Source organism: Anas acuta, chromosome 3 (genome assembly GCF_963932015.1).
Source record: "Anas acuta chromosome 3, bAnaAcu1.1, whole genome shotgun sequence".
Classification (NCBI taxonomy): Eukaryota; Metazoa; Chordata; class Aves; order Anseriformes; family Anatidae; genus Anas; species Anas acuta.
Genome location: NC_088981.1, coordinates 72,830,956 through 72,968,371, shown reverse-complemented (window position 1 = coordinate 72,968,371; position 137,416 = coordinate 72,830,956). Strand labels below are relative to the sequence as shown.

Below are 137,416 nucleotides of genomic sequence, written 5' to 3'. Positions count from 1 at the left end.
CTAAAAGCAGTTGGTGAAATTTGTCTTTCACAGCAAATGAAATCAAATCAATTATTACTCCTGTGAGAGAAGCAGTTTCCCTGAATTTTACAGGAAACTGACTGCCAGTAGCCTTCAGCATTCCCTGGGGAGAGCAGAGCTGGGCTATGTTCCTTTCCCAAAAGATAATAGCATCACAACAATTAAAGCTGTGGAGCTCACAGCATTTATTTTGCCAGGCTTTCTTCAGAGATTTTTTTTTTTCTTTTCAGGATTTGGAGGATTACAAATTGTTGTCAGAAAGGGAATGCAAAACTAAATAAAAATAAAAACCTTCTGCTCTTTTGGTCTGTTTTTCCTCTGTACATTCTTGACACAGACATACCAAATTATTAAATCTCTAAGCTAGTTGGCCTACAGCACAGAAGAAAGAGAGAAATTGATACTTCTGTTTCTAAATCCCCAGACAAATCTGTGGCACTATGACTTCGGTGTGACTTCAGTGAACCTTGCATCTCATTTTTATTATATCTTGAATGTCACTGGATTGTTAAGTCCTCACAAAGAGGCTTCTCTGGACAATGCTAAGCCCTAATGTCCAATCCTAAACTGGACCTTTCTGGCATCTACCGGATGCAAAAAATTAAAGTGTGGGTAAATGCATTTCAACTATATTATCTTTTCTCCTTTTACCAAAAAAATATTTAAAAAAAATAAATAAATAGAAGGAGAATCTTCTAAAGTTCAGCTTCACTTCACCTCTTTAATTATTGGCAAACCAGGAGACAGGACTACTTGAGAGAAATGTCAGATCTCTTCAGAGGGAAAATATTATAAAATCTTTAAAATAAAATCTTTAAAAATAAGTAAAACAGTAGGATATTTTTTTACTTTTTGACTGCCACTCATACTGAAGGAGCAGATAGTGTGATTTGTCACATTTCATCAAGGAATAAACCAGAGGAATATGGTATTTTTAAAGGATACTCTGGATATGGAGGCACGATTGGATATGCTTCTCCCCTGCAGCTCCATTGGCCTTGGTTCACTTCAAGCTCTGCCAGCAGAGATGTTCTTGCCTGCTGCATTGCCGTGTTGGGAGCCAGCACATCTTTCTGAATGTGGCTTGGAGCCACTTTCCCGAACAGCCACGTGCTCCCTGCAGGCTGTGCCACAGCCCGAGGTTGGAAACTGCCTGCATCTCCTACTAAAGACGAAGGGCTCACAGAATGATAGCTGAGGGCAGCTTAACTCAGAGACCTGCTCCTTCCTCATTCCTGCGGTTCTGCCAGGGAATATAAGACACTCATGGAAGCAAGTCCATAGAGGACTGAGGAAACCATCTCAGACCGCTCCAGACACAGAACCACGCCTCACCCCAGTGGTGGAGGTGGTGACAAACCCATATGGACCTCTGGGAATCCCACTGCTGCGTGTCTGTACGATACAAGAATTTGTGCCACCACCTTTTAGTACATCTGGCTGTGTAAAACACTGCTACAGTTAGACTTACAGCAACCTAATTGGGATCTAATAGCTGTGTAGCATGGGGTAGATAGGCTTTATACATATATAAATGAATCATTGCTTTTCCAGATGCTTTTCTATCACAAAAATCTATCTTTAGCTTTCTTGCCAATAGTATTGAGAATAAGAAAATGGAGCATTGAGTTGTTTCACTTTTGTCTGTTACCTTGACGGGAAATCAATCATTTCATTTGCATATCCATCTTAAAAACAATCAATGCAGCCTTACTTTTTTGTCCTTGGGATTTATAAGAAAATAGTAATAATATGGATTTTGTCTACATTTTTACATCCACTGCCAAATGAAGTGTGAATTTGGCTGTGTTCATGTTTGAGTTCCGAGCCTCGCTGTTTGTGTTATAGGTGAAAAAGTGATAATAATAAAGGTTGTAGTAATAGCAATAATAACAACATGTAGCATATTTTACAAAATAAGGTATATTATTTCTATATCTTATCTTATTTTTGAGGAACATTGTCCTATGGAAAAATAAATAAATAAATAAATAAATAAATGGTTTTATATTTCACTTAATTGGCTTTCTTAAACCCCTTTTAATATTCTTTTTTAATGGATTAACTAAGTTCCCCAACAATACTGAAAGCCATGGTCTAGAAAATCACAAATTGTGTATATTTTGACTGTGTTTCTTTTCATTTTACTGTAAAGAGATTCACTGAGGAGGGAGATTTCCTCAGAGAAGGTTCTGAAAGCACTGCAGTTGCTTTGGTTCTGCCAAGTGGCAAGTGAGTAGCTGCGGGTCAGGACAGCAGAGAAAACCCCACTCATTTTTTTCAGTTTTTATTTTATCTATCTGCACTCTTGAGCTATTGAATTCTTTCTATTTTTTTTCTGCTGTGCTATACAAACTTTACTAACCCCTGGTTTCTCTTTCTGTGCAAAATACAGCAAAAACAGACCTTTCCTAATTTGTTTTAATTCTATTTAGAACTATTTCTGTAATAACATGAGGTTAAAATGTTATTATTTATTTTCAATACCTACATGATTTATGCTGACTCTCAACAATGTCTCTAAACTAAAAGACCATCGATTACAGTTTCCTCAACATCCATTTCTATTCTCTGTGGAGCAGTTATTTCTACTTGACTCCTACCTGCATTTCCTTAAGGCTGAGTTGCTGGAATTTCTCTGTAATAAAGTGTCCAGACTTAGAGATACGTTTTTAGCTCTCTCTCTTTGTCTAATACATCCATGCTCCTGGTCTGAAGCAACTCTGACAGTTCTGTTATATTTCTCCCTATTAATTTTTCAAAAGGAAGTTTTATTCTGCCTTGAAAAAAAAATAAAAATCAACAGTGCTCAAGGATCAGAGTGAACATACTTTGAACTATTTTTGTAATGCCATAGACCTTAACTTTGTGAGATCTTCACTGGGGATTGAAAAGATTACAACTATCGCTCATATTAAAAAACAGAATCATGTTTATTTTGGTAAAACACATCTTCTGCACAAAGCCTTTTTGAGCAGAAAATACCACAGGGTGAAGAAGACATAGGCACAACCCTTTGTTCTGCTAATCCTTGTGCTCCTCTCTCTATCAGCCTATGCGGAATCAGCGAAGAGCATATTTAAACAACTGCTTGGGCAATAAGTCTATAATTATTCTGTCCTTGTCTGTCAAACTTTGGTGATACTGTCCGTGTGACAGTCTTGCTGTCTGTCATGTCAAACGATCTGTTTTCCCTGCCACATCTTTCGTTAGTTGTGTTCTCATCTTTATTCTGTGCAGCTGCATCTGTCTACAGATGTGAGTTTTTCTTCCTCTAGATAATTATAGCCATTTCTTTATATTCTCTCATGTTTCTAGAACATGCATATTTGAAGCTCTGCAATAGTAATCATGACTTGAGGTCCTGCAATTAATGATCTCTATACTCAGCAGAGGTCACAATAAGGAAACCTGCAAGGTGAACACGGAAATGCTATATTGCATCCTGAACAACAACCTGAATATTTCAAATGAACAGGAAACTAATTGTATGGTGGTTTCGCTACAAATTTAGAGCTTACAATACACTGAGATTTTCATTATCTATCCCTATTTCAGGTCTTCGTCAACTTTAAAAAAATGCTTTCAGACTGACAGTATTTGCTGTCATTCTAGAATTAATTTTATTTTGAAGGACAGCAAAATCTATTCTATTCCGTTTTTCTCCTGAACAACTAATTTCCATCTTGGAAATATATTAAAACTGGACTGATTTTACTTGTCATTCAATTCTGTCATGCAGAAAAGTTCAAAGAAATGCAATCTTTTTTTTTTTCTTTTTTCTTTTTTTTTCTCAAGCAAATAAATGAATGAAATACTCATCAGAATACTCATCAGAAAACATTGGGTTGATCTTACTTAACACAGAAATAAATGAAGACAACTGATCTATTTTCTCTCTGATACTTGCTGCTTGTGCTATGCAGGTGGACTCCCCTTGGTACCCCAAGCCTCCTGAAAGGAATTGCTGCAGAAGCTGATGATGTCTGTGAATAAGCTAATAAAGTACTAATGGGAGGTCGTAAAGCTTTAGGTAAATGCCCAAATTTCTTTCCAGCTTTGTGTCAACATAGTGAGAGTTGCAAATGCCTGTCCAATAAAATTCTACCTTTAAATTCAGTAGAGTATGAACATTTAGCATTATATTACCAAGCCATCCCACAGTTTCAAAAAGTTCCAGCAATTATTCTACTGTCTGGACTGGAAACAATAGTATTTTGTGCTCTGAAATGGATTCTATTTTGTAGACATTGGCAGTGCATCTTTTACTCTGACACCACAATAAAATACACAACGAAACCTTAGGGAGGGAGTACCTCTGTGTCCTTGTCTTGATGAAATGTATAGAAAAGGCAGGGCTCACTACATACATTCTGCTGCTCCGGCTGGGCTCTGGTAGCTTTTAATTCCCAAAAGACAGAGAGCATCACTCAAGAGACTTCCAGGCTAAAACCTGCTCCCTTTTTACCCTATTCATTGGCCTTTAAATTTGTTTGGTGTACAAGGGTAGGATTTCTAAGAGTTTTAAAAATATTTGAGCTGTTAAATACCCACATGTTAAGAGAGACACGTGAAGGTGCTCTATGACCACAATGGTAGGAATGCTCTGGTATGTTGGCAAAACAAAAGTATGGAGCAATGAAGGGAAATGGAAGTAAGTTTTGATACTAGCACTGCTTCTTTTCTCAGCTCGCTGTTGGGGATACTGAGCAATTCTCAGAATCGCGTAGCTAATGCACAGTCAATGACAGAGCTATTTGAGTCAAGGGAGAAATTCTGTCTTTTGTAAGAAACTCTGAAGGCTGCATACCAAAAGCAACCACAAGATGTCAGCCTTAATGAATTACAGTAGGTTATCCTGATTGGCTCTGTCCTGATAAGTAACTAGATACGGAAAAACTGCGTTTATCGGGTTGGAGATTTTGTGGAGAAAATAATCTAAGAATAATATTCCTAGTCGTACAAGCATTCAGAAAAAGATTGATCAGCTCCAAATACAGTCCCTATGCACGTTTGTTTCTAACAGAAATATGCTGAGGGTTTAACCCTTCTGCTCACAGCGAGTACAGAGCAGGGGTTTGTCACTCCACTCTTGCCCTGTTTTCACACTCTCTCCCTAAGCATCTGTTGTCAGAGCTGTCAGAGGTATCAAACTAGATTGAATTCTGGCCTCATCCTCTGCAATTATGTTTATTCTCCTAATATTTTTGACCACATTCCCATCCTACAGTTCTGAATGCTTGTGAGACAATGAGAAAGTCACGCTGTCCCATTTCCAGTCCAGGTCTGGAGATGTTCAAGCGACAGATCCATCGATCGTTGTTCCTGGAAGGCTTTGCAATCTGCTCCCCCTTGCATCGCCTCTGTAAAGCTGCCTAAGGAGTTGTGCTCGCCCATGCTTTTTGTGATGGATGCTCTACTTGCCTTTAGCTACTCACACAAGCAGTGTTCTTGTATTTGCTACCAATTGTTCACATTAGCCGGGTTTAGCATTAGCCACTGCCATCAGTTACAACCTCCTGCTGTTGTTCCTGCCGGCTGTTCGTGCTGTGCTGCTTTGCTCAGCTCTGTTCAGCCAGCAAAGCTGCTGACTGCTTCAGTGTCTGCCCAGCCCTTTCTTTCTGCAACCTGTACAGTCTTTCAGTTGTGCTTAAGAAGCTCAGATGATACCCAGGATCTGCAACAGGCAAATTTCCTAGCAGTATCTCACCTATGCTTTGAAATAATAATAATAATATATAAATATAAAAAAAAAAAAAAAAAATACCAAAAGATGCTTTGCCCTGGATCTGCTTTTGGTTCCTTCATTGTGAGATGCAGCGACCAGCTACAGCACTGCTCCCTCAGCTGCCACAAATAGGTAAATAGGTTGTCCAGGACACAGTTACACGTCAATGTCAGAGCTTAGCTGAAATACCCCAAGGCACCACAAAACTCACCAGGAGTTTAAGCCCTGAGCTTTAGCTCCATCAATGGCTTTCAGCTGGCTGTGGGCAGGTGGGTTACAGGCTCCCATCTTGCAGGCTCCTCGTGTTCTCTGTTGTTCTCCCCTGTACCTCCCACCACCAATCCGATCAACCACAGTGCTGAGCCTGGCTGACTCTCCTTGTTCAGCTCTTTTACTAAAGTTACTTTGGCCTTAAAATTTAATTCCCCTTCTGGGTCTTCAGGTTTCATAACACATTGTTTGACAGTTGTCAGTCTCCCTTAGGGCATTTGCTTATGCTTCCTTAGGAGAACAAGCATCCTAAGATGCAGATAAAAGGTGCTGTGGCCTTGGTTCTGGGCTTTCTAAGGGTACAGAGCCAACAACGAGCAGAGACAGCACCCTGCAATGGCTTGATACTGCCCACACCAGGAACAGCCAAACACAGAACATGTTCTGGGGTATTCAGGTTTGTTGTAACAATATCCTTTACTCTTACTAATCCCTTGCAAATAGCAAAATTAAAAAGGTAAATCATAGAATCACAGAATCACAGACTATGCTGAGTTGGAAGGGACCCCTGAGAATCATTGAGTCCAAACCCCTGGCTCCACACATGACTACTCAAATTATCCTTGTAATTTGTCTGGAAGCCATCTCCTTTTTGTTAGAAAATCAGTTGCCTTCCATGTACTTCCTACTCTGAAAAGCAACTAGACATATTGACCACTGCTGCTGTCACCGGGGATATAGAATCATAGACTCAGGAGTTAGCATACATCGATTTAGTACTCATCAATTATTTTGTAATGGGCACCACTGGAGAAATACAAAATGTCAGCAAGACAACGAAATAGCAGAACTTATCTAAAAATATATCTGACACAGGTACTTTCTGCAGAAAATCCAATGCTTCCAACATAAAGATTCAAATTATCAGACCTGTCAGTTCATTGTATTTGGATTTTTCAACATTTCTAAAGGCAGTCTATTAGAATTTGCCCTTTAAAGAGCTTGTTTGCAGCACAGAATTGCTTGCTGTAGATAACCTGGTTCTCACGCCAGAAGCTCCTCGAGCGCTTGGTTTCATGGGTACCTTTACATTAGTCAGTACAATACAAGCTCAAGTTTCTTGGAAGACAGCTAATAGTTACTGGATTCCATTAAGAAGAGTTTTCTTTCCTTGTCTGCTGCTTAAGTGGCTTCAGCATGACTCACTTGTTCACCTGTTCTCAGTATGTGATTTTCTAGCCTTAACATTTTAAGACAAAATTATAGATCGATGTTTCCCTCAACATCAGTTTTAACCATTGACAGTGACGATGACAGATGGTGTATACCTTCCCCCCATTGTCAAGACACTAATTCACAGTCCATTTCCTGCCCTGCATTCCTAAGCGTACCCATCGCATTCCTTATCGTCCTGCTTGACTACTTTATTTTTATTTTAAAAACATGCCTTCTCGCATCCACTGCCCTCATTCTCCTCTGCATCATCTTCTAGTATCACTTCAGATCTTCAGAGTATGCACTTACAGGCAGAAAACAAACAAATCAAAGTCCAGTAAGACATGCACACTTACCAGTTTTCTGTTGCTGGCTCATTTTCTTCCACGCACTAGAGTGTTTCCCAGAGATCTGGATGTGGACTATTAGTGTGCTGTCAAGAGCTTGTCAAGGGACCTGGGAAGATGTATACTTAAGATATGGGTACTCTTTACCAAGGCCACAGAAGGACAGGAATCCTGGCGTGAACCTGGCTTCAGCCTTCAAACAATCGTGAAATGCTGTTTTTCCCAGAATTCTTTCTTTGTTCTCCTGTACTGCATTAAATCCAATTTAGGATTTTGAAACTTTCAGACCTCTTGCCATCTTCATCACCCACTGCTTTGTCCCTGAACCTGGACTTGTGACAAAGCTCCTGTGGCCCATTGCCTCCTCGAAGTAGTGGATCAGGGGACAAGGGACCTGCTGGGATGCAGATCTGCAGCAGGGGAGTCCACTTGTCCTGCTGGCTGCTCCTCAGCCTTGGGGCCTCCCTTGTCCTCCCAGCCAGACACAGCTGGTCAAGGGGCCTTGCAGCTGCACCTGGGGCATGGGATCCTGGAGCCAGAATAAGGGTGTGGGTTAGCTAGATTTGAGAGGAAAGATCATTCATTCTCTATTAGCACTAGAACACAAGCAATAATAATAATAAATGGCAACTTCATTATTCATTATGTATTTTTTTTCTTAAAATATCTATTATTCAGAGGGGTATATTTTGGGGCATATGCCACAGAATTTAACTTTATCACGGAAAACAATTTCATAAACGAAGAGTTAATCATCCAAAAAAAGTATGGTTGGGAAAAATAGCTGTATGGAATATGCAGTCTTGTCACCCATGCTTATATCACAATCTCATGAACTTCCTCAGAGCAAGAAGGGGCTGTGGGTCGTGGGAAGGGAGGAAGGGGTGTGCAGGACGAGAAGCAGAATGTTTTGCATCACTCTGAACTATTATTTTAGGCCGTTAGTCTTTTCCCTGGGCTCTTTGGGGCCACCTAGGAAAAATCCCATTGAGATGAATGGTCTACACTTGGAAAAAAAGCCTCCCTATTTATAGGTCAGCTCTGCTGAAGACAATGGGTCTATAAAAAGATTAAACCATGGAAAATGAAGCTATGATAAAAGCAGCTCTGGTAAAATGCTAGGAGACCATAGCCATGGGCAAAAGGTAGCAAACAGCCACTGCCAATTTGGCAATGTTTTCTCATATTTTCATTATATGTAACTTGAGTTACAGAGGCGAGGAAAAGCGATGCTCCCCAGCAAGGAGCAGCACAGCCAGCCCCGGCCGTGGGCAAGGGCACAGGAATAAGGTGGGCAGCAGCAGCAGTGGCTGTGGGGAGATGCATGCTACACAGGAGCAGAATGTATTTAATCTGTTGTCTGGAGGTCAGGAGCCCGCTGAACTGTCACGGGAAAACTTGCTGAGACAGCCTAGCACCTACAGGCTGTGCCTGGCTTCTGCCTCCCACCCGCAGTCCCCATGCAACTTTTACAGCTGGCACAGCTGAAATAAGGCTGGTCCAGAATACAGCGTGCCAGATCTCACATTCACCATAGTACTGACACAGAAAAACATGGAATATGACAGACCTATGACAGAGTGCTGGGATGTTTTCAGTTCTTGTAATGACCTTATTTCTGAGTGTACATAAAAGCAGTCAGTAGCTATTTTAATCTGAAACTTTGATTTTTGTAGCATAACTAAATAATAAAGCGTCAAAACTACCATCTAAACATATTCATCTACAAAGGTACATGGAGCCATAGACACAAGATAAAGATGTTATCCTTTTGCCTCTGTCCTTAAAACAAAAAATTCCCTCAATAAAACTGGAACAGAAGTTGAATAATACTTTTTGTCAGTTTTCTATTTATAGCAAAGGCATCATAAATGAGCAGAGTATTACTCATTGTGAGTAAGGGAATCAGAATCCAACTATAAATGAATAACTATTTACATATAAATTATGTAAATGTACACACTTATGTAAATATGTGAATAGAGACTTGGGGAGATATCTGTCCCTATACCATGTAATATTTCTAAATGGATATGTATGTTAAATATTTTTAATATATTATTAAGCAAAATCTGATTTTTGGATATGCTAACTCTGAAGGACTTGTATACTGCAATGGTTTAATGTCAGTATCTAATCCTGATTATTACCTAGTCTTAAATCAAAGAAAATCCTCCCCTCCTCTCCGCTATCACCTGATCTTGATTCCTGGATTACCTTATAAATACCTAGTTGCTCATGAACATGAATCATCCTCTTTAAATATATACTTCATATAAATAGGACTTATCTTTCATTTTCTCAGTCCTAAGCATTGTTCCCATGCTATTATGTCTCTAGGTAAACCATAGAAGAAAACACTTGGAATCATCCAATTTCTGAACCTTTTTCCCCTGTTCCAAACACAGCACACAACCTCGAGGAAGCAACAGCACAGAATCACAGAATATCCCCGGTTGGAAGGGACCCACAAAGGTCATTGAGTCCAACTCTTGGCTCCACACAAGACCACCCAAAAATGAGACCCTCTGTCTGAGAGCATTGTCCAAATGTTTCTTCAACTCCAGCAGGCTCAGTGCTGTGCCCACTGCCCTGGGGAGCCTGTCCCAGTGCCCGACCACCCTCTGGGTGTAGACCCTTTCCCTAGCCCCCAGCCTGACCCTCCCCTGTCCCAGCTCCATGCCGTCCCCTCGGGTCCTGTCGCTGTCCCCAGAGACCAGAGCTCAGCGCCTGCCCCTCCGCTACCCTCATGAGGGAGCTGCAGGCCGCCATGAGGAGGTGAGAAGGTATATAGAACAGAGATTTGTAAAGTCAGGAATAGCAGTGGAAAGGTGTACACAAAGTGATGATGGACATCAAGTGCATCCAGGCAGCAAACTGAACGAAAGGAAGGATTATTTCATACAGCACATAGAAAACTGAAACTAATTGCCACAGGACGTTGTGGTATAGATGGTATAGTGGTATAGAGCATAGATGGGTTCAAAAAGGAGCTAGAGAAATTCCTTGAAAAAATTTACTCCAAGACAGTTAAATACAAAGTTGTGGATACAATTCTAGCCCTAAAATGCCCATGGATAAGACCAGGGAAAGTTCCTGGGAGCAGTATCACTATACCCTTTTACATGTTGCAATGAACCATCCTGGTCATTGCTTGAGACTAGGTTATTCAGTTGGATGGACTTTATGTTTAAATCAGTGAGATCATTTTTATTTTCTGTTCTCCAACAGAGTTAACACTGTTAATTACTGCCAGACCATAATTTGCATTGCCTATTATATAAGGACTTGCCACTGGCTGTTTCATAAACTTTCAGTCTGTTTTAATGTGTGTTAATTAATGCAAATGTATGTTAATTAATTACAAATTATAGTGTAAGTGCTATTTACATACTTGTCCCATGACTCAAAGATTTGCTCCTTAAACATGGTTAATCAAAAATGCATGTGTCCAGTCTATGATATAATCATCTTGGTTAATTAACGTTCATTAACTAGAGCTTAAACACAAATGAAATTCCATGTTGTCCTTCTCCAAAAGAAAACTGCTTTGGATCTTTGACTCATATAAACTACAAGATAATTTTGAGCAAAGATGGTAGCACCCCATCAGACACTAGCCTACCCGATATCCAAGATATGCAACGGGTATTCACCTGGTAGGTATTATAAATGCTGGGGACAGTCTTAAAATGAAGAGAGTAAAGCTTCCATGCCTGTTAAAGGGATGTGTCATCATTACCGTAGCTCAGAGCTGGATTAACTTTGGACATATAAAAATAGCTTCAGAGGCTGTGTAAGGTGAGTTTTGACTTTGGAGATTAGTGTTTCATGGGAAGAAAAGGTATTCTAAAAAAGTCCCTACTTACAACCATGTCTCAGGAATTAATAGTTCTTCAAGCAAGCTAAATAAACTGATGAATCATTTCAGTAACCACACTGAAAAGGCTTCATTTTACGTAGATCTATACCCTATTTCTGCTAGACAGTGAAATTAGATGATTAATAAGTGAGTTACAGAAGAATGAGCACCAATGCGGCAAGTTCTGGGCAGAGTTGCACAAACATTTTTTATTTAATAATGATCCATCTATACTTTCACGACAGACCTATAAGTTGGGCAATAAGAACAAGTCTGTCCTATTTCTTTCTATCTATTCATCATTCATATTTTTCTCCTTCCTTCAAAACTTAGCAGAGTTACAGAGTGTGACAGGAAAAGCAGTACCCTATCTAAAAATAAAGAAGTACAAATGAAGGTTTTTTATTTTGTTTTGCTTTTTTTGTTGTTGTTTTTGTTGTTTTTTTCTCTGTAACCACCTAAGAAATTGGCCAATGAGCTTGTGCAGATTTGCATTTTTAAGTATTTTCCCCTCAGTAGGATATAAGTTTTAAGTTTTTGAAGCTCTAGGTAATAAGACATTACAGTTACAGAAAGGTCTACACCAGCAGTCAGTCAGCTAGTTTTCATTTCATCAACTTGCTTTTGAACAAATCTGTCCTGTTACTGAGCTCTCAGCCCATAGTGGAATAGCCTGGTATGTGTGCACAGAGTTGTTATAAGGTGTATTAGTGCAAAATACCTTGGTGGAAAAAGTAATCTCCAGGTTAAAGAGAATCACACAGAATTGTAGGGGTTGGAATGGAATTGTAGGGGTTGGAAGGGAGCAAAAAAAAAGAGGAGGGAGAAAAAGAGATAAATGTACATAAACAAAAAAAAAAAAGTAAATGAAAATGAAAATGTACATAAGAAAATGAAAATGAGAAAATTAAATGAGAAAATGAAAACGTACATAAATGAAAAAGAGATAAATCTACATAAATGTAGATCTATGAGGTTTTTGTTTCCAGATATGACACAAACTTGTTTCTAGAAAGTTATACTGGAAATGAGTCCTTCAGTTTATTCTGGTTTTGAGTTCATTTTAATCTTAGTATCTTAAATAAGCATACTAGAAAAACATATATCTCCCAAATTAAGTGCCCACAGGCACTGAGGGCAATGCCATTTTCAGTGAGGTGTAAATACTGGCTAATTCAGAGATGGGTGAAAACAACTGAACTGGCAGAATTGCCCGAGAGTACAACTACCATAGAGTTACAGAGAGCAGCAGGAGGAGCACTGAGTCTTGAGAACATGTAGACCTCCAAGGACATCATCTTGACATCCTGAAGGCATTAAGCTTTCAATTCTCTTGCATCTTCCTTCAGCACATGTTGTTTTCTCATCCCTTTGTGATCCATGATGCATAAATCAGTAGCCAGCCCTAAATGCTTGTGTGTACATGAGTCTGCAGGTGGTGTGTGCAATGGCACAAATGAATCTCCTTAACTGTGTTGCCAGGGAAGAGCTCTCTGTGAACAATGTTTCATATCCTCTTCATATCTCAAAGACCGAAGTAAGAAGCCTTCCAGGTGGTATATTGTACATGTACAAGTTTCCGAGATGAGAAGGAAAATCACAGATGAGCTGAGGAAAAAAAATTATCCTAGATTTTGTACTTGTTATATATTTCTCAGTACTTTCCCACATAAGTTTAGATAACTAACAGGTCATAGTGCAGACACAATAATACACTGTTTTGTTGTTGTTTTGTTGTTGTTGTTGTTGTTTTTGTTTTTGCTTTTCTGTTTAATTCCTATGGGCTTACTTTCAGCCAGGTCCATTAATGTTTCACTGGCAACTGCACAAGCACAGACAGTAATATAATGCAGGTAAAGATGTAAGTAGAAATCTTAGTTTTGTTCATGTGAATTTGCAAGTGACCTTCCACATCTATCTACCTATCTATATTACCAGTAAATTTCACCAAATCTCTAACTTCCTCTTATAAATTAAAAAAATCATGAGGAGGAGTTTTTTGTTTGTTTTTGATGAAAAAGATCTGATGACCAACTTCTAGAGTATGCAAAAATCTGAGACTACAGAAGGGGCAAGAAAGTAATTTGACAGCTATGAAACGTATTACTGCTCACCACTTCCTTTCTTGTAGAAATTAACAAATTGGTGGCTGAAAAACCTAATTCCTGTAATATCTTACTGATAAATGAAAGAGTTACCAGACAACAGCTGAAAAAAAATTCTTCAGTGCTCTCTTTGGAGAAAATAAAAATTGAAATTAGCATTGATCGGTGTCAAAAACGATGGAAAGATTTCGTTAAAAGAGAACGGTTGGCAGCATTTCCCACTACAGACCATCCTCTTTTCTGGGTATCTGTTCTATCTCTATCTCTTTGACATAGAAAGTTTTGTCTCCTCTTAAGAGTAAGACCTCTCTTACTTCAACTGGAGCTGTGAATTGTCCAGCACTTTACTCCATGAAAGTTTTCTTCTAAGTACTTGGGTGTCTTTCATACAGAAAGCAAATGTTTGCCCCAACCTTATTTCCTTCCCTATTGTGGTGGGGTTTTTTGAGGGTCCAAGAGTAGGTCTGTCTGCTAGATTTGTTCTGGTTAGGTGGAATTTTGGGAAGAACAAGAACTGACTAGTACCCATTATGTATTTTGCATGTTCCTTGTATGATGGTCTGCCAGTTGGTTTTTTTTTTCAAAGAACGGATTTATTTGGCAATACAGGTGAAAAGTGGTAGAAGCAGTGTCAAATTTCATTTAACAAAAAACACAAGTAGAAAAGGGCTAGAAGATTGTTTGGTTTCTTCAAAGTAGAAGAAAGGCTCTTCACTTCCCTTGCCAAGTCTTGGGGTGGAGGTATTGGAGGGCTGAGACAACAGCAGCATTGTTTGGTGGAGTCCCTGGAGGGAAGGGACAATTAGCTTTACGCCAAATTTGGAGGATGTCAGGAGCACTGTGGGGTGGGGGAGGAAAGAGGAATGAGAAAGCAGCTTCATTTCAAAGAGCCTGATTTGCATCCAGTCTACTTTCTTCTGCATCAACAGGAGCACTCATGCAGGAGAGCGCAGGTGACAGGACTGCTGGCGCTGAGAGGGCAGTGCTCTCAGATCTCCAGTGCCAACCCACACGCTGCTCCCCACTAAACCCAATTTGTGGTGATGAATTCGTTTGTTGGGAGCATGTCAGCTCCTGTCTCAGATCAGGCTATACATTGACCATTTGTTAAAATTAATAATAATAAAAAAAAATTATTTGTAATTCTTCCATGCTGCTCCTCACACTCAGTAGGAGGAACTACTGCAAAGCCATTACATTACTCTTTTTCAGATAGGTCTCTTACGCTGCTTCCAAAATGTCTGCAAAAAATATGACAACAATTAGATTACCAGTGTGCTGTGATCACTCCCATCTCATCATCTCTTGATACCTTCCTAGCAATCTTCATTCTTTACACTACGATTGTAAACTCTTTCCTCAATATAATGTGTTTTGTTTGTTTGTTTGTTTTTTCTGTATTTGCATGAACCCTTACATAAATAGTTGTGATATTTAGATGTCTGGGTGAAAGCAAGCAAGCAAGCAAAAAAAATTCAGTAAGGTCTCACATAATCTAATACACCTATTGTCTGCCTGCTCCACTCACTCTTTAAGCTCTAGATCCCCTTGAGTAAACAAAAGTTGCAGAAGACTTGTGAGTCTGCAGTCCAGCTTCCATGAAAAGAGCCTGAAGGATTAATACGTGTAATAGGATGCAGGTTGGGTTGAAAATCTCTGCTGTTTTTTAACACTTTTTTTTGACCCTAGAGATAATGAAGGGATAAAGTCTTTATCTCTTCCTTTCCTTATTTTTGCTATTTTCCCCTTCATAATTACTGACTGATTAGTTAAATAAAGAAAAAAAAAAAAAAGTCCTTTTTTCTTCAGACTTCCAGCTGTGTTGGCGTTATCTGTTATTTAGATGTTCCCAGGTCTGGTGTAGCACAATAGGATGGCTCTGCAGAGCTGTAGGAGACATGTCTCCCCTTATTAAGTTTCAGTTTATGGTTGAATGGCAGAGGAATTTATAAGGAGAGTTAGATATACAGACCTAGGAAGGGCTATAATGAAGGGTAGAAGTGTTCCGTATCGGTATCTAATAAGGAGTTACAAAAAACACTCCTTGTTGTGGTTGTTTTCCATTTAATTTTACTCTGAGGATTTCACTATTAGCTGTTAAGTGGAATACACAGCGGGTCCTCGAATGCGAGTATGTGAATCCCAGCATTTGTCGTCTATATTAAGAAAACTGCATGCTGAGGGAGACAGCTCTCTAGGCTGCCTTGACTCTTCCTCAGATTGGCAGCTATTTTTTTAGAAAGGCAATGGGAATTGAAGCTAACAAACTGAAAAAAAAAAAAAAATCTTTTCTCTAAAGTCTTTCATTAATGGATGTTTTTATTCTTGTGCTGTAAAAATGGAACAGAGAGGGAATCAGATTCCCATGGGAGAGAGAAATTTTAATAGGCAGAATAGGTTCCCCAAATTCCATGCTCTACATTTAATATTGTCACTGATCCACTTAGTAATGGTGAACAATTTATTCTTTTATGTCTTAATTTCTTATCTCTAGGGTGAGGCTAATATTTTTGTAAGTACCAGAAGTAATGCACTGGAAGGATGCCGACTGACAAGTAGCACTGCTACATGGTGGAGCGAGCACAATTAGGAGAACACTGATCTTATCTGATTGTCATCTTACAGCAGTAATCAATAAATAAAAAAGAACTTCTGAAACCATCAAAAGATTATGCAGTCATTCAAGGACTCTTGAACTACTCTCATGAGGCACTTCAGATGAACATTTACTTAGGGTAGTGAATTTATTTACTTAAATTACTATTTCTATTATACATCACTAATCTACAACTTTTGAATTCTTTCCTGTTATAATTTGACATTTTCATTCAAAACTGCTTATCTTTCCTCCCCCCTTTTCTTTTTTTTTTTTTGATGTAGGATATATATGCCATGTAATTACACAGTGTTTACTCCTGTTCTCTTAAGAGATCTTGTGTTTGATAAGTTTGTTTAGCACATTGTAAGTTTTACAATCTTTTAAAATACTTACTGTAAAATACGTTGGGGGTTTTACCTCAAATCAGATCATATTCTGTCTTTATGATATCCCTGTAGAGAACCCAAAGAGCTAACATATGATGACTTAGTAAATGGGTGGTGTAGAAGTTATAACAAATTGTGTAAACGTATGTATGCACCTTTCTTTATCTAAAAGGTGATGAAAACTTGTGATGAAACAGCTTGTGATGAAGCAGCATCTTGTGCTTATTGTATCAGGTTAGATCTGCAATTCCCCTTGGCTTAAATCAAAACTGAATGTTTTCTTAAATGTAAAAATCTGCACATGAAGTGCACAGATGTTATATTAGAGCAGCATTTTCAGCTGATGTCTTATTCATATTTATTGACATCTCCATGATCTACATGATCTTGATCTGTTCAGTTGTTTCAGCTTTACTAAAACCCTAAATAATCTGTAAAATTGTATAATCAAATTTAATTTGCTTAACTTCCTAAGGTTTTGCTTTATAAGAAAACAATAGTCTAATGAATAGTCCAGTAGGCTAAACATGAGGTGATTGAGTGATTCACTTCCCAGCTCATCCATATAAGCATCAGTGACAACAAGAAAATGTTTTTTTTTTCATTTATGTTGCACACACAACTCCTGTCTGTAAAATTAGAAAAATAGTTTGTTTTCTTTCATGACTGCCATAAGAAATAAAACCCATCAATGGCTATGAGGCATTCAGATAGTGTGATGAGGAAATATGGTTACATGTGTAGTGGCAAACTAAATAGTGCCAGAAAATGGGTCTGACACAGGAATTTACTCCAACACTGAACCAATTAGCTCAGCAATTTTCAGGCACAGTTCAGGAGTTAGTGCATGGAGGGACCATCTTCAGTTGTGTCTTTGAAAGGCAGAGCGTTTAATAACACAGACCTGGCTACCCCAGGCCAATTGGCCAAGGCACAGAGGAAGGTTCTCATCCCTGAGAAGACAAGGAGCTTGTTAGTCCTGAGATACACAGTTTTCTCAGTGCCAATAGGACTTACAAGATGAACATGTTCCCTTGTGATACAATTAGATCTACATACTGCAATATATGATATGTTACTGTTTTAAGTGAGCAGATTTGAGGAAGGGAAGAATTTCCCTTTTTAAGACTTTTTTTTTTTTTTTGAAAGCTGTCTGCTCTGCAATGTGCAGAAAACAAAGGACTTCCCAATTTTTTTTACTTTTTTTTTTTTTTAATCAAAAGATGGAGAACAAGCTGGTTGTCTCCGCTCCCCAAAAACATGTCTGAGTCCTGTTTAAAACCATGGTCTGAATTCAGCAGACCCTTGCTTATTTATTTGACCAGCTCTAATTTGCACAATGCACTTTAATTGCACTAACTCTGTATCATATTCCACTATTACAAATTCCACCCAGACAACATGGAGTTAGTTCTTAACTTAAGTTAAGAACTGAAGTTCCTCTCACTTTTCTTAATTTTGAAACAGCCTTACCTGAGCACTGCGCTTGCAAACCGTCCCACCCAGATGGTCCCATGCAGCTGCATACAGCTCCAGCTAAGCTGCAGGTATCTGCTCCCAGTGAAGAGTCTGGTCCTGTGTTAAAATTAATTTATACTAGTTATACTGCCTCTGATTATATTTATGTTTAGCTTCATTTTCTAGTTTGCAATTCACTCTTTGCTTATATATTACCCCTAGCACCAAAACCAGTTTGTAATTAAGCTTCCTTTAGAAAAATGCTCCATTTCTGCATCAAGCCTCTTCTCTCCCAGCTGTGTGTTTATGCCTGTTTTTTGTTTCTGCGAAAGTGCCTGGAGACCTATGGAAGACAGGCACCATATGAGTTAAGTACTTGCATTACTATTTCATTATTATCAAGCTATTACCTTGTGCTGACAATTATATATTTCTGCTTTTGTAACATATATCCTTCTGCTGCCTGTCCTCTGCAGGACCCCTTTATTTACTATTTACTACTTGCTACACTCCATGTTTATTATAGAACAGCCTTGTTTCTACCACATTGCCTTGCTAGGTTTTTCCAACTTGCTACATCTTCTTCTTTCCCTCCATTTGTTAATGTTCTCCTTTCCTTTCTAGCTAATGTTAAATTAAACCATGGATCTTTTCAGAGTCAAACAAATATCTTTCAATGTCTTCCCTTTCATCTAGGATAACTACTGTGACACCTTGTACGTGGCTTGCTTTATTTCATAGATCACAGAATTACAGAATCACCGAGGTGGGAAGGGACCTGTGGAGATGATCTTATGTAACTCCTCTGTTCAAAACAAAGTCACTGAGAGCAGGGTGTCCAGACGAATTTTGATGGTCTCCAAGGATGGAGACTCCACAACCTCTCTGAGCAACCTGTTCCAGCCTTTGATCATCTTCAAAGTATGTTCAAATGGAATTTTCTGTATTTCATTTCATACCCATTGCCTCTTGTCCTTTCACTGGGCACCACTGAGAGGAGCTGGCCCTGTCTTCTCTACTTGATGAGATCCCCCTGAGCCTTCTTTCTCCAGGCTGAGCAGCCCCAGCTCTCTCAGCCTCTCCTCACATGGCAGATGCTCCAATCCTTTAATCATCTTTGTGGCACTTTGCTGGACTCAGTCCAGCACGTCTCTCTTGTACTGGGAAGCCCAAAACAGGATGCAGTACTCCAGACTTCCCTCACCAGTACTAAGTGGAGGGAAAGGATCACCTCCCTTGACCTGCTAGCAATGCCCCTTGCATCCTGCTGCCCGGGGTGCTGTTGGCTTTCTCTGCTGCAAGAGCCTGTTGCTGACTTATGTTTAAGCTGGTGTCCTCCAGGACTGCAGGTCCTTCTCTGCAAAGGTGCTTTCTAGGCAGCAAGCCCCCAGCACATGCTGACCCATTGCATTATTCCTCACCAGCTGTAGGACTTGGCACTTGTCTTAGTGGAACTTACAGGATCTGTCTCAGCCCATTTTCTTCCGGTCTTTTCTCTTAATAATTCTCCTTTCAAAAGTAAAACCAAATCTTTGATAAAATCCTACAGGCTCAAAGGAACTTAGTAGAGACCAGGAAGAAAAAATATTGGCATTGATTTAGGGGGGTTCCTAGAAGCAATGAGTGTTTAAAGAGAAGTTAGAAAAAGCAATTCCCTGGTTACTCCTATATACGGCAGATTATGAAGCAGTGAAAGTCATCAAAATGTTTGTAAGCGTAAGAAGGGCACTGCAAGCTGCTAAGCAATGTCAAATATTTGAAGTATGCACTTATACCAGGTTATTGACACCCGGTAAAGGCATATGTTTGATGTCCTGTATATCTCTATAAGAAGTTGAGCAGCTCCAGCAGAGGGTCACTAAGATGATTAGAGGATTGCAGCACCTGTCATGCAGGAGAGGCTGAGCTAGTCATTTAGCTTGGAAAAGGCACTTCTCATTGATATTCAGTGTCAGGACATGAGGAAATGGCCTCACATTGCACCGGAGGAGGTTTAGACTGGATATCAAGAACTTCTTCATGCAAAAGGCATCGAAACAGGCTGCCCAGGGAGTTGGTGGAGTCACCACCCATGGGGGTTCTTAAGCAACACGTGGCTGTAGTGCTTAGGGACATGGTTTAGTGGTGGACTTGGTATTGTTGATGTCCACAGCAACCTTTGATAGCTCTGTTCCCACCTGATGAATGCAGTTAAATCAGACATACCAAATGGGGGGGCTTCCCCCTCTTCCCACCCAAATCATTCTCATTCCCTTGCACAGTGAACCACAACCAGGGGACTTTCCTAGATGAAAAATCACCTGTATGTAAAAATCATCTAGCTGAAAAAAAAAAAAAAAAAAAAAAAAAAAAAGTACTTCTGCCAAGTCCATTCCCTAGGACAATTTCCCCTGAGGGAAGGCACACATTTGTGCCAGAATCAGCTTTAGGCAGAATGCTTTTTTCCAGTGGTCCTTCCAGCTTGAAGAATATCTCAAACTGTGACTTGAGCAACTGCTTGTTCTGATGAAAAGAGTTCAGACCTGGGAAAAGAACCAAGACCTACCTCTGAGGGTAGTATCATGTCATCCAGGCAACATCCTCTTCCAAACTTTACTCTTATTTATGAAAATAAGAGAAATAAATCCTCTAAGCCAGGACCAAAAGATGGTGTCTTGCAAGAATTCAGCAACTTCCCGTGCTCAAATACTGCAAACCTGTCTTTCAGAGGGCTGTTAATCTGTCGTCTTTCACTGATGTTACACTTGATTATGCAAAAACAAACAAAACCAAAACTACACCACCTTAAAGTGCTGTGTATAACAGCAAATATCTTTGGCTTTGTCCAAGAATTAGTTGTTTTACTCCTACTTGCATTGTATCTCTGCACTGTTTCAGGCTGTACTGAGTCCAGTTTTAAATCTCGTGAATGCTCCATCTCCTCACTTTTTTCTGGGCTCGTTTGTTTGCTGTTATGGGTTCTCCATATTTTCTCCTTTCTTTAAAAGAAAGAAAGTAAGCCTGATTTTTAATAATGATCACATTATCTCTTCTATAGAAACTATAATGCATGTATAGTTAACAATGGAAGGAAAAGGTTGAGCAAACCAAAGGTCATGGTAATTGAGGCAGATTCCATGAGGCAGCACTGGTATGTTATTGTTCCCCAGTGCAGAAATCTAGGTTTAAAGGAAGATAATGCATTCATGAAACTGGGCCACAGGAAATGATCATTCTTCTGTTAATATTGGGTCACCTGCAACTATTTATTTAATTAGGGTCACAAATGGGCACCAATAAATAACATGAAAATGATATATGAGTCAAGCCATGAATGTTTTTTACCAAAATAATTCACAGACAATTAGAGTCTTCCACGCTTATTTATTGGGTGGTATTTTCCAGCATGAATAATCAATCATACAAGGATGGAAAAGTCTCCTCTCCTCTAATTTGTATCACTACCATTTTTATCTCTTGATAATAAAAGGAAATGGAGACTCAGGTCTATGTGTTTTGATAAATTAAAATAGAGCTAGGATTAGGAGGGGATACTTTATCACATGAAAACTGAAGCATGGCACTTGAAGAAACACATAGAAGAGCAGCTTTCAGCTCCTTAGATGAATGATGTATTGCTGAAGTACAAAAACTGCTTGGGGAAAGGACCGGGCTTAAAGCTAGAAGTTGCACACTTGGCTACTTAAACATGCATCAATCTCTATAAATTGCAGTATTGGGGGTCCACAATAATTGATTTGATACTTCCATTGCCTGCAGTGGAGTTTTTCTAGCAATGGATTTAGCTTTGCACTTCAGTAGCCTACATTATTAAGCCTAATAAATTCAGAGTACCTGTCACGTGGTGCCACTGCTCTGTCTCTGAGAGAGAAAATACCAGACTGTTGGACATTTTTTAACATGTTCACAGTTCATCACCCAGCCTTCCAGCTGCTGACTTCCAGCCCTGTGTCCCTTCTTTCCCCATTTCCACCTGGCTCTGGCGTGGAGTCTTCTCTTCAGCATTTTCATCAACGCACGCTACTCGGTCCTTCAGTGATTGTCAGATTTTTGACGCTCCAATTTCCCTGCCCTCCTTTTCATCAGCAGTGTTTCCTCCCTGATTGCACAGAGAACCTTTGCCTCCTTCACTATTCTGTGGCTAACTGATTTGTTCGCTTTATTTGGAGACTCGGCCGTGCCTTTGTTATTTATACTCCAGGATCTGCTGGAAAAAGTCCCGAGATCTTCCTGTTCCCGCAGCAAGCTGATCCTCTGCTTCCTAGCTCAGCTTTGGACAAGGAGAACATCTTTGTCTCTTTTTGCTCCATGATTTTTATCTCTCGCTGTTATCTTTCAATTTCTTTGCATACCTAAAAGATTAAACAAGTAGGATTTGCTAAAATATCCATACTGTGCTTCCTTCCCCACGCACATTGTTATTTAGACTCTGCCTAGTTATTTTCAGTTTAGCTCTGACAGCAAGCACACTGGGACTTAGACTACACTGACTTTTGAAGAAAGACAGAAAAAAAAATCAAAATGTATTTAATCACTGTGCTTCTATCTTCTCCTTTTTTTTTTTTTTCTTTTAATTAAAAGGGTATGGGAAATGTGAAGGAAGACTCCTATATGAAAGCATTCTACTTTTTAATCAGTTAAGATTTCAAACAGTTCACCTTTTAGCAGCATGATGCACTTCTGCAATTAATTTGTGAGCAAATTCTGATTGATTCTCACTGAAGTGGCAGACGTAACACAAGAGTGAAACACTCTCATTGTTGAAACAATATTTTTGAGCACTTTAAGCCCTGCTTATCAATTAAGGTTTCACTCTTAAAATTCATGATTAACAATGAAAGTGACACTGACAATGAGCACTTGGAAATTACTGGTCTAGTTGTGTGTTATCCTAGTCCAGTGGAGTTGCACTCCTTCTCAATCTTGTTAATTTCTCTACCTGTTTGTTTCAGTATTCACTAGAAGAAAGCAATGCTGACCCGAATGACTGTAATTAGCTCTTGTGACTGGAATAAAGGTAGATGGAAAAAAAAACAACAAAACAAAGTAAATGTAGAAACCAACTGTGGCTTACCACCCACAGAATCATGAAGCCGGTACTTTCACACTCTACGCCCCCAACTCCAAGCAATCATTTCCTTTCTCCACCACTGTATACTTTGAAAAATGTTCTGTAATTTTTTCTTACCAGCTAACAATTCAATTTTTTGAGCCTGCGGTTCCCCAAGGAAAGAAGTTCAAACTCCTTAAATCAAGCTGCTGTAAGGATCCAGACAGTTTGAGCTGATGAAAACTGCATACAATGTAATGCAATAAAACTCACAGACCAGTCCTGGTCATAACAAAATAAAATTAATTCCTAACACTGAGCTAACATTTTCTTAGGACTGTTATTCTTAAAGGCTATACATATTGATTTTAAAAGCATTAAAATGTTAATGTTTTGCCAAGTATATGTCGGTGAATTCCTAAAAACAGTATTTAAATGTGACTGTGGCCCTTTTAAAGTAATTGTTTAAGTCTGAAAATCCTAGGCACCAACTCAGCTTTCCCGTAAATCCCTTATCCTACACCAGGAGGGGCTCTTTGCTATTGCTCTTGCTTTTAATGAGCATTAGATGAAAAGCCGAATACTGATCCTCCTGATCAACCCATCATCAGTTGATGCCTTGGCAAGTTTCTGACATCCACAACTCAGTTGCTGCACCAACTTCCATAATGAGCATAACCTCAGCTTCCATTCCAATTAGCAGAGCTGAGCCAGAGGGCCAGGAAAAGAAATGATCGCTCATTGAAAGAAGGCAAAATTGCTACTGGTTTCGAATTAAATGCGGTCTTGTAAGGGTAGTAAATATTAGAGGCTTAGAAAAAGGTCTGAAGTCAACCGTTGAGACTTGGCAGAGTGCTCTTAGTGTGCCAGTAATAAAGGTTTGACTGAAATGCAATTGACTTGGCTGCAACTAAGTAAATGTACAAGAAGGCATTTGTGATAAAACGTTTTTCTCTGATTACCATATTGAATGCTCATGGGCTTAGATATCTCTCTAGATTTGGGAACTGAATGTTCGTGGGGATCTTGTATTAAAATTTAAAGCTTCATAAAATGCTGCTTGATTTTCACAAAGCCACAAAATAAAGCAGAACAGCGTATTTTGGCACAGCTTTTCTAAACTAATAAAAACAAAACAAAACAAAACAACAACAACAACAAAAACACTTTCTTTAGCCCCGCTGGTAAAAGCAAATAAAACAGGAGGAAGACAGAAGAAAAATAGGAAATTTTCTGTTACTAACATTTTCATTGGGTCATTAAAAAATTAGAAGAATCCCAAAGGGCAAAGAAGGAGGCTAATGGCTAAAAGGAGAAAAAAGAGAGTTCTGTAACTGCATATAGTCATTGCTAGCCATGACACACAGCCCAGTTTGGACCTTCAGTGAGGCCTGAGCAAGTTCTGGGGGAAGAAAACAGGGAACAGAAAACAAGACCCTCATCAGAGTCCTTCTATAGCATATTTTATATCAGTTTTGCAGTAAAAATGCGGGGAACACTTAACTATAGTAATTTGACTTTGTTTGAGCTTTACATTACACTTGATGTGTTTATAAAAAAAATCAGTGAAAATGGGGTTATATGGAGGATATGGTAACCATGATTTCTCACCAAGCTTGAGACCTTTAGGGTGAATACCTGTTAAATGCCTTTCCAAGCTGAGGGAGCAACCCTGTAAGTTTGTGCTGCTGGGATGTGAAGCCACAAGAAAAGGTCCACGCAAGCCCATGGGATGAGGACTGAGGTCAAATGCGTCACCAACCAGGCTCCAGAGCAGCAGGGCCAGGCAATGTTCCTTGTTCTGGTGTTCCTGCTGGGAACAAAGGCTGCAGCCTCCACTTAAAAACAGCTCCTGGAGCAGCAGGCCCTCACTGGGGTTTCTCCTGGCTTGCTCTTTCAAGGTGACCAGCAACACTATTGCTAAGGTGGCCCTAACCTGGGCAGCCAAACCCCTGGGAGGGGATGCTCCCAGGATGCTGACACACCAGACACGCACTGGTTCCAGTCAAGTTTCTTCCACGTTTCTGTCCTGCCTCTGTTTGCTGCTCCTTAACTAATCTATTTCACTAAGTTTTTCAGTTCCCATTTTCCAGACAAGCACCTAAACCTTCTTTTCTGTCTCCACTGTGTTCCCAGCCCCTTTTTCTCTTCCTTCTCTCAGCGTATCCCAATCTCCCACAAACTTCCCATGCTTCCCTCGTGGTTTTGCAGTCAGTCTCACCCACACACACTCCCCCTGTCCCTGCCCTCACAACCTAGCAGAGGAGATGCTGCTGCTTCCCACAGATGCTGGTAACATCTCTTCCAGCCAACAATAACCCAGTCTTCTGTAACTCATGCTTTGCATATTGTAGATTACACAATGCTAGCAAATAAACATGCTAATATGAGGTGAAATGTTCTTGGCCAGTAAGTCTCTAATCTCTAGACTTGGCTTTTTACCTCTTGTGCTATCCCGATCTCAGGAGACCCCTTCTCTTAATATACTTTTTTCCTCATCGTGGCCTGCCATTTGTCTTTTTTTCCGTTTGACTCAAACAGCTTCTTCCTTCATGCTTCCAGGGTGCTAGCAGTAAGGGTCACTAAAAGGACAAAGCAGAGAGATCCCTGTTTTCAGTTCCAGCACAGGAACCTATTCAGGAGAAGTAGCAGCTAAAAGCATCCATGGAAAGCTTTTTCTGAGATCCTGTAGCCCTGGCTATGGTGCAGGGAAGGGGGAGCACGAGAACTGTACCCATTCACTTCAAAAGACCATTGAGTGTTGAAAGTGACTTGGGGATTCTGAGTCCCAGCCAGATCTCTGCAGATTGTAGCTGTTCAGAAAGCCTCTCCGCATGTGCAAACTGCAGTTAGGCAATGGGCAGCAGCTCAGCCAGATCTGGACAGAGCACCCACACAAACAACAGAAGGCATTTTCCTGCCTTAACACCCTTAGGGATGGGACCACTAGATTGTTTTGAAGAAAATAACATCTCAGCATGGACAAAAAAAATTTTTTTTTAAATCTTCCTCCTGTAAATTACTAGGAAAAATGTAAACAGCCTGCAACAGAAGGCATGGAAAAAATCATACTGAAGAGCTAGCTTGTCGAAGATGTAAGTAACTGGAAAACTGCCATACAATGGGAAATTTTTAGGCATTTTTAGTAATGGCTGACAAAAACACACCCATCTATAAGAAATAACAGTTCATAAAAATATTGTAGATAAAACTATAGGCAGTCTCCAGAAGTGCCTACTCAGACCCCGATTACACTGGCATAAAGCACGACTAACGAAGGGGCTGGCAGCTTGGAGATGATACTGTCAGGAAAGAAAATATGGTTTGAGCAAAATATGGTTTGAGCAAAAGACTCTGCAGGATAACATGAGTGCATGCGCTCTGCTCTGGGAGGCAATGGGAATGGAACAGGGGCAACCCTCCACAGTCTACAAGCACTGGCTTTGGACCAGTCTCCAGAAATCCAGGAAGGTCCCAAAAAAACCGTTACCTGGAACCTTGGAAATTTCCTCTCCACGATCAGCATCTCAGTTCCTCCTTCTCTAATGTTCAGTGGGAGGCACTGTTCACTGTTAAAAAATAGAAAATAGCACCATTTATTCAACGTTTTTCTTTTTCTTTTTTTTTTTCTTTCCCTAAAGTGGGCTTTAGTAATCCTCACTAGAAAAACATATATATATTTAATGATTTTATGACACATTTTCATGTATTATTCCAGTGAATATTTTTGAGAGCAGCACAGCACAAATAAGCTAAATATTTTGTTTTGCTTTGAGTGGGATATATAGCATGAAAATTAGAAGTGCTTTTTCAAGCACTTTTGTTTTGCAAAGTATCTTTAGTGCTTTTTCACCAGTGGTGGCAGGTCATTAACAGATCACCTTAAGAAAAGATCTCGTACTTCATGAAAATGCATAGATCTGTGTAATCTGCATCAGAAGAAACAGTTTTTCCACCAAGTTCTCAGGGGAAACCCTATGAACAAGCACAATGACTAAAAGCTGAGAAATGGAACGTGGCATAAAAGCATGTGTTTGTGCAGTCCTTCAAGCTATTTGCAGTTCAGTTATTTATTGAAAGAGTTGAATTCTGTTTATTTTTAATATGTAATTTGTTTTATACAAGCTTGCTATAAAAGCAGGCTGTGCCATATAACGAGGGCACAAAAGCAAGACAGGTAGATAGATTTCTTTAACCGAGAAAATGATGAAAAAAAGATGAAACACCAGGCAAGAACTTTTCCTCATCTATTGGAGACAAAGGGAAAAAATGAGAAATTAAGTTCTGGCTGTGGTGATTTCTTTGTTTGGTTGGTTTTGCGTTGTTTGTTTTGTTGTTGTTTTTGGTTTGGTTGGTTGGTTGGTTGGTTGGTTTTCCAACTAATTTTAGGTAGCGTAGCCAAGCACTAGGAGCACTAGCAAAACACGGCTACTTCAATTTCCCCTGGGAGACACTCACAGAGCAGCTTCCCAGCCCTACACCCCAATAAACCCAAGCGGAGCTGTGCTCCCCAGCCTCCCCTTGAGGCGCCCCCTCCTCTGGAGACACCCAAACCCCACCTGGCCGCCCTCCTGCGTCCCAGCTCCAGCTGCCCGGCGGCACCCCCCCCCTCAGGCACCCCCCGACCCCCAGCACCGCGGGGCCGGGCTCAGCCCCTCAGCCCCCACCGGGGGCCGCGGGAGGGCCCTGCCCGGCCCGGCCCCGCCCCGCCCCGCCCCGCCCGCGGGCTCCCGCTGCCCTCGAGCGCCCCCGCGCGCAGCCGCCGGGCGCCCGTGAGGGCGGCGGGCAGGCGGGCGGGCAGGTGCGCGGCGGCGGCTGCGGCGTGAGGCAGCGCTGGGGCCGCGGCTGCCCGCCGCCCCTCCCGGCCGGCTGGCTGGCTCGCTGCGGCTGGCTCCTTCTCCTCCACCCTCCTCATCCTCCTCCTTCTCCTCGTCCTCCTCCGCGTCCTCCCCCAGCGGCTCGGGAAGGCGCCCGTCGGTGGGTGCCCTCCCCCGGCCCCTCCGCCCGCCGCCCCGCCGAGCCCGGCCACCACCATGGCGCGCGGGAGGTAAGCGAGACCCCCCCCCCCCCCTCCCTCCGCCTTCCTCATCCTCCTCCTCCTCAGCGCCCCGGCACCTGCCGGGCTCGGGCTCGGCCCGGCGGGACGCTGCGGCAGCCCGACGCCAGGGGGCGGCCCGCTGCTGACACGGGATGGCGGGGGCCGCCCCGGGGAACCGGGGGAAGGGGGGGGGGACACGGGTGTGAAGGGGAGGGCGAAGCGTGGGGGCCGCCGGGCGGCGCCTTCAGCCCTCGGGGGGCAGCGGGGAGGGGAGGGGCGGAGGTGTGGAGGGTGAGGGTGAGGGGGGGGCAGCGGGAACCGGCGGCGGGGCCGCGGGGCCGGGGCGGGGCCGTGCGCGGGGTTTAAAGGCGAGCGGGGCCGCCATTTTGAATGGCTGGCTGCCTGCCTGCCGCTCCGCCACCGGCACCGGCACCGGGGGGCGGCCGGGGACGGGGAGCGGGGCCGCGGGGGGCCGGGCTGTGGGCTCGGGGGGGGGAGCCGGGCCGGTAACGGGATCCGCACGGTGCTGAGCGGGAGGTGGGGACGGCACCGCGGGGGGGGACGCGTGGTGCTGAGGGGGAGAGCGCCCCGGCAGCGCCCGCCCTGCCCCGTGCCCGCCGGCACCGCGGGAGCCGGGCGGAGCCGCCCCCGGGCTGCGGGCGTGGGCGAGGCCGGCGGCTGCCGCCTCCTCCTCCTCCTCCTCCTCCTCCTGCTGCTGGTGCCGGGGAAGCACAATGGTGTTTTCGCCTGCTGCTTGCCTAACGGGGTCTGGCCGCGCCTCGGTGGCGAGCACGGGCGGCCCCGGGGAGATGCAGCGAGCAGGGGGTAGGGGAAAGCCTCGCAGCGGCGGGAGGTGAGCTGAAGGGAGGGCTCCCTGCAGGGTGAGCTCCGCGCTGAGCTGCCCCTGCCCCAGCTGCTGCCCGGTGAGATGTGGCCGTCCCCGGAACGGATCTGACAGCTCCAGGTTCATTTCAAATCTCTTTCTGTCTTAACACGGGGGAATTATCCACTCTGAGCTGATAAACATATTACCTAAAGAGATTTGATTCGTTTGCTTGTTTTTCTCTTCCCCGTTGTTAATTTGCTCACACCTGCTAATAAGCTGTGTGTGGCATTCTCCCAGTGATGGGGAAAGAAGACACAGTGATACTCTACCAGTTCGGCTAAAGATTTTACAATTTTCCCTTACGTAAACATCCCGCTTTTCTTTTTAAATAGGCCATACGCAGGGTTGTTTTTTCCCCACCTCGCAGGCTGTTTTGGAATTTCACATCTTGCTTGCAATAGTTACAGGTATAGAGAAACATCCTGTCACAAGCAAGGCATCGGTTATTAATAAAACAATTACACTTAAATTTGGTTGTAATTAATTTTAATATCTGGATGCAATATTGCATTAAAGAGCAGTAGTGCTTATTAGATTGATACCTGCAGGCATTGCTTTACAAAACTACAGCAGTGATTTATGTTTTAAAACAGACAAAAAAACATGGGAAGGAAACTCTAGGGGGGACAATGCTGTCAGGCTTCTTTGGAGAACAGCTGATAAGAGAGGCAACGAAGCCACAGTTCTTTAAGGAATTACACTGTTTTTTCCCCTCGGTATAGAGTAGTAAGAATCAATACTGAATTAAATTATTACCTTAATTATTAATACACCGGGAAGCCAAGTTTCCTTTGCTGTAGTGAAACAAACCCTGTAGGCAGCGGCAGAAGTAGTGACCAGGGCTGATGTTACCCTGTGCGGTAGGAACAGGAGGGGTAAAAATTGTGCCTGTGTTGCTGTGCTGCAAACAAACGGCTGCCTTTTGTGTTGGAAGCTCCTTCCGTGAAAGGCACGTGCCTTCAGTTTCAGCAGCGCCTCATTTTTTTAATTTTGACGTGGGAATGCATCACCCGGGTGCGTTAGCGTTTCAGAAGAGGAAGAGTGCTAAACGCACCAAGGAGAAAAGACCCAGAGCGGTTCCCTCCTAGGCCCGAGCGGCTGCTGCCTGTAGCACCGCCAGGCTGCAGCGCTCAGCCGCGGAGCCCAAGGAGCAGCAGGACCCGTGCTCCCCCCCCCCCCAGCCTGCAGACCCCTCCCGGGGGGAGGCTGCACCCAGCGGGCCCGGGGGGGCTGCACCCAGCGGCCGGCCCCGTGCCCGCCCCGTCGGGCTGGGCTGGGCTGGGCTGGGCTCGGCCGGCGGCTGTCGCTGGCCGCAGTGCTGAACGGCGCCCTGCCGCCGGGGGCTGGGCTCGGCGAGGCTTTGCCCGGCTCGGCTCGGCTCGCAGGGGCTGGAAGCCGTGCGCTGCTTTGAGCCGCGGGCTGGGTCCGTGGAGAGGCGCCGGGAAAGGGAACAGGAGAGCAGCGGGTGATCGGCGAGCAGCGGGTAACCGCCGGGACAGCGGTGCGAGAGAACACAGGCAGCCTGAGCAGCGATGCGAGCACAGATGCAGGCTTTCTTTCTCGGAAAAGAGGCGTTGCGTTTCGAAAGGCGTGCAATCTGGAGGCATTTTATTTTCCCGAATTCGCTCTAAGGTGCCTCGGCATCTCCGCTCCACGAAAAAAAAAAAATATTAATATAATAATAAGGTTGGTTTGTTTTTGCACCGCACAGACAAGTGTTCATTTGCTGTCATTGCACGCTGCGTGTAATGCGGTTGCATAATAAAAACCGAATGCACCCCCCGGTTTGGCGTGTAGACGTCAGAAAAAGAAAAACAACCCGAGATGTTTCGTACGTGAGGATACAAAATTTAAAAACGCGTGGACTTTTTAACATGCTGCTTCTAAAAATAGAATGAATTGATATCCAGGGTCTTCAAATTAAAGGTCAAAGGTGACAAACCGGGACAAAGGTCACGCAGCTCATTTTCAAGCAATCAGTTTCTAGTTTTTTCACGGTTGAACAAAAGCTTAATTATACAGAAAAGCAAGGACTGTAATATTTAACTAGTCGGTTTTAACAGAGAAATAGAGGTAGTTTTACACAATTCCTTCCTTTCTCGAATGTGGCTTAAGCCTGACTATGTGCCACTGTTACTGACAAATGCAGGTTTGTCTAAATTTAAATATTTACATCAATTTCTTAATCTAACGTTTAATAATCTACTGTCTGTATTTAGTGAGAAGAAAAGAGTAGCCATTCTGTGTGTTTTCAGTGATCTTAGCAAAGGAGGTATATTCTAGGGATAGATACTATGATTTCAATGAAGTTACATTGCAGGTATTTGCATTTTGGCATTGCTGTGCATACCTATTGTTCATAGCAAAGCACTTCTCTTCCCAAAAATCCAGCTTTGAGTCTGCAGCATTCTCCCTGTCAGTGTCCAGTAATTGCACAGACTGTTCACTTAACTAGTATGTACATATGTGATTATTGTTTCATTATAAGCAGTGTTGTATTTTTTCGCTACTTAAGATTTGGGATTGTTAACTATTTGAAGGCGTTATTTCAGTATTTCCACTAATAGTATCACATATACCTTAAACCCAGTCTCCCTAATATTCTAAGCATATTTAATATATATTGTGTAGGTAACATTTGATACATACTTGCACCAGGTGCAATATTGCAACACCTATGATAATGTCCACAAATTATACTATTAAAATTTGTATCCTCTCTAGTATTTTTGTGTCGCATAGTAAGTTTTTACTTTTCTTTCAGATACTATCACCTGCACAAATTCACTGATGCGTGCACTAATTTTTAAGGATTTTAAACTTTGATTTTAGAGATCATGACTTTTTAGTTATATATCACTGATAATCCTGTGTTCTTTTTTCTAATTTGAATTAATAAACTATCTACACTAAAATGTATAAAAAATGACCATTGCATTACTTTATTTGCTTGGTTGTTTTAAACAGTGACTTATAATAGGACTACTCTAAGCTCTAGTTAAAATTAGAAAAATACCATATACTCTGCACAATCCATGATTAATCCAAAAATTAATGTTGGCGTTTCAAATATAGACACCAATCTTTTCTTTCACTTGTATATCCTTTGGTTTGATCATTTTGTTATTTGCTAAGTGTCAATATTCATATTAGCTCATTATGATAAAAATATGACAAAAGAATCCATATGTAAATCTACTGACATTCTCAAATAATAACTAAGTGATCAAAAATAAAATTCTATGTTTTGTAGGTTAATGGCATGTAAAAATAAAACAAAGATTATGTGCAAGGGAAAGAATATGTCAAAGATTAAGGGGAAATTCCATGAAAACAAATATTTGGTAAACGTACAAAATCTCTGAGAGGAGACCATACTAAAGTTATTATAAAAACAAATAAAAGCCTGTAGAATATTTTTTCAAATAAAACTTGTTGTAGTGCAATCACTTTCGATGGGATGATAAACTCTTAGTTGCCAAGTGTGTTTTTATAACCTAAACAAAAGTTATAAATTATACAGTTTTTTTGTAGAACACCTTTAATCCTGGTTAAATAAAGGTTTTGCATTGAGAAAAAGCACATAGAATTCTGGATGAAAAACGTGGTATTTCTACACTGAATGTGAGCAATAGACATTCAATATGGTGTAATTAGGAACAATGGGAAAGGTTTTTCCTTTAACTAAAAAAATAAAAATTTAACTCACCTTGTTACCATAGTGGGTGTACACGTCTTTCTTTATTTGGCCATTAAAGTATATATCTGCAGGGCTTTATATAGTATTGTTTTGTTTGCAAACAGATTTTATTACTTATTTATAAACTTAGAAATTATGTTGTTTTTCACATGCATAAATAACTACAAAATAAGTTAATGATCAAACTATGAAAAATATGTTGGTCTATCTATGACTTATGACTTGTGGCATCCAAAGGATTTTTTCGTAACAAGTAATTGATTTAAATATTAAAAAAAAAAAAAAAAAAAAAAAAAACACTCTAAAAACAAAATAATAAAATCAGAAGGTAGTTTCTCATAATTTCATTTGCTTAGGAACATAGAGAACACATGGTAAATCAATTAGAGACAATTTCAAAATACCCACAGCAACTGTAAATAGGGAACAAAATACTGCAGATACAAACAAAGCAGGAAAAAGAGCAGTAGTGGAGGTGTTAATTCTTTTAAATAGTCATGCTTTTTTTTTTTAAAAAAAAAAAAAAAAGTCATCTTTGACTCTTACAAAACATTGGTTTAAAGTTACTTATTCCACTTTTTAAAAAATCATTCAGTTGCTTAACCTACACACATCTAAATGCAGAGTGTATTAAATTAGATTATACTAAGTCAAATATGCTTAAGATGAGAACCATGTATCTAATTTCAATTCTGAAGTCAAAATAATCTTGTTCACCGTGTTGCTTTAATATGGTATTAAAGTTTTAATCTAAATGAATCCTAAATATTTTTAATGCCAAAATACTGCCCATATATAACAATAGTATTACATTTTAAAGAAAAACTTTGATCCTATTTATATAGTTGGCAGGGTTTCACTGGCTTTGAATCGGATACAGTGTGATTTATTGTTCCTTTTGTATTGGTCAAAAGAATCAGATTCATAACAGTGCTGGCAGCACATTTTACCTTTCTCTGTTCCTGTCCCCACTGTAGTCAAATGACAACCTTACAGGCAGCTAAAAGTTGCATAACTGTATGTTTCATCTTAAAAAGTGTGTGCTGCCTTTTTTAACAACTAGGCTATGCTTAGCCTCTTCTTATATTTGGGTAAAGTATACCTCAGCTATTACCAAGTGATTTTATTTACTTCAAGCCATAATTACCACTTCAGAGCAGTTACAGAACAGGGTCCAGTTAGAACAGAAAGACCAGATTTTCGTTTGCTATTGTTTAATGGATTTTCTTGAATCAGCACTTTTGAAATGTTTCAACATTGATGCTTGAAATTCTCACATGCACTTGCTTTTATATTCGCTTGTTAATACTGTAATGGACTAAGAAGTGTGGAAGAAAACAAATTTTGACTAGACTAAATGAAATTGTGTTTTTTTTTTCTTTCTGCGATTATGTAAGGACACTGACGCACAGAACCTTTTTTCATTCTATTCTAATTATTTTACTTAATGAAACAAAAACAGGAGAGTTAAAACAATGAAAACATCTCAGGTGCAAATCCATTATTTAGAACTGTACATTAAAAAAAAACACATGTAAATATTCTTAAAACAAGTTTAAAAGTTAAATCAAGTTTGAAGTTTTTTGTTTGGTTGGTTTTTGTTTGTTTGTTTTTGACTGTTTCAAAAGATAGACAACAAAGGTTATTAATTATAAAATGTTAATAGAATATAAAAATATAAAGATTATTTTATGCTCTTTCTATGCTAGGGTTCTATATAAAGAGGTTTTCAATTTTTGATATACTTTCCAGCATTCATCATTTTAAGTCTTCACTACTGATGAATTCTACTAAGGAGCTCCCTTAACATTGGCATGTTTCCTCCTGTTCCTTTCCTCTTTATAATGTTGCAACATGAAGCACTGATGTTCTTTTTTTCTCAAATTCTGCACACTGACCGTTCTTAGAGTATCCATTCTTAAAAAAAATACTGGTGGCTTTACTCCATGGAAGAAATTAGTCTCCCAGCTACCACTGCCTGCAGAAGGTTTAACATCTGAAAAATTATTTTGACTTACTTTTTGAGAAAATCATGTAACTTATTTAAATGTGAATAAGTGTTTGTTTTACTTTCATTCAAGCAATTTTGTTTCTAAATCTTTTAGGTAGCAAGCTTGCTTTATCTAGTAAGTTTATGATCTGAAAATCAAAACACTGCTTATTGAAGAGATTTTTTAAAGCAAAATAGGTATAAACTTGCTATTATTTTCCAGTGACCAATAAGATGTTGTCAAAAACTTCTTATTGTCAAAAACGATGTAAGTTGTTAGATAAGTAAGTCGAATTGTACAATGTGCTACCTGTAATGTGGTGGAGGTGCACTACTGTTTTTGTCTGTCAGTTTGTCTTCAACTCCTTTCATTGTGTTTCCTATCCTGAAATAATTCCATATGGTGTTCAGCTGCATTATTTGTTGTGCCTGTTGTCACAGAATCCTTCTGCACACTGTGAATGCAGTTTGGATTGCTTTCAAAGTTACCTTTTCTCTAAAAATGTCTTGCTGTCCAGTACATAATTCCTAAATAGTTGTTTGTTATTTGCAGTTGTAAAGTTAATGTAAATGCCAAGATAGTTTCGAAACTAACATACCAAAATACTTTTTTTTCCATTTTGTGTAGTACAGGGAGGCATAGGAGAGTTGACCAGCAGTCGTTTCATAATCCAAACTTGCTTCCATTTATGTGTGACAGACTTCTTATGACTTTCAGTAGGAAAGTACTGAAAATAAAATACATGCCAATCAGTTTCCCATTTAAACTATCTGGTTCCAACATGAGTTCAGGCTTTTCTATGCTAACATCCCTTGTGGCAAGTTTTGTGTGTCATATTGGGAAGCAAGTTATTACAACTACTTTATAGTAGTTGTAATTTGTAATGTACATGTAACATGTACATAATGTAATGTAAATTGTAATGTACATTAAAAAAATGCCCCCTTCTACTTAATAATAATAATAATAAAGAATTACACCCCCTTCTACTCACAGGTTTATGGGTGTTTTCAAATATGCAATGCTTAACATATATTTTGGAAGAGTGATACTGGAAACAAGAATAACTTATTTGTGCTGTTTTCTGCTACAGTTTTTAAGAACTGTGCTTTACCCCTTCGAGTCCCAGCACTACTCCCCTAAATATTTATTTTTAATCCCTTCATAAACTGAAGCAGACTACATGTCAAAGCCAAGAACGGATCCTTTACTCTATGCTTGCATATTTCATTATGTTGCATAAATAATGCAAGTAAATCCGAAAGACACAAAAGCCACATAGCCACAGGTTGGCAGAACAAAGAAGCAGGCACAGAGATTGGGCTTCAGTGCTTGAAGGTGTAAAAGCAGGGTTAGGTTCAATACAAAGCAAAAGTCCACACAATTCTTGTGGAAAACTTAGTTATTAGGAAAGAAGAGGAACAGAATTCACTTGCTACAGTTGTTGCACTGAAAGGGAAGATAGTGCCATCCCATTTTCCAACTCCTGGTGTTTGTAAAGGACTCAGGATAGCTGGCTGTAGGGGAAAAGGAAGTTAGAGAAACTTGATTCTCATTTGTCCTTACCATTCATCTTCAGGCTTTGCCAAGTCCTACTGGGATATCCTATTTTTTTAGGAAAAAGGAAAAAAAAGGCAGAATAACAGTCGGGGCATGCTCTTAAAATGCGAAAAAGACAAATCTCAGATTTCTTAAAGAGAGTCAGGCTTACATCAAACAGGAGGATAGTGTGTGCTTTGGATGGGTTTTAGTTAAAGTGGATTAATCAAAAGGTAGCAGAGGGTGACGAGGACAGGCTTGTAGCAGGTGAGTTTGTGCATGCTCCTATCTATTCATCTTTCATTTATTAAACAAACTGGATAGCGGAAGTAATAAGCTGACTTCAAAAATAAGGTCTTTTCCTCCATGCTTCTTACCATCTCTGGCACTCACTTTCTGCATGATATTTGTACAGTTTGATATTTGTACGTAATTAGACCGTTCTTAGCTAGATCAAAAGTACACTTTCCGTGGAGTTTCAGCAAAGCCAAACATCTGTATTTTATGACTAATTGCTTTTGTTCTCCTGGAGACTTAGCGTGTAGCATTATCACAAATTATGCTCTGCGATTCTATAGCTGATGTAATTGAAAGCATTTTTGTATTGATACTCAGAGATTCGCAATGAGTTACAGTTTTGACCATGGAAGAACGCCAAAGAATAATTCTTACCACTTTTTAAATCATATACAGCGTATGACTGAGTGCTTAATTTGTACAATTTAAGCGTAGTAAAGACAAGAGTCGCTAGTTCTTAAGTTACCTATTGCGATTAAATATTGATAAAGGAAAAGAACACCTTCCAATATCCTGCAAATCTGTGTCTCTTCCCTCTGCTGTCATCAGCTGCAGAGCTTTTATAGTAGGACAATGCTTTTAAGGATGCTTTAAAAGAAGAGGGGGAGAGGGAGTCGGCTGGGTTTTATGCCATGTCTCGGTTATCTCTTTGTGGTTCTGATGAGCTAGGTAAGTCTGGCACAGTTAATAAGTTTACAGGTCACTTCACAGAGTCAATGCGCTGGCATTTTATGGCCTTTTAATGAGCCGTTAAACTGGAGCAGGGGTAATTAAATATGGTACTCGGGTACAGCGTACACGGCACTGACTCCGGCTCTCTGATTTTAGGTTCCTCGGCAGACGATGAGGTCATTCAGGAAGGTCTCCTCAGGCTCAGGTCAGTCTCTCCTACAGCTCCTTGCGGCTGACTTTGCGAAACCTCACGGCGCACCCCGCGCGATGCCTTTTCCTGGCAGGAAAAGCGAGAAATGGTTCATTTCCCCCACGGGCTTCGCAGCTCGGGATGTTCCCTGCGCGGCGTGCGGGGCACACGCGCCCTGTGAGGGGTGCCCGGACCTGCCCCGCGCCCTGACCCACGCCTCAGCGGGGCCCCGGCGCATGCGCGGGGCGGGGGCGCGGAGCTGCCCGCGGCGAGGCGCTGCGTCGCCCCGGGAGGCGGCGGGGCCGGTCCCGCGGGGGCGGCTCGGGGCGGGCGCTGCGCCTCGGGCACCGCCGCGGCCGGGGGGCGGGCGCTGCCCAGGTGAGGGGCAGCACCGGGAGGCGCCCCCCGGGGCTGCCCGCGGCCGTCCCGGCTGCACCCGCAGCTCCGCTTGCAAGTGTAAAGCAGGCGGCTGGGCGCACCGACACGCGGGGGGTGCCCGGGGCTGGGGGAGGGAGGGCTTGGGTTGTGTTGTGAGGAACGGAAGGCGTCGGACTTTGGGCTTTAAAAGCGTTGTGAGGGTGACGGATTGGAAAAGCGGCACCGCTCGGTTACAGAGTTTCAAGTGAGCTCTTCCTGTGCGCTTGGAAGGACAATGATCCAGCCCCGTGCAATTGTCTTTGCCGAATTAGCGTCCGCTTAGCGAAACTTAAGAATAGAAATAGCTCTCGATAGGTGAACTGTTACCGTTCAGCCCGTTTTGGCTGGACCTGGCTTGTTCTGTAGGATTTTCCCCCTTTATCCTCTTGCTCCCCCCCAACCTCCCCGCAAAAATGTATGGCTGATTCTTAGTGATTGAATTTGGGGATTTTTGGTAAGATGTTTGTGCTCTTTGGTTTTCCTTCTTTCTTTCTTTCTTTTTTCCCCTTTTTTTTTCTTTCTCTCTTTTTTTTTTTTTTTTTTTTTTCGCGGAGAGTTCCCAGCTGGCAACAGCTCTCTACCTTCCACAAAACTTGAAAGGCTGATGTCCCTTGCAGGAAATGAATGAGTCGATAACATCTGACACCAGTGACCAGTCCAGTGACCCCAACCTTAATTCCACTAATACTGGAGGCCTGGAAATCTCAGTAAAGACCCTTCGCAAATCCCCCCCTCCATTTTACAAAATCTCCATTTATTTTACAGTGCGAGTACATGGCAACAAATATTTTTGCAATCAAATAATTTTGCGATCAGTTTTCTTAGTTTTTCATTTATTCATTGAAGAAAATATCGTGATAAATTTTAATTGAAATGAAACTTGCTGACAAAAGACTTCCTTTCTTTTAAACGTAATGAACTCAAACGGCTTGTTTGTGGCTGTTTAACTAAAATTGGAGCCTCCGAGGTATTTTTCTACCAAAGGTTGGTGGAAGAAATCCATCTGAAAAAAACTGAAGACCTTGAAAACGGGGTTGAGCAGGATGTGTTGCCTCTTTTTGGGGGGTGCCGGCGAGGGACCCCATGGCAGCATGCCGTCCCGCACGCCCCCAGCAAGCGGTGGGCGCAGTTTTATCGCCAGGTAGCCTCGGTTTTGCGTTCACGGCTGGGTTTTCACGCGTGTTAGCGTCTCGTGCGTTTATTATCTATTAGAAATGGGCACGGCCGTAAGACCCGAGCCTAGACAATTACTGCTGATTGAATATCGTAAAATAATCGCCGAGGCGAAGGGGGGGGAGGAGGGAGGGGGGGAGGCTCCGTGCCCGGAGGAATGGTGTATTGCCGGGCGGGTCAGCGTAGGAAGTCGACCTCCTCTGTTGAAATAACCCGTAGGAAATTTACGGTTGAGGACTGCAGAGGAATGCCAGGATTTAGCGCTGCCGCTCCCCTCGCCCGCCCGCTCCTGCGCCCACGCCGCTGCCCACCCGGGCGTGCCTTGCGCCCGGCGCTGCCGGCCGGGGACAAAGGGCGCAAACGGGACCCGGGGGAGCCGAGGAGGGGGATTTCGGGGGGTCCCGGTGCCCTCCCCGGCCGCGCCGCCCCCCGAACACAGCAAGTGCGCTGCGGGTGGGTGGGGAGCGCAGGGGCGGCTCAGCCGCAGCGCCTCGCGGCTCCCTTCACACCTTGACGGCAGCGAGCGGAAAATAAAGCGGAGCGCCCTGAATCGGTGCTGGAGGTGGTCGGTGGGTTTTGTTTTCCACGCTCCCACAAGACGGCGGGGGCTGGCGGGCTGCGGGTGCCGCGGGGGCGCGCCCCGGGCAGCACCAGGCGGCCGCGCCGGGCTGGGCCCCCCCGCTGGTGGCCCGGCCCCGAGGCAGCACCGCCCGGGCAGCCCTGCGCGTCTTCTCTTTGTCTGCTGCCTCCGGCTTGCCTTTTTTTTTTTTTTTTTTTTTTTTCCGCCTTCCTCCTCTCTAGCAAATCCTTTTCTCTGGTAGCGCCCCCTCCTTCCTCCTCCTCCTCCCCCTCTCCTCCGCGCTCCCGGGGAACAATCGCCGCCGCCTGAGGTTCGCCCCAGCCCTAGGCTCGAAGACCGGGCTCTTATTTAGGAAGTCATTAATCACATCCCCTCCCCCGGAAAGAGATGGCGGAGAAACCTGTGAAGTGCAATTCCTCGCCCCGCTCCCCCTCCCCCCTCCCGAAATGTCCCGAAGCGCGCCCCCGGCCCGCGCCCGGGCCCGGCGGAGGTGATAGCGCGCACCCGCGGCGCGCTCCCGCCCGCACGGGTGGGCACGGCACGGCCGGGGCGCGGGCACGTGGGGGCGGCTCGTCCGCGCGCACCTGGCCCCGCGCGTGCCCGCGCCGCGGGGTCCCGCGGCCCTCGCTAGGGGGGGGTTGGGGGGCTGGGAGGGGGCGGTGGGGGGAGCGTGAAGAAGCGAGCGGGTAAAAGGGGAAAGGCAAAAAAAAGAAAAAAAGGGAAAAGGAAGAATAAAAAAGGGGAAGGAACAAAAATGGGAAAGGAAAATAAAAAGGGAAAGGAAAAATAAAAAGGGAAAGGAAAAAAAAAAGGGGGGGGGAAGGAAGAGAAAGGGGAAAGAGGAAAAAAAAAAAGGGAAAGAAAAAGAGGAAAGAAAAAAAATAAAAAAAAAAAAAAGAAAAGAAAAAAGGGGAAAGAGGACAAAAAAAAAAAAAAAAAGGAAAAAAAAGGGGTAAGGGAAAAAAAAAAAAAAAAGGAAAGGAGGCGCTGGAAATTCGGCGTTCATTCATAAATTACCGCGGCGTGTCAGCCCGCTTGCAATGGCGATTGGCTGCGCCTGCCTCTCGCCAACCCCTCCAGGATCCGATGCGAAATTAGTAGCAAGAAAGCATGTAATTGACAAAGTCACGTGTGCGCAGGGGGCCAGAAACCGAGCGCGAGAGAAAGGGGAAAATCCAAAGAGGGAACGCACATTAGACCATGCGAGCGAAATTTGGGATCGTTCAAAATCAGGATGTTAGGTTAATGCAGAAGACCGCTTCGAGCCAAAGGGAAAGTTTTCATCTCACGAGTTTGGAGCAGAGGGCCCGTGGGGCAACATGGCCGAAGGTTAATTCTCTCTTTTTTTTTTTTTTTTTTCTATTGTTTTACTCTGATTTTCGCTCGCTGCCTCGCTCGCTCTCCCCCCCTCTCCCTCCCTCCCTTCTCCCCCCTCCCCGGCTCCCCCCTCTCGCCGTTCCCCCTTTTCTTTTTTCTCTTTTTTTTTTTTTTTTTTTTTAATCGGCCCGCGCAAGGGGGCTTGCTGCAAACCCATTGTTACGGCTCTCCAAAACTGTTCCGTACCGCCCACTCCGATTCAGGGCTCGAGAAGCTTTCAGGGGGCTATTGTTTGAATTGTTCCTGTTTGATTAAGCGCAGCCGCGGTGCTGGGATGAGAAAACGCTGCTACACCTGTCCCAACTTTAATCGAAAGTTTATTCCGAGGAGGGATGGATGCGCGGTGCAAAATAGTGGTTTCCGCGCGGCGTGTGCAATAGGCAGTTGTGCAATCGCCCCAATTTGGCTTCTCCTCTCCCTTCCACCCCTCCTGAGCCGGCCTCCCCCCCGAGCCCCCCGCTCCTGCGCCCTGCAACGAGAGACTAATTTGCCTGCGAGTTGCTCTTGAGCTATGGGATCGGTCTTAAAGCAGCAATACTCAAGTAAAGTATCGCCTTCTGCGCTGTAATGTGGCTGAAAGATGGAGTTAAATGGAAAAATACACGTATGTAGCGAAACGTGGGCTGCTGCCCTGTGCGGGGCGAGAGGGAGAGCCTCCGCGCACGGGGTTTCCTCTCCGTAACCTCTGGTGATTTTATTATTATTATTTCTTAATTATTTTTAACGCGTTTTGGGGAGAAGGTTGTTTATTTTTGAATTTAGGGAAAAAAAAAAAAAAAGCTCTTTTCGCAGTTTGTTTTTGATTGCGTTGTGTTCGCTTTTTTTTTTTTTCTTTTTTTTTTCTGTTTCCTCGGAAGTAACTCCTTTACACAGTGGCCAAAGGATGTTACCAGAATTTAACTCTGCTTTGCATCTTGTCCCCCCCCTCTCTCTTTTCTCCCCCCCCCCCCCACCCCCCTCCGCCTTTCCCTCTTCCTCAGCAGGGGCGAGTAAAGGTGGAGAGGAGCCCGGGAAGTTGCCGGAGCAGGAAGAAGAGGAGGAATCCCAGGTTTTGCACGGAACCGGCCATTGCAAATGGTTCAATGTGAGAATGGGATTCGGGTTCATCTCCATGAGTAACCGAGAGGGAAGCCCCTTGGAGTCTCCAGTTGATGTCTTTGTACACCAAGTAAGACCCATTTTTGTCTTCCATCTCTGCCTGCCGCTTCTGGTTGAGCTCAGTGGGGCTCCGGTTTCACGTGGAGAGAAGTAACCTGTTTTTTCCTAGGCATTTAGGTACATCTGTAATTAAAAAGTCGCCTTAGGTAATTGTTTTGTTGGCAGCACACAATTGGAGTAAATAAGATCGTTAGATTGAGCTCAGCCTCTGCGGCCGAAGATTTGTGCAAAAGGATGATGTTGTTTCCTCGTCTCTTACTCCTCAATTTAAAACATTTCCCGTGTGTTTTATTTATTTTTAAATGCTACATTTTTCTTTTTAACCACGTTTATAATTTGTCACCCCACCGGTCGGGAGCAGATACGCTTTTCCTTGGAATCTGCTTAAAACTAAAGTCAGAAAGGGATAAATAAAGATCTTTTCCTTTAGGTAACGTTTGAATGCATTTTAAACGCTTTTCTTGTAAACCTCGAATTGTTTTTTAAAAGCTCGTTTGAGATTAGTTAGTGCAATTGAGGCATAATTATAGTGTTATTTTGCAGTAATTCAGGCCTGAGAGTGTCCCCGTGGTGATAAACTGAAACACGCGTGTGGTTTGTTTGGTTGATTTTTAAATATTCCTGCCTAAAAAAAAAAAAAATGCAACGATTAAGGAGTCAGACCAAAAGCATGGTCTCTGTAGGGCTGTTAGAGAAGAAGCCTGTGGCCATTGTTTTTATTTTTTAAGCGTACCAGCATGAATGGTGTTGCTGTTGTGAATGTGGAAGCCTGTATCTGAATGCCTTCAGGTGAAGGAGTTTCAGATGCAGGCGGCTTGTAAAATCGTAAGCTGAAGGGAGCTTTTCCCAAGTTCTGCAGCGTGGTTTGTGGGGAAGGCGCGTGTGTAGACCTCCCCTGGTCCTTGTGTTAGTCTCCAGTTGCAACAGCGCTGTTTTGAATTTCACCGCTCTCCTCTGCGATCAGGGAACAGAGGAGCAGCATCTGATAGGTGAAGAGACCATTTTGGGCTTGGCTAGGGCCATGTTAGGGAGGCAAAAAGGCATCTTAACTTTTTACGTAGTTGTCCATTTTCTATGACGTTTGCAACGCAGGAGGGAGGGTTGTTGCATGACTGCACAGGGAGCCCGTTTTTCTGTTCCATTTGGTGGCCCGGCCTCGTTTTGTGCTAGTTTTCACCAGGCTTTTTCGAGCAATGTGCTTTTCATGAATTAATATAAAGGTGACTAAAACTTACAGCGCTTCTGTGGCATGTGGTCTTGCTCCTTGTGGTGGTGGAATGGATTTCTGACCTCGGCGTGTTAAACATCCCCCATGCCTAAGGGCCTGGCCATCAGTATTTGCTGTTTGCATTTGGAATTACAGACAAAGTGTGGAATTAAGTAGTGAATTTATTGAATTCTTACGCTTCTTCCTTTGTACTGGCATAGAGGTGCCACCCGCCTTTGCTACTACTTTTTTTTTCCTTTAAGAATTGAATTAAGTAAATACTTACTGAAATAGGATTGTTTGTCCTCCTGTTTCCCCCTCACCATCTTCCCCTCATTGTACGTTTTCAAGTCATGACATTGCTCTTTACAGTTCTGTAAATTTACTTTATGGATTATTAAAAAACAAAACAAAACTATTTTTTCATCTAATTTTACATTAATGCACGTTATTCTTGTTGCTTCTCAAATAATAGAGGACAAGCATTTAAAGTACAGCAGCATTATTAATAAAAAGATACGTTTGGAAACAATGATATTAGAACTGTGGAAATTGAAAGGTGTTGAACTGCATGATGAGGCGATACATTTAAGTAGTATTAGACAAGGTGTTGGGCCACAATTGAAAGTAGTCATAGAAAAAAAATTGGAAAGTCTGTGGTAAATTTGGATTTCTGCTGTGTTGTGCCCCCTCCGCTAAAGGATGGAACCTTCTACATGAAGGGAATTTTAGAAATGTTTGTTAACAATTCAGTAATCTGCAATTTGCCAGTATTTTTAGGTGTCTAAGATATGTCGTGGTGTAAAATGCACTGAAAACCAGCACGTTTGGTTGTACAGGAACGGTGCGCCTCAGTCATTCTGAGTGTTTCTTAGAGCTATGTTTTACTGAGCGCATTGATTAATATCCCGTAATGGATTACTCCTAGAACAAAGCAAGTATGTTTCTTGCTTTCTTCTTCCTGATGAAACCTGCAATGTACATAAACTTCACGTTGACATTATCTTCTTTCCATCAGTCCAAAGCAGAATTTTTCTGTTTAAAGAAATGGAGAGAAGCAGCATATATTTTGGTTCAGAGTACGTTTTGGATAATTCATACTGGTATACAGAACGCTTTGTGTTAGCTGACTACCTGACCGATGGTACCAGTAGCAGCCAGAGCATAAAAATGCCTTTAAATCAGTAATGATATTTAACAGTCGGCTCCTACAACGGAGTAGGCTGCTTGATTGGACCCTATTCTTATTAGTCTCATTTGTTTGAAAAATTTAGTCATGTGAAAGGTTCCTTTCAAGGCAAAGACATTAGTTTATTAATCTGTCGAAACAAAATATTGCTGTTTAAAGCTGCTTTGAAAAGAGTTCATCGTTTAAGTGTGCACGTTTTTCTGCGTGCGATCACCCATTCTGCAATGTTTGTAGCTACTAAAATCATTTTATGGAATCAGGCAGTCTAAGTAGAAGAAAGAAGCTTCCACCTTACTCAGTCCAAGTCTGGTAAAAGCTGGTTTGAACCTAGCGACAATATTTTTATTGCCTTATCTTACCTTTCCTTGGTGAGGTTATGCTCAGTTTATGAGATCTTGCTGTGAGCAAAAACATCTTGAATGTGGAGTCAAAATTCTTGTAATAGTTTAAGCTCATTATATCTATTTTTTAAAGCGTGCAGTGAATGATTTTTCTTTCTTCCATCTTGGAGTTCTCCTTGGTTGTGTGCAGATTGTGGTCATATTTTTCTAAAGTCAGTGCTTCACTAATTAAACAATTATATTGATATCTATTTTTAGCAGACAATGCTTGTGTTTAAGCCCCCTCCTTCACTCAGTGAAAATTCTGTTCATGTAACAGCTGCAGTATTGAGTTTTTAACTCTCCCTTTTAAGTCCTTCCTACAGCACTAATCATTTTGATTGATCTACTCTGAACTACCTTTAGGTTGTTGTTACCCTTCTGGTAATGAGGTACCTAGAGTTACAAGCATCATTTCAGGCAGAAACATGTCAGTGATTACATATGTGCATCTGCGTGTTTGTGCAATGTAAATAAGGTACACCCATACATTTACACTCCTGTCTTTTATTATTTTTTATTTGCTTTACTCTGATGGTTTGTGTCATTGCCATGTACTGGAGTCATTCAGTATCGTATAACAATTACAGGTTTTTGAGACAACCCATGGCAAATCCAGCAGCGTGCCTAGTCCAGTGTTTCTTCCACCAAAAAAAAAAAAAAAAAAAGAAAAAAGTAGCAATGTCAGTCCCTTGTAGCTCTTAAATACAAGGACTGTGCACCTTACTTAATTTGGCTCAGTATTGTATTTTGGATTTTTAGTAGGTTAGCATGGAATAGGTAATATAGATTAATTCTCTTTTATGATGTGAATTTTGCACATAGTTATGTGTAAACAGCTCTTGATACAGATTTTTTTCTTAAATTTAACAAGGGGCGAAACAGACTGGAGAGGTGAAGTGAGCGAAATTTCTTGTGATGCACATGGGAAAAAAAGGTTTTCATTGCTAAGAACTAATAAGAGTTTGAGCTTTAATAAAATCAGGAGGTTTGCCTTACTGCATGCTCAAAATTGTACATGCAACTTCTCTACAGTGTTTTTTGAATGCTGGTGATAAAGTGTAAATGCTCTGGATTCTTCTTTCTTTTGCATATATTTTGCATGGATATGTCAGAAACCTATACTTTTCTTTGTTAAGCATAAAGCACATACGTTAAAGGTGATACTGAAGGGAAGGGTACTGTGTAAATAGATGCCATTAAATACGTTTGTGAATTTCAAGGGTTATAATTTCATGTTCTGTGTTATATGTTTTTTCAGTGTGAGATGGGTTGATCAGATTAGAAAATGTTTGCTTGGACCTGACTGCAGTCCAAAATTCTTACCGCATTCAGGGATAGATCTAGGATTTCTGAACTGGGACCTTAAAACGTGATCCTTCTTTGGGATGCTCTTTTATGAGATGGGGAGAGGAAGGAAGGGAGGAGCAGCGTGCAGGAGTTGGTGTATTTTGTTTTCTCATTAAAACGAACATGGCTGGTTTGAAATTTCTCACTTTCATCTAACTTTTACTGTTGCTGCAAGTTACTGTTGTTGCAAGATCTGATAACGATAGAAGAGAGCCTTTTCTTTTTGCTTCTTCTTGCAGTGAGCCTTTCCTGCACTGTTCTGAACTGCACTTTAGTTTGTATATTGTAAATTTTGCTCTTACAGGTACTTGCAGCAATAACATAGAACAAAAGAGAGAGGGAAAATTACTGAGACTGTTGGGGTATGATTATAAGCACAAGAATAAAGGGAAAATTAGACTCCTGAAAAGTCTTTTTTTTTCTTTCTTTTTAATTTGGCCAAACATCCTTTTTGATGATGAATCAGGTGCCTAGTCTTTTAGATCCTAATGTTGTAGCTATACTACTTTTTCTAGGATAAGGTTGAGCACGGCATAACACACTGAACGCTGTTTCTGATGCTGTGACATGTGATTCTGTGCTTTCACAAGGATGAATTCATTCATTCAGCACATCTTTTCCATTTTTGCATTGCTATGGTAGAAGCCTGTAAAAGCTACTTAGTTGTTCAGGAGAACTGGAAGTTCTGGGTGAGCAAGTGAGATCAATATTGCTTTGCTCTTTGTTGTTAAATGGCACATACCAATGCCTGTTTGAAGTACACAAGCCTCCATGCAGCGTGTGTTGTTCCAAACTTGCCTCCCTTGACTTCTGCTGGGGACCAGGCAAACCCGGTCCTAATCAAAACAAAAGTGGCTATCAGGATTTAGACAGGGAAGCTGAGGAAGGAAGTGAATGTGGAATAACCGTGTCTGCAGTGAGCATGTATATAAGAGATCTGGCAGAGATCAGACCTGTGCTGAAGACATGGGTGTTGAAGTGCTCGGCAGCCCCACCGCACATAGTCTATGGTGCTGGAGGTCGGGGACAGGCTTTGGCACTCAGCAGCTGTGTTGAGGCATACAGAGAAAGCTGATGTTAAATTATGGGGACTGTGGGTTTGTGGTGTACTGCAGAGCAGCCTTGTTTGGGATTTTAAAAATTTATTTTAACTACTAAGTAGTCTAAGCCCTACATTTTAAGTCCTACCTGTGGATGCATAGACAGATGGCAAAATACTTCCCTAAGAGCTTGAATATTTAAGACAGTTGACTGAAGAAACTTCTGGTATCTAAGTTATGGAATTGCCATCTGTGAAAATACCTTCCAGATTTCATCTATTTACATCTAAAACCAACATTACAGTGCATTTTTATCTGTAGACATATGTAGTATTTAAGCGAGAAGTCCCATTAAAGCTAAATGGTATTGATTGGATTTTGCTGAACAAGTTTAAATGTTTACCAGCAAAAATCATGAATGCTCTAATGACAGAAGCCTGCAATGGGACTATTTTGTTTTAAGAGAGGTCTCCCTCTTTGACAGAGCAAACCCTTCCAGACCATGCTGTCCTTTTCTCCAAGACTGAGGAAGTTGTGCACGGGGGTTGGGATACTGGAAGGAAGAGGATATTTTGTCTGGGGCACAAACAGAAGATACCAAAGCAGATACATGAACCTAAGCTAAAAGGAAATGAATTGTCAAATTGGGAAAAATGTTATTGCTTGTCCTGGTTTGCAGCTAGATTATTAGGGTTGTAAGTACATCTAAGCCCGTTCTGAATTTTGTTTCAGATGCTGTACAAATATGCTCTCATCTAAATACTGTTTAATCTGTTATCCTTACATAACCCATTTCAGTAAAGGCCTGTTGTCTTTTCCCTACTGATGCCAGTAGAAGCAAGATGTGCTTCTGTGAAGTTTCATGAAAGTATATAAAAGAGAATTTAAAGGTTTAATTTAAGATCTTAGAAACCATTTATGATGTTTCTTAAATGAACTCAAATAAGGATATACAGTTTGTCTTTTCATTCCCTGTACGTAAGGGTGTTTTTTCCTTTCTTTAAATCAGCTGAAAGTTATCATTGCAGATACAAAGTTTTTATGACTGATAATTAGCTCTTGTTAAGGGATGGTTGTCCCCCTGGACTAGAAGCTTTTGCTTGCTGGTTATCCCTGGTAAAAGCAGTGAATCCTTAAATTGCTTTTATGTTAGCAGAGTATCAGTCATCGCCTCTGCGTGGGGGGCTGGGAAGTGCTTCTGATTGCGCATATTCAGTTGGAGTAATTGGTGTCCAGAGTTTTTCTCAGGTTATGCTGGCTGGTCCTGACTTAAAACGAGGGTTAACTCCTTGGGAAGTGGCTAGAGTGAATTCCAGATCCCCACCCCAGCGATGGCTCAGCTGCTTGCAGAGCAGCTGTGGAAACTGCTGCAAGTTTTACAGTCTGCTGTATTAAGGAAAACTGGCACTGATTTTGATTTCTCTTAACATGCAAAGCTGTAATGTGCAGCAGGTCAGCAGCTGCTCTGCAGGCAGCTGAGTTGTCTTTGCAGTAGCAGTGTGGTGAACAGGTGGAGGTTGAACCTCCTACAGCCACCCTTCGTAGTGGGGGTCCTGCAGCCACGGTTTTACATTTGGCAGCAGTGCCGCTGCTTAAATAAGCTTCAAGAGCTTTTATAGCACTCTCGCTGTTGGACTAGCATAAGTGTTTGTGAAGCTGCGCGGTGAACCCAGTTGGGGAAATTTTGTTTTTCCACATCTGAGTTCCATCAGTTGTCCCATCTGAGAAACCACACGGTCCCCACAAATAAGTGTGGGCAGTGCTGGCACTGTGGAAGGGTGGCCAGGATGCAGTCATGCAGCTGTGAGGCTAAGGTGAAGATATAGGAGGAAAGAGAGTTTGAAGCTACCATAGTAGAAACGTGAATGAAACAGACGTAGTGACAGTGCAAGTCTTACTGACTTTCAAGAAAAGGGGCGCTTTTGGGTAATGGAAGGAGTGCGAGCTTCTGAGCTCACCTTGCAAGTGGAATATTTCAGGAATCATTTTTGAGCCATACTTCAGTTCTTTTTTTTTTTCTTCTTACTGTTTACAATCAAGCTATGGCTTTGAAATGTATTTAATTGTGGTTTTAAACAGCATTATAAAACAAAGTGGGGATTTTTCAAATTATGCCAAAAATATGTGTTTCTTCTGAAGAACAGAAATTAGAATATAGGGCACGTAAATAGAAATTTGGGTATATCTTTTTAGCAGATAAGTAAGAGCTGTAGTGAAATCAGTTATGAATTCATTGATACTCTGAAAGGATTAGTGTCCTAATTATCCCATGTGTATAACTTTGAAAATTAACTTTGTCAATAATTTGAAAAGTTAATTCTCTGAGAGTACGTAGTGTATCCTTGCTCTATTATCAATTTGGTATTCAAAAAATCAGTTTTTTTTTATTCCAGAAGTCTAATCTAGTGCTAGAATTACATTTTGGGAAGGAGGGAGGGAGGTGGGAGAAGGATTTTTGAAAGGTTTGTTTTGGTTTTGTTAGCATCATAGGGTAGTATTTATCAGATACAACTGTATTTGAGTGAGTGCATGTGTAATCAATTTTTGGTGTGTACGAATTTGTCTACAAAATCTGAGTGACATTCCATGGCTACTACAGAATTTATGATACTGTATTAAGAAACACTAATGTTGTTATAATTACACTCGTAAGTGTGTACTTCTCATGAACATAGCCAAACAGTGGCTTTCCTACCAGACAAAGATAATCTGTTCTCGGAGAGAGGTCTCATCTAGTTACTCATAGTAATTTACAGGTATGCAGTGTTGAGGATTTTTTTTGTTGTAGATTGCTTTTATTTTAGTGCCTCATGAGGCTACTTTTAATATTTGTGTTACAACTTTCCTTGTTTATGGTTCTATAAACTCATGTACCAAAGTAATCCTTGGGCTGAAGCTCAGGGTAAAAAGGATAGTCCTTGTGTTCTTTAAGTAGACTAGAATAAGGAACTTAGTTGTTTGCAATATGCAGGTGTCTTCAAAATCTCTTAGTAGTGTGTCTGTGCTATAATTTTTTAAAATGTTTCATTTCATTTTACAACTGCATTTTTCGAGCTAGTAATCGAAGTCTTGTTTGGTTTTATGAGCTATTAGTAATAATACAATTGTGGTGGAAATACAGGGTTTTTAAAAGCCTCTGCTGACCATGTGTGGTGATTTCTGAATATTCTTAAACTTGTTATTTTGGAAGTGTAAGAAATAGGTACATTTTAAAATCTAGAATGCATCTAAAAGACCAACCTGGCTTCTTTAGACTTTGGACACACCACTAACTACTTCCAGTATTTGAGGGATATTGCTACTTTGCATGGATTAATTACCTGGTTTAAGACAGACAGATTGCACATTTTGAGAATTAGCCATTTGTTGACAGTGAAGTTGGGTTAAGATCAAAGAATTATTAACAAACCTGCTTGCTGTCGCCTCTCCCAGATATTTAATATTATAGTCAGGTGAATGGAAATTCAATAATGATTTCAACAGTAGACAAAAACTCATCCTTAATGTAATCAAGCCAGTACATCCCTTGTTCTCTCATGGGTACTACCATGCTGATAGGCCAAATTCTACTCAGTCTTCTCATGTGAAGTGGTCCCACTGACCTGTGAAATTCATTCAATAAACAGGACAACATAGAGTGGATTTAAGCCTGTTACATGGATATTGTTATGGGAAGTATTTCATTTACGCTCTTTCTTTTTTTCTCTTTATTTTTTGTGGGTTTGTTGTATATTTAAGTGCACTAAACTTGCTTTCATGCTTCAAAACTTGAGGGCCATCCCTGTATAGCGCCTAAAATGTACAATAAACTAGGGCTTGGTTCAGTTCTGCTTCATTAAATTATACAACTTAATGTGATGTGTATACATTAACTTAAAAGTTTTGTAATTTTTATGTAATTTTCATGATATGCTGCTCTTTGGTACTGTGAATATATAGTAGTTAATGTCTTACATAGCTAAATTGACTTGACCAGTGGTCTGCAAAGCTTCTTCAATGCAAAGCTCTTGGACTGATAATACTTTTTTAAATCTTCGTGTTGAAAAGTTGCTCAGTCCCACGTCATTCCATCAGAGGAGAAAAGGGTGGTAGAAGAAATATGTGAAATGCTCCCAGTGTGAAAAAGAGCCCTTGCCATGTGTGCACACCTTCTGTTGGAGGGGAATGAAGTTCACTCTTGCATGGAAAGCATCTCGTGAACTTGAACAACTATTCAGGAAAACAGAAATTTGAGGCCAACCAAAAATCAGAGGCCCAGGACCTCTGATTAGTTGCAGGGGCTAATAGGATGCAGTAGTAGGTATGGGAAAAACTACAATACCTGTGTTCACAAGGAGAAGGATGGGCACTCTTGGTGCAGACTCCTTCACAATCTTCCTCTGTTCCAGGCCCCCTGTCAAACACGTAGACCTCCTGCTGAGGTGTGAGGCTGAGTCCCCTGTTCAAAAAGGAGGGAACGAACTGTTTACAAATTTAGGGGGATAATATGGTCCTCAAATATTTGTAAATGCATTTAGCCAAAAAGTTTTCGTTTCACAACCATACTTAATAGTTCTCCACTGCAGCAATTAAATTCTCATTTGGCTGTGCCAAATGTGTTTTGTTTGTCTGTTTCATTGTTTTTTGTGTTAATGAAAGTACGTAATTTTAATAAATGTTTTATATGAATCAAAATCACGTTTGTTTAATGATTTCATATTGGAAGTTTTGTTACAAAACTGTTTAATGGATAGGGAATATAGGGTATAAGTTAACCCTAAAAGGTGAGGACTATGAATGCAATGCATACAGTGTTCCTTGTACAGAGGTCTGTGCCTGTAGCATGCACATTAATTTTAACTAATAGGACATTCAGCATCGCATCCTGTTCATTGTGTGTGGTTCTGGTTTAGAAGCTAATGGAACATAGAAACAAAAAAAAAAAGTAAATTTTTTAAAAGTGTTTTTAACTGACTTGAGGAATTACTGATAATGATTAAAGATAGACGTTAATTGTAAGGTGATTGATCTGGGTTAAAGGCAGATGCATGAACAAACAATATCAGAAATCAAGAGTTTCTTTATATAGATCCTTTATATAGATCCAATGTCTCAATTGACTTTACCAGAACTATGCATGAAGAAAGAATTATGGGGGATTCGACTGTAGCTGGTAAGAGAGTAAAAGATTTCAAAAGGTCTGCTCAAGATGAAACTCGTATTCAAGACTTTCAGACAGAAATATAGTACATCTGAAGATAAAATCTCTGGACTAATTTGAAGAGGTTTTTGTTTGTGTTAACTCATGCTTCTGCTAACACTTAATGCAGCAGTAAATATTACATCTTCCCTCATATATGCATGAGTGCTTAGTTCTCCTGGACTATACATGATAATCTGCCCCAAGAAAGTAGACTGTCAGATGATTTTTTTCAGCAGCAGTGCTGCCTTTTCCTCAAGAATTAAAAAGACTACTAAAGAACCTAAAATGTGTTCTACCAGATTTGAAAATGTTTAAAATTATTTAAATTCAAAACACTCAGGTTGAGAAGGTTCCTTAAATTTGATCTGTTGTCTTCAGTAGAAGTTTTATACAAAGCTGTTTGCTAACAAAAAATGCATTTTATTTTCTATTTAATATGATGTCTTACATTTAATGACTGTGTAACTTTTTTGGAAGATGGCAAATGTGTCTAAAAATCGATCTGATGTATACTTTGAGCAGTAAAATCTCATTATTTTTAATAATGTAATTGGTATATTGTTTTTCCCAAAGAATCTTTACATTCTTCATCAATTTATTTATATTATTTATATATAATTATTCATTAGTTTATTTATATTTAGCAATTATGTGGAGTTTTTTAATGGCAGATCATTTTACTTTTGTAATAGTAATTTCTTTTTAGCTGAAAACTATCAAAGACTTACTGTAAAGTGATAGTCCATCCATGTTTTTTGTGGTTTTATTGCTAAACTTTGCACAGATAAATGGTCATCTGAGGAAGAATTAATCTTTACGTAAGAACAACTGTAAATGAACCAAGATTAGACTGATAAAATGGCTACAGTTGAAGCACTGTGCTTTTGCAAAGACTAATTGTTCTAGTGTTTGTATATGATAGTATGTTCAATGTTTAAAATATTCTAAGATCTACATATTAATAGCTTTTTCGTGCATGGATCAGAAATTGTTTATATATAAAACAGTATGTTGTTTTTTCAGTTACAAGTAGATTTTATGTAATTTAATACTGATTAGTTATTAATAGTATGTACCTTGATTAGAAAACAAGGGAGTTAAAATAGATTTGACCACAGTAGGTGCCGTGAAATGTACTTACACTATATTGCATTCTCTTGAGGAGTATTGAGGTAATTGGCATAAAATGATTGCTTTTGTTTTTAGGATATTTGTTTTTAGGCTGATGAATATAATCTACATAATAAATTGTTAAGAACTGGTAAGCCTTAGTTCAGTTTCTGCTTTCTTCTCCTTCTATTTGAATTGCATTTTAAAATTAATGGTATGTTTTAACTGTACTTAATCTCTTTATTTTAGTAACATTTGAATCTTTAAGTGTTAAGCCTGGTGAAATCAGTGGCAAAATGGTCAAGAAAGTTCAATAAGAACATTATTTGTCAACAATTTTTTATGATGTTTTCATTTGGGAGCTTAGATACTTAGAATAGAAAAGAATGATCAAATAAATACAAATTTTTGTGTGTGTATATATCAACTATCATTGAGTATATTTGCTTTTACTATGTTTGTTAGTGCTTCAGAATCTTTAAAATGCCTCCAAAGCTAATATATGAGTTTATACCATACTGTATATTTGTATTAAAATATAGTTATTAAAAATATACTGTATTAAATATGAACTTACATGAACGCTCATCTAAATTTCATGTAGCACATTCAGCTGTACATATACATTTAGAGAAATGTGGCTACTCTTTATTTAAATCTTACATGGCAGAAAATACTCCAGTGGCTTCCTTTGTTCACTTTCACCAGGGTCTTGATTAGCTTAAGTGGAGCTTTGCATTTTGTGGACAAGTTTGAAATTCCTGGCATTTCAGGTCTAAAAGAGGAGTAACTTGAAGATAATTATTTACTGACAATATGTAAGAGAATAAAAATGTATGCAGGTGTCTGGGTTTTTCCACATTAGTGTTAGCAAGTAGAAAGTTTAGTATGTCTTTTTTTTTCTTTTTTCTTTTTCCTGTTTTTTTTTTTTTTTTTTTTTTGGGTGGGGGGGAGGGTATAGAGAGATAGGGTAGGGGGTTAGTTGTTAAACAGTTGTTTTTTTAATTTGGAATTAATCTGATTTATTTGAATTTGTATGCCTTGCCAGGACATTGTTCTTCTGGGCATACTTGCCTATCATTGCTACATAGTGTAAGATGAGGTACAGAAAATGCAAATTATTTCCTTTCATTTAATCTGTATGTATTAAATGTTAAATGTATGTTTTCAAACAAGGATATATGCTAAATGTATATGAAATATAATAATCCTTGCTCCTTTAAAAAATCATTTGTTGATACTCTTTACATTATAAAATTTTGGCATGTATTAGACAATATTGTCAAAATTTGCTGGTCAGATTTTGAAATGTTTAACTTCCATCATCTGAACAATTTCATAAAGAGATTTCTGGTAATAATGTTGCTATTAAAACATCACTGTTCTGAAGGTATATTCAAGCTTTAAGAAATTAGCTAAATTAGTTTGGATACTATGCAAAAAACAATAAAAATATTAATTGTGAATTAATACAAAATCTCTTTTAAACGAGGCTTGTATGCAAGCATATATCTTTTACAGTGTTTGTGCCTGTTACAAGAAATATTTTTAACAGTGTAGGTCAGTTTGGGTTGTGCTGCATAAAGGAATGGCAGAAACCAATGCTTATTGTCACAGTGGTCTTTAGAGTTGTCAGCTCTCTTCTCAATCAGTGCATTCCAAATCTACACAATGAGAATCTAGAAGGGGCCAAAAATACAGATTGTGGGCCTCACTTTTTCTGCTGATGAGGTTTGCCAGTCAGCTATTGACTTCTCTGCTGTGCTGCCAGTGGTGTGGATGGAGGAAGAAAGCCTTCCGTCTTGCAAAGAATCAGCTGTGGCTTTTCGTGCTATGGATATTTTATTGGTAATATTCAGGTAGTGCAGGTTGCTTCTGACAGCGTAGAAGTTGTTTGTCTCTGCTGCTTTAGTAATGAAGGGGCTGCAGGGTAAATGAATGGAGACACTGCAAAAGTGAGGGTTTTGTTGTTGTTGCTGTTCTTACTCCTGTTTTTATCGGAGATCATCGCTGTGACGTGTAAATAGCATCAGACCATTACCAGGTACAGTGTCCAAAACCCAAGATGTGAAGGAACGGGCCGGTTGATGCACAGCCAGGAATGAGCCCTCCACTTCTGCTCCTTTTGGTGCCAATGGCGAAGCAGACCCCAAGGCCGGGGGGAGGGGTGGCGTGTTTGCTTTAACCGACACAACGCGACCCTACAGCCGGTTTTAACGTTTAGCCCACGGAATCCGGCCAGATTAACGCAGCTAGGCCAAGCAGGGCCGTGCGTGGCCCTTTTGTTGCCCATTTTTCACGTTTTTAGCAGGTCCCTCGGCCCAGCTCCCGGCCAGGCCTCCTCCGGCGGCAGCTCTCCGGGGGCCGGGCGGGCGGCGCGGAGGCGCCTCGGTACCGGCCTCCCACCCCCGGTACCAGCCCCCCACCCCGGTCCCGGCTCCCCCCCGGTCCCGGAGGCGGATCGGGGAGGAATCGCTCCCCCATGGCTCGGGTTTTGCGGCCCTCCCCAGCAAACCGGGGCAGGCAGGGCAGGGCCGGTGCCTGGCGCTTCCTTGGCTGGTAGTTAGCCTAGCGACTGGCGTGAAGGAGTCCAGGATTTTATTTTTTTTTTTTAGTCTCTCAACGCGATTTCAGTGCCTTTTTTAAAAAAGAAGCTGATTTAGCACGTGAGGCAGAGCTGGAAGCGGTGTTTATTGTGTTTGAGGCTGTGCTCGGTGATGGGTGCCGCTGTCTGGCGGCCGGGCCGGGCCGAGGGGCAGCGCCTTCCCTCAGCAGCCGGACCCCGGCTCCCCGCCCGCTGCCCTCGCCTTCTGAAGACCAATTGACGGCCGCAAATCAACTCGCGAACGCGAATTAAAGAATTGACGATCAAACACTGCGTTCTTGAGCACTTCTTTATTTTCCCCGAAGGCTTGCCACTCCTCCCGCCGGCGCCTAGCACCATGGCACCACACGTGTTGAGAGGCCACCGGGGAAGGAGCGAGGCTGGCTCCGGGACCGGGACTGGGACCGGAGCCGGAGCCGGGTCCCAGCCCCAGCCCAGCCGCCCCGCTGCCGCCCCGTCCCCCCGCCCGGTGTGCCCATGGCGGCGGCGGGGCTGCCCACCAAGATGGCGGCGCCGGGCCGGGCCCCGTGATGGCGACCCCGGGCCCTGCAGGGCGCTGTGCGGCCCGTGCCCAGCTTTGTTCCGCCGGCAGCCGGGGGTCCCCTGCCCCCTTCCTGCGGCAGAAAGGGAAGAAAACGCCGCTTTTTCTTCTCCTCACGTGATTTCCCCTTCGCCACTCACGGGGGCGAAGGTGAAGGGGACCGGGGGCGGCCTGCCGGTAGCGCGGGGAGCGGCCCGGGCTCGCCGCTCGCCTCCCTTCCTCCCCCGGCCTCTTCAGGAGCCAGAGGAGGGTGGTGGCCCTCGGTGGCTGGGGGTGGAAGGAGGGGTACTTAGTACAGGGGGCATGGTAAAGGTTACAAACGCGGCCATTTCCTCACGCCACACAGGTAGAGAGATTGCCTCTCAACGACCATGCGAAATAAAGTACTAAGCAGCTCCTCGCGTTGAAGCGGTTGCGTTTACAGAAACACACGAAGTTTTAAAACGGGCGTTTTTACCGAGATCCATCATTTTTAATGAACTTTCCGTTTGTTTCACCTCGCGGCTTAAAATTTCCCTTTAATTTAGCTCCAGAATGTTGTAACATGACAGCACAAAGGAAGGCTTTGCAAAATGCCCAGCAGAACTATCTGCTTTTGTTTGCTCTGAAGGAGAACACAGTCCCCCGTGCTAAAAAGTCATTCAAAAAGATTAATGATGGCAGGATTCCGATCTCGCAAACACTTGTTCTTTAAAGTAAGAACTATTCCTGTAAATAAAGGTTTCGAGATTAGGACCTTAAATGTGAAACTTTTATAACTTCACCCCTTAAAAATGGTCTTCTGCTTTAGTCTGGCCTTGGGCAACGTTTCACATGGACTCAATGTGGTGTTTCTTTTTCACTGTACAACCATAATTTCACTTTTTTCTTTTTTAAATTGAGGGATTGTTAGTCTAATAGTTATCATGTAAACTAAGAACCACAGAATCATTAGGTTGGAAGAGACCTCCAAGATCACCTAGTCCAACCTATATGAACTATATAAGAACTGGCATCTAAATTTAAAAACAACCTTCAAAAATTAAATGTCTAAATGACTAAAGCCTAAGGCACATGTTTGAAAGCAGCTAAAAAAAACAAGAATCTTGTGAGGGTAATAGTAAGCTGGCACATTTTAAAGCATATAGTAATAAAATCAAGAATAACTTGGGGAAAAAAATCATCATCAGTAAGAAAAACAAAGAGATTAAGAATTCAATTATTTCAGTCTATTTTTTACTTTTAAAAATAAGAGCGTGCGTATATGTATCTGTACTTCACATACAATGCATATCTAATGTATGTATTCTACATCAATAGTTTTGCTGGAAATGAAATACAATAAAGCAATCTTTACTAGTATGGGTCTCTGTGTTGGGTTTTCTATCCACGCCCAGGAGCTGTATCAAACTGTTCTGCAAGTTATCTGACTGTAGTTCATGATACATTAATAGAAAAATAGGTTTTATTTTATATTTGAAAATCTAAAATGTACTTTTAGACTTTGAGTGGTGTGTGGTTCACTGCTCTGGGACAGTCTCCCTTGTTTGGTGTAACTCCATTGCTCACGATAAAATTGTGTCAGTTGCTGCTTCCTCCCCCATCAGCAGAGTACCCAGCTCTCTGTAATCTCATCTTTTCCTTCTGATAATGTTTTTTGCTTGCAAATGATTTCTTTAGATGCGTATGCTATCAAGGGAGTTTTTACTGACAGATCCCTAAGGTCATTTTGGTTGTTTCAAAATAAAGTAGTTCAGGGATTAAAGTCTACTTTACTTGTTTTGTTAGATCCAAATAGGTGAAACGTGCTGTTTGAAAGTGTTTGTCAAGCAGAAGTATTTCACATTTCAAATACAGATAACTGCCTCTTTTTTTTTTTTTTTTTTTGTAGTTTTGATTAATTTACCTGTGCTGTGGATTTTCAATTAAACATAGGGTTGTTTTACAAAATGCACATTTTTTTACTGCATGTGTTGGATAACTGCAATATTTAGATAACGTTTCCTTTGGGGTTGGCAACTTATTTTAACCTTCCCATGTAAAACTTTTCCTCTATTTTTTTTAATACTAATATTAAACGTTGGTTTTACAATCCCCGAGCAGTAGAAAAGCTTTTCAAAAATCGCAAGCTAGTCTCTGAAAGCATGTTAATCATCGCTATATTCACCAGTGCTTTGATAACATTTGTAAATTAACTAAGCATCTTCATTAATTTTGAAGAAAAAAATAAATACTTGCCAAGGATGTAATACCATTCTAGGGTTTTGGTCTGTTTTTCTGGGCAAAATCTTGTGTTTTAACCCTGCAGTTTCTTTATTGCTTTAAGCCACCTATCTGTGGCCTTGCACCAGAAGAGGCGATCCCACCCCTTCCTCCACCCTGGCCACACGTGCCCAGCTCCTGCGTCAGCTCCAGCGCCCTGTGCAGCTGCAGGAGGAATTGCAATCCATTGCCGTTTGAGCTGAAAACTAGTCATGCATTTGGCATGTTTAAATTTCGTTTGTATCAGCAAGCTCATAGGACTTTTCCTCTTACTACACAAAGATTAGAGCTAACTTGGGGAAAGTGGTGGAAGCTGCAGCTTCGGAAAATGTCAAAACTGCTCCATTTGGATTCAGGATGGCATCAGGGTGTGGTTTTCAAGTGATCAATCCAGTATGTGGGAGATCTTGGAAAAATTGAAGTTTTTATGGGTACCTTTCTGGACAAATGAGTTCTTCTCATTCTTTTCTGGAAGAATCTAAGGAATGAAAGTCCTAGGTGAAGGCCAGCAGCAGGGGCCAAGCGAAACTGTGGGTGTCAGATGGTGTCATGCAGCCTGTGCTGATCTGACCGTAATGCTGCACTTCGTGTCAATGCTGTGCATTGGCTTCCTCAGAAAGAGCTGTTAATAGGCCAGTCCTGCAAATAGCAGGTGTGTCTGTTTATATAATTTAAATTATTGTTGTTTTTAAGTAGAAATATCTGGGACTGACTTTGCCATTGGCAGCTTTCAATTTGTGAGTGCCCTGCTGGTGTGTAACTAGCAGGGATAGCCAAGCAGTCTCGTTTGCCCAGCACGCCATTTGCTTAATATTAGAGGAGAATCAAGTTGTTAAGTTCCCTTGAAAAATATACATGATTTAAACTTTTATTTTAAATGACCAGTACCATATTTAATAAGCCATAAACAGCTTCTCTCCTGGTGCCCAAGCGCTACTTCTCAGCGCTGTAGCAGAACTCACAGCGTGTACAATAACTCCTTTAGCATTGCTTACCACTTCTGGAGCCAAGTGCACCTCGGAGCTGTGTAGCTGGGCGGTGTAAATGCACTTAGGAAAGAAACTTTTGTTTCTGTTTTAAGAACACTTGAAAAATATTTTCACAGGAATATACCACTGAAGTGTTATGTATGATTTTTTAAGATCTGTTTATCTATTGTGTTATAGCTGTGAAGTGGTACGTATGGTCACTGAAGTGACCTGTATGAACTGAGGAGTGTTTTCAAAGAAATATTCTTACATGTGTGTTTTTGTCTGCAATGGTATTTGTTCAGTGCTGCAGAGCACTGGTTGTCCATGCTGTAAGTGCAAAGTTAAGTTGCTTTGACTTTGTTGGACCTGGCTGCTGCTGATGAAGGTGCTGCACTGAGCTCCGTGCAGGAGTCCCTTGTGCAGCAAGGACTCCTAAATTGTCTGAGGGTTATGTAGGGCTGGCTTCTGTCTGTGTTGCAATGACGTTTTGATGGGGGCTGCATGTGAATAACATGGTCAGGTGCAGTGGGTGTACTGAAAATTGTAAGGTCCGGTTGCTGCTAACGTAACATGAAGTCAGCAGGATACTGTAGTTAAGAAAAAGCAAGAGCAGTGATCTTCAAATCGTTTATTGACTGACCCAAGTTGCACTATTTTGACTAAGGTGCAGCAGATGGTGTTTTGCTGTGGTGTAGGTTAGATTCCACTCCCCCCTCCCAGGGGATCCTTGGTGAGGAGGTAATCCAAATGTATGTGCATTAAAGGAGTTTTAATTTCTAAATTTCAACTGTGCCACCCAGGCAGCAGAGGGGTAGCCTCTGCCCTTCAGGTAGCAAACCAAACCACCTCCAGAGCCTGGTGGGGTGTGCAGAATCGGGGCATAGGAGCTCTGCAGGAGGCACTGCTGTGTGTGGCTGTTCTTAACTGAGGAAAAAACATCCTGAAATTCTGGGGATTGCTTCTCTTCTCTACATGGATTGATGCTGCTGCTGAGTGGAGCCTATCCTCTGTGTAGCAAAGCTCTGTCTTTGATGGTGTTTGGTTAGGATCCTCCTAATAAAATGGTCTTTTGTATATAAAATTATATGTGGCTTGAGTGTGTGATTGCTTTTCTTGTAGGAGCGTCTAAGTATTTATTTTAAAACGAAAAATTGCTATATGTTGCAGTTGAATGGAACTTTTTTAGTAGCATATAAGTGTAAGGAAACAGTTAAACTTTTCAGTAACCCTTTTTATTGCATAGGCTATTGGTTGATTAAAGTAACTGGGAACTTTTCTCTTGCAAACTGTATTTGTGCGCCTTGTGCACTGATGTTAAGCACCTGCTCTAAGTGGATCACAACTGTAAAGAGCTGCCATAATATAACGCTGACCAAATAGGTATGGCATTTCTGGCAGACAGGTAAGAATGAGGAGGATGCCAGTGTTGGTTATTGTTATAACAAATTGAATTATTTGGCACATTATTCTAGCAAAGGCTGAGTTAAGTGAGCAAAATGTCATTTATCTTTGTTTGTAGGTTGTTCTTCAGATCATTATTGATTTCCAAATTTCAAGTTGTTATAATATGTAATCACAGTGACATTAGCAGTGAATGATTTATCCTGGTTTTGTTGGCTGGAGGAAGATGCAATGCAAACAAATTGAAAAATCTAATGTAAGGTGGAACAAGCCACTTACAAGGAAATATTTTTTAAAGGAAGTATTAGAGTGAAAGTAATGTTTGAAAAATGTATGTAAAATGTACATTTAATTACCATTTAAAAGGTATCTGTGTGGCATGGAGTGTTTCTTATTTTATCAAATGATACAAATTCTACCTTTTCTCAGTAAAAATATATAAATCTCTAATTTCACAAAGAAGAAACTTTATATATTTTCTCTCTATCAGCATTTATGGGTCAGCATTTCACCACAAGTTATTGATTTCTTCACAAACAGCATATAATCTGTAGTAAATAAAATATTTTAGAAGTGCCCCTGGAAACGTTGGGAGTGTGACCAAGGAAGACTTTTTTTCCTTAACACCTTTTTTTTTTAAAAAAAAAAAAATCTCCACTAGTGATAAGGAAACCCTGCCTCAGTCAAAGCTGAACAAAATGCATGGTATGCAGTAGGCATTTCTGCTGCCTTTCTTTCATCTTCTGGGGGTGCCCCTCCTCCATTTTGTTTTTGTTTTCCACAAGTTTTCTGGTTTTGCTCTCTCCTGACCCCGCGGTGTGAGCTTGTAGCCACACAGGACACTGGTAAGATCAGAGAATGCCAGTGTTGCATTAAAGTGTGGTGCAGAAGTCAGGAAAAAGACTGTGAAGTTAGCAGGGTCCATTGTTTTATCTTTAAAATAATACAGTGGTCTTAAGCTAGGGCTTGAGGTTTTGTGCCGATCGTTCACCTTTTAATTTTGAAAGATAGCAGGGCTGTTTGTAAAAGATCCCACAAAAGGTTTTTTTATTATTATTTTTTATTTTTTAAGATCTATATTCTGGTTTATTATCACAATTCGGAAAAAAATAAGAATAGGTAAAAGCACTCTGAAAAGGTCAGTGGGCTCTAAATAGATTATTTCAAATTTTCTTAGTGTCAAACAAGTTTCACTAAGATGAACCCTTGAAATGCCTGACACAAATATCAGTATTAATTGGTGCTTTCAAACAATTGTAGAATAATTAATTTCAAATAAATCCCTTTTATTTATGCCTAAGAACAAACATCTTTTATGTATTCCTTTCTGATCTGTGCACAAACTTGCTTTTTTCATCCAGAAGTTGAACTTAATTTAGTCTTTTGTAATAATGACATTTAAAAACTTTATACAAACATACTTAACCTGTTTCTTGGCATTAGTAATTTGGGCTCGTTATTCTGTAGAGCAGTACATTCACTTACAGAATGTAAGTAAAGGATAGTTTATCATGCAAAGTATAATTATACCTGGGCATCTGAGTAGATGGGCAAGGTATTATTTCAAGGTGGTTTAGAGAGAGTTTCTTCAGACAAACAGGAGAAATGTATGTTCCTGTTGTCCTTGTGTCGTATTCATCTTTCGTTTGGCTTTCATCTTTCCTTTGATAAGATTTCAGCACTACCATTTGTTAACCATGTGGTATACCTGAATGCCAGAGGGTGTTTCTGCACTTCGCATTGAATTTCCATCTTTATCAGTCATGAGTCTCCCTGTACGATGAGAGGAGGCATTTGCAGGTTTTGTAAAGCAGGCACAGTATCTGTGCCTAGAATCTCCTGAAGACTGAGCTGAGTGACTTAAAATAGTCTGTGAAGAGGAAATGAACGTGTTGCATTAGTTTGCTATTTTCTGTACCTATGGATCTGCTTTTTTTACGTGGCTGACCGCAAATTCAGTTTCTCGGTAACCGCTTGCTGATTACATTTAAAAGTGGTGCAGAGTTCTGATCCAGGGGCCGGACAGGATCATTGCTGAGCTGTGCTCCCAGCACCAGGGCACAGGTTCTTGCTTAAATGAAGTCATTGAGCAGGCTGAACGTACTTGCTGCAAACACGCGCATGGTCAGTACCAGAACGTCTCCCTTATTTCCCGAACCAGTAGGTTCTGCAGGCTTTAAGACCATAGCTAGCAATAGATAAGCCGCGGTCAGGAGCAGGCTGATGTAGTGGTGTCATCCCTTGTGCTGTATGAGTGGAAGCACGGCGGTGGTCTCTGTCACTTTGCTTTCCCCCAGCCACCGCCACTGCACCTGGTTTTGTTGTGGTGGGCATCTGAGCACTGCTGCTCTGCTCTGGTGTGGTGTGAGCCATGGTGGGAGGATGGCCACGGACAGAATTTCACCCAGTGGGGGCTGCATGGAGCTGTGCCACTTCGCTTTGCAGTCAGGAGTCCGCAAATTGCGGTGTTGTGTTTTTACTATCATTATTTTTCATCTTCTCCTTGCCTTTCTGTTTAATAATAAAAGATTGCAAAGATAACCCATGGGTATTTTTGTTTCTTCTCCCCAAAGAGTTAGTAAATAGTCGATTTTAAGACATGAGGCCCTACAGTGGATATGTAAACCCATGCAGGGTTAGTTTTTATCTGTCTGTCAGCTCTGCAGTAGATCTACCCCATGCAAATGTGATAGAGGCATTTGGGGAGACAGTCACGACTTTGGCGGCCGTGTGGTTTCATGTTGGCTTGAACCACAGGTGAAAGTGTCCTGAGTTGCAAACTGCTGAAAATGATTGAGTGAAGTACTTGTGCAACGTGGGAGGTAACAGCAGTTCCCTAAGTACACGTGCAAACGCCATGTGTGGATGCACTGACTCATGTTAATGTAATTACCTCATTGTAATTGAGTTAAGTACAATTGATTTAACAGTAGTGAAGATGAGCCCACAGTTACAGCCTAAATATGTGAGCTCTTATTTGATATCAAGGTTACTGGTTCTTGCAGGAGGCTGGAAATTTTCTTTATAAGCCGGTGGATGAAAAACACGCTTAACTTCAGCCACATCCACAGGCCAAGTGGAACTTACCCAGGATGGTGATTTTTCACTTCCTCACGTACGTTTTCCAAATCCTGTGTGAGCTATAGATAATAGGCGTTTTGCAGAGTGGGAGGAAGCAGCACGCTGCATATAGCACCGCTGTGTTTGGTTAGCTGCTCTGGAGGCTGAGTCCCGATACCGATGGAGAAATTAGCTGTTCTTGTCACTTAATTGCTGGGGGGGACGCATCTCGATGCAGTAGTTTTTAAAGACCTGCGCTTCACTGCTCAGTAATCTTGATCTTTTCCTCAGAAATCCTTTTCATTCCTACTTTATATTCGTTCCCAGCTCCGAGGAGTCTCAGTTCTTTACCCAGACTTACCTCAGTGGTAGTTAGCATCTCTAATTAGGCGTGTTAGCATTTACAATACCATGATTTTAAGGCACTGGATATATCAACTGCAGTGTGGAGGTAATAAGAGAAAGGGATTTAAAAGAATGAGCATCTTGATTGGCTCAGCTGCTAATGAGTAAAGAAATTAGGACAGTTGATCAGATGTGAATTGTACAGATTTGGTATACTAATACAAACAGATTTACTTTCCAGTGAAGTGTGTTTTTCACTTTGAAAAACTCTTACTTGTCCGTACTAGGCTCTGTAGTTATTGATAGAAAGGTTTTGTCACAAATCCCAGATTTTCCATGAACTGTTCCTTTCTGTCCCTTTGAGTTCTGAACATAGTTGACGGCTATTTCAGTGAAACATCCCACAAATAAAAATGTTTTTAAACAGTTACTAAACGTCGTTAGTCCTTTAAAGGTTTAGATGACTGGTACTCTCAGGGTAAGATTTGACATTACAGTTAAGCCCATTTAGGTTAACTGCATCGTAGGAGCAGTCATATGTGCTTTGCTCTTTTTGTACTGACCCAGGTTCTGTCATGAGTCAGTTAGGCAAGCTAAGCCTAGTTAAAAAAGTTATTCATAGAATTAATTTTGAGCTGGGGTAGCCATCTAAGCTAGTAACGGCTCAGATAAATGCCAGAGCACGTACATGGGGTGGAGGAAGGAATCTGCATCTGGAGCTGGGAAAAGCAAAATGGGGCTGCTCCTTTTTCCTGAAAACATCATTGTTTAAATTAAAAATGACACTAATGAGATATATGAGTAATTCTAATATTCTGTCTTTATTGTCAGTGTAGAAGTACTCTGTTTCTGAAATTAGAGCACCCTGTTTATATCTGCATAGAGATACCTATATCCCTGTCTTTGTCCACATGGAGTCCTAGGGGTTTAGTAAGGTCTTGTAGATTCGAACCACTGTATGAAAAGCCAGGGATTTTTGTTTAACAAACATTTTTTGTGTTGTTTGTTTGTTTTTTTAAGAACTTAAATGTCATACTTAACAAAAAAAATTGCCTGGATACCTTCTCATAATATTAAGTGAAATGGAGCAAAAAACAATAGCAGTAAAATCAAAATATTACAAGCAACTGTGAGTAGATGTTATAGCACAGAAGATAAACCAGTATATGCTATAAATCTCAGCACACTATTGAGCATGTTGCCATCAGAAATTCCAGTCGAGCCCTGAAGTTGAAGCATGTTAAGGAAGCTAAAAATAACCCCGATAATTAGATATAATATGATTGAGTCAATAGGTTTTTAAGATTTGGAAGCAGGCTGTGTCAAAAACTATGCAGTGTTACTATTTGAGGTAGAAAAAAAAAAGTACATGAAACAGATGTAACACGTTTATATATGTCACAGATTTTTAATAATGTATTGTGGTAGGTGAGACTTTTTCAGATTTTGGAAGAACATCATTTGATGGCTGTCTATCAAGCAGTAACTGTTTGAACTCTGAGACTTGGTGAGTGAAACTCCTGTCAGCTGGGCAGTGTGTTAGAGAGCACTTTGTTGGGAGAGCTGCCTGACAGCTTTCTTGCTCTGCCCTGGACGTATGCTTACTTACTGATCAGACGTAGCTGCTGCCATGCCCTTTCCACCAGGCACCAAATGATTTTATTACTGGTTTTGACGTTTTATGTGATAGACCTTCATTCTGTGTGGTGTCAGACAAGGAGCAGTGGTAGGACCCTGAAGATGGGGTAAGTGAGAGGGAGCTGTGACTTAGGTGTCTGAGCACGGTCACAGTACACGTTTTCTTTGATGGCAAAACCAAGAAACATTTTCCATCTGCACCCTCTCAGAAATGGTGCAAGGGGATTATTAGTTTTTAAAGGCTGCATCTAAGGGACAGCAGCAAACCACAAACATAAATCAGCATAAATACGTGGAAGAGGAAGGCAGCAACAAATAGCAGGGGAAGCTGTGAACTTTGTAAAGGAGTTTGCTAGCACAGACAGCATTCATGGAACCACATCTTTTGATTCAGGTAAAACAAAATATCTTGAGATTTTTGACTAAGGACTGACCTGGACAAGTGTCCTTGCCGACCTAAGTGTTTCTTCTGTGATTTTATGATTCTAAATACTGCAGTACAACGATAACAACACAAATCCATCCCCATTTTTACTCTCTTAGAAAGCTTTTCAGTCAGTTTAGGTTATATCAGTTAAGGCTGAGAAAAACACCACGTAGGCTGTGCAGGAGTATCCATTTGGTAGTTTATACCTGTTTAACTCTCTTCTAAATCTGCAGTTGAACTGAAAACACAAGTATTTTACTGATACAAAGCTGATTCTTGCATATTCAGCTGTTGCTAGTTTCAGTCACTTGCAGAGGAGGGAAGCATGAGGTCTTGAGTAGAATCGTGCATCCTGCAGCTCCAAAGCTGCTGTCACGGTGTCTCTCTTCTGCACGTTCACACGTCCCAGCTTTCTGCCAGGAGCTGTCCCCTGCCTCTCCTTTAAGTTTCTCATCCTTATTGCTAGCCTTGGGGGCTTAATTCTTTGGAAAACATCAGGGTGATTAATCAAGCTGATTTGTGTTCTCCTTAAAATAAATAAATAAATAGCAGCTTACTTCAACTTTGTGTAGTCCTGACATGCTATTTTCTTGTTAAACTTTTTAAGATTTCTTACCTCAAAAGTATGTTGCCTGTCTACATAACAGACATTTACGCGCCTGGTTAATCTGAAGTTACTTCTGGGATGGCATGTTCCTGTGTCCACAGAACAAAGCCGACCCATGAGAAATCCCACGTGGCACATGAACTGCAGAAACTTCATGGGTGACTAACTGTGAACGCGGTCCTGTGCTCTCCTTGCATTCTTAACGTATCTATTCACATGGCTCAGTGGTCATGTCTAAGTGGTCTGGGAGGTGCAGAAGTTCTACATAGCTATAAAGAAAAAAGCTGTTTCGTTAATTTCTTCTTGAGATCCAGTGAATTGAAGAAGGTATGTGTTTAAGAAAGTGAGATTGATTATATAGGATTGGTCTCAAAACAATTCACATCTGTTCACCTGACCAGATGTTTGTAAATTTTGTGAGTCTTTTTTCCACTATATCACTGCTCTGGTCATGAGCCGAGCAGTCACAGAGCCCGGGTGATGCCCCAGAGCACGTTACGTGTCTTTTCCCTACTGCACGAGACAGCGATCAGCTTCAGGGATGAGGGTGCTTCTTCATGGATACTTCCATTAGCAGTGTACCTTTTGAGCCTTCAGAACACCAAATACATTTACCAGGTTAAATTTGTCTGCAGAGTGAACAGACAGCAATGTTCTGTGTTTTGTGGAGGTGGATTTTGACTGAGCGAACAAAATCTCACTCAGTTTTAAAAGTGAGTGTGGAAATAAAGCTTGGTATCCACTCTGTTTTCTCACCACCAGTACTTTTATCTGCTCTACTTCTGTTTTACAATGCTTTTAGGGGTCTAGCTGGGGTGGAGCAGCAATGGCTGTGCAGGTGGGATTGCTGCTTGTGTTGAGAGCAGTCTGCTTCCTACTACTTGCTGCTGTTAAAAATAATTTTGGGAAGTGTTGTGGTGTTTTTGGGTGCGCATATCACAGAGGTAACAAATCTCTTTCTGTGTTGCTCCTGAGGATTTACCATGTTCCTACTCAAGGTCTTCGGGTTATTTCAGTTAACAATTCCATCTGCCATCTTCCAAACCCCACTTAGCAAAAGCTGAGTCATTCCCCTGCATAGCTTTTTGTCTGTTTTCCCTGGTAAGTTTACTACACTGCATCTCCACAGCAATTTGTTGCTAGAATTGCAAGTTGAAGACTGCACAAATGGATGCTGACCCCTGCTCAGAGGAGAGTGTTGTTAGAGTTCATTTAACCACAGCTTGAGTAATCACCGAGTGGCCTTCCTTCTTCTCTGCCTCTTCTGGTTCTTGTAGCTTCCTCTTTCTTTTTTATCGAGCTGCCTTTTGGTGGGCTGAGAGCTACTCTAGGACTCTGCATGGTGGAGCAGGGAAGTGGTCAGAGCTGTGTCAGGGCCTACAGGCCTGTGGGCGCATGTCCATGCCCACATATCTGTGCTTCACCGTTCTTCCCCTGGTCCCTAGAGATGCCTCATGTCTGTCCTGCAACGTTTGTGTACAGGGGAGGCCCCTTGAGTGTGTGTAGGGTCTGGGCACACTCATCCAGGCGTAGGCAGTGCCTGGATGAAGGAGCCTTGTGGTTACACACGGCAGCGTACCTGTGCCCCCGCAGCGTCACGGGTGCGAGAGGCACTCGCAGAACTCAAGTTACCGACAAGTAATTTTTTTCTGTCAGCAAGAGCTTTATAGCTAACCTTTTATTATACTTTCTAATGTGCACCTTGTGTGGCCTCGTGTTTAGTTTGGCCTCTGTTTGATTAATCTGTTTGATCAAGGCAGGTTATGGAGCTGGCTTTAAGTTACACGCATTTGCATGTGCACACACATGCTCACAGGCATGTGTATAAACTGTGATAAGGGAAAGCTGAGGTGGTACCGTCAAGGGGAAAAGGCTTAGAGACCCCTGAAACTGAAGTTGCACTTAGAGCTGCAACCCCAACCCCTTTTTATTTATCTCACTTTATATAATAATAATATGATCACCCCCCACATTACACATCATGCTTTCAAGCACAAATGCTTGCATCTTACCTAGCAGCCAGTAAATAAATGTTGGTGTGCATGTGATTGTAGGATATGTCACTGAAGATAGTGCAAACAAGGAAATAATATGCAGAATTTGTTGTTTTTCACAACTAACTCAGTTGTGCTTCTTGCATCGTAGTTACTATGTGATGCACCTCTGGTTTTAGCCTTTGGAGCTTTCTCTTTCAAACAGTCCAATAAAAAAGGAGCCTGGAATTTGTTTACTTCCAGTATTAAAAGCAAACAGTTTAGGGAGCAGGCAACTTTTATTGGGCCCATAAAGGATAAAGGCATAATATAGATGGTAGAGATTTCAGGCTGGTTTTGTTTCTTTGTTTTCTTACCGCAGGTTACAGTTTTTTTGGGGTACTGAGCTGTTGTGGGGGGATTGGCAGTGCTCACTGATGCTAAGCAGTCTGTGAGAGCAGACTGCACTAATGCAGTGAGTGGAAAAGACTAGTGAAAAAAAAACTTCAATATTTATGCAGTTTTTTTTTTCCCCTCATATACAATGTTTTACTTTTAGAAGGAAAAATCTCCAGCCAGAACTGAGAAGAATAGTATCCTTAAATAAAGAACTTTTTAATGTTATTACAGGTGGGTGCAATAGAAATAAACTTAGAAGTTAGGAAAATGTAACTACTGCAAAGCCAGTATCCCTGGTCTTTGTGATACATTGGCCTGAAAAGAGTCTTTAGAAGAGAAGATGCTTGGACATTGTTCTCTCTCTGTTCACAAACAAGAATTTTGTTATTGGAGCAGAATCTGCACTTCTGGTGGTGGAGACCCGCGTGTGCTGCACGTGGAGCCAGTACCCACAAAACAACAGGCTTTTAATATTAGGAAGAATGGGGGAGCGAGCATCTGCAGCTCAAATCATGACATTAAAAGGGTATTACTAGATGATGCAGTTAAACCATAATTTTCCATTTGGAAGGACCTCTGTTTTGTAATATGTGCTTTATAATTACAGCAGAACTAGTCACCTGTCTGCATTTCATAGCGTGATGCATGTGTTACGTTTGATGTGTAACAAACTTAGAAAAGCAAACAAATTCAGAGTTAAAAGGCTGATACTTCTGGGTCTCCTCTTCCCCTGTTAGTGTTGATGGGAGCTGTGTTAGCAGATTATGAGAGGAGTTGTCCTTAAGGTATCCCTTTGTGTTTTTGTACTGCCACTGGTCTGACCTTCCTTCAGGAGACCATAGGAAACATTTATGTTCTGTGGATTAGCTTAGTAAATTTGAATCTGTCAATTTTACACACCAGTATTGGAGTCTTAAATAATATTTAAGTAGTCTTGTGTTGCGTAATTTGAGCAGAAGCCAACCTTACAGTTATTTTGTTAATGTAGTCTGTGTGTGATATTCCAGTTTCACAATTCCTTCTTCACAAAATATAATTATATAGTGATACTACTTTAAAAGGAAATTTTTAAAACATTTCCGAGTACCTCCGCCGTACCTATGCTAATAAATTTAAACAGTTTATCTTTGATAGCTAAAAAACTTTTGTCCTCTTCAATAAAGAACACATCAATCTATCTTTCATTGGCCTTAAATGATGTTTTCTCATTTATGTTATAGTAAATTCAGAGGTGCTTTGTTGAATCCTGAGATGTGTCCTCTAAAAGAAAATAGCTTATGCATTGGTAACAAAAATATCTGTGTACCAACAACTTCTATCAGCTTTTAAAACGCAACTGTTTAGAGAATTATTTCATAGTAGAGTTACAAAATAAATAGTCTTCAAACTATTAATTTAAAGTCATTGCTAAGTTCAAGTAAATTTTCCAGTCATCCACACTATCTCCTTCCACTACTATGTATTTCTAAAATTAATATGGTTTGAAGTCGTCCACTCAGTTTCTGTTAGGTCCAGACAGTTAGATGTTTATTCCTAGCTTCACTGCTTCCTAGTACCTTACCTGTGATGTATTTAGATGACCTACCATTCTCTCCTACAAAAGTTATAAAGGTTGGAAGTGTAAAATAAATTTATGCTCGTACTTCCTCCGAGACAACTGTTCTTGTATTCAAACATCTATCTGAAGGACCCAATCAACATTTGTGTGTCCGATAAAACTGTATCTAGTTAAGAAATACTTGACTAGATCTGTAAATTGCTAAAACTGATAGAATACTATAGAAAGTACTTGATTAAAAACACGAAAGGTTAGTAAACATATGATTTGCTTTACAAGAAGAGCTGAGGAGGATTAACCATAACAAAAAAAAAAAAAAAGGTATACTAGAAAACTTGAATCCAACATCAGGAATTGTTAAGTAATAAGTGCTGCTGCTTATGTTTGCTTTTATAACAAATGAAAAAGTACTTTATTTTACAGTATAGGTAATGTTGTGAAAGTAACTTTCAAAAACAAAAAACAACCCAACTAAAAAATTCAGCCTATTTATCATCTCCCAGCTTTATGAGCACTTACATTCCAGCCCCACCAGTTTTGTCAGATACTTGTATTACTTTTGTATGTATAAAGTCTTGTTGGCGACTTAGATTTTTAGTAAATAAATATTCTAAACAGTATTTTATTTTTGTTTCATTTGTATATTGGCATTTTAATTTAATTGAATAAAAATAAATTGTAAACGTACATTCTGACCTCCAAATATTTTAGCAACATCTTTGTGTCGCACATTGATAAGCCATGCCTGTATAATTTGTGCAGGACCTTGCATGGTGCAGGGTGAGTCCTCGGTGGGTGCCAAGGACATCTGCACTATAAAAGTAAGAACAATGTTTGCCCAAATGCTTGAGAATAGTTTGAGAGAGGTTCCTGTTTACAGGACAATGGATTTTTATCTTTGCATTGCTCAAGGCATAGTTACTCCCAGTTGGCTAAACTGTAATCAGTGTTCACTTACTCCCTGGGTCCCCTGCTCACAGTAGCTTTCAAAAGTGGCTTTTTTCTTTCATTTTTTTTCACAGTGGCTTTTCACTTTTCATAGTGACTTTTTTTTTCTCTCTGAAGTTAGAAGAGGTGATGGAAGGAAGCGTGGAGGGGCTTTACGCTAGTGTAGCTGATGGTGGCTTTAAGAAAGCATCTTCCTTGGCAGGGATGTCGGGTTTCTGAGGTGAGGTCCACAAGGTTGGCACCACAGCACCATGTGAAGATTGCAGGCTCTATTGCTCAGCACAGGACCCAGGAGCAGTGAGGACGTTTTTCTGATTCTCTGGGCTCCAGCCCAGGGGTAGCTGGAGCTGACTGGGGGAGAAGAAGGCGAAGGAGGAGGTAGCAGGGATGGACTGCTTGCACAGTCCACATCAGGACTGGGCTGTAAACCCTCTTCCTGCTTCCAGGACTTGAGCTACTCCTATGTTTTCACAGCCTGGGAAGAGAGGGCAGTTTGCTCTTCAGCAGCTTTGACACCCTGTAGCCTCTGTAATAGTCAGCCACTTCTTTTTTGAGCTTGAACCTTCAGCCAGGCTGATGCCACAGCTCACTCCTTGTGGGCCATCATCTCTCATCGGGGCCTTGGCCTTCCACCACCGTGTGCCCCTGCCTCTTGACCATATCAATTTGTTGACATGGTCAGCAGTGTAACAGGAACGTGCCAGCACAGTCCAGCCATGTTCCTCTCACTTAGCTCCATCCTTTCCCACTCCCTCCGGCCCACCCCAGCTCGCCATTCAGTGGTAAGACCCTTTCTGCCCAGGGTATGTATTAGCTGGTACCCACCAATGTGACCCAGCCTCTCCTTGCAGCCTGATGTCCCTCTGTTCTTGGAAGCTGCCCGTTAGACCATGCTTCTGGAAGAAGGAGACAAATCAGTGTAACCAGGGTATGCTTTGCCAAGAGAACAGGGTGAGCTGAACTGGCGTATCCAGGTTCAGGACTCCCTCTGTGCTAACGTGCCAAATCATTTGTCCGAAATGCCTTTTTGCATATGTCATCCCATGGCTGCTGTACCTGCCGGCATGCTTCTGTTTGCACTGAGAAGTGAACCACTCAACTTTCTCACGTAACGGTAAGACGCAAAAAGGTGGATTTGTGTTTTCCTCGTATTATTTTTCAATACTGGTATGCATTTTAAAGGTTAAGGACGGCTTCCCAGAGATCGATGTTAGGGGTTTACAGTAGGAAAACATGGCTCTTTTCCAGGCCACTTCTGTGCAGGAAAAGGGGACGGTGCTTGTGCGGAGAGATATCCTGCTACACCTGAATTAGCAGAGCACAGTCTGGGCCTAATTTTTTTTTAATTATATGTAGTCTCTTGGGATGATCAGAGGTGGTAAGGGAGGTGGATAGGAAAGCTTTATATAGCTAAAACATTTCCTGATGCAGGGATTGTCGTTCCTGTGCACGGGGGGGGGGGGTGTGTAGAGAAGCAGAGGTACGAAGGCTGCAGCCGTAGTAGGGCAGGCATGGAAAATTGAGGTGCTGCAGTTGCTTCTGAAAACATGGTTAACGACGCTAGAAAGGTGTAGTAAATCTGGAGGAAACTGTGGTTTGGTTTTAAGTGAAATAACTCTACCATTGACTGTGCTTTCTACCAGAGTAAATTCTCAGTACGTGGAAAACGCAGCAAATTATGTGGGCTGGAGATTGTGCCTTCCCATGCTCTTGTTGTTCCATCTCTGTTTATGGGACTCTACATTGAAATCGGCTGATTTTTAGATCTGTTAGGGGACACTGCACCACGTGCAGTGTGTTTTTACAAGTGAGTAGTAGCTGTGTTGTGTGCTATCCCTCACCATTAAACTCACGCGACAGATGCCAAGAGGGAGAAGGCTCAGTTGCCATGCAGGTTTTGGTGCATTTATATCCCTTGTGGAAGAAATGAGAGAACCAAGCTTGGTGTGACACTTCCTTTCTTCTGATAATAGAAATAAAGCTGCAAGAACTGCCTGTCTCTCCCTGGAAGGCTTGGGTTTTTAGCAGGAAGAAGGCTTGAAAAATACTCTGCCCCAGTGGTCACTAAAAAAGTATGCAGAGGTCACCATTGCCATGAGTTTTTTAGAGTTTAGGTACAGTGTGCCCACGGACTGGCCATACTGGCTTTCTCCCAAGTCTGCACTTGACACTTCCCTAAAATTAATTGCCTATCAGGGTGTCTTGGAGAGCTTGCTAATCTGGACCTCAGGCCCTTGCTTCATGTGAGAAGTAAAAATCAAAAGACACAAAACCAAACAAAACCCACAAAATCAGAACCTCCTTCTAATGAAAATAAAAAGAGGATGATCTGCCTGGATGGTCATGTTGACTTGTTCCTGATTTTTGTGAAAGAATCCCTTGGGTTTCAGCAGAGCTGCCCTGCAGCAGACAGGGGTGTCAGAAACAAAAAAATGGGGCAGCTCACGTCAGCGAGGAGCAGCTCAGCGGCAAGTCAGTGAAGGGAGCAACAACGGCGCTGGGGGGCTTGTGGGGGTCCCAAAGGTGGCACAGCCAGGCAGCAGTGAGGGCACTGGGATGTGTTCAGCCACTGGGAAAGAGGCAAGAAAAGAGGCTCTTCTCAATGTCCCGGCTTCTAGGATTCATGGCGTGGTTTCAGGGTATCATGGAGGCAACGTAAGTGACAAGGCGGCAACATAAGTGACAAATTGCCACCGAAAGTCTGCTATGTGGGGCAGTCCCTCCTTACATGCCATGGCTGCACACTCATGCAGTTTCTTTTGAAGTGTCCTGGTGGCTTTCTGACTCTGCAGAGGTCTGATTCACATGAAACGCAGCAGAAAGCCTTACGCTACCAAGAACAGGTAAACGGTTTTCTTCCCGGGTCAGTGGGTGACTGAGGGTGGGGAGGAGGAGCCGCCCCTTTGAACCGGCTGAACTGCGTCCTAAAACTGTTATCTTGTGCCTAGTGTGACTGGTGAGGATATACGTACACCAAGAAATGGGAGAGGAGGCTGGCTCAGTTGTCATGCCTGGTGTTAGAGCACAGGGGAAGGAATATGGGGTTAAAGAGAACTGCACACATCCTAGCACAAATGTTCTGAGCAGAGGAAAGGCAAAAACTAGTAGAAAACTAGTTGTGTGGGTGCTATGCTGTACCAGAAAATTATACTTATTATAGCTAGAGAGCTGGGTGAGGTCAGGGAGAAGCAAATGAGATGTTTATTATCCAGATTCTTTTCATTAGTATACAAAACTAGAACAGCTGGTGCTGAATGTGTAACCAGATATAGAGGCAGCGGAAACACGGTCAAATAGCATTCATGGCCTGAACACAAATACTGAAAATTACGCAGAAAATTAGCAAATTGTCATGAATGAAGTGGCACTGTGGAAAGAAATAAACAATCGTGGATACAATAGAATATGTTTGGTGCAAATCACTTTGGGAAGTAATTATAGCAGACCTGTAGTAGACTTCTGGTTTAGGATTTATATACAGATAGTAGAGTAATACTACTATGAGATAGAAATGCTAATTGGAATAGTAACATTATAGTTAGGCTGTGTATTAGGCTAGATTAATATTGAAGCACAAGTGGTATTAGAATTATGTTCTGTTTCTGGACATGATAGGCAATGCTTTTCTTCTCCAAACAGTAATTCAGAATAGGAGGCATGTCATTTTGGACTTGCAAAGAATTGACGAAATTATAGTAAAACTGATTTAATAAAAAAAAAAAAATCAAGATAAAACATAGACTGGGTTAATTTGATTTAAAACTGAAGATAAAAAGTCAACAGCTTAATATTTTAAGGTCTAATTTTTGTTAAACTAGTAGAGCTGGCAAGTGGGCTTAGGTGAGCTGAAGTACTGGAGGCTTAAATGGAGAAAAGATTTAACTTGAATCTCAAGTGAAGAAAAAGGTGGAGAGTTGTGGGAAATCACATAGCTCTTTCTATGTGAAAAGGTACTGTGAAAGGAAGGAAGAATACATAATCAAAAAACACTCACTTCTCAGAGGTCATAGAGGAACAAGACCTGAATGTGTTAAGTGATTTAGAATTTATAAAGTTGTTAAGTTAAAGCCGTTAGTAAAGGTTTATTTAGTAAAGTGTAAGAAAAGGGAGGAAGTAGTTCATCTCTTGTACAGGGAGGGTGGTTTTGAGTTAGAGAGCCTTTTGTTCCAAAGCTAAATAAATACCTTTGCATACTTCACAGTAAGAAGAGTAACAGTACGGGCACAGTGACAGGATGATGAATGGGCATGAGGTTATGAAAATGACTGCAGTTGAGGTGGAAATTCAAGACAGAAACAAATTCCAAGTAAATAGGGATGTGAAATTGCAGTGTACCAGCTGCACTGCAGTACCTGCCTAAGTATCAGTTCTTTCCATACTGTGAAGTTGCTTGAATTAGGTTACCCATCTAGTAAATGTTGTATGCATGTAGTATATGTGGCTTTTCAGTGACTAACACCTGGAAGGCAAATCTTTGAGAAATGCAAGGACTTCTTCATAGCTCTATTTTTAGAGTAAGCTTTGAAGTATTCTTTGTAATCAAACTGTGAATTACTGTAACTAGTACCACTTTTTTTTTCTTTTTTTTTTTTTCTTTCACAAAATACTAAGAAGCACATTCTAATCTCAATAGCTGCAGTTTCCACTATGTGTGCCCTGGAGCTCATTGAACCATTCTGTGAACAGATTTAGCTCACTGGAAAAACAGAAATCTATCCCCATTTCCTCTTCCTCTTACCCTCCCCCTCCCCTCTTTTTTTTTTTTTTTTTTTTAAACTGAGTTTGTTTCCTGTCAGATTAGTGGGTTAAATTGGCTTATGGGGAGGACTGAGAAGTGCCAGATTTGGTGTAAGATAAGCCTCTAGGAGCAGGAAAAAGCCTTTGAGGTCAGCAGGAGCAAGGGATGGGAGGGAGCAGTGGCGAGAGGTTAGGTTGTCGCATGGGCGCGTGGCCTTTGGTTTCTGTGTAAATGCAGAGCTACACGTTGCTCTTCGAGAGGCTGTCGTTTTGTGTAATGGACTTCTTGTTTGTTTTAGGATGCCCTTTGCAAAAATGTATTAACTTCACAAACCTCCTAAAGTGAACTTTTCAGTGTACTCTTGCAGCAGCCCTTGTATCATGCAATTTACGTTGTTTCACAGCACTTCCCCTAAGATTTATGTTGTACAGCAATTCTGTTCTTGAGCAAGTGTGGGTGAGAGCACTGGTGTAGGTCCCATGTAAAATGTTTCACCTCTGTCTTGACTTACTCTGTGCGATAGAAGATTCAGAAGCACTCCAGAGGTTGATGATACTGGGCAAGGATGTTTTGGAGAGAATTTCTTAAAGTCTTAAAGTCTTTAGCCTGGCGGGGCTTCAGGATATGCTTTTCTTCATGTCTGGATTTAATTGTAGATAATTTTGGAGGGAAAGCCGTTTTCTTACTTTGTGAAACCCAGCGTACTGGTGGCATCTGGTCATTGTACCGAGCAATCAATCAATCACTAGATAAAAAGGGGCAGAAATGAGAGATAGAGAAAATAAATGATCTAAGCCGAAATGCCACTGAATAACACCACCGCTGCCACCCCCCCCAAGAATTTCATGCCTACAACAGCAGTTCTTTGCAACCCCAGCTCGAAATGACAAAGAAGCACAGAGGAGGTGCTTACTGGGAACCTGTTCTCCCATCCCTCCAGACAGGTTAATAAAAGTAATGCACATGTATCAGAGGAGATCAGACCCCTGTAATGAGCCTTAATTCCAAACTTCCTTTCTTTTGTAGAGCCGGGTGAGTGTTTCAAGCACTCCCTGACACTACTGAGGAAATGGTATTTTTCTTTGGGATTGTCTTGATAATACAGTTCATAATATTTTGGGATTTGCTTCATACTAAGAAATGCTTTTCAAGAACTTGTTATCATGGGTTTTTCATTCTTATTTTTTTGTTGTTGTTGTTAATACTCTTAAGAAATTGCCAGCTCTCTGGGCCAAGCTGTTGCTTGTGACAATGATGTGTGAGACTTCACATTACAGGCTAAAACATCAAGAAATAATTGGATGGCTTTAAAAAATACAGAGAACTGGCACTGTTATTTTTTATTATTTTTTTTTAAGGAAAAAAAAAAAGCTCCTGTCTGAAACCACTGTATTGACTTCTGGTAAAAATAACAGCAAAGTCTGTGACAGTTGAAAGAGAGAAAGGGGGAAAAGCATGGTGCTTTTAAGTTTTTCCCTTTGTTCATTGGCAGTGTGCCCAAACACCCCATTCAGGGCTCTAGAAATGGTTCACTGACTTGAAACTCTGGCTGCTTTTAATTGTGTGTGTTTTATTTGTTTAAATAATGTGAGGAAAATACCGAGTTAGGTCTCCCAACGTTAAATTATCAACTTTACAGACATTTTTTTGTCCAACTCTTCAGAAAAGTTGAAAAGAGTTCTAAACTTAAGGGGTCTAGATTTTTTTTCCTCTGGTTTTCAAACAGCATTTTTTCATGATGGTTTTGAATTGTTATTGCACCCAGAGTATCTCCCCATGAGCAGACTGACAACATAGTATGTGTTTACACAATAAGTCAAAGAACACCAAATCCATCTATTAGCATTGATAAGCTGTTGAGGTGTATTAAAGGAGGGTACTGTGCGAGTCATTTGGACTGTTTTTTTTAACCTTTTCTGTTGAAAAAAGTGCTTGAAAAAACAAATATTCAAAAAAATGTACACTTGCATAATGCATGACTTATGAAAGCACGATGATTGTTCCATAATTTTGGCTTTTAAACATACTTTCCATAAAACCCTCTTGAAAGTATAGTGCTTTGTTTGGAAATGAAAGTTTCCTTGCTAAAAGTGAAACGTGAAAAAAATAAAAACATTTAAGAAGACTAACACATACCTTGTTTTAGTATGAGTTTGGATAAGTTCGTTCTTTTGAAGTAAAATAGAAGACGTAATGTGCATATCAGATGTCAACCTCTTGGTGTTTGTTTTGTAAACCATGAGATTTGGAAAGGAAAAAGTCTTACTGTAGACGTAACTATGTCTTCATTAAGTTGTAATTAAAGAAAAACACAGAAATATCTATGCCGTATTCCATATTAGTGAAAAATACAGGATTGTGTTTATCTGCTTGAAATAACTGGGTAAGGAAAAAATAGCCTTGCTCTAACCCGTTGAGCTGTGTTGTTGCTTACATTGGACTGCTGGAAAAATTATAAGCAACTGTGTCCTTCTGTCAAGCAAACCTTCTTAATTTCATATTACGAACAGTTGCTGCTGGGTAGACTGTGAGCTGGTCTGGTACATGGGTTTTTTGAAGTGAAGATGTGTGTGTGCTTTGACGTGGTTTCATTAAAATAAATATTCCCAATTATTTTGTAATATTTAATTGGAAATATTTAATTTAGTCTACTAGTGCTGTGGGAAATGGACTTTGTAGAGATGTCCCAAGAGGGAAATCTCTTGGGATGGAGAGAAGTTGACACAAGTTCCCCAAGGTAACTCTGCTGGAGGACGAGGAAGAGGAATCCTGTTTTCCAGCCTCACTGGGTGTAATTCAGCTGCAGGTTAAGACTTCTGAATCACAGAAGAGTCTAGGTTGGAAGGAACCTCTTGATATAGCCTGTGTAACTTCTGTTCTCAGCCCCTTTTGTCTCTGAGAGACTGCCATGCAGACACCAGGGCAATGGCCCTGAACATCTGGGATGAGATTTGTAAGGCAGCTTGAGCTCAAACTGCCTCAGAAACCCTGTCATGGTGCTGCAGACCTCCCGTGCCCATAACATGGATACAGGGTGTCCATGTCAGGGATTGCAGCCTGACTTCAAGACATTCCCTAGTTGGACTTGGGGGGAATAGACGTGACTTACACAGTTTAGTGTCACTTGGCTTGTTTTGACGTGTAATTGAGTGGGACAGTACCTGCAGTGAAGGCTCCCTCCTTTTCTCCACGATTCAAACGTATGAGTGATGGAAAGCTGAGTAAGAATCAATCCAGATAAATTTTCTTGCTATTAAGAGTTCAAGAGCAAAAGAAGATGACGTGTTTCATAATTCTTGTGCCAAAAAAAAGAAAAAAAAAAAAAAAAAGAAGAAAGTATTTGGAAATGGACAGGGATTTGGCAATATTCTCTGTAAATCCAGTTGATCTCACTCATGTAATGTGTAACTTCTGAACTCACTCATGTAATGTGCAAATTCTGATCTCACTCACGTAATGTGTAACTTCTAAAATAAATGTGTAGTGCATCCAGTGTCTACTGTTCTTTTTTCCCATAAAATAATTTGTCTAACTTAACTTGCTGATCATTTTATTTAATTCATCACATGGGTCCTGGGATATAGATTTACTACTATACGTAATTTATAGGAACTGAGGGGAAATTTTTCTTCATATTAAAATCCGTGGTGAGCTCCTGTTGATTACAGCTCGTCCAAGATTTTGCTGCTACAGTATAGTTTCAGAAGATGTATTAGTATTTATTTCACTTGTTCTGGTGACGATGATTTCCTTTTCTGTGAATGAAAATACAAATCTATACCTGTATCGTGATAACTAGGTAAGATTTTTGGGTAGTGAACAGAAATTTAGCAGCTCACTAGGGATATTTGAATTGCCCTTTTCAGTTGGCCAATTTGTTGCCCAGAATGCCTTCCTCCTGCCTTTGGTGTTCATTGTATATGTGATTTGTTTTCAGATGGGCAGAGCTGTATCACAGATATAAAGAATATGAATGATGATAATTTTGATCATAAAATGAATTATCTCTGAAGTGAACAGTTGCTCCCTTTCCGTTTCATTAAAAGAGCCTATTCACTTACAGCTGCCTTAGGATTTTAAGGATGCAGCATTTTCTCTGCCTTCTTAGCTCAACAACATTCAACACAGAAAAGGAAAATACTGTTTCAGTTTTGTTTGTACTGAAAAAAGATTCTTGTTACTTGTTTAGCGCTGAATAGTGTTTTCAGTGTATCTGGGACTGTAATTTGCAGTATCATCCACTAGCTCACGTAGAGGAAACTGTTGTTCAACCTGCATGTATTCCAGGATAGTAGGCAGGAGAAAATTTGTCCTGTTGATTATGAATGTAAATATTGTTTTGAAGGCAATGGTAACCAAGAGTATTTTTCCTATTTACAGAGCAAGCTTTACATGGAAGGATTTAGAAGCCTAAAAGAAGGAGAACCAGTGGAATTTACTTTTAAGAAATCTTCCAAAGGCCTTGAATCAATACGGGTAACAGGCCCTGGTGGGAGCCCCTGTTTAGGAAGTGAAAGACGACCCAAAGGGAAGACAGTACAAAAAAGAAAACCAAAGGGAGATAGGTAATTACCTTACTTTGCCTTTTTCTTTTTTTCTTTTTTTTTTATTTGCAAGTTTTTCTTGAAGTTATGTTTTCAGCATTTATTCATTTGTGAAAGGAAGCCCTTCTATGTAAATTTGGCTTTTACATTCAGCCTACTGATTTGATTAAGGTTATTAAGCTGTACCTATACAGCTACATAAATCACCCACTTGATTGGTTTTCCTTGAGAAGGTTTCATTGAATTAGAGGGAGTCTGCAAAGGAATGTAATGCTGTTTTGAAAACACTGCTATTAGACTGAGAAGACAGGTCAGTCTGAATACAGATGAAGTAATGTCATGTTTAGTTGAGAATTGTGCATGCTAAGGAGACTATTGTGTGTGGTGGGGTTTTAAATTGTGCATCGGTAGTTCTGTAGAGAAAAAAGTATAGGTACTGCAGTTAAGGTTGAAAGTAGTAGTTATGAGATGTGTGTGTGTTATTTGATGAATTGTTTTTACTCAAAAAATAAAAGGATATCAAGAGTTTCTGAAAGTCGTAATGGCTGGTAGTCTGAACAAGTGTTGTAATAAAATTTTACCAATTACAGTTTAATGACCAGAGATGCACTTATTTACACAAGTGCATCAATCTGACTTTCTGCCCCTGATGGCTTGAAGAAGTTCCATATTCCTTTTCACTGTGAAGTTACCTACACCTGGTTCCCCAAGGACAGCCTTCCTGCCCCAAAACTCTGGTGTTTCAGTGTGTCTCATCTTTACCTGAATCTCTTTTCCTCACGGCATTTCCCAGCCCAATAGCTGTCATGATTGATATCAGGGGGAATACATAGCTTGTGAATATGTAGAAGATCCCAACAGCTGAGTTTCCCCTGCAGTGTTGGATTTACAGCATGACTCTCTTCCATTGCACATTCAGAAACAAATAATAGCTTGGGAAGGAGAGGGTCACCTGAATTGGAAGCCTAGCCCATCTGTAGAAACAGGATCAGAAGCCTTTGCTTGATGCAGGTGAACTCCACTTGTACCCACATCTATTAAAAAGCCTGTTTCTCTTTCCCCCGTTTTTCTCTTTCCCCCTGATTTATTTATTTATTTATTTTTAATTAAGGGCTGGAAACGACATGATAGTTGTCCTTCTTTCACCTTCTTTGTAAAAGCTAAATACCATGAATAAAATTTATTGCTGTGTAACAGATCAGAGTCCATAACCATAACAAGGGGAGACTTTGTAAGCAGGATAAAGCTTTCTATTTAGTTGGTCACCATATCTGACCTCTCAGCATTGTGTTGCATGCAGTGGCTGTGAAACCTTTTTCTTCTTCTTCTTCCTTTTTTTTTTGGTTGTTGTTTTTGAAGATAGGTTTCCAATATGCATAGCATTATCATTATTGATGTTTTGTACCATGGCAGTAAATAAAAGCAGCAGTCATGCAGTCATGATACTGTTGTTCTATTTGTTGCACATGTATATATGAAGGAAGACAATCCCTACTTCAAAAACTGCAAATTTTCAATAGGTTGTAAATAGACCAGGAAAAATAATATGTAGGAGATATTATTAAGGAGAATATATTAAGGAGAGAGGGATTTGAACAAATTGCAGAGGAAGCAATACTTTCAGAATGTAACTCATCCAAGGTAAGCATCTAAAATATATGGGATGAGTCTTGCCTTGTGGTTGTTTCTCTTCATGGATTACAAAAGGATCCTAGCTCCAATGCTGTAGATACTTCCTTTACAAGTCTCTAATGTTAGGTGAGGTGAATTCTGCTTTTGGTGACATCTTTTCATAGCTAAAGCATAGACGAAATTGAACAGATATATCCCAGAAAACAGCACTGAGGGGTAATCCATGAGACAATGTACCCTTTCATGTTCACCTGCCCTTAAAGAAGGAAAAAATTCAAAATTACACTGAATGAATTTGAATATGAAGGGGAAAAACTCACTTCTGCCTTAAAAATTTTTATGCTCAAGTTGGTAAGACACCAAAGAAGCCTGAAATTCGAACTCCCTGAGGTAGTGCTGATGTTATCAGCTGATTAGGAGCAGTGTCTTTTCCTCAAGGAAAATAATTTTAATTGAATGCCTAGCCAATAACAAAGTGCATCTTCAACGTGTGTAGTGGAAAATTTCTTTAAGATTTCTATTCTGCTATGAAAACCACCTCCGTTTATAAAAAGTTAATTCCGTGTTCTGGTGTTTCTCTCTTTTCCACGTGATCAGTGTAACAGCGTGCAGGCCCAGCCTGGCTGCATGGTTTGAAGTGGCTCCTGTTAAATGGCTCCCATGGTTGTTAATGGTGTGGGCAGGATTTAGGGTAGAAGGCAAGAACGGCAGAAGTGGTTAGAGAAATCAAAGGAGGGAAAAAGAAAGGGAAAAGCAGCAGTGTGTGAAGGGAGGGAATATAAAGCCATGACACTGAGGTTACCAAATACTGCTGGTTGGTAGATTTTGTGGTATTTCCCCAATAGACTCGGTCTCTCTGTAATTTACAACATGTTGTTGCTGTGGGGACCTAGCTATGTTAATAGTTCCCCCTCAACATTGCTGTTGGTCACATGAAGTTTATAACAAGGCAGGGGAAAGGTCTGTAATTGCTGACAGCTATACAGGCCGCTGAGGCATATTTCTCAGCCTGCACGTTGACGCATACCGGGATGGAGAAGGGAAATTCTCTGCGGCCTGCATGAAATGAAACTGTGGCCATAAGCAGCCTGCTGGCCTCAGGTTCCCAGACCTTATTGTAAGCTTTTGTAATATCCATGTGTCTTCCATATCATTTTTTCACGATACCAAGACTAATCTGGGCTGGAGGGGAAGCATCTGAACAAAACCCAGTTGGGGTTCAAGTCTGGCAAGTGCCAGGTTCAGAGCTCACGGATTGCAGCGTAAATGCGAGGTGGCAGCTCTTGGGGCTTGTCTACCTAAGGCAGCCAGGGGTTGGATGTGCAGCAGTGTGTTAGGACAGGCTGCAGCTCCCTCCCTTCCTAGGAACCCTTAACACATGCTGAACACAGTGCATTTTGCTTGGCTTTGACAGTGAGCTCACTCAAAAGTATTTTGTGCTGCTCTCCAAGAATGAGCGCCGGGAGCTGATGTGAAAAAGATAAAGCACTCTGAATTCACGCCTTAATCAGCTGCTCCGTAACTCATAGACAAGGCCATGAAATCTTGATTTAGAGTAGAATAAATGAAATCAGAACCTAGCCAGCCATCTCACAATAAGGTTTGGAAGAGGAGCAAGAAAAGTATGGTTTTCTTTTATTATTTTTTTTTTCAAACACTTCAATATTTGTATGTGACCTAAAACAATGATTTTTTTTTACAAATAGCTGGGAAAATATTCCTTACCATGGTCTGTATTTAAGTAATTTTTATCTGCAGATCTTTGGAACCACATTAAAAGATGAGTGATGTTCACAGGACTAGAAGCTAGGGTTATCTTTGGAACCTGGAGATATTACTGGGTATCTGGAAATATTTCTCATGGAAACTCAGATCTGGATACTTCTTCAGCAGAGTGCCTGTAATGTTGTATCCACTTGGATTGGTACTTAGTTCAAGTGGAACATTTTGGAGAGGGAGGAGGATGACAAACTTTTTTCTTGTTTGAATTATTAACAACAAAATGGAAACAAGAAAAGCAAGCAAGAAGGGACAAGAAAGCTGTAATTAAGGGTGTAGCTCTATCTCCCAATTTCAGTTATTGAAGTTTCAGTCCTATGCTACCCTCTACTAACATCACACTTGTGGCAGGGATGCTTTCTGGCACGGGAGAACTGTACCAGCAAGTGGTTTGGACATAAACTTGCAGTAAGTTGTATGTTGTGAGATTTTGTTTTTGATGTGAGATATTTCACTGACTTGTTTTACAGCGTGGCCCTGCAAGTAAAGTGTGAGGAAGGGAGTTGAGAGCTGTTGGAAATGAGGGAGCTTACTGAAACATTGCCCCTGAAAAGACTGTAATGCTGAATTTTGTTCTAGGAATATGGCTAGTGAGGTAGCCACATAATTCTAGCTCTGTTGGCTATACAGTAACGAGCACTGCAGCACAGATGCAACACTTCAAAAACTTTTTCCAATGTAGACGTCTACTAGAGAGAGGTAACAAGAAAATAAGTGGTTTTGTGTTAAGATGTAATAAGTGGTATTTGCCAGTAACTTTTAGACATGACAGAAAGCATATTTTCAAACAGAGGAAAACATACTTCTAAACCTCCAGCCGAAACACAGCCGCTTGAGGCAGGGGGCTATAGTCAAATAATAAAATGCTTCCCTGATGAACTGTCACTTAAAATTAGCTTGTGTCTGAGTCAGAAAATGGATTTAATATCTGAAGACATTCTGCAGATGATCTGAAGTTAGATTATAAAAAGATCATAAGTCTTTCTTGCATACCATGACATCTTTAAAAGTTTATGGTCTGCACCGACAGCTGTTAGGGGCCATGGCACCGTGGTGTGCTGTTGGGAGCATTTAGACTGAAGTTAGCAGGACTAGCGGAGCTACTGGAAGAACAAAAGTTACATGATACAACATCACTTCAAACTCCAGATTATATCAAATTCCATCCCCGCTGGATAAATCGTACTCGAGTGTATAATTTAATTTTTGTAGAAAATCCTTTGATGGCTTGAGCTGAGCAGATTTTTGTGACGGATACTTGAATAATCAGGGTGGTACAGGCTGTGAAGGAGAGCCCCAACCTGGTAGGAAACTAGAGAAGCTCATAAAACCTGCACTTAGAAGACAGTGGGGGCAAAGGAGGATGGGGAGAGCCCTTCAGAAAGGGGCACTTCCACTCCTGCTCTTGTCTGTGCCCCCCTGTGAGCCCCAGGAGACATCTGTCCCACGGAGACCCGCTTCAGGCCCTGCTGTAGCATCGAGGGGCACTGGCGTGAAACGGGGCAAAGGAAGTGAGAGAGAAAGCAGCTGTGTGGAGAGGGGGTGAAAAGCTCGGAGAGCTGTTCCCTCCGACAAAATGGTGTCAGCACCCAACTGTCACAGGGCTGAACTTTCCTGCTTCTCTCCTAGGTAGACGGTGTTTACAGTTCTGCCCTTTTCTAAAGAGCAAACTGGCAGGGAAGTCATGCAGAAGTAGCATTGCTTTCATGCACGTTTCTTTAAAATGCAGCCTTGCAAAAGGATCTTACATGAGCGTGGCATTTTGGAGTTTAAATGTGAGCATCTCCTCCTCTCTGTCTTTCACCTAATTTTAGATCATAAGAATTTCTTTCCAGTATATATTATTCCTTCTGCCATTTTTCAAGTGTAGGGTATTTTCTTGGCTGTTTGCTTTTTCCCATCTTCCCAGAAATTCTGTTGCACGTTTAGTTTCTCTTTCCAGTGCTGTCTGAAACACCTCTTAACTTCAGGGGACTGCAAAGACCACCATGGCTTTTGTTCTCTTATATAAAAACTGTCATGTGAAATGAGGTCCCTGTGACCTAGTATGTTTTTTCCAATAGGAGCAAGTACTTACGGAGAGACTGCAAGAAATAGGGGAGCCTGGCATTCCATCCCTGGCATTTTGTGGCTTAGGCATTTCTTCACTATCGACAATCTGCAAGAGGTGATTAGATGGTACTTTAAGTACCTGAGGAGAGCTGGACGCAGCTTCCTCTTAGAGTTTTATACAGTTAAAAATTCACACATTGTCAGACAATGAAGGGGAATAAAGACCAGTCTGAGATGTGCTTTCTAAAATGACCTTCTTTTTGATACTTGCTAACTTTGCTATAACAAACCACCAAACTAATATGAACTGCTCATAGCAGGAGCAGCAAGATACTGCTAGATTTTAATAATAAGAAGAATAACAATAAAGACTGAGAGTTTTGCACTATTGGAACTTTTAGACAGTTTTATGACTTTATTGGACTATAATCATTAGGGACAAAGTTTTCCATATTTGCTCCTTTATTCAGGCTGGCCGCTCTTTTGGAAGGTTTAGCAGCAGTCCAGGTTTTCACAGGACTGGGGTAAAACCAGAGGGCTTCATTAATGGAGTCAAAAAAATAGGAAACTTTCTAAAATAGCTGCCAGTTGGTGTTCTGGAGCAGAGGCTTGAAAGCTGGCATGGAGATGGATCTTTAGGGCAGGGGGATAATCTTTCCTCGTCTTTGTGCAGAGCCATCCAAGTCTAAGTTACAAGCCTCTGAGAAGTGTTACTGAATATATTCATTAGAAAGCCCTCGTTAAAATCTCTAAAGCATCCATCTGTGTTTAAATGAGCTCAGCAGCCGCAGACTTGCAGCATACCAAATACACAGGCATGCCTCCAGGACTCAGTGTGTCCAACACGATGAGAACAGAATTAGATCTCCAAAACTGGGTATTTTCTTCATCAAAAGACAGGTGGTGGCTTAAGGGAGGAAAGACAAAACAACTGGCACTGACCAGTGCATACAGCACACAGCACCTATGGACCATACGTTGTAGGGCATGATTTCATCTCCAGCCGAGGGTGCTAGGGTGTGCATAAATGTCAGTCTTCTGGAAATGCCAGATGTAGGAGCTGTGGTAGACTAAGTACCCCAGAGCAAGAGAACAAGCCGGAAACCCTCAACTCTCACAAGCAAGAAAGCCTTTGCTTGCCTCACTTCTACCCCCAGATCTATCACACAGCATCAGGAGTTGCTTCCTCAAAAGATGATGGCTTTCTCTTCCTGCCTATTTCCGTAGCTCAAGCTGTTGCAAGCCAGGATGTTGAGCCAAAAGATCAATATTCAAATGTTGAGCTAGGTGTAGGAAGGGTTACAGTTGTACATGATTATATATGCATTATAACAATAAACCGTGTTGTTTTTCAGAAGACACTTAGGAAATAGCATTCCAAATTTCACATTTAGAGAACCTTATCTAATTTGCAAAGCCCAGTGCCCACAGTTAGATAGAGGCTACAAAAATTGATTTGGTCCTTTATCAGCTACAATGCCTCTTAAACCAAGGTGAGCTAGAGTTATTTTGGGGTACCCAGGTACACAGCTGCAGTGTGCTGGTTGGCAATACAGGCATTTCCTTATTCGTTCAAAGGGCTGTTTTCTCGTGTTACAGCTTTTTAACTACCAAATTCACTACAAGGCAACTCAAAAGCAAGGGCTGTTTCAGATCCTGGGCTGCTCTTGAACTTCCATGAGGGCTTCAGCCTGATCTCTCAGGTGAAGGCAGGAACTGGCCTTTGCAGGTAGACACAGAAATCAACAAAACACACTAAAATACACGCTTCCTTTCCATCCTATGTGCCTTCTGATAAGGCTATTCATGTGCTTCAGGCAAATGCAAATTTCTATGCTGAAGCAAGAGCTGGCAACCTGGTGGCAGGTTTGATCAATTTTCACCAAGTGATATCTAAACCTAATTTTCTTCATTAGAAGCTTGCAGTAAGAACAGAATAGAGTCTGGATAAAGTTGTCTGTGGTATCTGTTTGTATGAGTGTACAGTTAGGAAGAAACAGGCCCCAAATTTTCCATAGTGTTTGTAATAAGAAATCCAAATTTGATGCTAAAGTAAGTAGATACAATTCCAAAAATGTACAAGGAACAGATGCAGTGAGTAGGATGGTGTCATTTTTACACAGCCTCACGTAGAGTAAGCTGTCCCTGCACAGCAGATGGGTTTCTTAAGTACATACACTGTTTTCAGAATGCAGAATATTTTCTGTAATTGGATGTCTCCTTGGGCCTTGTGTTTTTGTGAGGATTTTACCCACTTTCATCAAAGGATGAGCTGTCTCTCATTTACAGTAAAATACCAGCATATATCCAGGCGTTTGCTGTAGTGTACAGGTATACCACATGATGATCACACTGGAGTCTTAACTTCAGGTCTGGGCAAGCAAATCACCACAAAGAGTATTATGGACAGTTAAACTGTTTTAATGTGCCAGGGTGCAAACTACGGTAGGCCTGAGCCTGCTTCATGAATGATGAAGTTGCAACATGTAGGAGAACAAAGGGAGTAACCTTTTTGCCCATCCCAGTTTATTTTTTCTGTTGTTATGGTCAGCTGCTAAGATCCTGTTGCAATTGAAGGATTATGATGATATTTCATACCCTGCTCACCTTTTTGGAGCATTGCACGTGCTTGTTCTAATGTTAGTGGGACAAATACATGCATTACTGGTGATGGGTTTCTTTGTTTTGAGGGAATTTTGAGGCAGAGGGGAGAAGCTAAGTCACATAACTAATGGGTTGGACACCTTATGCAAGCAGAAGATTTAAAAATGTTTTGGTTTTAGATTTTGTATGTGTTTCAAACAACTTCATAAAAAAATAATCAAAGAACTCATGTTTCTTTCAATAAGAAGACGCTTAAGATCTCTCTACTGGAAAACATACTCTTACATACTTCCCTGTCATCTCATGAGAGCTCATCTTGTACGGAGCATAGGGCATAATGCTGTTAAATCAAGAAGAAAGGAATGAAGATTTTACAAAACAGATAACAACTGCTTTTCTAGTCCTGTAGTAGTGATTCTCCATATCTCAAGGAATTTGGAAGCAAGAAAGAATTGGAAGAGTTTGGAAATTTTGCTTAACTTAACAGAGATCATGCATAACTTCCTTAATTCAAATTTCTCCATTTGGCTTCTTACTACTATCTTACTACTATAGTGATGTAAAACTTTCAAGCAGAACAGAACAAAGAAAAAAAGTGTATGCATTTTCAGGGGCCAGTTCAGTAAATATTTGAGCCTGTGCTTTGAAAGGAGTGGGGAAGAGGGTATTATTTGAAAAGATTTTCCTAGTTGTGGAAATTTCTCTTTAAGTTGATGGTGACCCTTACTGTACTGATTTTTGCTCATGTGATCCTCTATAGCTATCAATGAGCTGAGAACAAAACTGCTTGCAGCAGGACAAACTGTCTTCTAAAAGATTCATACAATCTGCTATATTTCACTAGAAAAAAAGATGTTCAGTGTAAATACTGCAGTCCCAAATCTGTTTTATTTTAGGAAAACGGTTGCATTTCCGTGCTCTTCTGGATGGGTTGCACTGCAGCATCACCTGGTAAACATACTCAAAGCACGCAGTTAGTATATAACAAAAGGAAGATTATAATGGTGGTTCCAGATGATGGGGGGAAAAAAAGCCATGTATCTTGGCTTGTTTAGGCAGGAACTTAAAAGTTGGACAAAACTGAATTGTAGCCTACCTGCTAAATGAGGTATTCCCAAAATGTCGTCCTTTGATTTACCTCTGTCGATGAATCTGAAGCTCTTCAGAAGGAATAAAAGTTCTGGAGCCCTTTAATTTCAAATTAATAAAGTCTGTGCAGTAATATAATTCAAAATTGCTGCAGCTGTTTCTTTTATTAGCTGTGGCTTCATGTTTCTGTCCTTGACACTTAAAAATCAAACCTACTTAAATATGAATCATGTAAAAATGTGCATTTACTTCAGTATCTTATTTTGTCAAGAAGCTCAGCAGCTCATTATGTAAGATGAATGTGTCACAGAGGTAGTCATCTCGGTAGTGGTGGTGCAGTCACATTGCTGTTATTCCCTCTGTGCCCCCCACCTTTATGAGTGTGCCTACAGTGTGCTGGAGTGCTTCTCAAACAGGTAATAAGGCACATGTCATGAAAAATGAACAAAATACATGGTTTTCAGGGCATATTTACACCAGGAAAGGTAAGCTTATTTTGGCCAAATAAAAGTACCAGGTTAAACAACCCCGGCACAAGTTATGTGGCATTATCCATCCAGAAGTAGCAGGAGTAAATGGGAATTTGCACTTGTGTCTTCTGGTTATGGGAAAGTGGAGCTGAAAAAGGGACTCTCCTGTGTTGTCTGATCCTTCAAACTAGGTGACTGAGACAAAATGATGTTGCAAGGACAATGAATAGTGAGGAGATTAGGAAGGAACAGGGACGTGAAATCAAAGTTAGACTTGGGGGAGGTCAGTAACGAGAGGGAAAAAGAGCTCAAGGAAGAAAGGACAATCTGGGATTCTTGGGCAAGGGGCCAGACCACTGAAAATATTGTCAATATGAGAAATACAGGTCTTCAGAACTTCCAAATTGTCATCTAAAAGATGATAGGGAAATACTCAGGGAGTGCAAACAGGTCTGATTTGAATCAAAGTTTCCTCCCTTTTTGAAAGATTGCTGTAAGTCAACAGCTCATATCTGAGGAGCTGAAGCTGAGGCGGGAACTGAGCACCTGCTTTGTAGCTGTGTGGCAGCTGAGGAGGTTTCAGCATATCTGTGAGTGTTGGTCTGAAATGGGACTTCTTGCAGTAGTCTGCTTATTGTGTGTTCCTCATTTACCTGGTAACAAATGTGACGCATCTGGATTTTATTTTGCAGCACCATCAAATACTCCCAGCTGTAAAAGTTGCTTGATTTCAGCTTTGCCCTGTATATAGTGGGTGCTATAAAACAGTGTTCTACAGGCTCTGTAGAACATTATTTTCTGTTTCAATTTGGTCACCTAGAATAAGGCTACACTGGAAAATGGTTTGTTTTTTTTTCTTGTGCTCCAGAATCCTGTGCATCTCTTTGAGACCAATTAAACCACACAATTTCATAGATGCATTGCAAAATGATTAATACTTGCAATACATGAAAATAGAATCATCTAGGTTGGAAAAGACATTCAGAATCATAAAGCCCAACCATCAACCTGACCTTTGGAGTCACATCACTAAACCATGTCCCTTCGTGCCATGTCTACACAGCTTTGAAATCCCTCGAGGGATGGGGACTCCACCGCTTCCCTGGGGAGCCCCTTCCAATGCCTGACCACCCTCTTCATGAGGAAATTCAGCCTGATATCCAGTCCAAACCCTGCCTGTCACAACTTGAGACAGTTTCTTCATAATTTGTCACCTGAGGAAAGAGACCTCTTTGCTGCAACCTCCTTTCAGGTAGTTGTAGAGAGCAATGAGGTCTCCCCTCAGCCTCCTCTTCCCCAGACTAAACAGCCCCAATTTCTTCAGTCGCTGCTCATGACTCTTGTTTTCTATTTCCTTCACAGGCTTTTTTGCTCTTCTCTGCAGATGCTCAAGCGACTCAATATCCTTCTTGTAGTGAGGGTCCCAAAACTGAACACAATATTCAATGTGCAGTCTGACCAGTACCATATACAAGGGGATGATCACTTGCCTAGCCCTGGCCACACCATTTCTGACACAGCCAGGATGCTGTTGGCCTTCTTGGCCAGCAGGGCAGACAGCTGGCTCACGTTCATCTGGCTGCCGACCAGCACCCCCAGGTCCCTTTCTGCCAGGCAGATTTTCAGCAGAATTTCCTCTCTTCCCCAAGCCTATATTGATTCATGGGGTTATGACCCAAGTACAGGACCCAGCGCTTAGCCTTGTTGAATGTCATGCAGTTGGACTGAATAAAGTCAATACTTCTGTATTGTGTTATTTAGGTGGATTTAGGTATGAGTCCAGGCATTGAATTAAGTACGCTAAAGACGAAGTAGTCAATGACCATCTTCCATTTCATGCAGTAAATGAGAAGAGACCATGTAGGAGACCTAGTACATCATCATGTAGTTCATAGTTACTACAATATAAATTATTTCTTGCTCTTTCAATGCTCAATTTGTACATAACAGGTAGAAGTTAGCATGAATGCCATTCTGTCTAGCGGCTAGGTTTGGGGATTTGGGCTGGCTTTTCTTTGAAACCATACTGTGGTGCTGTAGGAAAAGGATGAAGGGACTGGTTTCACTGAAGAAATTGCACATATGCACGAAAGAACAAAGGTGTCTGTGGAAGAGCTGGAGAAAGAGCCAGCCGAGGCTGGCAGTATTGATGAAGTAGATGGAGCTGGGTTTGCTCAGTAACAGACCCGTGGAATGGTTAAGGAGGAAAGAGTTGTGAAGGGTCACTGTGAAATATGGGAGTGAGCTAAACAATTTCTCTTCTTTGATCTCCATTCATTTATAATCTTACTGGTATTGAGTCTCCTGGCACTATATCTTTTACAATGAATAGTTGAAAGTAAAAAAATTGATTTAAATTGCAGTGGTCTTGTGCTGAATGGCTTTCTTTAGCCCAGAAGTTACTTGGAGTTTTACTCTTTTAGCCGTTGGACAGCTTAAATGCTAAGCATTTAATTTACTTCAGGCGGCTCTGAAAACAATAGCAAACCACAGACTGCTCTTATTTCATTGTCTGCAATTAATGTTGCAACAGCCTTTGCAACAAAGTTTAACCAGAACGCTTTGATTTCCTCAATGATAAATGGATATCTTCTGACCAATATAGAGAGTTGAAATATTTCAAGTTTCAAATTCAACTTCAGATTTTTTGATGTTGAAAATTAGTGCCTCTGCCTTTTTGTTGTGCTAAACTAATAACACAAAACAAAGAGAATAGTGTGTGTGTCAGTGTGTCTGCATAATGAGATTAATTGTTCTCTAAAATTAGGCAGTTTTGTTTCTTCCCTCAACGGGAGGGAATCATCAGTGGTTGTCAAAAGGATTAGAAATTGTACATAGTTCATATGTAGAGAAAAATCCTATTTATTTACCTTTTGAAAGGGTTAATTTTATTTACATTATTGTTCCTTAGTTGTCCCAAATCACCTCTTTCTAGGAGTATATGAAAAATCTTTAATTTCTTGTTGATTGGGTTCATTTTTCCAAGTTTTTCCAAGTGATATATTTTGGGGGGAATCATGGTTAGCTGCTTGCACAGTCAGTGCTAGGAATGTGTACCTACATCTTCTATTAAAATATGCTAAGCACTTTAGTTTTTCTAAGTCAAAAAAAAAAATCCACAGAATTTTAATTTGCTTTTTATTAAGGATTTCAGTGGGATTTAATTTTATTAAATGTGCAAGTATGATTAATCACTTCAGTTTTAGAATTTTTGTCCTTATGTACATTGTGTAACTTACAAATTTAACTTGGAGCTCGGAAATATTTTTATCAAACGGATCGTTCTTGCTACCCTTGTGTTTCTAACTCACTGGAGCCTCCTGAAGTTATTGTTTTTCCCTTACAATCTACACATTTCATTTACACATAGAAAAGAAACGTCTGGCATGTTGTTTTTTTTCCTTTTTTTTTTTTTTTTTTAATGAGAGCTCTATGCTCATTGTCCAAACAAGCAGCAAAGAATCTGTTGTATGCCAAGAAAATGAGGGAGTAGTCTCTCTAATAATCAGTACATTCATATAAACTGGTGCTATTTAATTTTCTCAGTTAGCTATGCTATACTTTCACCCTTAGAAGAACACAAATTGTGTTTAAAAATGCCTGCTGTGGAAAAATGTTACTTCAGAATGTTAAGATTACAACCACTTAAAACATATATCCATGGTTAAAGATGCTGACTCTCAATTCTCTCCTGTCTAGAGCTTTCCTTTTTTATCTTTGAAGTTAAAATCATTATTCTGTGTTGGTGCCATTGGTTCTGTTTATTTTTTGTATCTCTCAGAAATGAAAGATCCAGTCATTTTGGAATAGTTATGAGTGTAACATATCAACAAGTTTATATTTTATACGGCTTGTGGAGCTGGATTTTGGAATTTGCTTTTTTAGTGGTTCTTTTGTGGAAGAGAAATCTTTCAGGCATGAATTGATAGTCCAGATCTTTTGAGGTCTGTCTGTGCTAACCTATGACCTCTGTTCTTACGAGGTCAACATCTGAGGGCAGGAGATTAAGGCAGTTAAAAGATTGGAATGGGAACTGGAATGGAAAAATTAGCCAGCACATTTTGGGTGGAAAACATCAAAGTCATCAAACAATTTGCTTATTTTAAACTCAGTTTAAGGGTAACAAGCTAATTGTACTGTGTTTGTTGATGCAAGCAATTTATATTATTTGAGGAGATTAACACAAGAATTTTTTTTTATCAGAGAAACATAATGTATGCTCAGTGTAAACGTGCTATGTATTTTGTATTGTAAATGCTTTTGTCCGACATTTTTAGCATAATAATTCAAGATCTGATCCTACAGTCAGTGTACTTAATTAGCTCTATTTCTTATAAGCAGGAACAGTAAGTGTTGCAAAATCTGAATCTTGCTTGTGATCTGCTGGAGACCCCTCACATTCATTACAGAATACAGGTGCTCTCCGTATATGAGAAAGAGTTATTCCCATTTATATATTTCTCGACTCTGATGCTTAAAAAACATTTGCAAGCATCTCTTTTTGTTCTAGCTTTTCAAATGTGAATTCCTTTTCAATGCAAACTTGTCACCGAGGAATGTTCTTTCATAGATTATAAATGGATTTAAAAGAAAATGGTCTGTTTGTTCTTGTCTGTCATAGTTGAAAATTCATTAGTTTGTTTTAAAAGAATGAGGACTTAATCTTTCATTTGTACAATTGCTTTCAAAGATGATATTATCTAGAGAAAGACAACTTTCCACATCTGAAAATTATGCGAGTTCAAGGATATGTGTAAGCAATCATATTTTTTGTCTTGCTTGTTTGAAGTGCAAATAAAAGTGGTTTCAGTGTCACATGCAAAAAGAAAGACGAGTGGTTCGGTGTGCGGTCCCACCTTGCAGGGGAAAAAAAAAGTCATGGATGTTACAGCTCCAGCTTTGACTAACAGAGTATGGATTCTGGTATTTCTCTATAAGTAAATCAAAGTACTGTAAAATACAGCTAGACTCAAGCCTTAGTCTGTAAGTCGCAGTCTCTCATCTTCACACATTATTATTGTTCTTTTGATAGTAAATAATATGACATACGAGATTTGGGTTTCCATTCTCAAGCTTTTAACTTCCCAAATTGTTCCTGTAAAGGCTTAAACCTTCCTTTTGCATTTTTTGCCTCTGACTTGCACCTGAGGGAAATTGAGAAAAAATGCTCGCCATCATCTCTCCCTCCTTGGCGGAAGGAAAAGAAAGGAAGGCAGGAGGAGCTGTTGTGGGCTGCAGCAGCCCTGGGACTGTTCCCACGGACGCAGCCACCCTTTGGTTTCCTTCCTGCCATTTCACTGGGGTGGCTGGAGAAACTGTGCCAGCTGCAAGGGCTGCCACATCCCTGGGGCATGGGGGAAACGGAGTGTTCGAACAGGCAGGACCAATCCCAAAGGCTGCTATATCCTAAGGATCAGTTCCCTGGTTCAGTTCTTATGGTAAAATGAGGTAGTTGCTGATCAGCCATTTTGTGACTCTGCCTTGCCAGCCCTCGCTGTGGCTAAATAAATAGGCATGATGGATGGATGCGGAGCTAATTCTGTCTTACAGAATGACTTTGCTTACCTGCTTGTGGGAATGTGTAATGAGAAACACCAGGAGTCATTGTGAAGGAAAGAGTTGTTAATGAATAAAGGAGAAAAGTTAAGCAACTATGAAGATAATGTGTACGACATGACTTAAGATAGCCTTCTTGTTTGCCTAGGCCATTTCTGTACCTTCCTTCTGTTCTGTCTGTTTAGATAGTAAATTCTTCAGCATAGAATTGGTTTCCTCCTTAGTCCATAAAATCACTTAAAATCACTGCTGCTTTTAATTGCAATAATAATTGTCATTCGTGGTCATTTGAATTATTAGAGAGCAGCGAAATATACATTTTTTTTTTAATCTGGAAGACTTGCTTTCCCAGGAGTTTTGTTGAAAGTGTGTATCCTCTTGTAGCAATTCAAACATCCTGTCCATGATCCTGCTTTTCTTAGTTAATCTTTTGGACACCGTTTAGAAGTAGTTTATAGATAACTAAGGTCTCCGTAATGAAGAGTGGGGTGCAGGAGGTTTTGCGTCCCTTAATTGTTGTTGCATTAGTTCTAAACATACTAAGAGCAGTCTCCAAGCTTGGTATGCAGTAGCTTGCTGGGCAGAGAAGACTGCTAAGTTTGAGGGAAGGGGAATTCAAAACTTAAAGAAATTATAGTACAATTTTTGAATGACTTAGAGATTGTTCCATGTGAGAAGTAGGTAGAGAATATATCCTCAGTTCCCTTGCATGTCCTTTCCACAATAAAAATTTGCTGCTTAGCCAGACAAAACTCATCAGAATTACTGCAAATAATATTTTCAGGCTTACGTGCTTGTGAAGGTTGAAATTTCTGCCAGTGCAGCTGCTCCAATAGATTTCTGCCTGCAGTCCCACCGTGCTCTTGGAATCAGTGTTTCCAAATGGACTCTCTAATTTGCCTCAGATGATTCACTTCCTTGCCACGAACTGCCATAAAGAGATAATTTCTTCTGCTTTGCTTTCTGGGATTTAGACTCTACTGCCCCCCTTCTTTTCAAAATAAGAACTCATCAGAAAATGCCTTTTGTAGTAATGCATTCGTGTTCAGAGGGATTCAGAAATCTGGATTATTGGTGATCTTTTAGTTTAGTTCAGGCTATTGTTTTTTGTGTTCCTTCTCTGTTTCTAGTTGCTAATTTGAATGAAAAGCCAGCAGAGAATCATGTTGCTTTTCTTTATAATTGGTGGTTGTAATTATTCCTCAACTGGCAAGTGAATTTGAATGTCTGTGAGATGCTTTAGGTCATGGCTGCCCTTAAAATCTTTAGAAGTACATGTTAATATATATATATATAAAAGCTGTTATATCTCTTATCTTAGTGACCCAAATTTCTTGCTTAATTCCTGCATAAAATATGATTTAATCACATTTGAAAGCTTTTGAATTTGGTAGAATAATAATAGTCTTTATTGTTAAGATGTATTTTATAGAAGGTTGACTTTACTTTTGGAAAAGAAAAATCTATTAACATTTATATCTATTATATTTATCCTATATATACATATATTGTATACTTTCTCGTACTGTATACACATTTATGCACACACAATAGATTTATGAAAGATTGCCTCAGCTGCATTAAAGGAAGTGGGTATGAAAAGGAAGATGACTCGATCAGTTCAGTTAGAATGAGATAAACACATTGATGACCTCATAATTAAAACAACAACAACAAACACAAAAACACTAGTCTTAATAGCTGTGAGGAAAAGCTGACAGGAACTGATTGATGCTTCTTATGCTGGCAGTCATATTCCATTTATATCTAAATTTTACTAGGTAAACTCGGTACATGTAGTCATGTGATAAGGTGATTCTGTGGAATGTGTTGAATCCTGATTTTGTAACCAGGTTTAGTTTATTGCAGTTGGTGATAGCTAAGATCATGCCTGACTGGCAGCTTCTAAAAGGTGCAGCATGTGCCTCATTAGTAGGACATCTAACCAGCCAACAGTCTCTGATTTGTGCCTGTATAATCAGTGTGGCCATAGTGTGTGCTCCATTCTCCGGTCCTCTCTGCTGGTGTAACCTAGAGTGCATTATCGTACGTTAACCCTGTGTTGCAGTATGTGGTTTTAGGCAAAACGAAGCAATACCGATATATCTGCATTAGCTTACTCTGTTAGGCCAGGTAACACCGTTGTAATGACACGGACTTTTTCCTTCTTGCCTGTGTAAGGTCAGCTGAGAGTTTTCACAAACCTGCAAAAAACTGCTTGAACTACCGATTATGGTTTAGACTGTCAGTGAAAAAGTATATGAAATATAAGGTGGTGTTAGTACTGGAAATTACTCACGACACTGTATACACACTAATCACTGTAGTGGAAACATCCAGCTGCTATAATGAGATGCTGTGTTGGGAACAGGATACCACCATGTTCCCTTTCTGTGGTAGCAGGTGGTAAATTTGCTTAAGCTTGCATATTTTGTTACACTGTAGAGGACTACAGTTTGTGTGTGGCATATAAATCCATTTTCCAACTTGGAATTGTTTTTTTTTTCTGGTGTTTTGTTTTGTTTTTTAAAGGCACATTCTCATTTAGTTAAGAAAAAACTTCCCCAGGGACTGGTTTATATGTAAAGACTTAAATCTGTTAAAAAAAAACAAAAAAAAAAAAACAAAAAAAAACCAACAACAACAACAAAAAAGGCACTAAAGGATAGTTCAAGTTTGTCTGTTTAAAAATGCTTATTTCCTTGAAGTATCCAGCTGTGACCTCTGCAATGGGTCATGCATATCAGTCTGTAAAAACTAAATGTGATGATTAGGAGCAGAATCTGGATGGAAGTGACGGGGGGATGGTACTAGGGATGAGGAGGAAATGTGGTAAATGGGATCACTGGATATGAATCAAGTTGCTTGTGCAGTTAGAGCTGACTGGATTACAGAATAGCAGAGGCAATGCTCACCTCTTCGTGGCAGGCAGTGGAGGCAGGACTGTTTCTGACCTGATGCTTTCATGAACTGATGACTTCAGTGTCTGCCCAGAATCAGGAATGCTGTAGTTCTCACTTCCCTATTGTCCTTTTTTTTTTATTTTTTCCCCCCCTGAGAAGGTTAGGAATAGTTTGAGAGGCTAGTTTAACTTGTGCATTTTCTATGATTCAGAAGAAGTAAAATGCCAAACGTGGTTAGCTGTGAGCTGACCAAGAAACAAAGGGTAACCAACCATGGGTTGTCGCTGGGTGCTTTGCACTCGTGGTCCTGGGTGCACAACGGGCCAAGGCTCTCCCCAGCTGGGACACAGCTCTCTGCCAGGGCAGCCTGGCTTACCCTGATGCCCTACGCTTGGTGTTTACTTGGCTATATCTGCCCAGGAGCCACAAGCATGCTGTACACGTCTGTAGGATGCACAGCGTCTGTGAAAGCCAGTGCAAACGAGTGTGTGTCTGAGAGGGGAATGGCTTTGAGCCCCTGGAGGGGAGCGAGGTCTTCCCGGCTGTGTGCTGACTGCTCAAGGAAGGGAGCTGCATGGTGTGGGTTCTGCTGCTGTGGTGTGGGCCGACATGGGCAAGCCCAGGGGTCCTGGGAGGGCTCTCTGAGGAGAGAGCTTTTCTCTCCTGGCATTTTGGACAGCAGTTGTGCTGCTGATTGCTGCCACACACATATGAGGGCTGGGACTGCCAGCATGGTTGGCCAAGGGGCTCTCCTGAGGACGCTGTAATAGATACAGCCCTGGAGACCTGTTTGGCAGAGTCTGCCAATAACTTAATTCTGTCTGTACTGCAGGCTCTCTCTGCAGAGGAAAAGAGCCCCAGTGGAAGAGAGATGCAGGGCTGCAGCCTGGCCAAGTCAGCATTTGCCTACCAAGTGCAATTAGCTTTCTGTGTACCCCTCAGCAGATGGGGAAGCTGCAGAGATGGCCCTGGCCCTGACCCCAGGCTGTGCCTGTCCTGTCTCAGGGGGAATTCGAGGCAGATTCCTTCAGATTTGGGGGTTAACTTAAAAATTTCCTGTGTCTCTGGGGACACAAAGCTAGTCTTAAACAATGTCTAATCCAGGCTTGCCACAGCTATCCTGGTGATTTTTCTCAAAACTCTTCAGCCAGAGACTCAATTGCACTTCACAATCCATTTTTTTTTGATTGAAATGATGTCTTTTACTCTAAATTTCAGAAATAGTTTTTGGTATAAAGCATACCGTGTATGTTTATTTGTCTCCACTGTGCTGAATATGCTGAATCATAGAATCATTTAGGTTGGAAAAGACTTCTATGATCACCAAGTCCAGCTGTTAACCTAGCACTGCCAACTGTCACTAAGCCATTTCCCTAAGCACTGCATGTAGTGATCTCCCAAATACTGGACAGCATTAACAGATTTAATTGCCTTTCATTATTTTTTTTCCAGCAAGGGAACTGTGTCTTTAAAAGAAACGGATGCTGCCTCTGATTCAGTAGCATACTCTCCACATGGGTACAGTTTCACATGATAGAGAACAGTCCCCTGCAGCCCTAAGTGCCATGATCTTCTCCCTGCAGGGTGGCTGGTGCTGACCGAATCCTACAGAGAGCCAGCCCCTGGAGCATAACGTAAGGAGAAACTAATCCTGTCACAAAAGCATTGAGAAGCACTGAGAACAGGGGATGCCTCGCGATAGCGGCATGGCACTTGGTTGGTTTATCTGCAGTGGGGAGACCCTGCGAGTATCAAGGCATGAGGCATGTTGTGCTCCCTGGTTGAGATCTCCCCCACAGCATGGTGGGGGCTCTGCGGCCCCGTGCTGGCAGTGATACGTATCCTGCCATTGCTGGAGGCAGGGGGTTGGTGAAGGAAAGCAGCAGGAGCACAAAACACAACAGGGAGCTGGTTTGGGCCTCCAAAAGGCCGGAGGTGCAAATGGGCACTGGCAACACCTCACGGAGGGCGTGGGGACTGTTCCAGACAAGGCCTGTGCTATTCGAGCTGTCCGTGTCGGACCACCGGCAAACCTGTATAAAAGATCCCATTGCACATGGTTCCCTGCACGAACGATGTGCTGTGTTGTTAGCAGGGCTGCAGCTTGTGGTTTTCCTGATCAGGGAAAGAAAACAGGGCGGGAATCGCAAATCTACCCATTTTAGATGCTTTGGTGCCACCAGACCATTAACTCATCTATTAAACTGCAGCATGAGGTGGGGAGGTGAGGAGAACTGAGGCTCTCAGAAACAGATTGCTTATTTAAGATTAACCAGGAAGTCTGTGCCTGGCTGGGAATGCGAGCAGCATTCCTCAGCCCTGCTTCGGACATCCCTGTCCGTCCAAAGGGGAACCTTTCAGCACTGCAGTGGTCAGGTTTAATTCACTGCCAACTTCTAGTTGGAGGTTTAGTATGAATGAGCAGCGCATGTGTAATGGTTATTTCTCAGTTCCTTTCCTTCCTTTCAGCAGCTGCTCCTCAAAACTTGCAAAATCTGAGTGGCAGGCTTTGAGGAGTACTGCGTATCCTGTTATCACAGCTCTTCCTTTCCTACCAGCTTCCTCTAAGCAATCTGTGTTGTTTTTTGTTTTTTTTTTCTGCCTCTGTTGCATTAGTTTGAAGTGCTGTGAACGATGTGAAGACAATTGGAGATAGGTATTAGAAGTAGCATTTCCTGTTGTTTCTGGTCTGGTATTTCATATCAATCAGAATATCGTAAGCATGGTACAGTTTCAGCATTCTGTTTTGGAACTTAAACGTACTAAAATCATAACCAGCCTTTGTGACAAGGATAGAACTGATAAAAAATAAATAAATTTCACATGCTGTAACAGAAATCATACTATTTTCCACTAATTTTTCTATATACATCAATTTCTTTGTACTGTAGAGAGAAGCTCATGGTTCAGGTTTCTTAATGACAGCTCTTAAAGTTTTTTTTTTTTTTTCACTGAGTGAAACAGAAGGATTGTATAAAATCGGGACTTAAAGCTAGTAGTACCGTAATGCTGAAAGGTACACTTAAGTATCAGTAATATATAACTTTTGAAACTCAGTATATAATCCATTAAATGCCATATTTTCTAGGCTTCCAGGAAAAGGAAGTGATTATTACCTGATATTTCCAGACATGCACATTTTCTTAGTTTTTACGATGAATCAGTGAATTTTCAAAAAATACTGATAATAACTATGAAAGCATATTAGGAAATGCTAATTTGTTAAGTTGAAATAGCAAACAACTTTTACTGCAAATCTTCCAATTACTCCAGTTACCAGAAAAACAAAATGAGTATTGACAGCTTAAGTCTTGAGGTTTGGATGACCCCCCTTCTTTAAGACACCTTAAGGTTTTCTTGTTGTCATCCTTATCAGAGGAGAGTCACCAGCTGGACTAATTCATGCTGCAAGGCTCCATAGGAAAATAGCTTTGCAGCTATTTTTGTGATACACATGTGATACTAATTCTGTGGGCAAGAGGCAGGACAAGGTACAGAAATGCAAACTGCTGCCTCTGAAGGAAACACAGCTTTAAGGAAGCTTAACATGCTGAAATCAAGGGGAGTTTATCATCTTCATCCTATAGTATTGAAGTGACAAACAGCACGGGGTTCATAGCAGCTGTTGCATGCGGATGTTATCTTATGGCTAAAGAGAGCTTGTAAAAGAAGGGCGTAAAAACTGCAGGCAGTAGCCATCTAGCCAGTCAGATCTCAGAATATGTATTCCAGCCTTCCATCCTACTGATAGAATAGACCTGGAAAAATTGGGAAAAGTAGGTAAAGTGCAGTGGTAGTTTACCAGTTACAACTTGTGCCTTCCCTTCATTATTGCAACTTACCTAATACTCGTATTTGTCAACTAGGTGGTTTTCTTTTTCTTAGACAATGGAAATGTGCTAACGGTAATTTGTTTGGCCTTCAAAAAGGATCTGTTGTAGTGCATAAGGGATAATTACCAAGTAAAACAAGGTTTAACACATGAATTCTGAAATTGGCAAAATTAGTTTGCTGAGCCCAAGAGCTTTACTTCTCCTTGAACCTCTTCTGCTCCCCTGTGAGTTACAATTTGGAATTAGAAATGTTTTTAACAAGGTAGTGATTATAAAACTGCTGCACCTTGTGCAGTATATCCCCCTGAGCCACTTGGTAGCATCTCGGCAGAATGTTGTGGCCTTTAAGAACAATCTTACTAAAGAAATGCTCAAGTTAAAAATAATTTGAGTAGGTTGCACCCTGCTATTTATGTAACAGATAAAGGGGGTGAGGGACAGGATTGATGTAAATTGGCCTTCCTGTGGGGAGAAAGGAGAGGTTGCTATGTTCTGCTTTTCCTGCTGATATATCTTTCCTCAAGTTCCCTGATTCTTCATTATTCCCCATCAGCAAGTAGCCTTGATCATCCCAAAACTTTCATGTCAGACTATAGGAACCCCAGGAAGAAGTTTGTCTGGCATTTCTTCTGCTTTTGGGGGGCACGTAGGAAAGGAGAAGCTGCTCCTTCTGATAATATCTGGGTCAGCTTGGGGAAAGAAAAAAAGAGAAGTGATCAAGTTAAAGATTGCCTACCCCAGTCCATGCTACAGCAGGCTGAGTTTGCACTGCTAAGCTTTGGGTGCCTCCTGGCTGCTATTGCCAAAGGCACATAGACCAGCTGGGAACAGCAGGAACATAATAGATTTCCTTTGGTTGTGTGCCTCCTACAACAGATGAGGCACTGACCTGAGGATCTGGGGGTGGGGTGGGGGGGGGTGTCCTTCCTTACACTGCCTAGTGCAAAAGCAAGTAACTTCAAACACATTAGGGAATTTGCTCTGAAGTATTGACCATGGCTGCTCAATCTTTTTAATCATCTAATCAGCCCTGATGTTGCAAAAGCCTCTGTGCAGCTTGCAGCATCCTTCTAAAATCATTCACAAGTTACGCTGTGTTGTCTTCATGAGCTACTCTGTCAAAGTTCTCTCCCAAAGAGGCAAACAAATTATCTGGTACTCGGTGGTACAATTCAGACATTTCTGGCTGCAGTCTCCTCTTTGTGTGGTGCAGCTCGCTTTTCTGATGGCTGGCCCATTGGAGAGGAAAGGCTTTGTACTTTTCTCACCATGCTCATAGCAGTGTGCACCACATCTGGAGTAAACAGGGAGAAAGTACTCCCATCTCCCCACCACTGACCGTGTTCCTTCAGTGCTTCTGGAACCTGTTAGAAGGCCAGGTGTAGTCTTGTGGGTTTCTTCACTACTTGCACTGCTGTTTTTCATCAGCAATTGTCTTTATGTTGCTGAAGCATTGCTCAAGCAGTGTAAAATGTTAACTTTTACATCACAAACACTGTACAGATAGGTCTTTGCAGGTAACAATTTGCAAGTTTTCCCCTTATTTCTCAGACCGATGAGTCTCTTGTGAGCTATCGTTACTCAAAACTCTTCTTAATTTCCATTCTTGTCATAGAGATCCAGTCGGTGAAATTTGACTGAATCTTCAGAAGGCGATGACAAGTAACAAAAACTGTGCAGGCACAGCTTGTTTAGGTTGGGTGGGACAGAAACTGTGGCCTGACTGTTGCTGAAGTCAGTGATGATTGTTGGTGTGATTCAGATCTGCTGGGGCAGGGTCTGAGGCTGCAAGGAAGGAAGAATCTGAGAATTTTCAAGGAACGTACAGGGAAGTGAACCTGAGGTAACATATGATGTGCTTGGTTTCACTCAAGGACTGATAGATCAGGATTTTAAGACGGGCAGGGGGAGAATGGGGTAATAGAATGGACCTGCTGCTGCTGCTAACAACCATTAAAAAATACAAAGCCAGCTGCTCTCGGAGCAGAGCTTGATCCTTTCAGTGCCTTTAACAGCACAGTATATATTCAGAGGAGGGGAATTCATGAGGCCCTATGGACCTACACCATGGCATTACACAAAAATGCAAACCCGAACAATGGGTGGCCTCGGAGGTTCCATCTGGCTCACCATTAACAAGGTTGAAGTAAAGTGGGCTGCCGTGGCTGTGCCACACACAATTTACACTTCAGATGCTTTAACTTTGGACAGGAGGGAGTGCAGTTCTGAGCGCACATGGCAAGGGCCTCGTCACGTGTGGCAGAAGTATTCAGCACTGATGCTCTTTGAAAGATACAGGAGTATTATTTAGGTGATTTTAAAGTACTACGTATAAAGTGCAGCTCTTTTGAGTAAGTCATTAAATATATAAATATGTATATCCAGTCAACAGATAGGAATTACAGTTGAATCTTGTTTGCCCAGGATATTTTAAGGACATAATATTATTAGTGGCTGGATTCAGCCAGCAGCATAGGTTATTAGAGGAAATGCTGCAACCAGCATTTCTGGTATGATAACCTGAAAACTACAAGCCACTTCTAGGCTAAAAGAGATACTGGCACACAGACATGTATTCTGTTGTAAAGCATTGAGTTTTCAGAGCTACCAAAATACTCAGCTGATTGCATAATTAACCATGGCAAATAATGACCTTTTAAAAATGTTAGATAAAATGCATTTTCACACTTGAGTAGGTTTTAATAATGCTGATCGTAACTGCAAGCATTAATAAACGTAATTCTATAGGCTGTCCCATTCTTGAATAAAAATTTGCTTAATCTCTGTGAATGAATATTGAAGTTTATAATTCAATTATGAAGCTGCTTTATGATCTGTAAGACAGGCATTGAGCAGTTATCTCTGTGGTAAAGATCTAGTCTAATTTCCAGAGGGAATACATCTCATGTCGCTACAGAGGTGCTCAAGGCAAACTACAGAGATATGTGTGTTTTGCACTGAATGACAAGTATTGCAAGAAATCTTGCTGTCTTGATTGTCTTTGACCACAAACGATGAGTTTAACAATTGAGCAGAACTTCATACCCCTCCTCAAGTTAAGCAATTAAAATTGCATACAGTGAAACCAGCAGAAGTTAACTACCAGTTACCCTTGCCATGTCCGTAGCCTCACCCAGGAAGGCCTGGAGCAAGCAGCCCAGCATGGTGAGCTTCCTTCACGGTCTGTGCGGTGTCACCATGATGGGACACCCTTCCTCTCGAGAGCACTGCCAAGTGCTGGGCTTCAGGATGCACCAGTGGTACAGCACTTGTACATGTGTAGGCTGGGAGATGCCCAAGCTATACTAGATGTGGGCAGTGGGAGGTCTCACAAAAAGAAGAGTTAGTGTTAACCTCAAATAGGGTTGGTTGATTTTATGGGGAATGCATAAAAGAATGGTGTAAGTTCGTATTTACTTAGCGTAGGGTAAACGAGCATCTCTGCACGCTGTATTTAGCTTGTGCTTAACTCAGAGCATGCTTTGCAGTCAGCTCAGGTACTTTTTTGTCAGTTAAGTTCTTTTACATCTCACTATCTCTAATTGAAAGGGAGTTCTGCCACAGCCATCCTATTTACAAAACCAACTTCAGCGTCTGTATCTTGTATCTGAGCTTCTAATGTGTGATTCTCTCATCCGTCCTTCACATAGCAGATTAGATAAATGAAATATTTTGATTGGTGTATTCACAAACCCAGGTAAAAATTTGATGTGAATTTGTGTAAAGATAGATTTCTCTAAATAATGTGCACAGTGCCAAGTTTTTAGTGTCTACTCCCCTCTGATTTGACAGTGTGCTTCCTCTAACCTGTCTTTGTGGTTTTGGAAAGCTGTGACCATGGGCATGGCTAGGAGAATACGACTGTAGCTGATTTTGAGGCTGATTTCTGCTGAACATGTTTTGTGACCACTAGGAAGTCCCAGGTGGAGGATGTGGTTTCACACTGCAGTTTCTCTGGCAGCAGTGCTTGAGGATGACGGGAATCTCACTGCTTGGTCTACTCCCTCCCACCTCCTGCCAGCATTTATCACACCCGTGGTTATGCCAATGCAGTGGCTTTGTGCCTCAAAACTGGAGGTGTGATGTGAACCAAGCTAAACAAATACTAGAAACTGGAAAAAAAAAATAGATGAATTGTCTGAAAACCTTTGCTGTGGAGAATTGGACGGCAGTTTTAGTTATCAAAGTGGATTTGAAAGTTTTGAAAGCAAATCGTATGTCTTTGGAGGTATTCTTGAAAAGAGGGATATTTTCTCTGTGCTTATCTTCCATTTATTTTCATATTACCAAACCCAAAAACAAACAAACAAACAAAAACCATGAATGAAATGCAAAGTAGTTGAGCTGGAGTCCTGGAAACTGCTTACAATGCTAGATGGCTAGATGGCTTGTGCAGTACACAGCCAGGATCCCTGGCAGTTCCCTGCACCCTGCCTGGCGTGGCCTGCTGTTGCTGGCTTGTTTCACAGTACGGAGCATGAAAGCAGAAGGGCCCCCCAGGAGCTACCACTGATGCTGCTGAGACAGCAGTGGTGGTACTCTCGCTGTGTGGGAAGCTGGGATGAAAGCTATGCAAAGTAGTTTGTCGAAGGTGTTCTCATTCGGGCTTCTTCACTGGGAAGGAAGTGTATACTTTCCTCCACTGATTCCTGGTTTTGTGTCTCCTATCAACATGGATTGAAAAAGACATGTGAAGGGTTTTTCTGCATTTGTGCAAAGTGCAGGTTAGCTCTTGGTAGCCCTCCTTTTCCATTTAACATTCGGGTTGCAGGCATAAGTGAACTGACTTTTTACAACTTGCTTATAACTTTTCCTCCCGATAGTTGGGCAGCAGTAAAGGTGCCACAATAAAGAGGACAAATTCAAAATTGGGTATTTTCTATGTTGTCCAGAATATGCCTGGTTCCTGCTCTAGTGCAGTGAATTCTGATTAATTTGTGGCCTGGTCCACCATACGGTTGCACCACAAATATTTTTTTTATTCACCAGATATAATCCAGAGCAGCACAAACCAGTATCCTCAAAGCTACGTGGAACCTGATTGCTTCTGAAGTCGGTGTCATTTAGGCATTTAAATATCTGTAAACATCTGATGGTACGTGACAGGGTCACACAGGCCACCTTAACAAAGAAAGAAGCCACTGCCACGTTCCCAAGTCTGGGACAGGTACCTTAGCCAGTGGGCCATTTCTGCTCTTGGGGTGGCACTAGGAAGGGGACAGATCCATCATCTTAGCATTCTGCAAACTGCACCAGCAGTTCAAGAAAAACTCCTACTCAGATTTCCAGCCACTTTGACTTCAAAAAACCATAAACTTAGTCCTTTGGAAGTCTGTTATCAGCATCTGTTTTTCAGGTTTAGTTCCCCAAAGGTTCCTTCTGTATTTTCTCTCTCTGACTTCCATTACTACATTCTTGGTCACCAGTTTCTAAGCCTGGGAAAGATTTAAAAAAACAGATTGTTCATGGAAAGTATCCAGGAATACTGTGGAAAGGGTCAGACTTTTAAAGGTCTTCTAAGGCCAAAGCTGTGTAGGTTTTGCAATTCTCAACCACACAGGAGGCGTTTGGTACCCAGATGAAACATTTGGGTGCTGTCAAGCCCTCAAAAAACTAATTTATGTGCTGCCTATACACCATTTTGTATCAGCAGGGGTTTCTCCAGGACAGCCAGTTAGTGCTCTAGCTTGCACTGGAGCTCCACAGAATTACCAAGGTGGCTCCCGAGCCCCTTGACTTGTGTGGCCCAAACTAGCGAGCACACTTTAACCTACACAAAAGGCACCCGAGGGGTCACCACATAGCTAGAAGTGCTTACACTGTGTGTGTCTGAATGCAGGGCTCCCTCTGTCAGGAGTCTGCTGTGCTCTCCAGATGGTGCCTGTTGAGCCTTTTGAAGAAGGATTAACAGATCCTTCATGTGAGATAAGAGACAGGGGTTCCTCTTCTCCGCTGTCTCAGGGGAGCAGGGATCGCTGAGGAGCTCCAGGAGGACTGCACCACGTGGTGGGAGCAGGGACATGAGGTGTGGGGAGACTGGGACCAAGGAGGGGGCAGGCAGGCCTGCAGGGTCTGGGCAGTGCGGCGTGACAAGTTCAGCTACAAAGCATACAGCAGCTCGTAAGGCTGGTGTCGGGGTTTTTACAGCAGTACAATACTACAGATACCTAATGTTGGCACCTGATGTGATTTGTTGTTGCACAGGTGTGGGTTGTGGTACCCATATGTCACCGCTCAGGAGTAACTGAGGAAGGCTCATGCCAGATGGGGACACAGCCCAGTGCTGGGAGCGTGTCGCTCATCTCCCTCCTCCCTCTAGCTAGTGATAGATGTTCATCCAGGGTGGCAGAAAGATAGATCCAGTTCTCTGTCTACAACTTAAATCCACTGCTCCAGCAGGTTCAGCTGCAGTATGTTAGGGTCTTGTGTGAGGGTACTGGCAATTTTTCCTCTGGAAGATCTATCACTGCAATAATTAACTGTACACTGAAGAGTAAGAGTTGACTACGTAACCTCACAGCAGTATGGCCAATAATCAGTAAAACGTGAAGAAACTGGATTTCAGTCAGCATTTCCAATAAGGGCTAATCAAATCCCATGGATTCCAGCAGATTTGATGTTACATGTTCCATTCGTAACCACTGCACTATGTCCCTGTCACCTTTCCATGTCTTCTGGCCTGCTCCCAGAGCCTGGGAGTGAAGGAGAGCACACAAGCTGCCAGCATAACTGAGTAATCCTCTATTTTGCTAGAAGTCAGGATTTGCGCTCCAAAATGGAAGAACTCTTAACTATCCCCCCTTCGGAAATTTGGTATCTTGCTGGCCTGTGCACACACTGCAGCTGTAGAAACATAAATATACATTGTCTTATATCCCCAGCCAGAAGTCATATTCATCACCAGCAACTTCACGGCTTGTATTCAAAATGTGGTACTCTTTCTGCCTCGGTGTGCTTTCAGTCTTAATGTATGGTTTTCCTGCCTTGCACAGTGAATGCTGCTGGATAACTGGAAGGTTGTTTGTTTTAGAGTGTAGATGAAATGTTAAGGCACAGACACAATGCTGGCATTAATCGCTGTTCTGCTTTGTGACAGCTTTCAAAATTGTAAATTCGGGGCTTCCATAATGGAAGTTGCAGCTCAGGTATGAATTGCTGATCAGAACTACAGAGAGCTGGTTATGCTGTGCTCAGCAAGCATATCCATTGCATCTTCCTGTTTTTCTAAGTCTAGGCTTCCTATTTTATCTAAATCTTCTGATGCAGAGTTCGTTGATCATGGTAGGAAAACAGATGCTTTGCCTGTAAATGTCCTTTCTTTTGAAATCATTCAGTCATTTTTTCTTAACCTGAACCTTGGCCATAGTTCTTTGGCTTTTATAAAAAATAAACAAACAAAAACCTTTGTGCTAAATTATGCTTTCAAGGGTTATATTAACCAGCAAATGCAGATTTAAAGGTGGAACTGGGAGGCTTCCTCATGAGACACACAGAGGGAGAGTTACCAATTTTTTCTGGATTTACACCTATGTGATTGAGAGCAGAATTAAGACCATTAACATGATTTGTTTCAGGATGATACAATCTTTTCAAAAAAAAAAACTTTGTTTACCTAATTGTTTGCATTTTACTGTAGTAATATCACTTAACGTACCTAATCATGATGAAGAGGGATAAAGTGATATAATTTACTAGGTTTTGTAAAATGCTTTCAGTTATGGTTGATTATTTGTAACCCTCCGCAGAATTAACAGATTTCAGAGAAAGAAGTATTAAACTCAAGCCCTTGCATGAGATTTACCATCCTGAGGCTAAGCTAAGAAAATTGAAACACCAAATTTTGAATTAACAATGTTGTTTTTTAAATTTATGTGCACAAACGTGTGTTGTTTTTGTCTGCCTTTTTTGTTTTGTTTTTGTTTTTATGTACATAACTGTATAGCAAATTAACAACCAAGGTGGTAGTAGAATAGGTGGTAGAATAGTAAAAAAAAAAATGAATTGTTTCGCTTTTAATTCTCAGGCATCAGGCAGACCAGCAGAAATACCTGCCTCAGGTGGGAATTAAAAGCTTTAACATTTAAGGCTTAATCCTGTTGCTGCTGAAATCCTCTTTTCACACTTTAATGTTGCTTCTGCATTTTGATGTGAAAAGCTTCAAAATTAACATTTTTCTCTAAGATGTTGAAAGCCTTTTAAAAATGTTATAGAAAATAATGACTGCAACCACTCTGTAGTAATGTCAGTGTATGGCACTCGTCCGTTTTAAGCGTCTTAAGATGCAAGTTTGGAAAAGTGGATTAGGAACTGACTGCTTTCTTCCTCAGTCAGTAGGGCAGAGTGATACAGATTTCCCTTACAAAAATGTGACTTTGGAGCATCTGAGTGACCTTATTCCTGCTGCAGGTGTTGGACACGTGAACTGACAGGCACAATGTCAAGGAAAACCAGCCACTATGTTTGTTGGCCTTCTGTTACAGAGCTGGAGAAAGAAGCTCTGCCAGTATTTCAGGTGGCATGAGTTGTTCCATCTGTTCCATAGGAATGCCAACAGAGATAACTGACTTGGCCTCTAACAGTGAATGTGACAGGAACAGTCCCTTTATTTCTGAAGACTGAAATGAAGGTGTGAGGTGCTGGTCACACCCTGCAGTCTTTAACACTTGAGAAGACTATACTCATGCATGTCATCTAATTCACTGAATGAATAGAAATTTTTGAGAATCCACTTCAAGGCTGGTGTTTAAGTCAGTCCGTACTCCTGTTGTCAGGTATATCTGAAACTGTGTGCGTGATACTGATTTATAAGGGATACTTGAAATTATATGACCCTAAAACTGGTATTTAGGGAAGGAAAATGGGTTATGAAATTCACCAGGAATTGGAAGACTTGTGATTCAGTTGGCATTATTTACATTTGTTGTTAATGTTAGTGACAAAGTAAGGACAAAAGGGGAAATGGCAATTTTATCAATCAGTTACAGTTTCCGCCCTTTTTCCTGAAGCCTGGAGTAGCTGACTTGTGGATGTGGAAGCACTGGAAGTGGCTCTGTGGAAGGCAGCTGAGGTCAGGCATGCTTCTTAGCTCAGGACCAGCACCTCACTGACCCAGAAGGAGCTGAGCTAGCTTTTCACAGCGCACATCCCTACCCATACAGCCACCTCTGAGAAGATTTCTGGTGTTTCCAAACCATGCTTGTGATAGGGGCACCAAGGAGTGGGCTCAAACACAGCCAGCCAGGGTCTGCCCAGCTCAGCACCCCACTTGTGAAAGGCTTCCCAAATGCGGGTGCACACTGCAAGGATACCCACAGTAAATCTTTATGGCAGCCTTTCCCCCAGCATGGACTACGGAAAACATTTATTGTTTTAAAAATTGCTGCATATAGAGCTGCTGCGATTTAAAATCTTTGTATCTTTTTTTAAATTCCCACAAAAATTAAGGCTTACAAATATTCAGAATATTTGTGTGTGTGGTTTCATGATGCAAAAAGATTAACAGCAGTATTGTATTTGAAATCACAGTGTAGCATTTCATGTTTGAAATGCGTGATATACGACTGTTTAAACCATAACTTAAACCGTCACTGATCTTGTATCTGCTATATCTGAATGGGTTGGAGCCATTAAAATACACTCATTCTTTCCACACCATATTGATACTATTGGAGCAAACCCATCTTTTGTGTTATTTAGGAAAAAAGACCTTGTTTTGTAAATTGTTATTTCAGGAGTTTCCAACTCTCACTATAAAGAAAATCCTTTTGTTTTAAAAAATGAATAGTATATCCAAAGCATTCCTCCTTGAGGATGCATTTCATACGTTTTTTTTTATGTGATGTGAAAATTTATGTAATTTTCCTTCATGCCTCTGAAGAGGGACGAGTGGATAGCACAGATAAGGTTTCATGGAAAGGAAGAAAGAATGGAAATGATATAGTGGAGGTTATTTTTCAGAGCTGATGTCTGCATCGTCCCTTTCATTTTTGTGGAGAAAAAAGAATGCGTTTGGTATATTTTGAGCCACCTTCCCATTTCATTGTTGGCCTCGGTTCTCAAGAAGGAAAAAAAATAATAAAAAAAAAAAAAACAAGAAAGCCATCTTCCAGTAAAATCGTATTAGCAGATTTTAAACAAATTTGTTTCCTCATGCACTTCAGCTAAATAGTATCCCGAAAGGCCTGATTTATCGGACAAATGCCCCGCGTTGTTTGTCAGCGTCTTTGTTGGGGGGTGAGGGGGAGGGGAAGCCCACGCAACAAAAGACCATAACCTATTGATATTACTTCTAGATGCACGGGGGAAAATAGATTGATTTAGAGCTAACCACAGAAAACTATTCGATCTGATGAGTTTACGATTAAGCATTTTTATTTATTTATTTGTAATGAGAGTAAACATCATCAATATTCTGCCCTGTGTTATTGGAAGCCTTGCAGAAAGTGGCTTTGTGTCAGCGTGCTGGGGCTAGCTGCAAGATGAAAGAAGGCAACCTTAAAAAAAAATCATGGAGAGACTGTGTTTTTTTTTTCATGAAATTGAATGTGTTCAATCTGATACATTATCACAGGTTGTAGGATTTGGCAGAGAAATAGACAAACATTTTTACTTTATTTCACCTTTATTCTTTTAGAAGATTACCTTGGTTTTAGAAGGTGATTTTTTTAATCTCAAAAGCCAGTAAGGCACAGTAAATTTTCAAACCAAATTTTACTGAAGAACAGCAGCCTGCAATTAACTTTCCCAGCATGTCGCCTCTGCACAGCGTTTTGCTTGAGTGAGGGACTCAGGGTAGCACGTAGTCACAGGATCAGGGCAAATCTAAATTCGCTGCCGATGTACCAAATTCTCAATTGATAACACACCATTTTTAAGCGTAGTTGACAGAAAACAATTACAGTTTTATTTTTTTTCTTCTCGTGGATTAAAAAAAATCAATTGTTGGAAGTTTTCTGCATTTTGCTGGGCACATCATAAACGCTCTGACGAAGAAGCTTGATGCTCAGTTCTCTAGTTTGTTTAACAAGATAATTTCACATGACCTTGAGTGATTTAAAATACAGTCTTTTGAATGCTAATATTTTGTTAGACCATTTTCAGAGTTATCTGTATCCCCACTGCATTCAAAAGCAGCTTAAGAATTACAGGTTAACGTACAAAATGGCATAAAAACTAAAATGAACATGGATGTGAGGAGGAGCGCTCCAGAAATTACCCCTTGGCCTTTGTGGACATCACGCATATGCCCAGGGCATCTTGTGCCCCTGCAGCCATTCCCTCCTTCAGAAAGCAAGAAGCCAGGCTGCCTTAATGCACGCCTGGTGTGGGGGTACACACACAAGGCTCCTTCCTGCCCCGTGCTGCTTTAAAAAATACCAGCCAGCGTTATTTCCCCTGGGATTTAATGCTGCTCCAGGCCGGGAACAACCTTCTCCCAAAACAATGGCTGCAAGGGAATCCCCTCGAAATGCAGCTGAGGAAGGAGGGAAATGCCTGAGGAGTGCTGGCCACTGCATGGGGTGCCTGGGGTCCCCAACAGCCCCACTGCAACACGCTGCTGCTGCTGCACATGGGATCAGTCCTTTTATAACGCAGTAAGGTACGAGAGGTGCCCTGTCAGCAGCAGCCACTGGTGATGCTGTCAGCCTTGGGAGAGATGATGTGAGAGATTTGCTATCCAGGATTTACTTGGTCCCTGGAATATTCCATTAATCTATTAAAATATATTTGTGCTTCTCCTGAGGAAGATTTCAGTCAGAAACCTCTGCCAGCCCCTCCGGCGTGTTTCTAACCCTGCGTGGCCAGGCACAGGCCAAGCATGCACCTGCCTGAGCTTCCCTGCACCCGCGGCCTGCCTTTCACAGCTGAAGCCTCTGAGGCCCTTGAAGAGTAAAACATCCTCTTTTTGTCTAAAACCTCTTAGATTGGGCGTAGCTGAAGCTGCCTTCACGGCAGAAGGGGGTAGATCAAGCAGTCTGCTGCGTGTGCTGTTTGCAAGAACCAGCCTCCCTTTGCGTTGTGGTGAAAGCAGTGACTAAAAGAGACAGCATATTTAGGTACAACTTGAGACATTTCCTCGTAATTATTCTCTGCTTTAGCTGCTGCGTTGGCATTCAGCATGTTGTAAAAACATCACGCTTGCACATGCTGTTAGCAAACCAGGCCATTTTTCAAAGCATTTAAACTGCTGGATGAAGCATTGTTCACCAAGATGTGGGGTTTTGTTCTCCGATAGCATTCAGAAAGGAAAAACAAAAAGGGAGCTGGTGCAGGGCCTATCTTGGTGAATTATTTCTCTGACTACATCCCTTTGCTATCCCTGTCAGATGTTAAAACCACCACCCCCAAGAAAAAGTCAGTCATTAGAGCAATTCTAAAGCTTTTTCTCCCAACGGATAATAGCGTGGAGCCATACAAATGATTCTCTCCTTGTCATATATATTGGATTATCATCCAAATCATATTATGAAGCAGCATGAAGAAGCAAGCAGTTGTCCTTACCCTCCTTACTGCTTAGCTCAGCTGAGCTGTTGCGGGGAATGTGTTTGCGAGACAGTTGTGTCGTCATTTTAAGAGTGCTGGGGCTAGGGAATGCTTCCTAACTATGAAACGAGGCGACTGCTGGGACAATAAAAAACAGCTGAAGACTAGAGGGTATTTTATTTTGTGTTTGCATTTGGTTGGGAATTTGAGTACTTGTAATGAATATCAGCCATCAGCTTATTGTAATTACTGCAGTATGGTTTGTGTTGGCATCTGTACGCTTCTTGCTTGTTCATCTATTTCCACTAATACGTCTAGTTCTGTGTAATCACGAATCCATAGTAAAGGAGGATATAGAAGTATTTTTAACCTTGCAGTATACTCTTTCTTTGTTAGTAGGTATTAATGCCACCGTTTTCTGGAGTATACTGAAATACAATATTAGGTAAATTGCTCAAGGTATTCCTTCATTTACATGTTCATCATTTTTATACCAAAAAACAGACCTGATCCACCTTCCCACCAGTGCCCTAACAAAGAAAGGATTCCCCTTCAGGGTAATAGCCATCTCTTCATTTATTTTGTTGCATTATTTTTTGAGCCTGAAGCTACCCAGTAAATAATGAGAGCCTTCTGTGAGAAGATATTCCTTTTTTAGTAAACCTTTCTTGCTGTTTTGTTTCTCTAAGTGTTACTTATACTATCACTGAACTTTTAAGGGCTTTTTATGTTTTACCCATCTCATGATGTAAATTATCTATGATGCTTTATGTTGTAAACACTTGTATTTAGTATAGTTATACTCACCTAGAGTTTCTGAAAACGTTATTAAATGAGAATTTGCTAATTTTCTTAGCAGGAGCCAATTTGTGTAGAGTTCTTCATATTTATGTGTATATAGATGTAGCTATATAAACCTGTGTGTGCGTATCATGCGTTATCAATTTTCATTATGTTGTAATGTAGGTTTATGGAGCAGAGGCAAGCAAAGAGCTGAAGCCTTTTGGACAAAAGGGTTTAACACCATACCTTAATGTGCGTGGATGCTGCCATGTGGTGTCATTTGTGAGCTCCTGAGGTGGCTGACCATTTCCATTTTGGTGTAAATCCCTTGAGAGGGAAGGCATTTCAGAGCGGGGTGTGATCTCTTCTCCTGGTAAGAGTGATTGACAAGGAGTGAATAAATAGTTAAAAGAAGCGAGTGAATACCACCCTCCTGTTTAAGTCCAGGCACACCCAGGCTGGCACATATATATTCTAATGAGATACTATAGCCAGATGCTTGGGTTGGTTAGTCACAAGAAACATTCCTGAAAAGCCAAATCATAGTTTAATTACAACTGCTCCTGGTAGAATTTTATTTTTACAGTGACATTTTACAAGTGATTTGAATAAATGCAGGGAATTACAATATTTTGCAAGTAGGATGTATTGATGAATATATATGCAAAAGGTGACGGAGGCCTCTTGAGTGGAAGCAGGGGCTCTGACAGCAGGTTCTTGGTCAATTGGTGAGGTGAAATGGTTCACTGAATTGGATAACACAGTGCATACCATAGTGACTGATTAAATTGATTTGTCCATGGCTACCGCCTCCTCTCCTACTGAAGCCCTTTAACCTATTTTGAAACTTTTTTTTTTTTTAAAAAAAAAAAAACGATTCTAAGTAAATGTGTTGTTAGGGAAGGGAGCCAAAACAAATGCATTCACAGCTATAAAATTCTATATTCTGGTTCTGGATTAAGTTAAAATGCACGATTCCCAAAATGTCTGTTCACTCCCATGTGATACTATATTACACCATCTTAGATAAAAAGCTTAGGAATGAGTACACTGCTAGAAACAGATGTGGAAGATACTAATAAACACCATTCTTTAATATAACCTGCATTATAATGAATACCACATTTGTGAAGTCCTAGGTGTATTTATTGGAGGCAGAGAAAGTAAAATACTTCAGGGGTTTTGTTCTTTTTGTTTGCTGTTCTTTTTGTTTGTTTTTCATTTTTTTTCATTTTTTTTTTCTCTAATAGCAAGTTTCACTTTCTTATTATTTTATCCAAAAGATGTTTATTAAACTTGTCAGGGAGACATAGCTGAATGCTGCTGTTAAACGGGAGGTCACTAATTTGAAAGTACCTGTAATGATATGGAAAAAAAGTAATCAGACTGACAGCGTTCATTAACTGGAAATTTATCAAGCTTTTTTTTTCCCTAAAATATAATGTTTTGGTCTTAAATCAGGATGTTCATATTTTACAACATACTTAGTATTGCCTTGCTAGGGAGATCATTCTAAAGACAATGGGGCTTGTACATATTTTCTTTTTCATTCAAGCGGAGCTTTATATACTTTATCTCTTCATGGGTTATTTCATGCTATATGCAGGCAGACTAGTATAGGCATAGTCTTCAAATTCCACTGAAAATCAAATAAAAATTATGTGCACTGGTGACATAAAAATGGAACCAGTTCACCTAAAATATATTATTGCAGTTGTCATAAAAAGTGCAGAGTTCAGTGTAATGGCTTTGGTTTCTTGTTTGTTATTAATTTTTAGGGAAGATATGACAATTTAATTATAATGTTTTCTGAAGGGATAATGAAGTTCTGTGTATCATTTAGCTTCTTTAAATTATAAATCAGTCTTGGGGAATATGACAACATGCCATGGGCAACTTATGCTTTCTTTTTTTTTCATTCGTCTATTAAAAGAAAGATATGGTTAGTATCTTGCTAATGGAGAAGAAGAAATACTGAGAGGGAGTTTCTCAGGGATTTTTTCTTGGATGGAATTTGCAAACGTTCACAGCCATTTTGTAACCTTTCTATAAACTACACAGGTTTTATCAAGAACATTTTTGTGTAGACAATGTATATTCTGTAACTGAGACTACAGCTATACATACGGCTTTGCATGGGCTAAACATCTGTGTTGGGTGTAGACTAACAGCGATCACGTTGTGGTTTAACCCGGCAGGCAGCTAAGCACCACAAGCCAGGAGGGGACAGAGCCAGGACAGATCACTAACTGCTAGCTCAAAACAGGGCTTTGTTGCTTTCCAGGAGCCTGAAAATTTTGATGGGGGCTTGAGTCAAAGCACATTGCATTGTTTTATACATACAGTTGCTTGCACATGTAGTTGTCTTGAGTCCTTCAATCCACTGTACTAGGCATGGGTGTTTGCAACTGTTTTTTTTAATTAGTTCATATAGTTAAGGGGAAACAAAAATAAATTGTCATTATGGGGTTAGTTCTCTTCAGTGGAATGCTAGATTGTAATAGATTTAATCCCATACACATTTGGTGCAAACATTTGTAATACAGAGAAACAGAAACCGTAGAGAAATAGCCAAAATAAAAAGTGATGGATATGATTAGCATAGGATCATCAGGTAATTATTGTTCTGTATCAAGTGTTAGATTGATGTAAGTCAATGATTTAAGTTCTTGGTGTGTGTGTTACAAAGTAAAAGTATTCAGTAAGGAATTGTTGGGTTTCTCCGTGATTCCCCTTGATAATAAGATTAACACAGGAGTGTTTACATTTGGGCCATTTTAAAGACTTGGTGAAAAGGTCTTGCCTGTGGCGCTTGGAAGAGGTGCTCTGCCGTTTGTCTGCTTCTGGGCAGCCCTGCTTTTGAAGATGACACCCAGGGTCACCACCACTTGCATGTGGTTTGAGAATTTCAAGAGAAAACAAACAAACCCTGTTTTATGACTCTTGCTAGGGCTTTACTCATTTTGTTTTGAATTGAAACCATAAAAGCCATTCCTGACCCTCGGAAACATAAGCATTGTAAAAGCTCAGCCCCCACCCTTCCCTTGGCGTGCCTTAATGGAGCCAGAAGAGGCAAAGTTTCTGGGCGAGATCTTTTACGTGCCCAAAGAGCTTTTTGGGGCACTTGAAGACCTGGTAAAGTCCGAGACAACTTCCTTAGGGAAAGCCAAATCTCTTCTCCCTGTGCGTTTCTTTATGGCCTCAACCCAGCGACTCACAGGGTGAAGCCCACCCCTGGGTGAAGAGGTCGGCCCTGGCGGCTGCCTCCTCCCCACCCGGCTTTGAAATGTTAGTCCTGCCAGGCATTTGAAATACTAGCGCCCACGGGGGTTTAATGCTATAAATACTTGAGCAAGAAGCGATGCTTGCCAGGGCAGCGGCGTCGGGATCTGTGAATATTTGGTGCCCTCTAGCGGGGCCGAGGCTGGCTGAACCCCAGCATCATCCCTCCTTTGGGGAGAGCCAGCAGGGTAGGGGTGGCTGGGGGTTTTCTGTCTGTTTTGAGAGGTTTTATATTGAAAATTTTAGCCTCCTGGCGTTGTGGAATTCGTGGAAATCCCAGTGCAGCGGGGTTTTCTGATGTAGTTGTACGGTGCTGGTGACTGGCGGGACCCTCGCAGCATTGTCCCGATGCTGCACAGGCTCGTCTTACTGCTGAGGGCAGTGAGGCATCCCAAGGCTGTCACGAAAGCGTGGTTAGGCACCTGCCTACATCTGCAAATGCTTCCGATTTAGCTCTTGGCAGTCAGAAGAAAGGTCCCACTGAAAACGTGTGAGGATCTGTTTTAGAGTGGTCTTTACTTTCAAGCAGTACTAATGGTTTTTGTAGCAAGATACTGATAAGGATGATAGTAACAGAATCTATTCCTAAGTAAGAGGTATTTTTTGGCACCGGTGTGACGTAGGGGCACATTCCAAGTGCATTACTTAAAAAGCAAAACTCAGATATATATTTCTCGGTGGCAATGGAATATTGTCACAGAAGCTCCTGCTGTCTCACCAACAGACCAAGTGCACAGTCAGCTTCTGACACACAGAAAATCTTACAGTCTGATGCTACATTTTATAACCAGCTGTCTCTTTTCATTTTTAGATGCTACAACTGTGGTGGCCTTGATCACCACGCTAAAGAATGCAGCCTACCTCCACAGCCAAAGAAGTGCCATTACTGTCAGAGCATCATGCACATGGTGGCTAACTGCCCCCATAAAACTGTTTCGCAACAGCCCACTAGTTCTCAGGGAAGACATGAAGCTGAACCACAGCCTTCCACTTCTGCTTTCCTGAGAGAAGGGGGAGGAACGTACGGCTATTCGTCTCCATCATATTCTCAGGAGGGAAGGTCAGAGATCTCAGAGCGTTCAGGCAGGTCACCACAAGAAGCTTCTTCAAGTAAGTTATCTGCATCACCCGAAGAACCAAGCAGAAAGGGGCCTTCTGTTCAGAAAAGGAAAAAAACTTAAAGCATTTTTCATAACTTTCCATTTTCTTTATCCTCTCGGGATGTCTACCTCATGCAAGTACAGGGGAAATAATTTCATTATCAGTAGCTGACCTGGAATTTTAACTACTGTTGAGGAACTGTGAATTTTTTTTTCTTTAATAGACAAATCACTCCAAGCAAAATACATTTGAGCAGGGTGCGTTACGTTTTACCTTCTGTATATGTGTGTATGAGTGTGCACGCGCGCGTGTGTCTGCATATCTATGAATATATATTTTTTCCATCAGAACACTCTCCAGATCCCACAATACATTACTGTGAAGCAATAGACACAGTACCCGTAAATGTTGCTGAACTCATTCCTAGAATCAGTTTTCAAACATGTTCAAAAAAAAACCAAAAACAAACAAGAAAACCCAAGAAATCTCACCAAACAGAAACAAAAACACCTGAAAAACCACACACAGAACTGAGATCAAGACTGTTACTTCTCTTGTGAACCAAAGGATACGTTCATATTTTAAAGCTGCCATATGGTACTAAAGATACTAAGACATCCCCCACACCATCAATTTGAGTTATTTTCTTTCCCTCTCTACAAAGCATCACTTCCCCACTTCCCACCCCTCCACCCCCCATGCCTGTGAAGGGCAGTGTCACGACTAAGCATGGCTCTCATCATCACCATCCTTTGTTGGTAAGGAGTTAATAGCTCCAGAAAAGACAATGAATGTGTAGTTTCTGTGCTGGTTTCTCAAAATGTTTTGTTAAATTAATATGGGTGTAACTGTAATTTAGATGACCGTTGTGTAGGGGAGACTGTGTAAGTTGTTAAAGAGCAAACAAACCCTTTTGAGTGGTATCAGGATACCATCCTGCTTCACCCTTTGTATTCTGTGAACATTTAGGGGACCTTGGTGGCAGTAGTAGCAGCAGCAGCAGCAGCAACTTCTCTTGGTCCCGAGTAGTGCCCCTGAATTTGAAGGGGCTTCCCCCTCGTTTACTGTTGAAATGACGTGGAGAGAATTCCTTAGGGATTTTGTTGTTGTTGTTGTTGTGGTTGTCTGTTTTGTTTTTTTTAAAGAAAACAAAATGCAAAGCTATTAAGATCCTGGGATAAAAAGTTTCTTGAGAATAAAGGTAGATGGGTACTCGTGGTTGCTCAGCCAGCCTCTCACCCTGATGATACTGCACATGTTCATTAAAGGACAGGTGCCTGCTGCAGATGAGCCTTAGTGAAGGCACCTGCAAGCCTGCCCTGGGCATCATCAGCTTCTTGTGAACGGGAGACTGCTGCTGACCAGCCATGGTCTGGTGTGTGCTGGGACCACACACTTGTGCATTAAAGAGAAAGATTGGTGGCCTCAGAGTGAGACTCCCTGGGCTGCAGCCTTTGCTTGGGGTTAATAGAGTTGGAGCCTAGCAAAACTTCAAGTCGCTTTCCATTTGAAACGTCTACATTACCAAGTCATACGTACGATAACATACTTTGACAAATCCCATTGCAGATGTAAGTTAATTAGAGAAACTTGTATAATCCTTAGCATTGGCAATAAACACAGGCTGTTAAAGCTTGAAGGAGTCAGGTAGGTTTAAGCTCAGATAATCAAACTGGAGAACCAAGCCTGCATGAAAGGCTACGGTGAGCCCAAGCCCTGTCTGCGGTAACTCTCGCAGCCGACAGTCACAACAGGTAGGCAGCTGGCTCGTTGCGTGGCCCTCCCCTTCCCACTTGTCCTCCCGGTTGAGACTTTTACTGTTGCTGCTGCTGCTGCTTCAGTAAACAGGTTATAATCAAAAGCCTCAGCGAAGGGCACAATTTTCCAGAGCATTATTTTGTGTGAATTCCTTGCCAGTGTTTGCGAGAATCTCGATGGTTTATACTGAAGTTCTCAGTATGCTAATGCAAAGCTTACCTTTGACGATATTGAATGTGATATATCTATAGAGAAGAACTTCCTTGCCTTACGTAAGGATAGTAAACTTATTTAAATTATGTAGACAAATCAAAGTGGCATTGCTTAACCTTCTAGCCGGTGTAAAAACCAGGTTAAACAGCAAAGATGCAAAACTTAGGTCACTTTGAAAAATTTAAACCAAAGTTCCTTATAGAAATAGGCAATTGCGGATTTGAAAACTGGTCATTCCCTGTTTATATGTAAGAAGTTCAGAGCTGAGATGAGAAAATATTTTCAACGTGCAGATTTTTATTGGTGCTGTTTGAAATCAGTGTGCACCAAAGTCAGACTGAACTGCAAAGAGCACATACCAAACCCTATCTTATTGTTGAAAGCTTAAGGTTTTATTTTTATATATTAGAATGTTATCACTATTACATAACATACTCAGGACAAAGAACTTTGCTCAGGGAATATACCATGTGATGTTGTTTTTACTTTACAGAATAGTCTACCGACCTGCTTACTCAGAACAAACCAAATAGACTTAGCCCTTTTTATCTCTATATAAGTATTATGTACTGATATTAGTAACTACCTCTGAGTTGACATAGACCTACATTTGTGATAATCAGATTTCAGCGTTTTGTATTATAAGTTCCTGTGAAATGAAAAAGTGGTATTCTGTACTGGTTGCTTATGTGAGCATACGTGTCTTTACATTCACAGGGTCTGAGTTTTCAGAGATGCTGGGCAACCGCAGCTCCCATTGACTTCCAGTTGGAGTTACTGGTGCTTAGCTTTTCTAGAAGGGGAGGGATGGGGGGTGGAGGGGAAAGAGAAAAAAAAAAAAAAAACACAAAAAAAACACAAAAGCATCAAGCCCACTTTGTTTACATAGGTGACAATAAAATTATTATTCTGTTTACAGCAAAAGGCTACCTCATATTTACTGCATAAACACACCTTTGTGCTGCTCTGGCCTTAAAGGTGGCTGTTGATCTATGGTACATGCTATTTATCTGTACTGAATATGTAACTGATAATTCACCACTGCATAGGTTATGGCAAATACTTGTTTAAGATGAAGCATCCATCTGAAATTATGAGAAGTTTCCAAACATTTCTTTAGAAGTTTTTTATGTTTCTGTCTAAAGGAGTATGGGCACTGTTCACAAAAATAAATACATCTCCGAAACAGACAAAAAATATACATGCCTAAGTTAAACACAGCCGCGCAAGCTGTGGCAGGTAACTACTTAGCACTGAGCTGCAGTAGAAAAAAAAATAAAAATCTAATGATACTCCTTCAATAGGCTGCTCCAAATAAGCAAAGAACACTTTAAAGGAGGAGATGCAGACCTGAGTTCGGGATTCTTCCTTCTTATGCTACAGCACTGGCTCAGCCTTGATTTCCCTTATTAACCAGCCTGTCCTTGCCAGAATGCCTCCCAATACAACTCGCTTGAGCAGAGGTAATTCAAGTATCGGCTCAGAGGGATGTGTTTTTCTCCAAGCAGTACTGGAGATAGGCTTAAACCTGTAACAAGAGAGCTTTCCCTCCCAACCCCTCACTCCAAAAAACTCAATTTGATTTAATCATAAGGGACATTGTGAGATATTTATATTCTTCCCCAAGGAGAGTTAATGGTATTTATTTCCACACTACAAAAAGTGAGCCATGGGGAAGATTGATATTTGGAGGAAGAGCCAAATAACTTATTTTGCTGTAGCTAATTGTAAGTCTGGCATTATAATACCATCTGCAGTATTTTGCTTTTAGCTAGCTTTCAGGGAGTGCCAAACAACATACTTGACTCCTACCTTTTCCCTTTGTAGGCCACCTTTTCCAGCCCAGTTTTATTCTGCGCCAGTGTTATCCTGAAGTTCCTGCTTAGTCATACATAGTTTTGTGAATAGAGCCCCATAAAAAGTGTTTATAGATCTTGTAACATTCTTTGTAAGAAGAATTATAAAAGAACATGGGAAATCTCATTGAGTCTTAAATTTAATTTAATTAATTTATCTGTAAGAAATGTTTATCATAAAAAAATATATATGTATTCCCCTGTGCTAGATATAAAAGTAATTGGGAAGATGTGTACATGTGCAGATGCACTGATTTTAATTTTCTAGAAGTCTTAATGAGATTTGAGTATTGTTTTAGAAACAAGCAGAGCCTTGTTAAATGCATCAATCTAATTTTGCTGAGTATATCAACAGCCTCTTCTTTAAGATACGTTGGTTGTGTGTTACCCCTGTTACAACCCTTGAGTAATAACAAGAGGTTGATCTATGAACACACACGTCTTTTTTTATGCTAAAACAGAGCTGTAAATTAGCAGCTTTGGTAGTGTTTTTATAAGAATGTTGAAAAGTACCAAGGTATTTGCTACCATTGTCGTTGAACCAAATGTAAGAGCAACCAGCTTTACAAAGGATAATGGTTTTGACTACCTCTTGGATTACTAAATTAAGCAACAACTGGCTGACAAACATCACCAGACTGGCTTAAACTAGTATGTGTTGCTTGTGGTAATAATAACAATAACCATACTAGAGACCAAAGTGAACACTGATTTCTATATGTCTTTAATACTGTGTCTTATCTAGTGTTTTTAAATTATCTTCTGTAGTATAGATTACCTCATTGTCCATTTTGACTTGTATGTTGTTTACAAGGTGAAATTAAAGAAAAATCACTTGAATTTTATGTTTTAAAAAAAGACAGTGAGTTGAAGTTTTGAAGGTCATTTCACCTGTTTACTGTCTTGAGGGACTAAAGCACTGATTGCCTTTCTACATATCATGTATTTTATATTCTCATTTCATGCCTAATGTCTTTTTTTTCCTGTCAGTCATGGATATTGTGAGGTTTAAAAGAATTACTTGATTAAAAATAAAACATAACATTGGCATTTACAACAGGCCTTTGAGTTTTTCTTTGTTTGCGTGATAAAAAAAAAAAAAAAAAAAGCACCGTGCAGTCAATGTTCACTTAGTTTTAAGATATTATCTTCAGGAAAGATAAATTGTTATATAAATTGTTGTGGGGTGGAGGAGAAAATAAAAGGTTAGTGCATACCTGCAATGCTGCAGAAATTGCACCCCAAACTACATTCAGCTATTGAAATGAAACTGCAAGATTACAGCTTTTGGTACTTAATCTCTGTGAGAATACACTGGTCATTAAAGTTATCAGGCATTTGGGCTAGTCTCTGGGATGGAAAGCATCCGATATTTAAGTTTCATCCTATCTTTATTTAGTCTTCCATAATCTGTAAGCTTGCATATATATATTGCATGCTAATTTGAAATGATTTGCGGAGTTGTTTCATTTTTTAGAAAGGAAAGTGCTGTTGTCTACCATTAACTGGAAACTCCATCTCAAAATTACATAAAGTGTATTAGTGCATTCAATAGCATTAGCTCATCAATCTCTATTAAAAGACTTGGAGGCTTGAATATGCTACCTACATGGCCATTGTGTTTCAATACAAGTCTCTCTATACAGGTGATTAATAACAAAATTGATCAATCTCTGCCAAATACAATGCATTTTTTTTTCTATTTGTATAAACATCTGTGTGAAGGGTTACCATCTCATTCTAGCATTCTCTACTCTTCCAGTTGCATAAAACCTCATTTGCATTTTCTTTTTCTCTCTAATGCGTGGCCTCAGTAAGAATGAGTTATGAACTTGTTCCTCCTCATCCACCTCAACTTGTAGCCTATTATTCACATTACTTTTTCTGGAAAGGGCAAGATGTGACTCTGAAGCTACAATCTGCTGCCACGATGCTGCTGACCTCCAGGACGCCAGCAGGTTGCTCTGCATTTGTTTTTGCAAACGCTGCCCATTGCATGACTGCAGAGCGGCTGCCACTGAGCCTGCACACGGCTGCTGATGCTCCGTTAATATGCAGCTGGTCAATTTTTGCTTTCTGGCTGTACAATATTTAGCCCCAGGTATTATTTGTGCTGTACAGCTCTTAGCCTAGATATTCGGGGCTGGAGCAGCCAAAAGGTTCATAAACCAGACGAACTGGTGTCGTTACTGCCATTGTACCAACCAAAAAAAGGTGGACAAGGTGAAAACAGTAACAAGGAATGAGCTTAGATATCCAGCTTTAGGCGTTTCAACCCCTTTTATTTTTTCAACTAAGTAATCAAAAATTCAAGGCCAGGAAGTATCAGTAGTCTGTGCAGTTTGACCTGCTGCATGTCAGACATGAAGTTCAGGGCAGTTACTGTTGTATTGAATTTTAGCACTCAGCTTCAACTGCTGCCTTGCTTGCTTGGCGGTTTTAAGCATATTTTCCGGTTGGGCTTCAGATCAGGCCTGAACACTCTTGAGAAAAAAGAAATGCTCCGCTCTGACAGCCTGTTTTAATCACCTCACTGTTAGCAAGTAGTGTCTAATTTCCATTTCCTCTGGCTTCAACTTCCAGCTAGCTGTCTTTTCCCACCAGGGTAGAAAGCCTGCACTACTAAGAAAATGCAAATACTGTTTTATTTTTTTATTTTTATTTTTTATTTTTATAAAGGACAAACAAGACCCAGTATCTTATGAAAAAAAAAAAAAAAGTGGTGTTGCCTTCACCCTTAACATCATTTTTCAGAAGCTTTCTATTCTCCTCCTCAGCCCTGGCTTTAAAAACAACCAAAATATGGTTCAAATGCTGGGTTACCCAAAGCAGTACCTGGCCAAGCTGAATACAGTCCTACTAGCCATGGAGGACAAAAGCAAAGAGCCTGGTCCATAAACTTGGACATTTTTAGTAGTGAAGCTATGAACCAGCAGAACAATCCCCACCAAGGCACAGGGCTGATCAACATGGACTGCAATTTCTTTCCTTTGGCTTCTTCAAGACCATCTAAAGGTGGCTGGTTGCTGGAAAAGAATTGATGGACTCATCTTGGCCACTACAAAGTATATCTGTACTGGCCGTATTATGCTGAATTCACATTTTTCAGTCATTCCAGACTTGCTACACAAATTTATATGGCGGGTGATTGCACTGACACACTACCAGTCTTTGATATTCTAGAAAATGAGTTTGTTTCTTTTTCACAAATGTGCTAGATTGTCATGTCCTAGGTTGTCTAGTTTAAGGAGCAGAATAAAAGAAACCTTAGTTGGAGCATCCAGAATACTTGAGGCAATTAAACTAACTGGACACTGAGAAATACTGCCCAACAGTTACCAGGGTAGGAAAATAAGTTGAATTTGGAAGTAGTTTTGGAAACTGCCCGTGAAACAAAGCAGAAATGCTCTTTCTTCCCCAAGGTAGCACAGCAAGGGCAGAGGCTTCAAGCACAGCAAGTTCCCTGCAGTCCAGCCCACATTTTCGTGTCTCCTTGACCTATGCTGACAGCCGTGACAAAAAGTCACAGTCAAGCCTGCTGAACCAAAACTTCTGGGGAGTTTCAAGCCTGATTGATAGTTTCCAAAAATGTAGTTGCCTCACAAAGTACTGTGCGGAGAGGAGCAGAGGCTCCTGCTACAGAGATCCTCTGTCAGTAAGTAGGAGCCACCCCAGCAGTTCCCAAGCCCTAGGGTCTGTTTCTGTGTTACAGCAGAGAGAAATTAAAGCAGAAGAACTACAGGAACAAGTGTCTAGTTCCATTCTCTCCCCCATGTGCAATTTCCTTCTCCACTTCCCTGTACCACTTCCAACCACTTCCTTGGGTGCTTGAAAGCTTTTTGTGTCACACCTACCTTCAAGCACACACTGCAGCTGTTCCCCAGGACACAGTGTGGCTGGGTGTTACTTTGCACCTCTGATGTATGTTTAAAGGTGGATGTATGCAGATAAAGGTGGGCACCCAGGCAGCTGGTAAGCTTCAGGGGCTGGGAAGGGCAGCAGACTGACCTATCTCTGACGCTTAAACAGACATTTTTCTCTACAGGCACCAAAAATTCCTCAAATCAGAGGTACTGAGGGTGCTTCCCAAGGAGCAGGCATCAGGACTGATTTCCAGCTGTCTCCAGAACCAGGATTTCGGAAGCTGCACCCACTCTTGATGCTAGCAGTTCATAATGCCAGCTAACCTGCCATCTTATCCCTCTTTGCTGTGCTCTTGAGATACCCTAGAAAACAAAATATTGGAGTTTGGGTACTGTGAGCCTTACAGTTAGTCAGTATAGGTGTGTTTAAAGAGAGTGGCTTGCTGCACTTCATTTAAATCCTAAATCTAATGCACAGAAAAAAGCCTACCTGCCTCTTTTTACACGGGGAACAGGTGTGCAGGTAGATGGGGGGCACAACAGCTACAGTGAAGGGAACAGATGGAAACACACAGCTCAGCACAGGCCCTGAGCCCCTGCGTAACCTGAGGTACATTTTATTCAGCTAACAGCCACAAGTGGTTACCAGAAGCAACCCTGTGAGTCACATGAGGACACACCGGGCTGGTTCAAAACAAAAACAAAATCACCCATTTGCTGGCACACCACCACCACCACAACCAAGAGCCAGCTAGAAAAGTGAAGTGACGGGATACGAGAAGAAGGCCCGGTGGGAGGACAGAGAAGGCTGGGAACCTCCTCCAGCTGGTTTCCTCTGCCCGCAGAGAGGTGCCGGCAGGACATGAGGGCCCTCACAGGGTCCTGAGCCCTGCCACCAGCACCCTCCTCATCCAGCACCTCTGAAGCCTGCACCCAAGCTGCTCTATGCAGGTTGGGAGCGCTCTGTTGCCCTGAGCTTGGTTTTGCCCCCATCGAGTCAACGTGGGAAGGATTTGGGTCATCTCGAGTTTTTGTCGGAAGGGTTCCCTAAATTAGCTCCTCTGCTTGAGATGAAAGGAAGAAAGAGGTCTGTCTTTGTTCTCCCACCCTAACAACCCTGTCCCACCCCTGTCTCCATTCACCAGCTCGCAGCAAGGCCCTGGCAGCCGGGTCACAGGTCAGCATGGACGGCAAGCCTCCGTGTATCTAAAACGGATGGAAAGCTCTTCATTGCAACTTCAGCAGCCTCCACAAAGCACCCAGCCTTTCAAAAAAATCAGGCTCACAGAGTTGTGCTGCCAGGAACTCAGAGGCCAGGAGATGTTCTCCTGCATTTCATCCTCGGGACACCGCCTGCGTTGTCCAGGGTCCCTGGAGGACATCTAATGTACCCCTGAATTACTGTGCATTGCCTCATTCCTCCAGATTGCGTAGCAAGGCCTCTGCCATGTGAATTTTCATATCCGCTTATCTGCCTCCTCTATATCTTCATTTGTTTTTAATTTAAAGCATAATTAACACCAACGTCCCAGCTGCTCGTTACCATTTCCAGGCAATGCTCACCCCTGCCCCTCCACCTGCACTGCCTCCAAGCATCAGCTCTAGCAGCTGCCGATGCCCTTCTGGAGACCTAGGATGCCACACAGTCCAGCCCCTGGCATGCACATACCTCAGCCAGCATTTTCTGACACTCTGCTGAATTTACTTTACATGATGTTTACTGCCCTGTGCGGGGATGCTCATTTTGGAGGTGTGCCGCCCAACAGCAGGATCCCCTGAGCAAAGAATACCCACGTGCATCACGCAGCCCATTCAAAAGCAACCTGAAGACAACACCACGGGGTCACTGCTACAAGCATCATGTAGTGCAGGAGAACAGCCTATGAAAACTATGAAAAATGTGAAAATCTTATGATTTTTAGCTCAAGTAGAAGCAGGATCATAGGGGTTATATATAGGTATGCTGTTGTTTTGCAATTATTTTTAACCACCCCTCCCCAGCCTGTGAGCTGGTCTTATGATTCCCAGGGGCCAAAGTCAGTTTTTGTCTGACGGATAACTTGCCAGTGCCCATCTCCTTAATGCACTCGGCTCTCCTCTTGCCAGACAGAAGGAGCTGGCGCCTGATGCACCAAGATCTCTGCTGCTGTTCTTGTTGACAGCTGAAACAAGAAAAGCCCAGATGCCCCAAGGGAGAGATCTGCAAGGAGGAGAAGGGTTTGAGGAGCTTTCCCAGCTACCCTGATGACACAGCATCACTGTGCCAGAAGGGCACAACCACTGTTTTCGGACCCACAGTCCCTGGGGCATGGCAGACCCATAGCTCATGTCCCTGCAGAGTGAGCCTTTGGCTTTCACTTCCACAGTTTACCTGTATGCCAACACAACCAGCTTTCTCTCTGATGGAAATGCAGAAATTGCAGGTGGCATGAAGCTAAAAGGAATGACTGCAGGATTGGGAGAGAGCACACGATTTGTGGGGTGGATTTCAGCAGTGCCAAGCAGAGCACAGTATTTACAGAGGCCACAGTGCACCTAAAGATCACTTGGCAGCACTGGAAGAAAAATATAAAAACTGTGCTGGAGCAGCTGCTGAATATGTATCGACAACAGGCAACTGTTGCTGAAAGAAGTTTGTTTGAGAGTGTATGCCCCAAAACGTCGTATAAGCAAACATTTGAGGGAATTTGCTATTCTGGCATCGCTGCCAAGGAGCCAGCTGGAGTAGCTTTCTAGCTGAAGGTATTACACCAGAAGGTGACAGCTTCTGGTGCGAGTAATCAATGCAAGAAGGATGCCAGCTTTAAGGATGGGCTGAAAGAAGCAAATGTGTTTGCCTCTCTTTCAGCAGCCTCCTATTACAAAGAAGGCTGACTCAAAGGGACTAGCGAACAGTCCAAAGACTAGCACCAAATCCAAAGCCAAAGAAAAAAGGGGCCACTAGAAGCTGCTTCTTTCTGCAGCAGTTTTACACAGGTTAGCTGTATGCAAGCCCAGGACTGCCACCCATCAGTCCTCATATGAACAGGGCATTCCCCAAAAGCCATGCTGCAGATACCGAAGTGCCTTTAGTAACAACTCAGCTGATGTCATCTTTTTCTCTCCACAGCACAACCCAGAGCTGGGCTTGAATATCAGTGTGTTAAAGTTAATGTACACAATATTTGGTCTACAGAGCTGGTAAAGAAAACAGAGTGTAAGAAAGCAGGTAGAGGGCTTGGTTTTCAAAACTGACATTTAGCTTAGAGCTGGAGAGTGCCAGATGACAGTGGAAATTCTCCAGAAACATTTCCCTCTCTGGAAAAGAGAAATCATTTCTCCCCACACTTCACAAGCTGTTAAAATATTTCCTGTACTGTTTACATGCATCATCTTCTTTTTCAGCTCGACTCTGCTGGGGATTTCCATTACTTTCAGCAGTCAGCACTTTTCGCTGCTTCTAAATGCACCATGCACTGTGATGGATGTGATGTTGGAGGAGAGCGGTGCTCAGACCAACTGCTCCGTGACACAAATAGCTCAGTGATCATTCCCTCCAGGACGTGATTAAGTTGCTGACTGCACAATTGATTTTCCTGTGTCTTTCTTCCGTGCACTGTATTGCATTTAACTCAGAGATGGAGAAGGCATCTCTAAGAGGAAGACAGGAATCAGGAAGAGAGATGTGAGCAGTGTTGTCACCCACGGTACACTTGTAGCTTTGTCCGTCTTTAATGGGAACAGCCATGTGGTGAAGTTATTGCCGGGATAGCTACAGATCTACCAACACCAATGTAATTCTGCTTGTTTTTGTAGTTCCTCCTCTTCCCACAAAAGTCTGTGGTCATAACTACACTTGATACTTACTCAAACCTAAATAAATGTTCCCTCCATCACTTCCTTTGGGCTCCGTGAGGCACACTCTGAGTTCATCTAGCTCATCACCAAGCCTGAAGGCTGCATGCACTTCCACAGCCTTCCCCAAATCAATGTCTTTCTAATTAACTGGTGTTTGTGGTGTCCCCAGTCATATTGACAGCATCTGCAAAAAGCACGCAAGTTTCATCCCCAGCAGAGGCTGCTGTTTATCTGCATTTCCATCTTTTGACGCGAGAAGTTTTTAGATTCCTCCTCTGCTGAGCAAAGCAGCACAAGTTTCAGGGAGCCTGCATACACAGCTAGTTTCTGTCAAATAGAGCTCAGCCTTAGTTGTGCCATCAGACTGCACTGGAAGAAATGCCTTTGTGCTGGATGAGTGCAGTCTGGAAGCAGTTTAGGGACAGACTTGAACACAATCTCTAACATGAGATGCTGCCTCCAGCTCCACCTTCCTGAGACGGACAAGGTACATGTGGCAGAGTTACTAATTCAGTCCTCTCACTGCTTCCATCTTCAAGGTAACATTTGCAAAGCAGTACATCTTTAGAGATGTTTATGATGAGTGGAGATAAAAACTAAAATCTAGCAGTATCCACACATTAAGACAGTCAATGCAAAAAAAATAAACTGATCTGAAATTTATATATTGTTAGCAATTTACAGACAAACTGTAATTCACAGAATCACACAGAATCACAGAATTTCTAGGTTGGAAGAGACCTCAAGATCATTGAGTCCAACCTCTAACCTAACACTAACAGTCCCCACTAAACCATATCCCTAAGCTCTACATCTAAACGTCTTTTGAATTAGCTCAGATTGACCTATCTAGATGGACAGAAATACAGATAGAAAAAATACAACCAAAACACCAACCACATATCCATAGATCTTCTAGGAAATTAACTAAGTATGTCTGTTCTGTGAGGAAAAAATGTGAAAAACAAGATGACAAAACAGGGTTCTCATCTTGCTAAGACAAAAGCACAATTAAAGCCAATCAAACCTTATTATAACAAGGTTTGCTTACAGACTATGATGCTCTAAGAAGTTTCTTAGGGCTCTTTATTTGTCTGTTTGCTTCTCACCCGCAAAGACTCAGACCTCCTATTTCTAGGAGAAGGCAGCTGAAGTAGCAGATATTGGCTACGGAGTCTTGAGAAAATCCTAACTGCACCATGAAACACACATTAAAAAATATCTTTTCTTGGTCTTTTACTTCCCCTGCCCTCCTCAAAAAGAGCTCATAGTACTAGAGCTATTGTAATTGAAGGATACTGAAGGCAAACAATAGGGGAATAACTTCTTAAAGAACTTTTTTTTTTCTCTAATTGAGTGACATGATTTTTCCCTTTGACATTTAGGCAATTATATGTATTTCTTCCACATTCTGTAGGGCATTTTACAACACACCCTCTGCATGAAAAGAAAGAGTGTGTTGAACATAAAACCTTTAAGTCATCAGAAGCAGTAATTTATTACATGGCTGGCTTTCAAATATATTGCTAGCTGATGTCCATGTGAGTTTTTCAGGGACTCTGATCAGAGTTGCTGTTGCTAATTATATTGGTTACAAATGAATATATCAAAGTCTACAAATAAGCAAAATAAAGTTTCCTTTGATAACTCTCCCTACTGCCAGATTTTGTTGAAAGAAGGAGGAAGGGAAGGGAGCAGGAAAGAGACAGCCAGCCAGGCACCCCAACAACATATGTACGAACTTCAGAGGGTTTCCAGAAGAGGAACTCAATTTTATAGTCCTCATAACAGAGCTTTTCATTATAGACAAAATTGAATCATTGCAATTCATCCTCACAATTGCAAAAATGAGACACCAGCTAGAACATAGGAGTAAGTCTGGCCTTACAGAATCATAGAATCATTAAGGTTGGAAAGACCTCCAAGATCATTTGATCCAACTATCTCCCTACCACCAATGTTACCCACTAAGCCACATCCCTAAGCACCAGGTCCAACCTTTCCTTGAACGCCCCCAGGGACAGCAACTCCACCACCTCCCTGAGCAACCCGTCCCAGTGCCTGACTGCTCTTTCTGAGAAGAAATGTCTCCTCATTTCCAACCTGATAATTTCCAGCCTTATTTCTAAGGACAGGACTGCATGAATATATAAGCCTCAGGGGCTACACAGACCCTTTATGCTGCATTTGTGCTCACCTGCATCTCCACAACCTGCAGATAAGAGCACACAGACAGGCGCCACAGCAGTAGCCAGGGTTTAAGTACGCACACACACAACTTCAGGGGGTTTCCCCAAGCATACAGGGAAGCCACAGGAGATGACCCAGCTTAACTCTGAGAAGACACACCCACACACTGACTTGCTTTTGCTGTCTCCATTCACTCTTCTCTCCTCACACCCAGCCAAATGAGTGACCCATCTCCACCTGGGCTTGCCCACTGCTGCTGGTCCTAGAGCAGTCCCTGTGCTGAAGGGAAAAAGAAAAGAACAAAAACCTGTTTTCCCCACCTAACCCTTGGCTTGCTCCCAGCTGTGCTTTGGCACAGGCCAATGGTTGTGTGCTCCAGGAAAGGGAAATGGTAGTGGAGGTGTGATGGGAAAATATGAACAGAGTGATAATGCTGTGTTTTTAAGACATTTCACTAATGCCTAACAAGAGTTCTTCAGAGCCCTGCCTCTGAGCAGAAGGAAGGAGCAAGTTCCCACCTCACTCCCTTGGAAGTGACTGCATGCATTATGCCCCCACGCTCATCGCAAAGCCTTTAGATATCAGGACAATGCCACGGTCGTGTCCCACTTAGTGAGGAACAGGTGTGATACATGTCCTTCCTAGGTCCAAACGAGCAGCCTAGATGAAGAGCAGCATCACCTGCAGCTTTCCTGAGTACCCCTGTGTGGAATAATTGGAGGTCATCCATTTTTATTTTTATTTTTTTCAAATAAAGGTTTAGTTTGTGTTTAGCAACATATATTATAACTGTTTCTCAGCCTTTTCCCATTTACCTGGGCTCCTGCAGTTTATGAACCTTCCCAGTCTGGACAAATGCAATCAGATAGCTGCCTGGGTTTTATTTTATTTCTATCTAGACACATCTGTCACCATAAGTCACCTCCACATGAATGGAATAAGAACAGAAATGTATTTTCATTTTGTTAGAGCATTTAACATACTATCATTTTTGCTTCTTCCCTTCATCGTAAATCATTTTGCCTTCTGCTTGTGAGTTTCACCTCATATGGAGGGAAGTCCACGTATGCTGAACAATAAGAAAAAGCACAGATTGCAGAGGGTGGTGTCATTAGGAAAATTATTTCTAAGAAACTGAAGGAGAGCATGCTTTCTTCCACATTTAGGAGTGTAAAAGATTCATAATACTTCACAGCATTTTTGGCAGGCCATGTCTATACCATTATTAAACTCCTCAGTTTTCTGGAACAGAATAAAGCACTGAGTACCAGTGAACAAAACGGTATTGATGCAATAGCATACAAGTGGATGCATTTCGAGAGGCATTGCTTTTGATCTGCTTTTGCTACAAAGGATGATGGGGAATTGTTATCCCAAAAGCACTTTGCACAGGAAACCAGGATGTGGCCATAACAGATATTAATCCCCAAGGAGAAAGTTAAGGAGGAACGCGAGTACGGTAAATTGCAAGGGCTGAGCAGTGTTCATTTGCGGCATCTGATAGCTGAGGTAGGTGGCTGTAGACTGCAGCCCAGCTTACGTCCATCCCTGTGCAAAGCCCTAATTTCTACTCAGGTTATGGCTTGTGGGCCTTAAAGAGGTTTCTGAAAAAGAAAACAGGTGTTCTCAGGCTTCCAGAGTTATTTAGCAAACACATACTCATGCCACGTCTGTGACTTAGATTTGTAACACACATATTTTATATTCATTAAGTGCTAAATAAGTGTTCTTGTTAACCTAAAATTCAGCTAACTCTTCAGCTTGCTGAAAATGCTTTATTCTAAATGACTATCAGCTGAAGTAATCTGTTCTGTTAAACAAGAGCCCATCAGCTTTTGCCACCTTGTTGAGGCAGTCAGTCTGCAGTGCTCTCCTTTTTAGAAGTGTACAGACAGGTTTCCAGTCAATACTGAATAATCCTGCAACTTTTGCTTTGGTATTGCCTCTCTGTAATCTCTAATGACCCTCATATTATCATCATCATGCTCTCAGGAAGCTTAAATGTCAGGACTAATTAATTAAGATGGTTTGTCTTCTTTTATTAATCCCATAAGTACTGAGAACCCATTCCCCTTTAATCAGAAGCAGCTGTGACCAGCATTGCACAAGAGACAGAAAAACATTTTATTCAGAGGTACTTCCTATGACCACATTTCTGAAACAATAATTAAAGTAACTGTTGCTGTTATTCCAGTAACAACATTAAAACGTGTCATGATGATTTCACTTCCCAAAACTCCATCAAAATGATTCACCAATCTATCTGTACCGAACCCAATCTAATCTACATCAAGCCCAATGCTGCTTATGAAATTGCTGCCTTCCACATATGAAGATATGAGACTTTACCTTTGCAATAGGCTCTACCTAGGTGCTAGAAATTTACTGAAGAGCTGAGCCCTTGCCAATGCCTCAGCATTCCCACTCTTCAATGTACTTACTGAAGTGCCTATTTTGTAATATTTTTGCTTTATAATGCATCTATCAAATGAACTAGCCCATTTTCCACAAGGAGATTATAACTGAGTTGTGCTTATTTCTTAAATGGAAATACTATAGGAAAGAAAACAAGGTATTTAGTACTTGCATACCAGTTCATCACTTTATTTTTAAAGATTAAATATATTTATAAATATATATATATATTTATAAACTCTACCATAAAATAAAGAACAGGGT

General features: G+C 41.2%; 1 protein-coding gene and 2 long non-coding RNA genes across 10 annotated transcripts; 1 reads left to right on the top strand and 2 right to left on the bottom strand.

The window, feature by feature from the left end:
• Positions 1–21,274: 21,274 nt before the first annotated feature.
• LOC137854439 (uncharacterized) lies at positions 21,275–30,633 on the bottom strand. The gene is made up of 3 exons (XR_011095164.1): positions 29,662–30,633; positions 26,472–26,543; positions 21,275–22,283 (listed from the first exon to the last, which is right to left on the bottom strand). It is a non-coding gene; the product is annotated as an uncharacterized lncRNA (long non-coding RNA).
• Positions 27,778–125,904, top strand: LIN28B (lin-28 homolog B). 8 transcript variants are annotated; one of them, XM_068677821.1, is made up of 5 exons: positions 27,778–28,028; positions 37,261–37,309; positions 41,825–42,009; positions 81,290–81,474; positions 120,731–125,904. In XM_068677821.1, the coding sequence occupies exons 2-5, from the start codon at positions 37,276–37,278 to the stop codon at positions 121,098–121,100; spliced, it is 774 nt and encodes a 257-aa protein (XP_068533922.1). In that variant the 5' UTR covers positions 27,778–28,028; positions 37,261–37,275; the 3' UTR covers positions 121,101–125,904. The 8 variants fall into 8 exon arrangements, with proteins under 8 accessions (XP_068533922.1, XP_068533919.1, XP_068533925.1 ...); XM_068677818.1 differs by having other exon boundaries at positions 41,822–42,009; XM_068677824.1 differs by lacking the exons at positions 27,778–28,028; positions 37,261–37,309 and adding an exon at positions 40,304–40,793 and having other exon boundaries at positions 41,822–42,009.
• LOC137854438 (uncharacterized) lies at positions 119,031–134,958 on the bottom strand. Its single transcript, XR_011095163.1, has 2 exons — positions 134,745–134,958; positions 119,031–121,074 (listed from the first exon to the last, which is right to left on the bottom strand). It is a non-coding gene; the product is annotated as an uncharacterized lncRNA (long non-coding RNA).
• Positions 134,959–137,416: the final 2,458 nt, after the last annotated feature.

Bases quoted from the DNA above. Each gene is read 5' to 3' on its own strand.
- LIN28B (XM_068677818.1), top strand. From the start codon at position 37,276: ATGAGGTCATTCAGGAAGGTCTCCTCAGGCTCAG. The intron at 37,310-41,821 runs GTCAGTCTCTCC...CCTCTTCCTCAG, and splicing joins GAAGGTCTCCTCAGGCTCAG to CAGGGGCGAGTAAAGGTGGA. The intron at 42,010-81,289 runs GTAAGACCCATT...TCCTATTTACAG, and splicing joins TTGATGTCTTTGTACACCAA to AGCAAGCTTTACATGGAAGG.